At 44.6% G+C, this 142,041-nt stretch overlaps 3 protein-coding genes across 9 annotated transcripts; 1 reads left to right on the forward strand and 2 right to left on the reverse strand.

Moving 5' to 3' along the window:
• Positions 1–4,598: 4,598 nt before the first annotated feature.
• On the reverse strand, positions 4,599–11,475 carry LOC121864748 (probable maleylacetoacetate isomerase 2). 4 transcript variants are annotated; one of them, XM_042363913.1, is made up of 8 exons: positions 11,327–11,475; positions 8,334–8,385; positions 8,000–8,061; positions 7,790–7,870; positions 7,389–7,466; positions 6,067–6,193; positions 5,792–5,894; positions 4,599–5,426 (listed from the first exon to the last, which is right to left on the reverse strand). In XM_042363913.1, the coding sequence occupies exons 1-8, from the start codon at positions 11,339–11,341 to the stop codon at positions 5,303–5,305; spliced, it is 642 nt and encodes a 213-aa protein (XP_042219847.1). In that variant the 5' UTR covers positions 11,342–11,475; the 3' UTR covers positions 4,599–5,302. The 4 variants fall into 4 exon arrangements, with proteins under 4 accessions (XP_042219847.1, XP_042219846.1, XP_042219849.1 ...); XM_042363912.1 differs by lacking the exon at positions 11,327–11,475 and adding an exon at positions 10,672–10,725; XM_042363915.1 differs by lacking the exon at positions 11,327–11,475 and adding an exon at positions 10,557–10,628.
• Positions 11,476–14,575: 3,100 nt separating this feature from the next.
• Positions 14,576–115,056, reverse strand: LOC121864749 (protein yippee-like 2). Of its 4 annotated transcripts, XM_042363917.1 has the most exons (8): positions 115,021–115,056; positions 104,560–104,589; positions 46,079–46,128; positions 33,334–33,572; positions 32,703–32,786; positions 25,913–25,956; positions 23,075–23,183; positions 14,576–21,710 (listed from the first exon to the last, which is right to left on the reverse strand). In XM_042363917.1, the coding sequence occupies exons 3-8, from the start codon at positions 46,104–46,106 to the stop codon at positions 21,621–21,623; spliced, it is 594 nt and encodes a 197-aa protein (XP_042219851.1). In that variant the 5' UTR covers positions 46,107–46,128; positions 104,560–104,589; positions 115,021–115,056; the 3' UTR covers positions 14,576–21,620. The 4 variants fall into 4 exon arrangements, with proteins under 4 accessions (XP_042219851.1, XP_042219853.1, XP_042219850.1 ...); XM_042363919.1 differs by lacking the exons at positions 104,560–104,589; positions 115,021–115,056 and adding an exon at positions 94,274–94,832; XM_042363916.1 differs by lacking the exons at positions 104,560–104,589; positions 115,021–115,056 and adding an exon at positions 94,210–94,832.
• Positions 115,057–116,713: 1,657 nt separating this feature from the next.
• Positions 116,714–117,403, forward strand: LOC121864751 (mucin-2-like). Its single transcript, XM_042363920.1, has one exon. The coding sequence runs from the start codon at positions 116,714–116,716 to the stop codon at positions 117,401–117,403; it is 690 nt and encodes a 229-aa protein (XP_042219854.1).
• Positions 117,404–142,041: the final 24,638 nt, after the last annotated feature.

Below are 142,041 nucleotides of genomic sequence, written 5' to 3' on the forward strand. Positions count from 1 at the left end.
GTCATATAAACGTTTTTATGACTAATGAATATTGTACATTGTCTTGTGTATCTCTTGCTGGTGGTAACTGTTGTCATCACCCTACACAGTGTTCCTCCTCTTGGTGTTTTATTTACATCGCCTCTATAAATATCTTGGTTTAGTAACTCATCACAACACGAATTTTCTTTGTCACACTTTCTCTGTAAACCATCACATCCATTATACAGCTTTGCGTGAGGCGGTCCTGTTTCTGCAATCAAATAGGATTACATTTGTCTTTTGTCAGGTTTAATGTGCTCTATCCAGCTCACAAACACACATACACACACACACACAGATTACACAGGTAGTGCGATCTCAGGTGTTTTCCAGTTTTTGTAAATCTACTTTCCAGACTAGAAACATAATGTAATTGTTAAAATTGTTTGATGATTTTTCTTTCACTCCATGTGTATAAATCTGAGACCTGCCACCTGAAATGGTGTCAACACCAAGTAACAGCTCCTGCCAGGGTAACAACGGGACGCTGGCGGAGGTGAAGAGCTACTGGGGCAATCTGGGGGTCGCTGTGTGATAGGGGCGGCAGCGTTGTTGGTGGTGGTAATAATGGTAATTCAATGCTGGTGGTGACTGCAGTGATGAGGATGGTTGTGACGGCAGTGATTTTAGTGATGGTGATTGCAGTGAAGATGATATATATGTTGATGACAATACGGTAGGAAAATATACGTTAATGTGTTGCTAAAGTTGATATTATTTATGGATATGACACTACATTACTTGTCTCAATGCCGTGGTGGCAGCTGTAGTGACGTACTGGAGGAGCCTGTGGAGTATCCCTACGCAGGTCAAACTCGAGTGGAGGTGCAGTATGAGGTCACTTGACGTGTTCGTTGTTCAACTGGTATCCTGTCGTCAGGTGCTCAGGGGAAATCACTGTGTTGCTCCTTCATCTCTCTGCCAATACACAATACAAAAACTTTAGTGGTAATGTAGGGAATCATTCTGACAGTTCACCTACAGCTAAATTTTTAACAAAGGAAAAACGTATACTGGTACAGAGAATGGAACTCCTTGTAACCTGGGTGTCGCAGCCTGTATGAACCAGGATATTAATTGCATATCACTGGACCTTCCTTATCTATACTTTAAGTTTTACTGACGACACAAGCTATTGCATGGCTTAAGTTTCTATCAACACAAAACGTCGACACCCGAGGAAGATGATTACAAATATAGGACACTGAGGGTAGAGCAGAGTGGGTGCTGGGCTGGTAGACAGGGAGGGAGTTAGTCAGGTACTGGAGGTGAAGAGTGACGCTTATCTGGCTCTCCATCAATGACGTTGGACCTGCCATGCCAAGATTACCATCTGTGTTGCCTTGCTAACCTGTATTGAATCTATTCCGCCTTAATATATACACTGCTCTTACAGGTTCGACACCTTTATGGTATCTATCCGTGAGCAGGTGTCATGTACATTATAGGAACAGTTACCATTACATCTTCAGTGCCAATCAACTGTTTGGCGCTAATTTTTAAATTCAAGGAAAAATACAACTTTTGGTACATTTACAAAACACAGATATTGGACTTACAAATCGGCCTGTATACAAAAACATACGAACTACGTAATCATAAGATTTTAATGGCCTTTCCATAATCCTAGAGGTGAATTTCATATCTTAAAAAAAACATATACGAAAAGAACCTAGACACATGTACACCAAAGTTACTTAAAAATATAATTACGGCTTATACATGAAATACGTATGTGTAGGTGGGGACCGATATGCTCCAAAATTTTACGTGTGACAAGTGAAATGGGAGTGAAACCTAACACAACCTAACGAAATTTTAACTTATCTTTATCTAATCTAACCTAACCAAATTTAACTTAATGTATCGTGACCAAACCTAATTTATCCTAACCTAATCTAACCTAACGGAACCAGACCTAATCTAGCCTTACCTAACTAACATATCCTAATCTAACCTAACCAAACAAAACCAGTATACTAAGGTTATTAATAATCCAAAAATCCATTTATTATTTTCTGATAAATAATATGTAACGTAAAATAAATTTGGCAAACAACTTTTGTTATTCAAATTAAAAAAAATTTTCATTAATATAACTTCCTGAATTAATTACACGATTATTCTATACGTAGTTTATAGTAATACTATTATTATTATTACCACCATCCGAGTATTAAGAATTTTATCTTTGCAATCAATAGTTCAGACAATTCTAAGTAACTTTTCTTCTACGATGTTTCCCTCGCAAATGACCAATATTATTCTTACTATTATTAGCCATTTAATGAGTGATACTCGGTTGGTCTCGTTAATACTACGTCAAAACTTTTAAACCCATTCAAAGTCATTTAATAACCGCATTTAAGCTCATTCAAAGTTATTTAAGTCCCGTATTTAAACCCATTCATGAAACGGTTTATTTACCTCCATTTTCTTTGTTGCAATAAAAGAAAATGAAACCTTTCATGGGTGGACTTCTTTACTTTTTTATTCTGAAAAAGATAACAATTATTTTACTTATGTGTACTTTTATTTATTTTACCCTCTTCGCCACTGTCTAGAAAAACCGTTTTATTCTAAAGAAACTAATTATAACCCTAAATGTCGAATATTATACCCTATACTGTAAATTTATACAGAATAGCAAAGTAAATGGCATAAATTGGAAATTCATATATAATGGAATTGTTATATAAAATAGGAGTGGCAAATGTTATAGAAAGATTATCAAACCAGTGTATAGTAAATGCCAATGGGCGGTGAATACTCTCAAACTTCATTTGGATCTTGAGATGAGTAAATACCATTCAAAATGGCCATTATATATAATGTTCATTGGTGTTGTGCATTTCAAAATACACATTCTTAATACCGTACAAGCCATTTATGTCTTATTCTTCTCATAATAGTGAAGAGCCTTTAACAGTGGACCAGATGCTTGACTCTACTTAATGGCTCTCAAAAAACAAAACTCCTTGGCTATCAAAATTGTCCTGGTACTTTGACCTCCATCATGTAATAAATAACCGATTCCTTCACAGAATGGGACAACACCAAGTTCAAATACTGTACTAAGAAGTGCAATGGATAGATTCACAACTCTTTGTTCTTTATTTTGTTGTTAATGTGTAAACTAAAACTACTCAACAGTCGGGATCATGCTGGATAACTTCAAACACAGATTAGATGGATATATGAGCAATTGGGGTCGAGTGTAAATGGGACTGCCCAGTATGGGCCAATAGGCCCACTGCAGTTTCCTCCATTCTTATGGATGGATGGAAAGTGTAGCCACCAACAACTAAAAAAATCTTTCAGCTTATATAAATGCAAATACCATCAGTTGCAAGAGGCTCACTGGTAGACAGAAAGATTGGATGTCAAATATCAACATACCTACTGAACTTGTCTCTAATAACATTACCTCATGACTATGATGCCAAAACAAAATACACAACGGTTTACTCCAGCTTACTTTCTTGGGCAGAGCCAGGATGGACAAGATGCATGTTACAGCAGTGTACTTCCCAAAACTGTGTGTAGCTCTGGAAGTCCATCTCTCCCTCGCTAGTCCTTATATGTGATCAAGGAAGAGAGATTTGCAAACAGTTCCAGGTCAGTGATAATGATTCCACTTCACCCCTCTCAGCCTTTTGAGAATTTGCAGTTATACCCCAACACACCTGTATAGAGGCTGGGTAGAGAAGAAAACAACTTATTTCGACATCATTTGAATTTGACCATTTCAAGGACTATAAAAAAAAATCACTAGTTTGGCCCCATCTAGTACTGTACTGTAAACTCCACTAGTACTAGCTGCCATACCAATTCACATTTTAGCCCCAGTCAAATCTCTCAATAATTTGCGGAAGCATAATGACGTGTACTATACTTAATAGCTCCTCTATTCACCTTTGAGGTTTTAACCCATAAACTGCAGCCACGGAAAAATTGGGTGATCTGTGTTTGTACAAACAAATTATTTTCTTTTTAATTCTTAAAAATATAGAAAATTTCCTTATGAAATTATAGACAAAGATGCAGAATAGCATATGAAAAAAAATCTTTACTTATCATACAACTTGTCTGGTCCATGTTTTTCTCCCAGCACATGTCCATTATAACACAATAATGGTCAGGGACCCATTTTCCCATGTCTTATCACCCCCTGAACTGTAAGGTGCAGAAGTTCCACTCTCCATGCTTGACAAAGCCCTACTGAGGATGCTGCTCACATGTCCAATCTAATCTCTAAGACCTAAAACAAAGCAGGGGAATTCCATACAAATTTACCCAGTAAATGTCTTGACGTTGGTTGCAGTCACCTACTGTACATCAACATCAATGGAAGTTGGCTGCCGATTAAGGATTAAACACAGGCAGATGTATTCAACCTCCTGCCAACACAAGTATGTACAAAGCTGATGCCCTCTCCTTGTTACTGCTTTAGTAAACCTCAAAACATTGTTGCACTGTACTGTGCAGTATTATAAAAACAAAGTTCATGCTGTACCGTAATTTCAACTGACAACAAATAACATGTAGTACTGTACTGGTAAATTAGATACATTGTACAAATGTGTAAGAACTTTAATACTTTAATATATTTTTTTATGTAAGTGAGCACATTTAAGAAAATAGACATCCTTCATAATACACAATACTATATTATAACACTACGTACATTGTTGAGCAGTATCAGCTGGAATAGTAAATTATCACAGACTAAAGCTACTACAGTACTAAATATTGTGCCTAGCTACTATTCATTAACTTTCTTTTTATAACACTAGATGATGATGAACATCTTGATATCTACAAAATTTATACTTATATTTGTAAAATATTTCAAGTACAACCTTATGTATTCAGTTTAAACAGGTTTCCTTTTAGTACAGTATGCTGGCAAAATTACGATCCCGTTTTCAATATATTTATGTACTTTCAATATTTAAATAACTAAGGAACTGTACTACAGATGCTGTTCTAAGATACATTTAGTGTCCGCTTTACATACATGATGCGTTCCTGAATACCTGTAAGTTAACCGGATTTTTGTTAACCCCTTCACTATGGGATGCCACTTTTAATATTTTTAAGCAGTATTTGGTTAATGCCAGACGATTCTATTCAGCTCGGATAGATCCCTCGTAGCCAATGGGTGAAGCGTACACTGAAAAGCGCCCTCCTTGTATCCAACTTCTATGACAAAGATAAGGAGGATATTTAGTTTTAGCATTATTGATTTTGTTCTGGTAATATATGACTGATGTGAGAACTACTTGAGATCTTCAGGACAGTCAGGCTGGTTGGTGGGCTCGGCAGCTTTAAATGCCTCCAGGTTACTAAGAGCATCATGAACTCGCACAATGGTGGGGAACTGGGCCATTTCAACCTTGAATCTGTTAAAAAAAAAATATATCACTTGCACTCCTCTAAATTTTACCCCAAAACCTTCTTTTGGCATTCGTGAAAAAAAATCTTTCCTTAAATATTGTATAACGCTTTAACAAAATTATATGAACTGGTATGATATGGTAAAGATGTGAAAATAATGTGAGAGAATATATTACAACAATTGGTATTGAGCAGAACTCTCTACTATTTATACTAGTAACTGTAGCTAATATTACAAACAAAATGCACCCATGGAGATACAAGAAACCTTTATCACATACAACCTATTAATAAATATCCCAGAGTTCTATTTGTTTTGTAATAATTCGAAAAAAAAGTTGTTGAAGAGCCTTTTTTCCACACGCCTCACCTGTTGGCATTATAGACCTGAGGAACAAGGCAGCAGTCAGCCAGGGTCACCTCATCTCCGACCGAGTATTTCCCTGCACATCCTGCTAGCAGCTGTTCCAAGGCTTGGGAATAAATATGGTCATTATGGCAAGCAGGAAAAAAAATGCTAACTAATCTTTATAAAGCATCCTTATTATATGAAGTTTCAAGGAGTAATAAATCAGTACACAAGACTAATAATGGAATGGTAAGTACAGTATTGCATTTACTTCAAGTACAAGATCTGATACTCACCAACAAAGCCTTTGTTGATGTAGAAGTGTCCCCACTCCATCTTCTTTTCATCACCCACCTTCTGCAGTACTGACAAGTTCTGCAGTGGTTGGATGCCAGATGAAATCACTTCACAAACCTCACGAACCTTCAAAGATAATTCAGTTTAAAAAAATAGCAGTGTAATACAAGTTATCTCATTTTACTGAAGTTACAAAATGCTTTTTAAAAACTAAGTTACATGAGAGGGAAATGTTCTAACAATTTCACAACTTTACAAATTTTTACTTGGTATTGTTAATTTTTAGCAAGCAATTGTACATCCATGATTCATCTACATAATACTGTATTGTCTTACCATTGTAGATAGAAAGTAATTTATAAATCTCCATCATTGTATAGTGATAGTCAATACAATAATTACTCATTACAGTACAGTAATCGGTTCTATGTTTTCATTCGTTTCCAGTGGAGTAAATATCAAGAAGGTTGTGCTCTTTAATATTTTTGCATTTTTTATATTAAAATTATTAGTAATTTTAAAATTTAGTTAACATATTGATAATATATCCAGTACAGGGTACTAGTTATTTGTGCGCCCATCAGCCGCTTGACTCGCCCGCCAAAGCATCTCTGTTTAACTTTGTTTACAGTGGAGGAAACATCGTGTTCGTTCGTCTCTTGAATACAGAGTATTTTTACGTTTTTACATTAAAATTATTGGTCATTCTAAAATTTAGTTAACATATTGATACTATATAGTGCAGTGCAGTGTTGATTTAAATAAAATAATCTTTAATTACAGCTAGTGAACTTCCAATTTTATTGGCAAAATTACTGCATCAAGCATGGGTGAGAAAGACGATTCCCCTCAGTGTTCCTCTCCAAAAAGGAGAGAGGATTTTTATGTTCGAGAAGTCCAGAGGTTCCTGACATTATTATGGAAGGTGACTCGTCTTCCAAGAAGCATTAAAATGCTTCTCTTCTCCCTTCTCCTCCATTCCCACTTCCTTCTCTTCTCCCCTCTCCTCCTCCACCCCCACTTCTAATTCCCATCAACATCATCAACCAGCAACATTCTACATACACACCTCAAAGTAAGTGTACTGTACTGCAGTTTATTTATACTTTGTATGTATTTTTCTGCGAGTTGGAACCATTTACCCAATATCCCACTGAAATAATAGATTCGGTTAACGAACAACTATGTGGAACGAATTGTGTTCGTTAACCGAGGGACCACTGTATATGAAGTTAATACATTATGCGCCACCTTCTTCTTCCCCGAAAATCTTTTCTGTTCCGTGGCTCAATTCCTCAAAGAAAAATGCTATCATAATTACCTTTGCTCTAGTGAACAGGTCCTTAGGTAGCAGTGGCTTCTGAGGGTAGGCCTCCTCCAGGTACTCCAGAATGCTCATCTGGAAAAATTATCCGTATGGTGTTAATGATCATCAGTTGGCGAATGACAATTAACCCTCTAAAATAAAACACCACTGCACCTACAGCTTACAAATACAAGGGCCAGCATCAAACTACTCATACAAAACATACCATACCCAATTCTCTCAGTGAACCACATAATCTCCAACTTACTAGCACAATAACAGGAAACTAAACTTATGAAACAAAACAAATATAGGTGAGGAATTACTGTACATTACAATAGTCATCTGTCCTCACCTCAACCACTGCATTATTATACAACAGTACTACCATAACTAGCACAGGTACTAATACTCACCGACTGTGTCAGCGTCTGATTGTTGATAATGAGTGCTGGAATCTGGCCCATGGGGTTCAGCTTCATGAATTCATCACTGACCTATGAAAAGGACTGCATTTTATTGTCACATTTTGGGAAATACATATTTCAGTAGAAACTATTAAAATAATAGGACATAAATTAATACTTTGCACAGTACAGTACATAGTCTAAGTTAGGTCACTTTACCTGTTCTTTTTTGAGAAGATGAATTGGTTTGTAATCATAGTCAACTCCTTTGTGTGCCAGAGCTGGAAAAGATCAACCATACATATGTACTATTGAATTGATATGCATGATAAATACCAAGTCTCATTATAATGCAGTCAAAGTACTATACTCAACTCACAATCTAGATATTGATTATATTAAAATCGTAAACCGATTCATTTATCTAAATTATTTGCATATGACAATGTATACCGAATACCATATAATATATAACAATTACATCATGCATATGTGAAAACAATATTTGTAAGTTATGAAAGAAAGGATGGGTGAAGTGGATCATGGGACTCACCAATTCTGACACGCCAAGAACATGAGCTGCGGAAGTATGAGTAGAGAGTTGGCTGTGGGCAGAAAAATTGAGGGTCAGTCATGTTAACAAGGCCTAATAAAGTTAGGTTAACAAAAACACAACTCTGAAAATGCAACTAATGAGGTCAGATTCGTGAGGCAGTTCTGAAAGGTGAAATATTGAGGTCTGCTTCATTAGGACGTTTTGAAAGAAAACAAGATCAAGTTCAAGAAGACGATTTTCTGAAAAGAGGCATAAAAGCTAAGGGATCCTGATGGTCCTCAAGTCGAGTCATCCATTTCTATATTTTATCAGAGGAAATGAGCAGTTTTTGAGGAGAGAGACAAAGTATAGATATATTCTGCAGTTATAGAGAATAACTAGAAAATAAAAATATTCAGTACTTCATTCCTCCTAAATTCTGTAGTAGTCAAGCAATTTTGGTACTTTTCTGTTATACCCTTGTAAAAATTTTAAAACCCTAAGAAAATTTGTTCAGCTAACCTAACCTATGGGTTAAGTTAGGTTAATTGAAAACTAATTTATGAACTTAAAAATTAGTGCAGGTATACTGGAAAAGTACCCTTTTTTCTTAATTCGCCAAAGCTGTACAGTTTATGAGGAAGGAGGAATGGCACACAGGAAAAATATATAATTGTACAAATTGGGTATTTACCAAGTGCCCTATAGAGGTACTGTATATAGTTTTATACTAAAAACAAAATGTCATAGTTGTGAGCCACATATCAAGATGGTGACTAAAATATACCATTAACACAATATTTGGCTAATACTGTATATAGGAATCACCCCCCCCCCCCCCCCGGGCTGCATAGCGCCGATGCGGCTGTATCATCTCATATCCAGAAAATGTCTCAATTTCACCGTATGATAGTAAGTTCTTTCTGTTTAATATACCGGGGAAGTTAGGTAGGTTTGCTTGGTTAGGTCTGTTCCTAATACCCACAAATGTTAAGTAACGGGATAGTCCTACATAATTACCCAATATTTAATTATCTCCAATATAGCATTGTGACAGACCGAATGTAACCAAACTTGATCAACACTGGCACAAGTACATACTGGAACCAGTACATGTCCACTATTTGCCAACAGTGTATAAAAGAGATGTTACCAACTGCTCAAGCACCTAAAAGGCTGATCAGATGGGTAAATTTTTCAAATGGGCTGTATTAAACTACCAGTTTTATGGATTTGTTTTTATTCTCTTTGCCACCGATCACATGCTTGGGCTGTCAGTCAATTCTGTTACCTACTGTTGGCAAGTACTGGTTAGTTTATTTTGCATTTGTAACTACTAAGTCAAGACTGAGAAAATACCATAGCCTCTGTGCCTTTGGGGTATCAACAAAAATATTTACTGAATTATGTCTCATTTTAGCAATAATAAAGCACTGAATAAGATAGTTCAGTGATGGTTTTTGTTAAGTTCCCTGAAGCACTACAGGAAAAGAAGCCACGGCCTATTTGATGTTTCATAAGTAAATCAAATTAACTGTTTTCCCGACACTAGTTCCACTAACTTCAAGTACTATTCACTGATGGAACAAACATTCTACAGCATAAATTAAATTCCCAAAATTGCTACTTTAGTGGTGCCCATTATGAAGTATCACATAAATTACACGTGAAAACTATTTCATACAAAGCCCTCACAAAACTCTCATCTCAATACAAATTACAGGGGCTATAACGGACTGGAACAAGTTACCAGACCACATCAAAACCAGTTACGGTATTAAGCAATTCAGAGCTAAAACAAAGAAATACATAATAGATGAAGTTACAGCAGGATAAGAGTGAGTTTCTTTATTATTAAACCACAGAATGTAGTTATTGTGATAGTGATCTGCCAGCCTCAGTTAGTCCAAAAGCAATATAATATTTGTGAATTCTATCAAATAAACTTTCACTGATACTCCTGTAGATATAGTATTACTGACTACCAAAGATATCAAACGTAAGCCTAAGCAAGATGCCTTCCTGTATATAAGCACTAGATAGTTTTGTAGGCTATCATTGGTCAAGTTGCCTTACTGTTTACCGTTGTTGCTTACTTGCAGTCTCAGCCTATGTATATCACACACCTATATCGTCCATATTCATGCTGAACTGTATATAGTTTAACTACGTAGTTTAAAAACATACTTATCTAATTGTAAATTTGTATGACAACTTTGTTGACTTATTATTACTAACAACCTTGGCCATGGTGGGCGAAACGCAGTACCTGAGAAACGTAAACAAAACAACGTGCCCTTTAAACCTACGGCGCCTCCATCTCTTGTTAGTCTCACAAACTACGACACAAGCCTATCTGGTGAATTCCGAGGACTAAAAACCGTATCTTATCCATGGCGAGTTCCATCTGATTCTTCCATATCTTTTTATGTTGCTGGACTAGTGTAATTAACAAAGACCTTACTTGTTGAAGCACATTAATAACATTATAACAACAGTTGGTACAGCTTCCTAGGGTTATTTATCTCAACTACAGCACGACACGAGATGACTGTCAACATACCTTTAATATTTCACCAAATCTGCCTTCGCTGATTGTGTTATTTAATACTGCCAAGAAGGATCTATAAATTGCATAACTTTAAATAAGAGAACGTCGGACTTTGGGTTGGGTGGTGATGCCGGGTGTCCCGCGGCCCCTCCCACACCAAAACCTGTCCCTGGACCCACGACCTTGAATAAGCTTGCCAAGTCAGTGACAAGTTACTACTACAACACATCAGCGTTTTTTATATATTGTCTTTAAAATTACATATAACCAGTTATTACAACTGTACCCAACCGAATCAGAACTTTGAGATTAATAGTATAGATAAATATTTTCTGTATACATATTACAAAATATTACAAAAGCGTCACTGGGGAGAATAATTGCCACCATGTCTACATCAGTTATATAAGCAAGTAATGCCAGTACCTTGCATAACAGGAATCGATGTACAATTACTGACCTTGGAAGCACTCATGTTTCTTATAGATGAACACACCTCTGCCAGCCTTAACACGTCTACACACCCACCGGTCCTGTAACCACTAACCACCCGGTTAAGCCACACTCGCTGGCAGGGTATGCCCAAACCATGGAGGACACAAACATGGAGAAATATTTCCTAGAGGTAATATCCTTTATAACCAAACTAAGAACGCTATATAAAATCAGTAGTTACTACTTTTTTCCTTGTGTTTAATCAAATTTTATTAGACTTTTGGTATATTGCGTGATTTATCTTCTTTTTAATTTCCACTTTAACTTTTATTTCACACAAACAGCTCCTAATAGTCACTAACACTTTTTACTCAACTCCCAAATATTTGCATTTTAAAGTTTTAACTTATTATGAGAAGTTTTGGCTAGTCTGCTCTAAGGTAGTTTGTTAATTATTTGATATATCCTCTGCGCCACTGATCGGCTCGTAGCTCCTTGGGCGGTCGGTCATTTCTGTTACGCACTGTAAGCAAGTGCATTACTGGTTCCAGAATATACATATAAGCAAGGTAGGTAGATACCAGGTAGCCTGTAGTGGAATTCTCCCCTACAAACGCTGTTTGTCGCTGAGTAGCCGACCCCACCAATTCCCCAGTGTATGCCTCGTTGTCTAGTTCAACCAGCGCCGCCATACATCACGGAGCGGGGGTCAACTACTAAGCCACGCCTACCCCCCGCTATTTAAGACCTGACCACGTGGTGACCTGTCTCTTTCTACCCACAAATCACAAATAACGTGATAATTGTCCATAATTTGATGAGGTGTCTGACACGTGCGTTTGTTGACAAACATTTGGTCTGGCACTGACATAAGAAAATAAGGAGTCCGCAAAAGGCCGGTTGGCCTGTGCATGGCAGCTCTTGTCGAGAGTAACCACTCTCTATCATCCATGAATCTATCTAGCCTCCTTTTAAAACTTTCCAGCGTTCCAGTACTTACTACAAAGTTGCTAAGCTTGTTCCACTCGTCCACCACTCTATTTGTGAACCAGTTCCTTCCTATCTCCCTCCTAAACCTAAACTTAAACTTATCCAACTTAAACCCGTTGTTACGCATCCTATCCTGCTCAGATATTATGAGAACTTTATCTATATCTCCTCTATTGATTCCTTTCACCCACTTAAATACTTCTATCATATCTCCCCACACTCTTCGTCTTTCTAGGGAATGCAAGTTAAGTTTCTTTAACCTGTCCTGATATGGAAGGTTTCTAAGTCCCGGAATCATTTTCGTCATTCTTCGCTGCACCGACTCCAGTGAATTTATATCTATTCTATAATAAGGGCACCAGAACTGAACAGCATAATCGAGGTGCGGCCTGATTAGAGCAAGATATATGATAATTGATAATGACAATGGCAGGTGCAGTGGACTTGTTGATGTTAATATACTAAGTTAATGGCTTTTATATTATGGTAAATTACTTCTAACCTAAATTATATTAAACCAAGTCATACACAGTATGTAGTAGAAATGTCAATGGATGTTGGTGGTGCTAATGAGCTGATCAGTGGCAAAGAGGATAAAAGTAAAACTACAGTGAGCAGAGCAGTGGTAAAGTGTGCATCTCTTATATTTATCCTGGGTTTGAGTCCCAGCTAGACTGACACATGGGAAAGTGTTATCCAGTGTGATACTGCCAATTAACAAGTTTCCTTCTGTATTAACACTATTACCACTACCTGTATCTGGGGTATGACCAAGTGAACTACCACCATCACCAATATTTGGGAATATATCCATTTGAGCACTACCACCATTATGTTACCAATACCCTGTATTACCACCACTGCTACCACTATTATTAAAATCTGTAATATGACCATGCGAGCTACCACTATTATCACAATCTGGGAATGTGGATATGAGCTACTGCCATTACTGCTACCACTATTACCATTGTATGTGAGAAAATGACCATGTGACCTACCACCATCCTGGAGTTGATAGACACACAAATTACATACAAACAAATTATTCAAACTAAATATCGTCTTCGGGTGATCTGTGTTGAGCAGCTGTGTGTGTTGTAGGGCTCAGCTGTCTCCCCTAACCCTCCCTTTAACCTTCCCCCTTCCTGGAGGTAATTTGGGTACATACAAGTAGATTAGAAGCGAGTGACTTGTTTTATGGAATAGGTTGTCCCTCTGTCTTTCTATGTCATTCTCTGTCTGTATGTCTGCCTGGCTGTCTCTCTGTCTATGTCATTCTCTGTCTGTATGTCTGCCTGGCTGTCTCTCTGTCTATGTTTCTGTCTGTCTGTCTTTGTGTTCTGTACCCGTTACAAGTCAGGTTGGAAGGTACGGGCTAGTGAATTGACCATTCATGTTTCCAGGTGCCGTCTATCACGTGGTAGTTAGTGACATTCTACATGTTTGTTTAGGAGGAAAAGTTGTCATATGAACTTGTTTTGTTGTACATTGAGCCAATAACATACGTCCTTCTGAAGTTAAGAGGAAATTTTTTTCTTACAAACCATTGAAAATCCATCTGTGTTGTAGGTTGAGCTGAGATACAGTACTGTGCTTTGAAGTTAACAGTGAAATTAATCTTATAAATCAGTGAAAATCCATGTGTGTGTGTATTGTACTGAATTTCCTGGAAGGCTCAAATTTCATTCCAGGTATGGGAGAGTTCCAGGGATTGGAGATCCCATCTAACAGGGAGATATTAATACTGTAATTAGAAACAAGTAAACAGAAATATATGCAAAGCCAACATCTATACCGGTAATAACAATATTGCAGTAGTAATAAATAATAAAATTACATAAAATCGCAGGAATATGGATGTACATATTTTTATTTCTAGCTTTAGTTAACCACTCTCAATACAGTACAGTACTGTATGTTGCTTTCAGTTTGTCTTTATAAACTGACCAGGTCTGGTACAGAAAGCCCTGGGATGCCTGTGTCAGTACAGCAGCGTCTCTTATGTTGTGAAAAATTATGAGAAAACGGTAAATAAATCGTAACATCAGATTTTTGGTACATAAATCGAAACATTGGACAATTTTTTTTTTCATAACTATGGATGTTCATAAATGAGGAAATAATTATTAAAGTACTGTACCTGTAATTAGGAAAGTTAATTTCTAAATAAAAAAAAGAATTGCTCAAAAAAGCCATCATTCCTTATGTATGTTTGCCAAGAAAGAATACTGTACATATTAATAAATGCATACAAAAGAGGGGTATAATGAAATACTACACATATTGGTAAATGTTTATTGTGTAAAGTCACATTTAGCAGCTTTTTATGTGAGACACTCACGTACCAAAAATGTTGCTGCTAGTTATGCAGACTATAATATTTATCTGCCTATAATAATGTTACTGCACATATCACGATACTTTGAGAAATGCATCATATGGGAAGTTATATGTAACATCTTGCAATTCTCTCAATATTTAAGGTGAGAACAATGTTACTGTTCCATGTATCTATGTATGGCTATATGCATATTTGCATATATACAATGTACTGCATAAATTGAATATACACTATATGCAACATACAGGATGCATATTCAGCATTACACTTAAGCTGTATATGTGCATATATTACATTTATACAATGATTAGTGTGTGTATGAGTGAAAGTGTATGTACGTATGTGTGTGTGTGTGTTTATGTAAACAAAATACTGTACTCATCTCATTTCCTAATTTCACAAGAATCCAACAAAATCATGAACAGTATCTTAGTCTGGGGTCCTCATCATGACAGTGGCTACATCTTCTTGCCACAGCATCATTAAATCTTCCCACTCCTTCATGCTTATGCAAAAGAATTTGGGTCAATCATGTTTAGCCCTTCAAAATTATACAGTATTATAAAATAACAGTTTAATTTCATTACAGACCAATTTCCTGTTCAATATTCTATTCAGGTTTCACTGATATTTAAATTTATCCAAATCCTTCTCTATCAATATAGTACCATTAATTATGTCAAAATGTAAAAAAAAAGTAATAAAAATAAAAATACATTACAAGTAACATTAAAATTTTCTCCATATTTAGTTTCATTAATAAAGTTTAAGATAAATATATTAATCTGCATCTGTGGCAGCAACTAGTGTAAGCTTCCTGTGAATAAATACTATATACAGCAAAGCAAATCTGGATTTATTTTTTATTTTAAGTGATTATTTCCATAAGTGAAACTTCTTTTGACAAGAAAATCAACTCTTACAATTTTTTTAAATCACAGTTATGTGCTTGTACAGTATATCCAGATTTACTGAAAACAGCAAGCTCTACGATGCTACAAGATACAATCTGTGAGAGGATCAGCAATTACTGACTTTTTCAGTCCCACCAAGATTCAGTCCTTTTGTTCATGTGTACAAACTCTGAACCTTAGTCTTCATGTTGTAGTACTCGCTGACCTAATCCCATATGAATCCTCCACATGTTGGAAATAAAAAATGTTTCCAAACAAAGTATGTCGTCCTTGGTTGTAAAAAATGATCTATATACATATGAAATAACTACACTGATACAGTACTGCAAATCACCAAATACACCATCATTGACACTAATATCTTATGAGCTATGAGCAAAGGTGGGCAATAATTCTGTTCTATGCCATTACAAAACTCATTTTTATAAGTCACCAAGACAGGAAGCAGGAACAAAGAAGCATGTGGACACTGAGGTCACACCCCATAAACGGGTAAATTTTCCCCAGCATACATTCCACAGCAAAAACTGTGCTGAAGGTCCTATGGGTCCTTCCATCAAGGCAACATTGGAGGTTTTGATTTAAATTTCCACCAAATGGAACTAAATATGAATACAGGTTTCTGAACAATACATGACCATCTCTGCTCTAAGAAACAGCACAAATTAGTTCAGTGTGAGGGGATGAGTCTGTACCAGCAGAATAAGGAAGCAGTAAATTTGAGACACTCTTCATGCCAGTAGTCCCATGCATCTTCTACTAAATGTGTAAAACAAAAACAAAAAAATTGGAGTTCACAAGATACATTTCTTAAAAAAAAGTAGTTCGCAAGATACATTTCTTAAAAAAGATATTACATGAGCATGTTATGCATAATGAGTAAACGAATCCTACCTGTGTCACTGAAGAATAACTGGCTAAGTATAAAAGTGACAAACACTGTATATGGACCCCTCTCACTTTGGACAGAATATAAATGTACTGTGGTCCTAAATACTTGTGTTCCATTTGTCAACAACATGAGCATAGCAACCAGTGAATGGATACCGAGAGAACACTGTATATCTAGAGGGACTGAAAGCGAGCATAAAAAAAATAAATAAAAATGTTGCTGAAACATTAGTCCCATCTGCCTGTGTTTGTAAGCAATATATGTTATGATTGCTCTTTCCACAGGAAGTAATCCATCTATGGATAATCTAAAATAAAAGCAGTTACCAGTGTCATGATGGTTGCTATGAAATACAACATTGAAAGGAAACTAACCTATGTGAATGTTTCCAAGCTCCTCTATGATAATGTCAATCACAAAAGCACTACAACAGCCAAAGTGTCCTGCACAATCAGTGGTTATTGTTATGACGAAAGGCAAAACAAACCAGATGGACCTAGAACTGGTTGACAGTGCTGATAATTTCCAATACATACAATATTAACATTTTTACATTTAGATATCCAATATATGAGATGCTCTTCAGTAGTGCTCAACCCCTGAACCTGCACATGATGTTATTACACCAAGCATTTAACTGTAAATCCTAATTAATAACTCAACCATACAAACCTCAACATTATCACAGTACAGTATACAAATAATGCTTTTGCCTCTCGCCATCCACTTTAATATACCCCATGAACCATGATACAAACAACTAGTACTGTAATATAACACAAGGCAAAGACATGCACACTTCTGAACTATTGGTTAGAATGAAAGACTAGAATGCCATGTAAAAATATAGGACCACCTTGTAGGGATCTCTCTTTAGTAAATATCTCTTCACACAATTATGACCATTTGCATACATTTACTGAAATGTGGAACTGCGTATGTACTGAGATCAGTACATATGATCTATGTATGTACTGAAGTCAATACATACTGAAAGAGTTAAGGTACTGAGGTCAGTACATGCTAAAGTTAGTATTTACCAAGATCAGTATATACATTCAAGGTTGTATGCACTGAGGTCAGTGCTTACTAAAGAATGTATGTACTGATGTCAGAGCATACTCAAATATACATGTACTAAGGTCAGAATATGCTGAAATGTGTATGTACTGAGGTCAGTACATACTGAAAGAACTCGTGCTGGTTGGAGAAGCAACAAAAGTCAGTGAAGCAAGAGAAGAACAGGAATTACTAGGGCTAATGGCTGGCAGACAAATCTTGTAAATTACTATTAAAAATAGCAACTATACAAAAATGACAGAAGCCATACAAATCCAATAATGAAAAATGTAAAATATAAAAATTATTATTTTTTTTTTACAAATAAATAAGAAAATAACAAAGCAAAGTATAACAGTTGCCCAGAATATGAGACAAACAAAATAACAAATACTATTTATTACATTGAATGCCTAATATAAGCTCAATGTGTTAGGCAAATGCTGAGAAGCTAAGAAGATTAAACATTAGTCAAAATAAACACAACAAAGATCATTTAGAGCAATGAATAAGAAGACCAGCTTTGGTGCCGTGAGCAGCAGAGACAAGACACAACAGTCAAAGACAGCAAAAGTAGGCACAGATGCCAGTTATACACACAAGCAACATGAAAGAATTGAAGGTATATTACTTTGGTAAGAAAAGGTTATTTTCTTCTAAAGTCATAAACGGGGTTACAATTCATATCTGAAAAAAAGAGAGAGTAGAAGTCAAGGGCGCTTCTCTATCTACCTGAGCATAGAGATAAACCTAAATGATAAGTTGTAAATCCCCACATGTAGTGACCAGTATCCCAGTATCCTTTTAATTAATTGCACAATCCAGACCAACTGTCCTGTAGTGAACAGTTCTCTTTATACGTCCTACCACCTTAAAAAAGAGAAGCAAGGACTATCATCTCAATCCCACAATTAGTGTGGAGTTCTATGCCAAAACTTTATGGCGATACACACTGACATGCTATATGAACTGATTAATATCATTTAACGAATGTGATAAGGCTAGCCAATAGGTACTTGGTTGAATCTTAACTACACATGATTAAAGCTATTTTCAGTGTTCCACCACCAAGCCAAAAAGCAGCCAAGCAGACCTAATTAATTTGAAAGATGTTCCACAAGACATTCCTCTGACTTGCATAAGGTAACACATGTCCACATCAAGATGATGTTACCTTCCATACCACATCTGACAATAAATACCTTACCTTGGACCCCTGACTATATATGGAACTTTTGAGGGCTGCACAAAAATGTTTCATCTGACCAATAACAAAGCCCTATCCATTATTATTCTACAAACATTGGCTACAGCTATCATGATAAATCATTAAGGTGTCTTACTCCACAAACAATGTCTACTACTATCATAGTATCATCATTATGATGGTTAACATTCTCTCAGCTCTAAACAAAGACTTTTTGATTGAGAAACTGCTAACATTTCATTGGTTTGCAATTAATGTATATCCAATAACATTCTGATAAAAGGTACCAGATAATTTTCAGGTATTTCCATCTTACACAATGATTACATTTTCTTCAGCTGACTTTCATTTGAGATTGAGTTGAGAATAATTCACATATTATCTAGCAAATGTTAGGTAACACTATCATGAGTCGGGTGTGAGTTAGCTATCAGGGAATTGTTGCTGTGATATGGAGGGAATGATACATAACAACAAGAAGTGTTAAGAAAAAAAAAAAAAACAGTCCAAGTATCTGGCACAAAAATATAAACCGAAGTTGGCACTAATATTCTTAGGGAGCTTTTATCTAACTTATGAGCATTTGTTAATTTATCACATATTCACAAGTGGTTGCCTTTTTATCCTATATTCAAAGCAGAGTAGTCTTCCTTATGACACATGGCTTACTCAAATGTATACATGGTCATTCAAATGAATTACTGTCTAGCATCTAACATTGCGATGGTGAAGTAAAGACAATTCATCTCCTCAGGTGGAAGAATCAGTTAGAAGGCTGGCATCCTTTATGTACAGGAAATAACAAAAAGACTGTACATTCAAGAGGTAAATACTGCTGTAACCTGAATGAAATACTAAAGTTACATAAACAGCTTAATAGCACATGTAATAAACTTACACTATGCTTATTGTATAGGGAGCAAATACACCTGCTTCCTTAAACTAAACCATCAGTTTTGAATTGGAATATTTTATCACATACTTTTGTTTACATCCTCTTAATATGAGAACTCATTCAAGAAAGAGCTTTGAAGAAATGAGTAAATATGCCTGCTCTAATTCTGAAAACTGACCTAAAAAATTAACCAATGTTTAATGGAAAGAGAGATGGTTGGACAATTACAATCCATATAACTCTTTGCTCTGTATATGTATAACAACAAAATACTGTACTATTTTTCTTAACCTAGATTATAAATTTTACACCAGTTAATTCATACATTTCCTACTCACATACTCTGAATTTATGTTTCTTTAAAAGAGTGATTCTCATTTTATCAACAATGACTGCCTAGTGATGATTACCTCATTCAGGTATACATTAAGCGCTGCATAGTAAAACTTTGAACATGTTCCTATGGAATTATGTCCTTTATCTTATGCATGTATCTTGTTTGCCTCACATAAATACTGTACAACTGAATGAATTAAAGTGTATCTGGATTATGTCAGGTAGTTTAACCAAACAATGTAAAATTGCTAGAGAAGATGAAAATTTTATCTCAACTCAATCTCAACTAAAGTTAACTGCAGAAAATAAAAAGATAACCAAATGACATTTCTATAAAACTAGCATGATGATGACAGACTGGAAATGAAAGCAGCACAATCATCTATCTTGTCCAGTTGTTGGGAACACCAAATCTTAGGATATAATACACAGTACAGAACAAGTGAAAATGAGTTAAAATATTGTCCAATCACACAGTGTGGCATTGAGTAAGACACATCATCACAGGTTGCCTGCACTGCTCAGGCTTCCAAGATGCACAAGATCACAGTGGGAACACCATCATCACTCCCTGCACATGACCTGTGCAAACGCAATATGGACGAGACAAATGAGAAGTATGATTATTCTATGTGCTCCAAAATATGGGTCAAGCATCAAATGCCATTAACAGCTTTTTTCTTGCACAATATTCTTTAATAACAAATAGTCCTTTTGTTATGATGATAATGAAGGTACAGGTGTCTTGAATCCCATTATTTATCTAAAAGTCACACATGGAAAATGCACGGCTACTAAAGTCTCTGTCTTGACTGAGCTCTGGGCAATGCTGTATTCTCTCCGTGTTATCATGATTCTGCCGCAGCAGATCAAATCACACTATGGTCCCTTAACAAATGATGGTAGATAATATATACTAAAAAAAAATAAAAAAATAAAATAAAAAATAATAATAATAACTTCCCACACTAAGTGAGTTCAAAATACAACAATGTGTCAAACTGGCTTGCAAGTGGCTGGGTGGGATGATTAGTTTTACACTTACTACACAACAAATTGAAATTTGCTTACGGGCAAAGCCCATCACAGACAGGCCATGAGACTGGACGAGAGCTAGCTGGCTGACTGATGACTGGCTGGTTGGGACAGTCAAGAATGATGTGAAAGTAGGATGATTGTGATGCTGGTGATGATGGCCAGTTGCTCTCAGGGTGTGCTGCTCCTCTCTACCATCCACTTTTAACACTCACTCATGTATTTTTGCCACTAATTCATCATTATTTACACAAATTAATGCGAACAAATTCAGGTTAAGTTAATCCTTGTATAGTATCACCATAATCACTATAGTGTACAGTAGTCTTTTTCTGTAATTTGTAACTGTAATAAATTTGCTTGTTGTCTAATGTTTCTTACTGCAGCACACCCTGGCATCACGCACTGGCTGAGATCACTGCTCAAAAGTAAGTCGTGCACAGCTGGTCAACCTAACACTAACAAGGAAGCAGCAGATATCATCAATGGGTCCAGCCTACACTTTCCACCTCCATCCTAGGTAAGCGGTGAGTCATCCTAGTAAGAGATGAAACGTTCTAGGTTTGATGATGAGGAGTGAAGGTCTGGCAGTCATTGGGAGGTCACAGCTGCACACCGAGGCTCTTGCGGCCACAGGGGGCCCACTCTCAGTCCCACCCATTGTCTTTAATCATATGTGCGAGCTCGATGATATACTTGCCCTCCTTGTACTTCTGACTGGATTCAAAGGCATGTTCCTGGAAATACCAAACTTATTTAAGAATTACATGTACACAAAACCAATATACTGGATATATACTAGCTGTAAATACTTAAAAAATAACTACAGCTCTATATGAGGCATCTCAAATGCAGGAGCCAAGAAAGCCTCTAAAAGCAGCATCCTATGAATCTACCAATAATATTTACTCTTCCCTCACTTCTATGTGGAGTTGATCAAGTGGTACTGGATCTTTAAATTGCTTTACATTGACTTTGAACCTTAATTCAAACAAGTCTTATCTGGTACAAATACCCCTGACCCAGTGTACAATATTTAAAACATTAACAAGAAAAGCAAAATTTGCAGATAATCAAATATCATAGCAATGTTTAAACTGTACAGTACTCTAAATGAAATAAAATCTGTTTACAATTTCTGCAACAGAGTGGAAAACTGAATGCTGTACACTTAAAAGTTCTCCCCAGCATAATGAAAAATATATAAGACTTAGAGGGACAGAAGCACCATTTGGTTCTCGACCTTCTTGTAACCTGTAAAAGACTGGAAGATGATATAACACTTCATGCTTTTTGCAAAGAGAAAAATAACTTCAATAATAATACAAGTGAAATTTATGATAAGTGAATACATAGCTATGAAAACGACAAAGTAACTCATTTAGTTAAATGATATTTATTCTCTCAGGATAAACTGCATACAGTACTTTACTGAGGATACAGGTTTAACTTTCAAAACTTATATGTAATTTTATAATAATACAGTAATTGATATTCAGTCAATTTGACCATGGACAACCGACAAAGCCATGAGATACCAGCAGCATCTGGTGTTCTTAGAGCCAGGTGGTCACCCATCCAAGTACTAACCAGACCCAAGGTTGCTTACCGGTAACTTTGCTGATAGGATAAAAAGCAGTGCATCCAATGTTGTACTACGTACATGATATAATTGATATTTCATCTAAAAAAATTGTATGATTTATAAAAAAAAAAAAAAAAAGTGCCAGGCACTTAGTGTTATGAGAGAGGGCAGTTAGTTTAGTACCAGAAAAGAAACAGATTAACATTACCCGAGTAAATGGAAAATGACATACTGTACATGATGCAAGGATGAAACATCTACCACAAAACAACCTTGAAAAGGATCACCAACATGGTTTTATGCCTGGATGTTCCTGCTTTTTACAATTACTTAAGGTGCTGGATATGAGGACACAGATCCTGGAGTGCGGTGGCAATATTTATATGTAGTATACTGTATATTTTGACTTTATTGGGGTTTTTGATCGCATACCTCATGAAACAATATATGAAAAATATTTAAGGATAGTTTTCAAAACTTTATAGTTTCAATGAATCGACAAATGACTAAACTTACATATTTCCAGCCAAGCGTTGTTTTGCAGCATTCACAGTATATGTCAGCAACAGCATGAAGGCCTGTTAAGAGCACCCGCTCCTCAGCAGGTCCACACCCCACGTTCACCCTGTAAAATATCAGTTCATAATCATCAGCTCTAAAACTAGATTCATACTAAAAAAAATGTCATGGTATTAGGCCCTATATCATGAATATGATTACTGTATTAAAAGCAAAAGAAATGGGAGCCAATGCATGGAAAATTTGCTAAGTACTGGTATTAGATTGGGTTACCTGCCTGACACAACTCCTTTGTGTGGTTGTTTTTATTCCAACAGCTCAAACACAAATCTAGAGATAAGGTAATTAGAAAATCCATAGATATTTAACCCATCAAAATAAAATACTGTACTGTACTGTATAAGGTCTGGATTCAAGTTTTTGATACATGCCATCCAAAGCACATCAACGATTCAAATATCTGTACAAAAGATTGAAACAGAAAATTCAATTTTCCAGAAAATGCCATGAAACTGAGTAGGCCGCTTAAAGGTATCAACTCTTAAGCCAGAACCTGATTTGCTTCTTCCGGCATCAGTACGAAAACATCTGCTCTAATTTCAGTTACTGAATTACACCTGTCCTGTACTGTACTATCCACAGATCCTCTGCATGGGTTAAGGGCCACTTCACACAAACTTGTTTTTCCTGCACGTTTTATAAATGAATGAAGTTCGATGGGGCCGTTCACACACAGCACGTGCGGGAAAAATCAAATGCACGGCGCGGACGCTCACCTCACGCGTGTACTTCTGAATCACAGCATGCAAAAAATATGCCGAGTGTTCTAGAAGTCTTCATATACTGTACAGTATATGGCAATGGAATACAGTACTTCAAACGAGCATGTTTTTCTTGCACATCAGTTGTGGTGCATCTCTGGTAGTGGCTGAAAGTGCTGTGATAATTTGTGTCAAATAAAGAATGTATTTTTAAGTATTTATGTACAGTATTATGCATATGCATTTTGGATATTTAGAAATACTGTACTGTAGTATAAATATATATATATATATATATATATATATATATATATATATATATATATATATATATATATATATATATATATATATATATATATATATATATATATATATATATATATATATATATATATATATATATATATATATACAGTGTATAATTGGAAAACTTAACTTCATCAGTTTTCAGATCTGAATACTGTATGTGTAAAATACTCCTTGTAATAGTCTAGTACATACAGTACTATACTGGATTTTTTTGTTTTTTGATGATCCCACCATGTGCACTGTCTTTTCTTCTTCAGAACCTTGTTCATCAAATACAGTACGCATAAATAATTCTGTTTACATCTTCCATCATGGGCAGATGCAGGCGAACTGAAGCATGAAAAACACGCCCGTGTGAAGACATGTCCTCCACACAGGACAAAAAATGTCAAATGAAGCGGCCCTAATAATTGATTTATCATTGATCCTCAGGGTACAAATCATTATTCAGTCCATTAAAATGAAGAATCATATTACAATGTCTACAGTCTTACAATAATGTAGACACAAAACAGACCTGGTGATATGCTCAGGTACAGTACATTAAAAGGTGAGTGCAGTACAGTATACAGCAACAGTACCTGCTGACAGTGAGAATCTGGGGAGCCAAAGTACATCTGAATGGCTTGGCTAATAAACAAGTAAACAAAAAATTAATTCATAAGTATTTTATTTGTTAAGCAAAACTTGCAATGAAGACATCTGGGTCTTTTAATGGTCAGAGCACCCCACTGAGGTGTTGGCTAAAGTGTACAAATCTCATTGCTCTTCTCTTCAACTTTCTATACATGATTTCCATGCCAAATTTGGCTTCAAACAAATCATACAGTACAATATAACTCACTGTCGAGGCAGAGGACTACAAATAAAATGACACAATTAAATTCACTGCTTAAACCATCAAATTGACATTTGAACTGTACAGATATTATTTATTTTGCCCATTATTATATCACATGACATACAGCTGCACACAACTAGTTTGAACAGTTACACAACCATACCAGCAACAGAGCTATAATTTTTTAATTAAAAGAAAATATAGGGCACACCAATGCAGTAACACTGAACAATGAAGGTCGCAACAGAGAAGACTGACCACCGAATGGTTAGTAAGCTGATGAGTGGTGTAATGATACATTAAAATTAGACATTAATGACTACAATACAATGTTTGGATGAATATGCCCAAAATTATATGTTAATCTTCATTCTAACATGCTGAGACAAACTGTGCTCTGTCCAAGTACATACAAAAACCCTTCATTCTTCAATCAAAACTAATTCACGTGTTAAATAAATATCACATAAGAAGCAAGAACTATAGTTGCCATTCTGATGTGCTACAACATATTCAAGCAACCCAACACCCATCCTCACAGATAACTCTTATTTAAAAGAAAAGTATATGCTGTGCCTTAAAAGCATGAACAATAAATAAAACTGCAGTGTAAGTTCTGTAATAAATAACTGACTTAACCACTTGAGTATAGAGTCCCCTCTGTGTTGAATAAAATCATCTGGCATTAGCCAAATAAAATATTAAAAGTGACATCCCCACAGTGAAAATGGTTAAAATCATTAAACTACAGTACTGTACATTGTCTGAAAAATGATTCAAAGTAATGACATTGAAATTCAACTAAAAATTAAATAAAAAAAAAAGCACAAACAATTTCTACTCTCTACCATATAGTGTACAACTAGGAATCTAACAATTTCTAAAAAAATTGTAAGACTTTATCCAAGTAATTATACTCACACAGAATTAAATAGGTAGGCCCGGCCTTGACTTCCTTGAAATGACTGAAAAAAAAAGAAATAATGTTAGTACAGGGTGTAAGAGGTTTAAGTAATTTCTAAGGGATTTCTGTAACTACCACTTGTATCAATATTTATCATAATTACAAACAAAAGAAGACATTCTTCAGGAAATGCATAAATCCGTCCTTTGTTAAATCACTGCCACAAGAAATATAATCTAGTGTACTCATGTTATCAGTATCATAGTTCCCACATGTATGAGGCAGATTATAGTGCTGTATATAATTATCCAAAGGCTCATGAATATCCATATATAAACTGACAGGAACATTATGATCATAAGATATTTTTTTTAACCTTACTCAAATATAATGGCTTTAATATCCTCCTACTCTACCTCACCTACTCCTTTATCACCCTCCTCTAACTCAGTTCCTCAAGTAAGCATTGTATACCTAGTTCATTCTGAGACAAATTAAACTACTTTTATGAATCACACTCTGGAATTACTTCTCTCCATGACACTAATATGTATATGCTTTAGTCATAACCAACATGCATATTCATCCATTCTCATTATCCCATTCATAAGTTTCCATACTCATGCTTCACTATTCCAATCACCATTTACAATAAGACAAGGAACTCTTCACTTAAAAATACTGTACAGGTACATGTATATTTTCAACAGCATTCATCAGTACAGTATCTAATCTATTCTCCAATACTGTACTCATAAAAGAGAAAAACTACCATATAAGCCAAAAAAAATTGCAACTTTCACCCTTTAGTATGATGTATTATACCAACATTGTATAATATCACATCACTCCACACAAAGACTCCTTATTTAATATGCTTTTTTATTTCCCAAAAGTGAAAGCTGCTCTCCAAGATCTTGTTAATCCTGTTATCAAATTATTTAGACCACAACTTTTACTAATTCTTTCCTTCTTTTTTTTTTAATAGTTCAAGGCCACACATCTTCACTTAGCACTGGATTCAGCATAAATTCTTTTTTATGGCCTTCACTTGGTGACATGAATTATAGTAAAAAAGACTATTCCAGGTTTAACTCTTATGACATCATTGCAACAGGTTTAACTCTTATGACATCATAGTAACAATGTCATGAGTTTCCCGCCACTTGAGAATTCCCGCCAATTTTAAGCCAACAGTATGAAGGCCTTAGGCCTGTCTTTGACCAATGAGAAAGCCTATGAGGTATGACGTCATGGAAGTTTTGGCGTTCCTTGTGGGTTCACTCGGTTTGAATTGCAGTCTGTGTTGGAATTTTGTATAGGGAGGTGTGTGACGTCTGTGGTGGCCACATGGCAGGTATTTGGGTGTATTCTATTTGGTAAATCCTTAAGTTCCCATTTGTTGTGAGATACGTGGTCCCCGTTTAACTCGCTAGGAACATAGGTTTATTATTTTGAAGTTTAACTGTCAAACCCTAATATAAAGTATTCAATAAATACAGTAACCGTTAATAAGAGTCCTAATTCACCCCCCCCCCCCTTATTGAGAAAGAGTGATGTGTTATAGATGTCTTGGTATTATGCAGTAATACGGTGAGTCATATATATATGTATAATAACTATCATATATTTCCCCTCTGTGAAGTATTGATATCTTAGTCCCCCTTAACCAGCCTCCCGGCTGAGTCTCCCCTTGGTGTAGGCCTTTCTAGCCTAACCACAAACTGTTAGTCCTGTACTCCCCTCCTCAAACGTAAACGATTACCTTCTCACTACCTCCCTTACTCTCTCCACCTCTCACGAGTATAAGTAAAAGAAATAAGTAAGAATAAGTAAATAATTAAATAAACATAAAGAATAATAAAGACAATATAAGAGTAAAGTTGTTACAAAAATATGTTACATTAAATGAGGGACATATATACATACAGTATAAACAAATAATAATCATCTATTTCTTACATCATATAATGGGATTAATTCATGAATTATACCAGAAAGTGTTGTGACGGCACCAAGTGTGAGCTCTTTCAAGACAAGACTTGACCAACACTGGAGCAGGTTCAGGTACATTCAGAAGCCGGTGCATGCCCAGTACTTGCCAACAGTGCGTAACAGAGACGTGACCGATCGCCCAAGCGGCTAACGAGTCGATCATTTGGTGAAGAGGATAAAAGAAAAGGAAAAGTAACAGATGTGACAGATCGCCCAAGCGGCTATCGAGCCGATCAGTGGTGAAGAGGATAAAAGTAAAAGTAAATATCCATCCCATCACAGCAAATCCCAAAAGGGATCATTGGAAGCAACAATTCACCATTCAAAGTATGAAGCAACAAGTCATGAACACATCAGCAGTCTGGTTCAGCCCTAGTGGGGTTGTCAAGAATCAAGGTCTTTAGTCACACTATACTCCATGCAATCTAGTTTGATGTAGATACAAGTAACTGGTTCTCACTCACCAATTGGAATACTGAAAAAAATGTTCTGCTCTGAATACAGTAGTTGTACTAATGAAATCTGGCACTAGTCCATACAGTTCTTGGTGTTCACAGGCTCATGTGAGGTTTTTATCTTTGTTTAAATCACACTGAAGGGTTATTAAACCCACAAACATTCCCCATGCCAGGACAAGGAGAAATCCGAGAAATCTAAACCTTTTGTTACTTTATATTTTTGAACTGGCAGTTGACTCTGGATTGAGGTGCTTACGAAAATTTCACTGGCATGTGCTGAAATAGTATTACTGGAAGTCTGTACAGAGTGTATCTCCTTTGGAGAGGTAAAGTACAGTACTGTATTGTGTACTTTCCTATGTTATAATTTTAAACATGGAAATGCTTCAAAGTGTTTGCTAATTGGCTGGGCTGGGTTGTTTCTCCAATGAGTAACAATCTGATTTTGACCTACAGTATTACCCTTAAATTTGGAATACTGTACTGTACAACCTCTATCATGTTTGCTTCCACAAAGTGGGTCTTCCACATGTGAAGCAGAACCAACGCTATTCATCCAAGATTATGCAACCCAGGAGATATTGAAAGGTTGATTTAATTCCCTCATTACATAAAACAACAACACCCTTAAAAATATTGTATATTTGTTTATAAGTATTGTATGGGAGGTATTAATGGTGTGTAATTTTCAGATAGTCAAGAAATTCATGGTGTATGCTAAGTCACTTGGTTTCTCCTTGCATGGATCATTTTGTGCAGTATCTTCTTTTTAAGTAAAATGAAATAATCACCTGAATAAAAACATACTGTTAAGTTAATTTCAGGTGATATCATCTAGAGCAGTTTTCTTATCATCCCCAAGAAGTAATATGGTTCCAAACTGGTAAAAAAATAAAGATTGATCCCTCCCATAAACCATCTTTTTTCTTCAGTTCATGAGGAAGTCTAGAGATAAGTTCGGAGATTTACTCTTTTCCGAGTTGACGGTAAAACTATTGTAGGAGGAAACTCCACTTTTAAGAATTCTGTAATATAATACCAAGACAGTTGTGCATCTAGAATAATACAAAAGGATTATGGCAAAAGACTCCCAAGACTGAAAATATATTCCGGAGCAAAGGAAGTTGGTGATCTTACGAGACTTTGCTTATAAGAATTTTTGGAGAATGTGTTTCAGAAACTAGGTCATAGTCCATATCCCCCCAACTCTGAGGCTGTCCTATTACAGTACTGTATTTTGGACATATAGAGAATGAACATATTCCTCATCAGGGTTAACTGGGTTTACCTCCATAATTGTAAGCAATACTGTACAGTACAGTTCTGTACTCTGACATGTTGCTTTGTACTGGAAGTGAGCTCATTCAAGATCAGATTTGACCAACACTGGCACAGTTTCAGATAAATTCTAGAGCCAGTACATGCCCAGTATTTGCCAACAGTGCCTAAAAGAGACATGAACAACCGCCCAAGCAGCTAACAGACTGATCAATTTGGGGGGGGGGGGAGGATGGGTGGTTCTCAGTTTAAGGTTCTTCTCTTGCAAAGGCGGATCCAGGGGTGTCCTGGGGGTCCAGACTCCCCTTTTCATCAGAAAATTAAATTATTTTTCTTTAATGCAGTATTGTACTCAGGCGTTTTTTGTATAGTAAAAAGTAATTTATATTTACCGCAGAATACAGTGTGCATCTGTTAATATCAAGTGCACATGGCTTCAAAAGGACCTTAAAACGCCTATGATATTGGCCAGATTTAAAAAAAAATTATGTGGGGAGGCTAACAGCTAGTTCCTCCTCCCCAAAGCTCCCCAACCGGGTGGGCTCGCTGTGCTCTGCCATGTCCCCCCACCCCCCCACAACTTCTTGGACTCCCCTTTTGATGTTCCTGGATCCGCCACTGTCTTGGGGCTGAAGGTTAACACTTGCAGCCACCATCAGCCTACTTCTAGTTCGCTCCAGAATTCACAAGTCACTTAGACGACACAGACACCCTCCCTCCCTCCCCCGACTGGGTAGTGAAGAAGTCATGAGGAACAGAAGAGCTTCACGCCTGACATCACTTTAGCTGAGCCAGACCAAAGTCAAATATCAATGCTTTCTACTTTTAATTATTAATTACTGTACTGTATTGCTTCTGAAGACTCCTTTTGGAATTTAACTATTAATTTCTCAGAGTTAAACGAGGGTGTATATCCCAGGACTCATGGCTTTAATTCACAAGATGCCTGGTTTCAGATTCATACTAAGCCATAAAATGGAGTTCTGGGTTCAACCATTTTTTTTTCAAATTTTCTCTTTATAGCCAATTATACTATCTATTCTCTCTACCATGTTATTCCTCCCTTTAACAATCTAGAATATCACTTTCCGACACAATCATTGATGGCCTAACGTATTAAAGCATCTCACCCCAACTCACACAAACAGATTCAGATTCAGATTTGCCCCCGAGGGGGCTAGTTTATTGGGCACCCCCTTACATCCTGTGCAAGGTGAAGCGCAGAAGCGTTTACAGCGCCCAACAGGGAAGCATGAAAAGTTCATACTTGCCTTTATGACTCGTACATTAAGGGCGTAAAAGCCTGAAGGGTCATAGGTTCTGTCAAGTTACATTAAGTGAGAGAATGATGAGTGTGTGGGGGGAAAGTTCCCGGTACATTTTATCTGTTTATGGCAAAGAGTGGCAGGTCCCTAATAATGTCAAATGCCAGGCCTGTGACTAGGAGGAGGGATATCTGGTCTGGGAGGGAAGAGGTGTTGGTAACGGCTGGGGACCTATAGGAGGAGGTCATAGGGCAAGTGAGGATGTAGTGAGAGAGGGTGTGAGAGTCGGCTCACACAAACAATTAATTGTTTTTACTGTTCAACTGACACCTTTGTATTAAGCTTGTGCAGTATGTACATGCACCCTGTTTGTATGCAAAGATAACATGATACTGTACTGTAAATATCCCTTCTTTCGGTACCTCTTAATTGACAGTTTAAATAAGCCCCACCCTAACTTAACCATCAGGATTGGAGCCGTCCTAAAGGATCCCAGTCTTCATGATCCCTAGTCTTAATGGGTTAGTTTGGTTACGTCGAGACCCAGCACTACTGGGAACCACTTGACCTACTTTTCAACTCTGACATTCCTAGTTTTAGAAAATCTCAAACTTAAAGAACAATTTAGTCACCACGATTTACTCTGCCGAAGACAAATTAAATTGAGTGTGTTGTGTTCAGTAAGAGACGTCACTAGGGCGATCTCTTTCTGATCATCAAAATATAAATATCGTAATACATTTGGTGTCCATTGATTAAATATTCTAAGTTTATTAGAAATGTCTAAAAACAAAATGCCACAATTATTTGGCACCGCGGTTGCGTCGTTACTATTTATCTATCAAAATAAGACAGACAATTTTGCTTTTGAGAACAATGGTGTTCAAGTTTACAATCAAACACGTGTAAAATGACCTTCTGGCATTGGAAGTTGCAGTATGAGCTCTGTATCCATGGCGACGCTGGCTGCCACTGCCCTGCCAGACACACGACTATCATTATATACGTCACGTCTTTCATGAAAAAAACTCGCAAATAACTGTCTGGCTTCCTTACTTTTAACTCTCGGTTCACTTTGTTCCCAAAGCACATAGTTATGGTGCATTTACACTCTGTAACAATTTCTGGTTTGTTCCCCACTTCTACGAGGCATTATTAAGGCCTCAAATGAAGGTTATGTGTGCTTGGAATTAACAAACTGCGTAGAATGTGAAGGCAAACAAACAACACTGATGTACCGTGGAAATCTTTCACAAGGAAATGTTTCACAAATACAAATCTTTACATGAAATGGCATTCGATACTCCTACTTGGCACGTAGAAAAAGTCTCTTTACTGACACAGAATGCTGCACTAGGCTTCTTACGAGAGATATGGCTATTGAAACTACGACACACCATTATATCCACACTATCACAGCGCGATTGACAGTTCCCTCTAATGGGATCTGAATTATGTCCAAAAACAGAACTGTAGTTTACAATGTTTCGAATACAAGTTCCCTGTGATGGTATAACATTAGGAGTTAAGTTTTCATGAGGGAGGTGAGTGGAGTGTTGAAGTGGCGTGGTGGTTGGTGGTTGTGGAGAGGTGTCAATGGTGGTTGTATAAAGGACGGTATTAGTGGATTTTGTGAGTGTTAATACGACAGTTAGTGGTTTTATTGGTGTTTATAAGGGAAAGTGGGTCTTGGTGACAGTTATTAGGTTTACTAGTGTTAATACGACGAAATAATGTGTTTCAGTAGTGGTTGCAGGATAGTGGTGGTGGTGATGGTGGGTAACTAAATACGCAGCATTAGTACACCTAACCTTGGATATGAGCTCGTCGTGGTTGGCCAGGTGCGCCCGACAGTGGATGCACGAGTAGGTACGATGGCACGACGGCAGGTAAGCCTATGGAGAAAAAATTAACTTGATCACTTAAAACCGACACAAGTCACTTTACTGACTATCACCAAAACTTACCGTTCGATGACACTTCTTGGTTATCACCATTACTTACCGATATTGTTGATCATTTCTATCACCATAAATTCCCAGTTCCCACTATCACTATATTTACTGGTAGAGGAAAATTATTAATCATGGATGATAATACTTGATTATCACCACTTACTGGCACAGATGATTATTCCTGATTATCACCACCCCTTACTGGTAAGATGATAAGAATTATCATCGCTTACTGGACGATAATTCCGGATCATCATCATCAATTGCTGGCAAAGATGCTTATTTCTATCACAATCACTTACCGATGTACACAATCATTTCTATTATCACTTGCTGGTAGATGACAGTTCTGGATTATCACCATCACTTATTAATAGCAAAAATATGTGTAACGCCTTATCATTCTGCACTGTTACCGCCAAATTACTGATAACGATGACACAATTTCACTATAAAAAGCCATCAGACCACAAGTTACATGTCTCACCTGGAAGGTCTTGACCATTGTGGTGGTGATCGGCACTGGGGCCGAGTGTGGGCGGGATCTGTCGGGGGGCGTGGTCCTGGTGTCGCGGAGCCAGCCAGCTGCGGGCTCCCCTGGCTGCTGTTGCTGCTGCTGTCCCTCCTGCTGGTTGTGGCGCGCAGCCCCCGACCCCACGGAGCCCACCGGGCGAGCCGCGCTAATGCACAGCCAGGGCGCCAGGCACTCCAGCACTCTCACCCTGCCTGCAACAACATATGTCACATGAGTCACTGTAGCTCACCCCTCCAACATACATCATAATGAGAGAGAAATCCAAGAGCAAAAGGAAACAGTCACAAGCAAAAACTCACTTCACCTCTTAACACACGTAGTTGATAAAACTGTTAATGATATATGAATAAGAATTATGGAAGAGAAAATCACCAACAAACCAACAATAGTCTAGCCGTCCTCAAAAGACACATGTGAGCTACAAATGTGCTGCTCTGTCAACCACCAGGAATACGTTCAACAGTTCCAAGCATTATCATTTCAAGTCACTTTGATTTCCCCATTCACATCAATATACCTTTGATCCGAGCGAGTAATGTCAGTTAATTTAGTCATCAAAGTGTAAACACAAGTCCTGTGTCCTAGTGAACGGTGTAAACTTAGGCACCCCAAGCAACCACAACAAGCCTTTCTAATGAAGCTGAAACTCCAAGTACTGTAATTCCAGAAAACACAAACAAAGTCCAACACACTAAACGGAGAGGAATTCATGCCAGCGCGTCAACGTACAAAGTCTTTTCTCTTACTGTTAACAAGCACTAAATTCTCGCCCAGCTAGTTCCTCCCTTACCAGACTACTATAACACTCCAGTTCTCCCCTTAAATAGACATTAACACTTCAGTTCTCCCTATAGATAAAAAAATAAATAAAAAATCATTTCTCCCTAGACATAAAATTCAGTTCTCCTTACATAGCTATAACACTTCAGTTCTCCCTACATAGACTTAACACTTCATCTATGTAGACATAACACTTCATCTCTCTACAGACATAACACTTCAGTTCTCCTCTAACAGTGACATAAAGGCATCAGTGATTGGCACAACGAGAACAAGACCTACTATCCGGGGGCTCGTGCACAGGCAGCAGCAGTTGTGGGGCTACGAGCCGAGCCTAGCCTAACCGGAGTCATGGGAGCCAAGCAGTGGTGGCCCCAAGCCAAGTTTGGCCTTCCTGTGTGCCTGATTGTCTGTATGCCTGCCTACACATCTGCTCTTCTTCCTGTGTTCTTATTCATTTCCAGTCTATGCGTTTCCAGGTCTGTTTTTGTTTGTCACACTGGATAATTTATTGTATACATTTCTTGTATCGTATCAGCATTTCACATACAGTGCACCTAGCATCCTGTTTCCATGTCATTCACTCAACAGTTCCATTCGTTACAGAACAAATTCAAGTGCACTGTAACATCATCTGAATTAATCAGATAAGTGTGTATGTGAGATTGGTGCGTGTTGCGGTGCACAGCTCTTCATCCCGCACTGCCAACTTCTCGTGTTAGATGCTCGGGGGTGATGGTTATGAAGCACGCCATATGTTCTCTTTATTAACTAAACTCAAGCTACACGATAATGGACTCGTGTTATCCTCATTTTGATAGGATAGTCCGTGTTCAAGATAATGAGAACTTTGTAAAATATATTAAATTTTTTATATCGTCTGGGAAACTTCCGTTACCGTTGCAGCTGTGACTAATGGACCGTGTTGTCATGGTTTAGTTCATAACTATGCATTAATGTATAATGAACATACAGTAAAAATTTTCTGTCAAAATGTTATATATTTTCTTCTCACATTTAGAAAAAAGCGAAAAATTGCATATTCATGAGCGCTGGAACCGTAATTGCATCCATGAATAAAATTCACGATTCAGTTTCCCAATCTATTATTACTTAATAAAGAGACAATTTTAGTACGAACATTTATGTTTTTCTGAACTGTACTACGAAGACGCACAAAAAACTCTGTACAGTTTACAATATATATATATATATATATATATATATATATGACTCAGAAAAGAGAAACAGCTTCTATCTGCAAGTTACATGCACGCGAACATACTAAGCTAAGAATAGCATAAGTTTCTTCAGGCATATTAAATCAACAACAGTTGCTAACTCAGCAATAACTAATTAGTTTCATATGCTAATTTATACAAACTTGGCTGAAGACGTTATATAAATAGTGAATTATAAGGGAAACTGTATTGGTTACTAGCTACCTGTATATGGATGAATATTTACATAACACGATCTATAAATTTCCTCAATTGGGTATTTTACAACTTAACAAGTGACTATGTTCGACTTTTCATGGAAATTGGCTGTATATCAGCTCTTGTGATTATTTTACGACACAGGATCCACTGCATTCAAGTAAACTGGCTAGAACCAACTTGGCGAGAATTTTACCATCCAATATCTAAAATACAAATATTACAAGGAAATTCCCACGAAACTTTTTAAAAAATTTACTATTAAAATTTTTACAATACATGACTGAAGTATTTTGTTTGTATTCAGCTTTAGTAGTTCATATTCCAGTTTAACATAAATTCACGGTACGTAAAAATGTACGTAGGTGTCGGCGGTCAATTGTCTCATCTTCCTACCACCTCCATCATTATCCTGTTGAGTCTCGAGCAAACTGAACCACAATACAATTACTATTCCTATATCTATACTTATTTATCCTATTACATCACAGAAACAACACTACCTGGGTAAATAACGGCAATGTATGTTTGTTTACCTTACAATCGGATTTAACCTTTAATTCTCGAAATCATGTTGGTAAAAAAAGTCTAAAAAAAAGAAGAAATATTTCCAAATAATAATTTATATAAGTTACTCTCATTACTATCAGGGGAATAAAAATCGTGCTAAAATATTTTAAAAGAACTCTACGATACAAGTTTCCAAAGAGGAATATTTTTGGACATAGGACGCGACAATATCTAGTTCTAATAATATGTCCCGTAATACCAACCAATTCCTTCAAGATTATTACGAATATCGTATCAATTTAAAAAAATCGCCCTTAGAAAAAATCCTGTTTAACATCCCAACAGTCAACTATAGATATAAAACGAATGCTTATGTGATGCCTAATGGAATATGCCAGTTATTTCAATAACTCATCTATAGTACTTCTACGGTACTGCAGTTCGAACATTGAAGTCGAGAAACTATATCATAAACGGATGTACGAAAGTTGAAGCTGATTATCCACGTATTTCCTGAAATGTATACAGTATACTCCGTGGTTACCAGTGACCTTGATAATATATTCTGTCAGCAGGTTAGCTACGATTTCATCACTAAAGATACACTTGTGCTTATATCAGGTCGAGCAAAAAACTACCCACGCAGTTATGTATACTTCACACGCAATATGGTTCAACTTCATATGTTTTTCAAATCATCTCTAATTCCATATACATATACGATTTTGGTGGCCCCCCCAAAATTCAGTTTCACTAAAACAAACGAAAAATTTAATAAACACAAATTTCTGTGACAATTTCATTCAACATTAAGCTAACCTAATTACGCAAATGCTCACATAGTCTTCAGCTCTATATTAAAGTCTGTCTCTAATATAATGACAATTAACTGAGGTAAACAATCACTAGTAAATTATAAACGATTTAAAGAAGACTGGTGTTCCTTAAGCGACAATACTGTAGGAAACTAAACTTCGAGGCCTTGGCGTGCTAACCTAACTGTACGTACTCACATGGACCCCTTAAACCTCCTAACTTAATCTAATCTCACCATAAAGATTAAATCCTAGTCGTAACGGGCTCCAATCCTAATGGCTAGATTAGAGCCTATTAGGAGTGGAGCCTATCTGAGATGCCGCCAGGAGCACCAGCATCATGAACAGAGACTAAGCTGTGCCGGAAAGAATCCCTCACTCGCAAAAATAACTTTCACTCAAGTCATAAAAGGCGGAGACTAACATCACCAAATGCCCGTGGGCGTGGTTACTGAAGGTGCCTCCCACTCGCCTCATGAAGGGAAGAATATAAAAACTAAGTGGCAGCAACGATCAGGAAAAAATCAATATTTACTGCCTAGACATCACGAGATAATACAGCTTAATTCTGGAGCCGTGGTGGGTGTAGTGGCAGGGAGGGTGTAGTGAGTGGGTGTAGTGACAGGGAGGGTGTAGTGGCAGGGAGGGTGTAGTGAGTGGGTGTAGTGACAGGGAGGGTGTAGTGGCAGGGAGGGTGTGTGGCAAGGAGGGTAGTGGCAGTGGGATGAAGCACAGAGGGGTGTAGTAGGGAGGGTGTAGTGGGTGTGTAGTGGTGAGGGAGGGTGTAGTGGTAGGGGAGGGTGTATTAAGAGGGAGGGTAAAAGGGGGGTGTAGTTACAGAGTGGGGTGTAGGGCAAGGAGGGTGTAGTTACAGAGGGGTGTAGTGGCAAGGAGGGTGTAGTTACAGAGTGGGGTGTAGGGCAAGGAGGGTGTAGTGGCAGAGGGGGTGTAGGCAGAGGGGTGGTTGCGGGAGGGAGAAGAACAGTGAGGTAATTACTAGATAGTTGTTTAGTGGTGGCATGCCCATCACCTCCTGCAGGCGGTGCAAGCAAGGCCCTGCCCACCCATCTCCCAGGCCCCGCCCACCTTACACCACCCATCTCCCCAGGTCACGCCCACCCTGCACCACCCATCTCCAACCCATCTCCCAGGTCACGCCCACCCTGCACCACCCATCTCCCAGGCCCTGCCCACCTTACACCACTCACCTCCCAGGCCCTGCCCACTCCACCACCCATCTCCCAGGCCCCGCCCACCCCTGCACCACCCATCTCCCCAGGCCCCGCCCACCCCGCACCACCCATCTCCCATGCCACGCCCACCCCTGCACTACTCCATCTCCAAGGCCCTGCCCACCTTACACCACCCATCGCCCAGGCCCCGCCCACCCACACCCGCCACCCATCTCCCCAGGTCACGCCCACCCCTGCACCACCCATCTCCCATGCCACGCCCACGGCACCACCCATCTCCAAGGCCCTGCCCACCCCTGCACCACCCATCTCCCAGGCCCCGCCCACCTACACCACCCATCGCCCAGGCCCCACCTTACACCACCCACCCCAGCCCCGCCCACCCGACACCACTCCATCTCCTGGCCCCGCCCACCGTACACTACCCATCTCCCAGGCCACGCCCTTCTCACACCACCCATCTCCTAGTCCCCGCCCACACTACACCACCCATCTTTCATGGCCCCTTTCACTCACGAGATGCCGCCCACCCGCATATTCACAAAACACCGCCCACTTGCAAGATCCCACCCAGTCATCACGTTCCTCCCACTCATGAGACCCCATCCTCCCGCTACTGCAGGGAAGTGGGCGGAATTGGTGGGTTGGGTGAGGAAGCAGCACCACCACACCCACCATCACTGTAAGGAGAGAGAGAGAGAGAGAGAGAGAGAGAGAGAGAGAGCACCTTAGACGGCAAGATGAAGTATGATAACTCCCAACTTTACCATTTGCCTAACTCCAAGGGCTGCTGGTTCTCTCTCTCTCTCTCTCTCTCTCTCTCTCTCTCTCTTTGCAGGCAACTAACATCAACAACCTACCTGATAACTCCGTCACCCCAGGGAGACGTCTACGGGCAAGTTCTCTAGGTAAGCCCCCACCCTCCTTTCCCGCCCACCTCACGCCCTCTTTTCCCCACACCTCACGCCCTACTTTCCGCCCACCTCACGCCCTACTTTCCGCCCACCTCACGCCCTACTTTCCGCCCACCCCATGCCCTCCTTTCCAATCATTACACCACCCCCACCGTTTTGTTGTTCGATAAAAATGCCATAATTAAAGCAAGTCTTTTCACTAAACGTAATAAGTACACTCACAAGTCAATAACTAATTAAATAAAAACAACATCATTTCACAAGACTGGAAGCTAAAGATATTACGTAAAATGGGAGCTGGTATAAACTGTTTACACAATACTCAGCAGCCATACCTGAAGCCTTCACAGTTCTGCCGCCACAGTACCGCGCCAACCCGCAGAGTAACACATGCTGATCGTCTTTTTGTAAACACAGCCACATTGCCTTATGGAAGAGCTACTCAGAAGGGTAACGCCTTAACTAAACTATCCACATTAGAAAACATGTATTATATCAACTTCATAAATCTACACAAGGTTTACAGTGACTTAAAATTTATTACATATATATTTATTTTTATTAATTTCGAATGTTAATGATGTCGTTGTACTTTACTTACATTTTATTTAATTTCAAATGTGAATGGTATTGTTGCCATACATCTCTGGATGTAACTTTTGGGGTATTTGTTATTTGGTGGAAAATTATGGTCTCCTAACCCTGAAAAATAAAAATGGACATAATTCCTTAAAATTTGAAGGATAAACATTGAATAATTATTGAACCTAGACTGTCTAGGAAGCTCACCATGGCGGCCATACTTGTTGTTGTTATGTTATCGTGTTGTTATTGTTGTTATGTAAATGTATAGTTGCATTAATATGTTGTTGTTATGATAACGTGTTGCTGTCATATTAAACTACAACCACCATTCACCACCATCTACCACAACTTATCCCCCCTACACAAACACCATCTACCACCAACCATTCACACCACGAAGGTTTTCACCCAGCCAGGTATAAACTTCACTCAAGCACCTCCTACGTCACCTGGGGCTTCACCTAACTACGATATATTTCACTCTAGCGCCACCTGAACCTAAAGCTTTAATTAAACACTGCCTGAACCATCTAGAGTTCGGGGGTGGGTGGAGGGGAGGTGGAGGTGAGGGTGGGGTGGAGTAAAGGGGTGGAGCTGTAGGAAGGGTGGTGGTGTAGATAGGTATAGGTGGGGTGGAGGGGGTGTGTAGGTGTAGAGGGTGTAAGTGGGGTGAAGGGGGTGTAGGAGGGGTGGAGGTGTAGGGGAAAGAAGGTTGCCAGTTAGAGATATCAAGGCTTTTTTTTTTTTTTTTCTTTGCTCCAGGTGTAGCCTGCCTGGCTACTCTGGGAGGTCAGACGAGTACACGAGAGGACAGAAGAGGGAAGGGGAGAGGGAGGGAGGGAGGGAGGGAGGGAGGGAGGGAGGGAGGGAGGGAGGGAGGGGAGGGAGGGAGGGAGGGAGGGAGGGAGGGAGGAGGAAGGGACGGAAGGAGGGAGGAGGGAGGGAGGAGGGAGGAGGAGGGAGGAGGGAGGGAGGGAGGGAAGGGAGGGATGGAAGGGACGGGAGGGGTCCAGCAGGGTCAGGATGAGCTACACTGGACTGTATTGATTTGTGGTCCATGCGCCAGCTGATCCCTCTCCCCTACCCCTTAACCCCTTAAATCCTCCCCAATTACCCCTTAACCCCTTTAATTCCTCCCATCAACCTACCCCTTAACTCCTCCCCATCCTCTAAACCCCTCCCCTTAAACCCTTAACTCCTCCCCTACCCCCTAATTCTTCTCTCCTCCTACTCTTCACTTCTCTTCTTCCTCCCCCTCCTTCTCCCTACACTCAGGTGGAGGCTTTCACAGGTTCTAAGAAGGAGAGAGAGAGAGAGAGAGAGAGAGAGAGAGAGAGAGAGAGAGAGAGAGAGAGAGAGAGAGAGAGAGAGAGAGAGAGAGAGAGACCACACACAAACACATTACATACTCCAGGTTGGACGTCAGGACAACTTCCGTCACTAGCATTAATGAGGCGACGTAACAGACAAACTTGGGCTGAGTTTCCTCCCCACACAAGAGTCGAGCCCTGGATGCTGAGTTTCCACGCGATCTATACTCCACCGAGCAATCAGGTCAGTAGAACAAAACCTTAGCCCAAGTAACCTAATTTAACCTAACCTAATCTAACCTAACCTAAGATCACCTAATTTAACCTAACCTAATCTAACCTAACCTAAGATCACCTAATTTAACCTAACCTAATCTAACCTAACCTAAGATCACCTAATTTAACCTAACCTAATCTAACCTAACCTAAGATCACCTAATTTAACCTAACCTAAGATCACCAAATTTAACCTAACCTAATTTAACCTAACCTAAGATCACCTAATTTAACCTAAGATCACCAACGCAACGTGCCTTAATCTAACCTACCCTTACTAACCTAACCTAACCTAACATTAGAATAGCTTAAAGTGATATAATCTTAAAGTAGATTACCTGAAGATTAGACACCTCATCCCAGCTAATTTCACCTGATGATTGAACACCCTAAACACCTGGCTGAAGAGGGTAGGCTAGGTTAATTAAGGTTAGATAAGGCAAGATTAGGTTAGGTTAGTCTTTAATCATCAGGTGAAACAATCTGGGTACGTCATCAGGTGATTCAACAACCTTAACTAGACGTAACCAACGCCTCCGTAGAGTAACGTGACAGACAGAGCGCGAGGGGCACTGTACTGTATATACCCCCTCCCGAGCCTACCAGTGACGGCATAACAACGAAAAGTAGGTCAGGTAAATTAAACACCGAAAGTAATTGGGTTACGCCCATATTCACCCTACAGGTAGATCCTCCCCTTCCCTCCCACTACACTAACAAGAGACACACCCCTCACCCTTCGCTCCTCCCACAACACTAACAAGAGACACACCCCTCACCCTTCGCTCCTCCCACTACACTAACAAGAGACACACCCCTCACTCCCCTTACCCTTCGCCCTCCCACTACACTAACAAGAGACACACCCCTCACCCTTCGCTCCTCCCACAACACTAACAAGAGACACACCCCTCACCCTTCGCTCCTCCCACTACACTAACAAGAGACACACCCCTCACTCCCCCTCCCACCACTAACAAGACACCCCCCTACCCCCACCAGCCACTTAAAAAGTTTGGCATTGCACCCAGGGGGATCCTTCCTGTACTACATTGTTTGGTGGTGTGGGCAACATGTGCTGGTGCAGTGGCAACATGTGCTGGTGGTATGGCAACATGTGCTGTTGTGGCAACATGTGCTGGGTGCGGTGTGTGGCAACATGTGCTGGTGGTGTGGCAACATGTACTGGTGGTGTGGGCACATGTACTGGTGCGGTGTAAGCAACATGTGCTGGAAAGTGGTGTGGGCAACATGTGCTGCGGTGTGGGCAACATGTACTGGTGGTGTGGGCACACAAAAGGTAGCAACATGTGCTGGTGGTGGGCAACATAAAAGGGTGGTGTGGGCAACATGTGCTGGTGGTGTGGGCAACATGTGCTGGGGTGGTGTGTGGGCAACATGTGCTAAGTGGTGTGGGCAACATGTGCTGGTGGTGTGGCAAATATGTGCTGGTGTGTGTGGCACATGTGCTAAAAGGTGTGGCAACATGTACTATGGTGTGGGCAACATGCTGGTGGTGTGGGCAACATGTGCTGGAAAGGTGTGGGCAACATGTGCTGATAGTATGGCAACATGTGCTGGTGGTATGGCAACATGTGCTGGTGGTGGCAACATGTGCTGGTGGTGGCGGCAACATGTGCTGTGGTAAAGGCAACATAAAGCAGCAGGGCAACATGTGCTGGTGCAGGTGTGGGCAACATGTTGCGGTGTGGCAACATGTGCTGGTGGTGTGGCAACATGTGCTGATAGTATGGCAACATGTGCTGGTGGTATGGCAACATGTGCTGGTGGTGTGGCAACATGTGCTGGTGGTGTGGCAACATGTGCTGATAGTATGGCAACATGTGCTGGTGGTATGGCAACATGTGCTGGTGGTGTGGCAACATGTGCTGGTGGTATGGCAACATGTGCTGGTGGTCGGGGTCCTGTGGTTGCCCACATAAACCACAGGCAGATGACAACGCTCCAAGAACACCACACTGGCGGGAACATAATTACGTCACATCAATAAACCAACAAAATAAAAACGTCTCCTGAGTCCCCATTATCTACAGGGCGTCACAATAACTCCGTTTAGAACACAATTATAAATAAATAATCACCGATAGCATGAAAAAAAGTATCTCGATAATGGAGAAATAACAATAACGAAGAATGCAAAATAAGGGAAAAAACAATAATAGAAGAAATATCCATAACATGAAACGAAGTAAAGATTAAAACAATCATTATCCAAACTGAGGAACACCCAGAAATTTAACTATTCTTAATATTTTCCAAATATTTGTGAGTGAAAAAATAAAGCGTTACGACAACTTTTCCGATCAGCGACAAGAGAACGTCAGCACCAACAATGTCAAGTGTTTGCACCTGACGAGTAAAGTTTTCATAAATAAGGGAATATAATCTTGATAAATAAAGGAGTATAATCTTGATAAATAAGAGAATATAATCTTGATAAATAAGGGAATATGATCGTGATAAATCAAAGGAGAATATAATGGGATTCTAGAACGATTTGAATTCGAACACTACAAAAATGTATATATAAATTAAAAACTGCCATTAATGTGAAAAATAATTAAGACAAAGTATAAATTAATGACTAAAGCTAAAAAATTATTACTGTACTATAAAATAAATTGTGAAAAAATAACCATAAAACTTGTAGCGAGTTAAAAATAATAATAATGCAGAAAAATAAACTCCACTAATCTACAAACAGGAACAAAAATCACAAGAAAAATCACGAAAAACAAATTGACGAATATGATTAAAGCACAAAATGAAAGATTTAAAACAACATGACGTCACAGGTGAAAAGAAGCCTGATGGAGTAATAATATTGATAATTAATAAGCAAGTCCAGGTTAGATGATGATGGCCGAACAGGAAGATAGAATGCAAGAATAAAGACACAAGACACAAGCACACGAGATAAATAGATAGAATAAGAAGAGTTGTGTATTTACCCTCAGCACGTCATCAGTCAGGGAAGGAAGCTGTAGTCTACCTAAACGTTGCTGGCGAATCACAAACTTAAAAACAACTCCAGAGGCAATATAGTTCTCTAATTCGTACTCACAAGTTCCTTATTTCACCCAAATGACATGTTTTCAATCCCCAGATCTCAAGATACATGTAGCCACTCCCCCAAAAGAGAAATTAGGTGGAAAATATAACCGCCCTCGATGGTGTGTGTGACATTCCCTGAGTACGTGATGAGACTGCGCTAGGGCTTCTTACCGTGGAAGTCCGTCTAGCAATGAAGGAGTTATAAAATATTGTGCATGTGCGTGGTAGGAACTTGGCTCAAGTCTGACAATACCAAATCCTCCAGTCCACAGTGACAAATGGACGCTAGAGCCCACACCAATCTCGAGTTGATCTGTGCAAAGAAATATTTTTACAAGGTCGCCTGATGCATGGTACACACAGTTCTCCAGCACCACGAACACAGCGCAATATACCAAGATGCTTGTTTATAATATATGGATTAATATATTTAGTTAGAGTATAGATAATGCTATATAAAAGTATTGTTATAATTGTGTTCTTAATCGTTGTTGTTAATTTAAAAAAAATGTGTAGAAACTTGTTGTTGTTTAATCTAATATCAAGGTTGTAATAATGCAATATTGACTATTATCCATAATTAACTCGAGACCTCGTAACAAACAATCTCTTTCAAGTGACTAATTTATAAAGTTAAATTAGGGAGGAAAACTATAATTCAGTCTATAATTTATTTTCGTTTCAGCAAAAAAATAGACATATTCTGAGGACACAGTTTTGTGGATCAGTTGGCCATTAATTATAATGAGGGAGGCTGCCTCGTTCATTAGTCTGTTCGCCCGTCTCCACTAGAGCTATAGACGACTGATCCCAAGTCCATCGTCACCCTCCAGAAGCTTTTAATAATCTCCACTTCTTCAAAATTAATGCCACAATTTTATTATAACTTTCTGGATATATTTTTAACATTTTGACCTAAATTCGTGCAAAATTTTACCGGGAATTTATCTTAATGTTTCTTCGATGTGTAACGTCAGCATTAACCATCCTAGATATATGCTATGGCCTGTCTTCCAAGCCTCGTGTTATTGCTGCTAATTTTCCCAGCGGTCGTCACGTCGGTGTCTGGCGCCACACGTCCAATAATGAATTTTCTCGCAGACTTTTTAAAACCGGATTGTGAACTAAAAACCACCACGGTATATTATCAAGGTTTTTATCAATTTTAATGAACCGGATCTACAACAACAGGTAAAATAATGGCTCTGGGGTTATTGTTTAAGTAGTGTTTTATGAAGCAACTGTTTACTAGTCTATTGTTGAGGGAGGTTAGGCAGGGAGTGACGGAGGGAGGTGAAGGAGAGAGGAACTACGGGAGGGTGTGAGGGTAAGTGGTAGTGAGGGATGAGATGAGGAATGAACTGAGAAAATGTGCGTGAAGAGGTGAGAGAGAGTGATTAAATGAGAGAGTGTGTGGAGGAGAAAATGAGGATTGAGGATCGAAGTAAGGGAGAGTGAGTGACCAGGGAATAAGTTAGACAGAATAACACTAAACCCTACATGATCAACCACAATAAAACAATATACACAAACCATATTATAAGATCTTAACTGTATAATTGTCTACAACACTTACAAGAAACACGACTAAATAACATGAACACTTACTTAAGAATCTTTTTAACTATATAAACAAAAAAAATATATATATATCTGATAATTTTCTCTTAGTTACATACCCTAAAAGATCTCAATTAAGAGGTTAGGTTCCTCATATTCCAATTGGAAAGTGAAAGGATATCCATTTATAAATTTTGTGGCATCCTTACGAGGTGATGTTGAGGGACACTCGATAATTACCATTGGAGACCCAAGAGATGTCATCCATTCGACTGTTTGACGGCACCAACCTGAAACACAGAGACAACACGTTAATTACCTGCACACACACTGGAGTTAGTACATGTACACACTGGAGTTAGTACACGTACACACTGGAGTTAGTACATGTACACACTGGAGTTAGTACATGTACACACTGGCGTTAGTACATGTACACACTGGCGTTAGTACATGTACACACTGGAGTTAAAACATGTACACACTGGCGTTAGTACATATTGACTCTCACTATAACTAACCTGTAACACATAGATTGGCGTTAGTACACATAGTTACACTGGAGATCGTGAACACATTAGAACACTGGCTCTCTGTAAACACCAGCCTGGAACACAAAGACTGGCGTTAGGATAAAGAGACTGGCGTTAGGATAAAGAGACTGGCGTTAGGACAAAGACTGGCGTTAGAATAAAGAGACTGGCGTTAGGATAAAGAGACTGGCGTTAGAACAAAGAGACTGGCGTTAGAACAAAGAGACTGGCGTTAGGATAAAGAGACTGGCGTTAGGACAAAGAGACTGGCGTTAGAACAGACAAAGAGACGCGTTAGAACAGACAAAGAGACATGCATTAAAACAAACAAACTAGCGCTGGAACATATCAAGTACAGCACATGTTCAAGAGGACGTCCACTCAACACACGAACAACAACAACAAAAGTTATAAAAACAAAAGACAAATTAATCACAAAAATAAAAAAATATATAAAATTATTCATCTTGGTAAGTAACATTCAACATCTTCGTAACATTATTTAACATTTAAAACATCGACAGAATCATACGAGAAAAGACGGTAGATAGATGATTAGTTTATAACATTGTGTAAATAAAGAGAAATAAACTAAGTCTTCAATAGCTTTCTGGTCCATGATATTGTGGATAAATCATCATTCAAAATATACAATGAGAAGAAGAATGTTCATCATGCGGAAGTGGTATATCAGACACCAAATATAGCAGCGTCCTGACAGAATAACCTTGGTATACTGGCTGGCACCATTCACTGCTCTTGAACAGGGGGGGAGGCTGTGTCACAGGGGTTGTGCCAGAAGAGTGCAGGCTGTCAGGGGGGTCTGTGCAGGGGAGAGTTGCGTCAGGAGATTGTGTCGGGGGAGGTTGTCAGGAGGCTGTGTCAGGGGGGAGGCTGTGTCAGAGGCTGTGTCAGGGGGCAGGTTGTGTCAGAGGAGGCTGTGTGTGTCCAGAGGCTGTGTGTCAGAGGCTGTGTCACGAGAGGCTGTGTCAGGGGGAGCCAGGCTGTGTCAGGGAAGGAGGCAGTGTCAGGGGGGGATGAAGGAGGAATGGAGGAGGGGGAGGGAGAGAATGGGGAGGCAAGGAATGGAAAGGAGGGGGAAGGAATGAAGGAGGAGGAGGCTGTGTTAGAGAGTACGAGAGAGGGAGAGACAGAGGTCAACAGCCATATTAAAGATTCTCAAGAGTAAACCCCTCATCACTCCTCTCCTCACCCTCACCTACCTCCCTCCCTCCCTCACCTCCTACCTCCCTCCTCCCTCCCTCCCTCACCCCTCACCCACCCACCTCCCTCCCCTCACCTACCTACCCACCTCCCTCCCTCACCCCTCACCTACCCCTCCCTCCCTCACCCCTCTACCCACTCCTCCTCCCTCCTCACCCCTCCCCACCCCACCTCCCCTCCTCCCCCCCTCCCCCTACCCTCCTCCCTCATCCCTCCTCTCCCTGCAGTGGGTTTGACTAATCTTACTGGATCATACAAACAGAGATAATATGGCATTAAACTACACCAAGACTATCGTAGGTGAATGAATTTACTTTCTACACACACACACACACACACACACACACACACACACACACACACACACACACACACACACACACACACACACCTGGATGAGACTGACACACAGGTACACCAACAGGAAGCGAACATCATCTGGCCTTTTACAAACACATTAACTACTAATAACGATGTTCCTTTTGCACACCCATGATGCTCCAAGGTTACCAGCGGCAGGATAGGCTGATCGGATAGACAAGCAAACAACAAGCAAAGCAGACAAGCAGATCGAAGCAGGAAGAAGCAGGACACAAGCAGACGGGAGACAGCAGAGCAAGCACAAACACACTCACACACACACACACACACACACACACACACACACACACACACACACTCACACACACATAGCGTGGAGGCTGGGGCAGTGTGGCAGGCAGGCAGGTATGTTGGGGGGGGAGGGAGTGAGGTGAGGGTGGGGAGACGGAGGGTGGGGGTGGAGGGGGTGGGAGGTGGAGGGTGGGGAGGTGGGGGAGGCGAGGGGAGGTGGGAGGGGGTGGAATGGATTAGTTGGGAGGAGGAGGAGAGGAAGAAAGAGGGAGGGTTGGGAGGAAACAGGGAGGGTTGGGAGGGAGGAAAGAGGGAGAGGGTAGGGAGGATAGAAGGAAGGGGGGGAGGCTGGCAGGCAAATGCACTTATTTCTTTACTGAAATTCTCTGTGGTGTTTCTCAAGAATGTTGCGGCAAGAGTTAAAGTTTAAGAATTCCTGGCTGAACGATACCTTGCCTCCCTAACTCCTCCTACCTTCCTCTCCCCTCCCCCGCACCCTCATTCTCTCTCCCACCCCCCTTCCCTCCCTCTCTCCCCCACCCTCCTCACCTCCCTCCCTCCCTACCTACCTACTTCAGTAATTTCCTCCCTCCCCCTCTCCCTGTCTGTCTCTGTCTGCCCCCTTCCCACCCTCTCCCCCTACCTGCCTGCCTACCTTCCTCTACAACTACCAGCACAACCACAACTACCAAAACAACAATGACTACAACCAAGACACAACACAAACAACCACACCCACATAAGAATCTAATCCATAACCACAACACAAATTAAACTACAACCACACAAGGATCACAACTATACCAACCACACAACCACGGACATAACACAACCACGCCAACAACGGGATTACAATGACAAATACAGCCAATACAGTAAACTTTTCACAACCACAACCTTGGCCAGTATACAACCACAACTACCACAATTCCTCCCTTAATGTTGTTGTTCCTCCCTTAATACAAGAGCTGTATCTCCCTCCAAGGACAGAATGGAATAACTAGTGGAGGGAGGGAGGGAGGGAGGATGGTAGGGAGGAGGGAAGGGCTGAGAGGGGGGAGAGGAGGAAGGAGGAGAAAGGGAAGAGAAGGAGGTAGGAAGTAGAGAGCTTCGTGAAGGCAGGTAGAGTGCTGAGGGAGGTGAAGGTAGGAAGGGAAGTGAGGGAGAGGAGGTATGAGGAAGGGAGAGCAGGAGGGAAAAAAAAGAGGAAAGAAGGGCAAGCGGGAGAGAAGAGGGGGCAGGAAGGAAAGGACGGGAAGGCAGGAGGGGGAGAGGTAGAAAGAGCAGAGAATGAGAAGGTAGGAGGGAGGGAGGGAGGGAGGGAGGGTAGGAGGGAGAGAGGGAGGTATTGTTGATTTATTTTTAGCTTGTGGAGGTAATAAGGCCTAGCGGACTTTTCTGCCGGATTAATAAACTCTCTCTCTCTCTCTCTCTCTCTCTCTCTCTCTCTCTCTCTCTCTCTCTCTCTCTCTCTCTCTCTCTCTCTCTCTCTCTCTTATACATAAGCGTGAAGGCTTGTTAGGGGCAGTGAGGATACAGCACACTGCAGACTTAACCTTTTTATCGGTACACAAGGAGACAGTGTCTGGGTAGAATAAGGGAGAACCAGCGACCCTTGGGGACAGGAGACGAATATTCTATCCACTCAACCACCGCACCCCTTCTGCACGTACACACATAAATTTACTGTGTGTGTGTGTATGTATGTATGTATGTATGTATGTATGTTAAAGAAAAGAATTATAAAGTAAAAAATAAGTTCAAGGGGGGGGAGCTCCACACCCCCTCCCCTCCCCCCACACCTCCACCTTGACCTCCACCTTGACCTTCAGTGTGAACCAAGGGGGACCCGAGGCTGAGGGGAAGGGGGAGGAGTCTAAAGAGTGTCCACAACGTGAGTGTGACGTAGGTGTGACGTGGACGTGACATCACAGCGCCCCACTAATCAATGGAGGGTCGAGGCCTCGGTGCTGCAAATGTCAGGACCACAATTATAACTCCGAATCCTTAGAAAGTTTCGGACGGTAGAATCTTGGTACGGTACAGTCTTGGTGTGACTTCGACGCCATTTTGCCACCCATCCTCGTTCTGTAGCTTAATTACTGGGTTGGGTTGGGTGTGACTCCTAAACTGAAGATGTGAGAACGCTTCTAATTGGTCCACACTGAGCTTCAGGCTGGTCAAAATGGCGTCGGATTCATAGTGAGACTGTACCGGGTTGGGTCGGGTTCGGGTGGGAGAGAAAGGCATGTGAATAAATGAGTGTGTTTGTCCATCTTCACACACACACACACACACACACACACACACACACACACACACACACACACACACACACACACACACACACCCCTTCCAATACACATACGAACAAACTTCCTCTCTCTAATGACCTGATCTGACCTTACCTGGCTCCCTGATAACACCCCCCCGCTTACCTGGTCAACCTCCACTAAACTTTCAAGTACAAGATGATCCTCCACAAACCACACCAATACCACGATCCCTCACGCATGATCAACATCTATCACTCAGGTCAAGAAAACATTGAAAGCACACCTCAAAAAAAAAAAATAATTTGTCCCTATAACAATACACTATAAGCCTCAATATAATACTTACCTTAAATTACATAATACATTCACAGGAAAAATATATGTACAGTGACTCAAAAATATATCTATACAGTGGGTGATCGATGAATTCCAGAATGAACACTGTGACTCCTGTTGTCTCGGTAGGGTTGTCAAAATCCTCCGTCCGTCGTGTCATATTTTTTCGACACAATTTGGTATAGATAATTTTTTTTGATGATTGTATATGGAAATTATTAGCTCCATTAGTGAAAACATATTAAAAGCAAAATAAAAGTAAATTATGATTATATTGAAATTAATTAATAGAAATAAATGAAAAAGTATATTTAATTTGTCACACTTGTTACTAATACTTATACTTAACCAATCACTAACACTATTAGCTACTAACAACTGTCTATTACTTTACAATACAGACAAAGATATAATACATTATTGAAACTACTACTACTACTATTACTACTACAACAACGAACTAAACTATTACTACTACTAATAGCAAAAAACACAGCTATTAACTAAGAAATTTATACTAATACAAGATCCTATTACTCAAACAGCTAGTACTTCATATTACTATTTATACCCTACTCACTCTTCTAGTATTCCCTACTATTGACTATACTATTAATGCTCTAGACTATCTATTAATATTCTATACCAAAACACAAAGATATTTAAAAAGATAGTCACAAAAATTATCTAATTAAAAAATAAATCCAACATAAAATATATAAATTAAATAAACAACAACACCACCGATATATAAGGGAAAGAAAGAATGAAAATAAAACAAGTGACAATCGTGAACGTAAGAGAAGTATAAGTAACACAATGCGGAAAATAATATTAAAAAATTGATAATAAAAATGTTTGTAAGCACAGGAGTACAAGAAAAGTATTTCCTCCTACATGTGGGGAAGGGAAGGAGGGGGGGGGAAGGAGGGGGGAAGGTGGGGGGTGGGGGGATGGTGGGGGGGTGGAGAAGATCAGGAGGATTTGGCAGTCCACAGTCACGCTTTAGCCGATCCGAATCTTTATTGAGATTGGATCTTATTAATGTCGACAAGAGGGATTTGACAGTCTAAAGGTCATGATTATAAGCCGATCCCAAAAGGATTTATGGGTGTGTGTGTAGGTGTGTGTGTGTGTAGGTGTTGGTGTGTGTGTGAAGGTGTGGGTGTGTAGATGTGGGTGTAGGTGTGGGGGTGTAGGTGTGTGTGTGTGTGTGAAGGTGTGGGTGTGTAGATGTGGGTGGGTGTGTGTGTGGGTGTGGGGGGGGGGTGTACAGTCACCATTGGTTTATGAAGATATTGGTTGGGTACAAACATTGTTCACTCTCTTTGAAACACACATACAAAAAAAAACATTTATTCAACCATAAGCATGACGGAAAAAAAAACGATTCAATATTCTAAAAATCCCTCCATTAGAGATAATTATCATAGCAACCAAAGATAAGAAGAGGAACCAAAATTAATTTATTATAGTAAGTGAAGGCAATTAATTGTTTTCATAGAAGTTTAATATTAAATAGGAAATGTTTTATCGCCTGCCATAGTGTAGGAGGCGAGGCAGGTGATATTAACAGGTGTTGGCCCTGGCTATCACACCTGTTCATTAAGCGCCCTATAATGGGATCACCTGAAGATTTACCACCCTAACACTATTTTCAGGGGATGAGATCAGGTCAGCTTAGTCTTTAAGTGAAATAAGCTGAGGGGGCAGATTTTTCAGGTAAGTTCTATAATGTTTGTATAATATCAATGTTTGGTTCCTATGCTGATTCACGTATTATCAAACATCTTGAAACTTAACTCCAGTAACTAGTTGGTCAATAGTGTCTGAAAACAGCTATTTTTTTCATTTTTTTTTAATTCTATATTTAGTTTCAGGAATAACACTGAAAAAAAAAAAAACCTAGATTGACCTTTAGGTATGTCCTTGGGGCTAGGGGGAGGGGGGGGAGAGGTCTGAGGAAGGGGACTGAGGGGGGCTGAGATGTTGTTGGCTGTAATATACAAAGGTCAAAAACATGTCTTCGTTATAAACAATACACACAATGTTTCAGGGTAAACAGGGGGGCGGGGACAAACACACCTTCTCCCCTCACATCTAAAGCAGACTAAAGGTGTGTTGTGAAAAAACAGTGATGTCTCGCGCCTTCCCCAACACCCCCACCCCCAATCCTCACACCAGCCCCCTCCCCCCCTCCCCCTCCCTCCCCTGACCTTGGTGTGGCGGCAAGCTGGACAAAGATCATGGTTAGTTACACACGTTAATGTATCTACCTCACACTCCTACATAAATCCTCCTCCTCCTCCTCCTCCTACATAAATCCTCCTCCTCCTCACTCCTACATAAATCCTCCTCCTCCTCCTCCTCCTCACTCCTATCCTCTTCCTCACTCCTACATAAATCCTCCTCCTCCTCCTCACTCCTACATAAATCCTCCTCCTCCTCCTCCTCACACCTAAATAAATCCTCCTCCTCACTCCTACATAAATCCCCTCCTCTTCCTCACTCCTACATAAATCCTCCTCCTCCTCACTCCTACATAAATCCTCCTCCTCCTCCTCCCCCTCCTTGGGTTCATATAAGGGAGTGTTAGTTACAAGACTAGCGAGGTCATCCTAAAACTATATCTTGCGCTTGTGAGACCTCACTTGGGTTACGCAGTTCAATTCTGGTCACCGTACTACAGAATGGATCTAGAATCCCTGGACAGAATTCAGAGGAGAATGACAAGATTAATCCCGGGCATTAGGAACCTTGAGTATAGAGACAGGTTAAAGCATCTTAATTTGCACTCCCTCGAGAGACGTAGAGCGAGGGGCGACCAGATAGAGGTGTATAAATGGAAGTCAGGGCTAAACAAAGGGGACATTACAAAGGTACTCAAACTATCCAACCAGGAGCGAACTCGTAACAATGGTTTTAAATTAGGCAAATTTAGATTTAGGCGCGAAACAGGTAAATAATGGTTTGGAAATAGAGTAGTGGACGAGTGGAACAAGTGACCAAACATCATTAACTCGAATACGCTGGATAGCTTCAAACATAGGTTGGATGGATATATGAACGATAGAGGTTGGGTGTAAACGGGACTGCCCAGTATGGTACAATAGGCCCGCTGCAGTTCCCTTTAATCTTATGTTCTCCTCCTCCAGGTTACTGTATTAAGTACAGTCCATCGGTTGTTGCTGGGCAGCTTCTCGCATTAGTTTGAGGAACAGACATACAGACAGGCAAACAGGGTGAAAACACACACACACACACACACACACACACACACACACACACACACACACACACACACACACACACACACACACACACACCCGAAAATCCCTGTAGAATGAGTCAGTCAAAAAGGTGTCCTCACATCAACAATACTTACAGTCCAAGATACATTACAGACACACATACACATTACAAAAACAGATACATATATACAAACACACACATATACAGTACGTTACAAAAATACACATATACATTACAGAAAAAGATACCTTACACATACACACATACATAAAAAAACACAGATATAGTACAAACACACATACAAACATTACAAAAACATTACAAAAACACACAACTACCTTACAAACACACAGATACAGTACAAGTTTAAAGCAGCACCACACAAACGACCAACAGACACAGAAGACCTACAAATGCCACGCTTTATTATCCTCAGCAGCAAAAGGCGTCAGTGTATACGTTATTACTGGGAATAAAAATGTGGTGGGTTTTTTTTTCTCCTACATTGTGTAAACTGTTACTACTATGTTTGGGTGAACACTTGCACACCTGCTGTAACAATGTGTTTATTGAAGGACGCGCAGTTGCTGTGAGAGAGAGAGACTGAACAACCAACCAGATTTAACACCAAAGCTATCCAATTACATTCCTCAATTGACCTTCAAGTGACTTAGTACAAAATAATCATATCAACAACTTCAGTACAAAAGCTCAAAGATTCAACTTTATAATTATCTAAGTCAATAAACTCTTAAAATAAAGTTAATAATTTTACCTCAATTTATAACACAAATTTGAATATACTGTGTGGAGCTTTTAGAAGAGACATATTTACTGTTACGAGATAGCATGGAAGAGACTAACATACTAGGCTTTTGAGCTCAGAGATATTAAGACTTAAGAGGCAGTATTCTTTATAACTAGGCTAAAGCAACATATAAAAAAAAACTAAAAACATAAATTTGTCCTATTTTACACAGTCAATGTAATAGCAGGGTACAAAATGATTAAATTCTGGCGTTAGGTGAGTCACAGGGATGGATCGAGGGGGTATTACTCTGAACTGTGTGGTCCTGGTGCAGTGAAATGTGTTACAAAATATTATATAAGCCAATGTTTCTAACGACCAATAATAATAATAATAATAATAATAATAATAATAATAATAATAATAATAATAATAATAATAATAATAATAATAACGGCGTTTAACTCGAGATTCTTCATGTCAACAAACAGTGCAAAACTACATCAATAATCACCTAATTTACGTATTTTTTTCATCATTTTCAAAACGCTACATGTGTAATATGCGAAATCTTAATAATGATCAAAGACAAACAAAAAAGAAGAAATACGGAGGTGTGAAGACAATGATTACTGTACTGGTGTAAAGTGAAGGTTTAGTTTAGTATCCCATAACGGTGGAGTGTGTCAGTTTTCTGTGTTACCGCCTACAACAATATATAGCAAAAACTCGTCTCCTCAAAACTTTTTATTATGCTCAAGCTTTGTAACAAATTTGATACAAAACTCGAGCTAGATAATTATATTCACTTTATAGAATTCAAGTATATTGTCTAAAAATTGTTGCTTCTCTTGGAAAACTTTTACGACGGCCTGAGCTCTTCAATCTGAGCATTCTGGGACCCAATATGATAATAGTATATAATATGCACAGTATACTCACCTAAATAATGTTCATAAAGTACAGTTGTTGTTTTTCAGATATCTGGTATTATAAATTATATACAAAAATGTCGAGGATAAAACACATTGTAACCTTCACTACACTACTTCAAGGTTTCAACTCGACCACAAGTGCGCGTCATGTAAACAAACCACTCTATCGCACCTCGACTCGTATCGTATCGGTTCCTACCTAACAAACTGTGCTGAAGGAAACACAGTGGTTATAATTCACGACAGGATGAATATAATAAACGATACATGTTTCTTTAATATTTTCCTGGGAATATATATCTTTTCCTATTGTGGCCGGGCAGTCAGGTACTGATGTGACTCCACTCCGATGAACTAGTGGGCTGGCTACTCCCCCACCCTCATGGCAGGATGCTGGTACACCAAAAACTTGTTCCACCATCGGTAAGAAGACCCGAGTGTAATCAAGGGGTGGTGTGCAAGGGGTGGTGTTCAAGGGGTGGTGTTCAAGGGGTGGTGTTCAAGGGGTGGTGTTCAAGGGGTGGTGTTGGTGGTGTCCAAGGGGTGGTGTCCAAGGGGTGGTGTTCAATGGGTGGTGTCCAAGGGGTGGTGTTCAATGGGTGGTGTTCAATGGGTGGTGTTCAAGGGGTGGTGTTCAATGGGTGGTGTTCAATGGGTGGTGTCCAAGGGGTGGTGTTCAAGGGGTGGTGTTCAATGTGTGGTGTCCAAGGGGTGGTGTTCAGGGTGTGGTGTTTAAAGGGTGATGTTCAAAATGTAAACCCAATCGTCCACGCCAACAGCCGGGACTTGCATAGATACAGACACCTTATTAAAGCAATAAACAAAGGGCCTAGGGTGAAGCGGCGTATGTCCCACTAGTGATGTCCAGCCAGTTTATATATAGAGCCCCTGATGAAGTACACACACACACACACACACACACACACACACACACACACACACACACACATCGATCTGTACTCCACCATTTTTGTACACATAGCTAACTGTATCCTTCACCATGTCCGTTGTGATTTAGATAGAATGGCGATAATGTAAAGAACTTATCACGAGTGTCCTTGAGAAATTATTTACAATTCAGTTCCAAGTCTGAAAGAAAATGGTGTGAGGGAAACGACAACTAGTAAAGGTAAGTGTAAAAAAAAATAATGGGAATGTTTATTGATGTTTTGTATGTGTAACTTCCTCAACGGACTGTAAACTGTAACACAAGTACAAGAGATTCTGTAAACACGAATATCAAGGGACTTTGTAAACACGAATATCAAGGGACTTTGTAAACACGAGTATCAAGGGACTTTGTAAACACGAATATCAAGGGACTTTGTAAACAGTCATCACGGTGTCCCTCTACGGAGTCGCTGTTATTCGTCGAGAAAATATTGCACTGCCATGGGTGTTAGCTCGGGCGGGTGTTGGTTACGTCACAGTGGCCCTCCCTCAGGCCATGACCCGACCAGACCAGACAACAGAGGACCACTTTAAAACCTAGGTGGCGCCAGCTGACAGGTCTGAACCCCGAACATTGAACCCTGAATCCCAAACACTGAACCCCGAACCCCTTCTTAAGACGATACAAACACCTTTGTTAATAAAAAACTTAATTGTATGACATTATATGATGTTAATCTTAGTTATGAGTTATGACTATTATTATCATCATATAAACCCAGGCAAATTAATTCCTCTGAACTTTGAGGTCTGGGATTCGGGGTTCGGGATTCGAGGTTCGGGGTCTGGGATTCGGGGTTCGGGGTCTGGGATTCGGGTGGGCGGGAGAGAGGCGCGAGGGTCTCCTGCTCTATTCCTAACCTTCACTCCCTCCCACCTACCCTTTGTCGCCTATGTCCACGCTAATTATCCCCACGCGGCTACCACTTCTGACCTGCCTTTTACCCTTTGCCAACCCCCACCATTTCTTCTTCACATTTTATTTTCTCCGTCTGTTCACTTTCATTTTTCTCCATTATACTTCATTTTCTTCATATCCTTCCTCTTTCCTTTAGACTTAATTTTTCTTTACCTTTTTCTTCATGCGTTTCTATTCTTTTTAATTGTCTTCTTTTCCTTCTTCTTCTTCTTCTTGACATTTGAAAAGCTCTCGTAGGCGTAAGATCACAACAGCGCCATGAACACAAAATCCTCGACCCACTCTCCCAACCACTAACATTGATGGTCCGCTTTTTGTTTTTTTTTATTTTCACACAACAGTCAGGAGTTCCATCTGTGAGGTACATTAACATATCCTTTCTGTTTTTGCTGTTTACTTTTTAGGGGAAACTGGAAGGTTATCGAACTGGTGTGTGTGTGTGATGAGAGCGTGAGAGTCGGTTGTTGAACTCCACACAGCTGTCTGTCTGTCTGATGCTTCCACGCCTGACTCGTCCTTCTGTCAACCTCCCAACTGTCTTTCTTCTGGGCCCTCCAACCTCCCTACCGGGCCCTCCAACCTCCCCCCTCGACACCTCTGTAACCCTCCAACCTTCCTTCAACCTCTAACCTCACTAGAATCCGTTCTTCCACAGCCACAGTTATCGCCAGCCTCCTGAACCTGAAATTCCACTCCATTTCCACACCCGCCCTACAGCCACCCCCCCCACCCACACCCGCCCACCCCACACAAAACCTACTCTCTCCACACAACCACCCCACATAACACACACCCTCTACCACACACACCACCAGTCTACCACACAACCCCTTCGAAGCACTACATAACCCCAACTCTCTAACCTCATTACAACACTTCCATATTTAGCCCCGACGTTATCCACCTCCCGAGCCTTAACCAACCACCCTATCCACCTCACCACCCTCACTTCTCCAACCTCACCACCCTCACTTCTCCAACCTCACCACCCTCCCTCTAGGCCATTCAACCCCAACTCGCGCAATTACCACCCCCCGAGACCTCAACAAACCCACAACTATCCCATCACACACTGTTCGGTTTAGGTCCGGATCCACAGACTCCCTTAACCGGCACAAATTGAACGTATCTGGTTGAAGTTAAGTCTCAATTGTGGTTATTTATGTGTTTTTGCTTTAAGTCAGACAGTTAGGTAACGTCTTTACATCTCCAGTGACGAGGAAATGTTAAACCTCTGAGAGTAGCAACTTGGGTGGACGAGGGGCACGATTATGATGTGGTATATCTCGACTTTAGCGAAGCCTTCGACAGAGTCCCCCACGAAAGACTAATTAGAAAGGTAGAAGCACATGGCCTCAAAGGTAATATCCTTAAATGGATTAGGATGTGGTTACAGGACAGGAAACAGCGAGTGAGCATTAACGGCACTAAGTCCCATTGGAGCAGCGTCACTAGTGGAGTTCCCCAAGGCTCAGTACTTGGACCATTATTATTTATTATATACATAAACGACATAGATATCGGCATAGACAGCAACATAAGTAAATTTGCTGACGACACTAAAATAGGACGTGTAATTAAATCTGACGAGGACTCCGCAAAACTACAGGACGATCTAAACAAATTTTTCGAATGGTCTGAAAAATGGCAGATGAAATTCAACGTGGACAAATGTGAAGTACTCAGTATAGGAGATGTAAACAGGGAAACCAGTTACCAGATGAACAACGATGCCATTGAGAAATCCGACTGCGAGAGAGATTTAGGAGTAATGATAAGTAGGAACCTTAAGCCAAGTAAACAATGTGTTTTTGCTCGTAACAAAGCTTAATAAAGTACTTGGGTTCATACAAAGGAGTGTTAGTTACAAGACTAGCGAGGTTATCTTACGATTATATCTTGCGCTTGCGAGACCTCACCTGGATTACGCAGTTCAGTTCTGGTCACCGTATTACAGAATGGATACAGAATCCTTGGAAAGAATCCAGAGGAGAATGACAAGACTAATCCCGGGCATTAGGAACCTTGAATATAGAGACAGGTTAAGGCATCTTAATTTGCACTCCCTCGAGAGACGTAGAGCGAGGGGCGACCTGATAGAGGTGTATAAGTGGAAGGCAGGGCTAAACAAAGGGGACATTACAAAGGTACTCAAACTATCCAACCAGGAGCGAACTAGTAACAATGGTTTTAAATTAGACAAATTTAGGTTTAGGCGCGAAATAGGTAAACACTGGTTTGGAAACAGAGTAGTGGATGAATGGAACAAGTTACCAAATATCATCATTAACTCGAATACGCTGGATTGCTTCAAACATAGGTTGGATGCTTATATGAGCAATAGGGGTTGGGTGTAAATGGGACTGCCCAGTATGGGCAAATTGGCCCACTGCAGTTTCCTCCATTCTTATGTTCTTGGGTGTAGCAATTCATCATTACTCACCAAAATACACAGCAACAACAGCAGCAGAATCAACTAAGAACTCCTAAGTATAGCAACAACAACATCAGGACTTAGCTAAGTATAGAACAAGGCAGACACTGTAAAAGTCGATCTTTAAAGAATGACAACAAAGACCCCGACTGAGTCACATCTTGCAAAGTGTCCCCTGCAGAAAACGGGATTACATGAGCGGATGGGAACGCTGAGGAAAAAATAATGAACCATGTGTTAAATAGCAAAACAACTGACCTCTAACCTTTGAACTTTAGTAATAGGGTCACAAATTTAACTCCCTGCCTCAACTATTAATATAAGAATTACGTACTTGATTACCACACCCCCCCCCCCCTCGAGATAACTGATGATTTTTACAAAAGTATAACATTGGTCTCTTAAACATTACAAGTTAATAAGAAGCAAAAAAAGATGTCGACAATACACGGAGACTCTACCACAACTAGATACGTTCTTTATGTCTCCAGTTACATAAAATTAATACCTCACGAGCTTCGAGACAAGTAATGGAGGCAAAAAAATAAATAATAATACAATAATGTGGAAGAACTTGCACCGAGGCTCAACAATAACTAGATACCGTCCTCAATGTCCCCTGCATTCACTTGAGATTCAACAACTGAATCTTATCAAATCCGGATTGTGGCCAAGAACGACAACAACACCTCACGACCAGATCCCCTAACCCCACCCCATCCCACCACCTTACCTGCTGCCGTGTATAAACTTGCAGGTAAAGTCATTATGCAGCCACACCTGATTACCACCAAGACAATGGCCTCTTTCTGACGTCACCAACCTCCCCACCCCCATCCTCACCCACTATCCTCCCCTCCCCACCCCCATCCTCACCCCTCTCCCCCCCTTCCTCCCCATGAGAATTCGTTTAGTTTTCCTCGCTTGTCCTCGTATTTTCCTTCTTGCTTGGCCTCGACACGCCCACACTACTGCCTCAAGCACCCACCTGTCCTCCTCTTGTTCACACACACACACATATTAAGTAACTGATCTGACAGCAACATACATATCTACATAATGTAACGGAGTGCACACAGAAACAAATTAAAATATTCAAAATTTATGTAAATTATTATTCTACATCTGCGTCACCGTTACAGTAGAGATACAGCTTCGGGGTACAGTACATGTGTAGTTTACAGGACATATACACTGTACCTTACAAAGAGACACATGGATATTATTTTCATTACAAATATTTGAAAGTCATAATATTACACAAATATTATCAAATACAAGTTATAATTACTGTATTATTATTATTATTATTATTATTATTATTATTATTATTATTATTATTATTATTATTATTATTATTATTATTATTATTATTATTAGTAGTAGTAGTAGTAGTAGTAGTAGTAGTAGTAGTAGTAGTAGTAGTATGGCTACAGAAGTGCCGCTACAAGACCACTACTTCAGACCAGAGTACACAACTATATCATCTTATAGGTGTGAGGAGGAGGTGAGGGAGTGAGGCGAGGAGGTGAGGGAGTGAGGCGAGGAGGTGAGGGAGTGAGGCGAGGAGGTGAGGGAGTGAGGCGAGGAGGTGAGGGAGTGAGGCGAGGAGGTGAGGGAGTGAGGCGAGGAGGTGAGGGAGGAGGTGAGGGAGGGGAGGTGAGGTGAGGCGAGGAGGTGAGGCGGGTGAGGGTGAGGGAATCGAGCGGAGGAGGGAGTCAGGTGGGAGTCAGGCGGAGGTGAGGGTGAGGCGGAGATGAGGGAGTGAGGAGGAGGGGGCGGGAGGTGGGGGGAGGTGAGGGGAGTGAGGCGGGAAGGTGAGGAGGTGAGGGTGAGGAGTCAGGCGAGGAGGTGAGGGAGTGAGGCGAGGAGATGAGGAAGTGAGGAGAAGAGAGTAAGCGAGGAAGTAAGGCGAGGAGGGACTTACACAGTACACAGTGACACATCACTTCTTTTCTGGGGTTGTCGACCCCTACACACGGCCTCCTACAATGTCGCCTCCACCACGCATCCCAAGACCTGTCACACCTACAACACGTGTCACACCTACAACATGTGTCACACCTACACGTGTCACACCTACAGTACAACACGTGTCACACCTACAACACGTGTCACACCTACAGTACAACACGTGTCACACCTACAACATGTGTCACACCTACAACACGTGTCACACCTACAAAATGTGTCACACCTACAAAATGTGTCACACCTACAACATGTGTCATAACCCTACAAGTGTCATAACCCTACAAGTGTCATAAACCTAAAAGTGTCATAACCCTACAACAGTGTCATAACCCTACAACAGTGTCATAACCCTACAACAGTGTCATAAACCTACAACAGTGGCATAACCCTACAAGTGTCATAAACCTACAACAGTGGCATAACCCTACAACAGTACAACAGTGTCATAACCCTACAACAGTGTCATAACCCTACAACAGTGTCATAACCCTACAACAGTGTCATAACCCTACAACAGTGTCATAACCCTACAAGTGTCATAACCCTACAACAGTGGCATAACCCTACAACAGTGGCATAACTCTACAACAGTGTCATAACCCTAACACACGTGATACAACCCTACAATACCTGCGCCACAACCTCATCTAACAGTACCCCATAACCCGTGCACCACCACCACGTGTCACAACCGCTATTCACTCCACAACACGGCTGCCAGATCCCACCTTCACCCTACAAATGGCACATCGTGAGCCACACTAATAGCGATGGGGTGGCCACACCATCCTCAGGGCCACACTAATAGCGGAGAAGCGGCCACACCACCCTCAGGGCCACACTAATAGCGGAGAAGCGGCCACACCACCATCAGGGCCATACTTAGAGCGGAGAAGCGGCCACACCGCCCTCAGGGCCACACTAATAGCGGAGAAGCAGCCACACCACCCTCAGGGTCACACTAATAACGGATGGGCGGCCACACCACCCTTAGCCACACTAATAGCGGCCAAACCCACCCTCAGGGCCATATTAACAGCGGAGAGGCTGCCACACCACCCTCAGAGCCACACTAACAGCGGAGGGGTAGCCACACTAGGACCAGCTGAGCGACGGCCACACTTCCCCAAGGACCCAACGCGTGGGGTGAAGAGGAGGAAAGATTAAGCAATATAAGTTGTACACGCAGCTGCCACCACCACCTGGCCACAGCCTCGCCCGCATCATCACGCGACTTGACTAAACGGACCCCACACCTAATACATCCCCACGTGGCCTAACCTAACCTAACAAACCTAATCATTAATAATGAGTCCCAGTCCTAATGTCCCCCTAACCCTGATGAGTCCTCATGGGCCCCTAGTCCTGATGAGTCTTAATGTCCCCCTAACCCCGATGAGTCCTCATGGGCCCCTAGTCCTGATGAGTCCTAATGTCCCCCTAACCCTGATGAGTCCTCATGGGCCCCTAGTCCTGATGAGTCCAAGTCTAATGGGTCTCACTCAGTCCCAAATGGTTAAGCTAGACTGGAACCTCTTAGCATGGGGGCTTAATAGGACTCATTTGACATGTTACTTCCTCTTGAGTACATACGCTGCAGGTTGAGTGAGAGGCAGTGCAAGAGGCATCACCACCCCCAGCTGCCTCGCCCGCACCATGATCACACACACACACACACATAGGAACCCCCCCCACACACACACATACAGTACACACACACATAGGGCCCCACACACACATAGGGGATTTACACACACACACCGACAGTCAAACGTACATATTTAAAAGATTCTCCTACTCGGGGATGGGGTGGGGGGGAGGGGGGGGGGTTAGGGACACACGTTACTAATGCTATAAACACGGATCTTTGTACACATGTTTCCCACTGCTAATTATCATTCTATTATTTACTAATTATTCGACTGTCTACTAATCATTCTCTCATCTACTCATAATAATACCCTTTGCAAATTATTAATACTCCCCCCCCCCACAACCCGAGTGCCATTAGTCAAGTAGGAGGAGGGTCAAGGGGAGGGGGGGACCATACTAAGACTTGTGACACTATGGCACTATACTGACCTTGTTTTAGCTGCCGTGAGGTCAACACTTGGCTACAGATCACGAGAGGTTAAAACACAGTACAGTAGCTACAGTTAAGTGTGTGTTTGTGTGTGGTGAGGTGGAGGGTGAAGAGGTGGAGGGTGAAGAGGTAGAGGGTGAAGAGGTGGAGGGTGAAGAGGTAGAGGGTGAAGAGGTGGAGGGAGAAGAGTGAGTAGAGCACTGAACACCCAGGTAGGAAGGAGGATGAAGAGGAGGGTGAGGGGGAAGAGGAGTGTGAGGGGAAGAGGAGGAGGAGGAGAAAGAGGAGGAGGTAGGAAGAAGAGGAGGAGGAGGAAGAGGAGAAGTAGAACACTGAACACCGAGGTAGGAAGCAGGACTTACACCGACCCCCACAGCTGAGCCTAGATTATACTGACAGCAAAGTGCCCCGTCCGCTCAAACAAAGCCACCGTGGGGGGGAGGGGGGTAGGGGGGTATTGAGGGAGGAGGGAGGAGTTTGGGGGGTAGTGAAGGAGGGAGGGAGGAGTTTAAAGTGAAGGAGGGAGGGAGGAGTTTGGTGGAAGAGGAAAGGGAGTGTGGGGGGGGTGGGAAGGGGGTTGTGGTGGCTTGGTGATGGGGGGGAGGGGTTTCCTACTGGCTTGGTGTGGGGGAGGGGTTTCCTACTGGCTTAGTGAGGAGACAAGGTACTCTAACAAAGCCACTGGGGCAGGAGGTGCTCTAACTAAGCCCCCCCGAGAGGAACTTCCGGCTTAAAGAGAGACGTAAACAACACGACACATTATGGAAGCCGACACAGAAAACGAGTGTATGTCTGAATAACATAACCAGGGTAAACTATGTCATTCTTAACCCCATACCATCCCGGGAATAATAATAACAATAACAACAACAACAACAATAATAATAATAATAATAATAATAATAATAATAATAATAATAATAATAATAATAAGGCAACGTAGAGACGAATACCCACTGTATGATTCAAGACACTCAAAGCTTTCATAACCTAACCTTACCATAACATAACATAACCGTAACATAACCTAACCATAACCTAACCTAACCATAACATAACCTAACCTCATCCTCCACAAAAAAAATATCGTCAGGGTTCAGAAGAGTTAAATCATCGTCGCTAAAAGGTTAAATCATCGTCGCTAATTAAGTTTTACCTGTGAATATTATGTTTTGACACACCTTGAGAGGGTAGTGAAGGAGGAGGAGAGAGGAGGAGGAAGACACACCTGAGACACAACAAAGAGACGGACCAAGAGTTACCTGTAAGGCTTCCTCCAAGTCCTTAATCAATCACACAGGTGAATGGTGGTTGCCAAGTGTCACCTACCACCACTACCAACCACTATTCACCACCAGCCCCTATGACTACTGCTACTCCCCCCCCCCACCCCTGTAGGGTGAGGGAAATATGGTGTGGGGGTAGGGAGGGTGAGGAAAGAAGCGCTATGTGTGTGTGTGTGGGGGAAGGCTTGCCATGTATGCAAGAGAGATTACACAAGTAGCTACGTGGAGTCTCGCCAAGGAACACCTGCAACACAAACACCGGGACAATATTGAAAGCAGCAGCCACACCCACACCACCAGGGTAGGAGTGTGCTCAGATGGCAAGTCAGCTGTGTGTGTGTGTGTGTCGCAACAGCTGTGATGACGCAACACTCAAACTCGCCACTAAGCTTCATGTAACACAACAAAAACAGTGGATCAAAAATCCCTCAAACACAACACTTAAATCAACTCAAATTTCCCAGTAAGAAACATGAAAAACAAACCTTTATTTCAGAACATTTACCACCACAAAACACAAACATTTATGCATTAAAAGTCAACATAATTTAAGTAATGAACCTTCCTAGTTTATATGAATCACTTAAATTATCCACGAGGGATTAAAGCAATGAATCATCAAGACTTGAAGCAATGAATCAGACTCGAAGCAATGAATCAGACTCGAAGCAATGAATCAGACTCGAAGCAATGAATCCGACTCGAAGCAATGAATCCGACTCGAAGTAATGAATCCGACTCGAGGTAATGAATCCGACTCGAAGCAATGAATCCGACTCGAGGTAATGAATCCGACTCGAAGTAATGAATCAATTTATAATAAATCACCTGAGGTAATGCTTCAAAGCGATGATCACTGATTCATAAACCGCCTCTTTGTGCCTCGCAGAGCCGTACGAGACGGATGGTTCGTTCATGTTATTGTCAACGAGACGTGAACAGTGTATACAGGGGGGTTAGGGGGTGCATGTGTGAGGCGGGGGTTTATGAGCAACACTTGGGAGGAGGAGAAGGGGGAGGAGGAGGGAGAGAAGAGAGGAAGGACAGAGGGGAGGAGAGAAGGAGAGAATTAGAGGTCCGTTCCGCTAGGTGGTTCTCGTCTCGTCAGCTGGGTGGGGATGGTGGGGGTAGGGGAGGGGAAGTAATGGTGGGGGGAGGGGGGATAGGGGTGGAGGGATGTGTTTAGTCTGGCTCAGGTTATATATTTGTAAGGACAGATCAAGGACGAGTGTCTGACCCGCCGCCACTCATCGTCCACACCTGTAACACGCTAACCTAACCTATCCAATCCTAACCTAACCTAACCTATCCAATCCTAACCTAACCTAACCTATCCAATCCTAACCTAACCTAACCTATAACAAGTTCACCTAAGCTATATTACAATAAAAAAAACAACATACAAATAATATTACAACCATACTGAGACTCACACACCTGTAATTAAGACTCATTTACTTCAACACCTGACAGGAAACGAGCTTACATAATTTACTTTTAAAATCGAATCTTTGTCTTTAATTTATTCTTCTAACAAATGAGGGGTTAAAATTATCTAGGCGAGTCTTAGGATAATTTATTTTTTTTATACATTTAGTTGAATACAATAAAGTGAGGTGAATTATTACGGGGAATATTGATTGATGAAACAGACTGACTGACTGACTGACTTACTGACTGACTGACTGACTGACTGACAGACAGACACACTGGTTAATGTCTCAAGTGTGGTTTGAGAGGGTGGAGGTGTGGGTGGTAGTGGGTGCTGGATGTTAAAGTGGGTGGAGAAAAAGTGGGTGGGGGTGAAGGTACAGTTGGTGGTGACGTTGGGTGGCCGCTCAGCAACAAGAAAAGCTGGTGGTCGGTCACACAACACACAGGGTTGGTTGGTTGCTGCTGGACGCTCCAGTGTGTGGCGGTGACGGGGTGTCTGGAGAGGGGGGACATGTCTGGTGGAGGTGTCTGGAGAGGGGGGGACATGTCTCTGGTGGGGGTGTCTGGAGAGGACATGTCTGGTGGGTGTCTGAAGCGGTGGGAACACACACACACACACACACACACACACACACACACACACACACACAGCAAAACAGGGTCGACAACCTCTACAAACGTGTCAGTTGAGAATTGAACTGACTGAACTGACTGTCTATCTATCTGACCGACTGACTGACCCAATAATCATAAATACCAGGTGGACCTTAACTCAGCCAGCCACCACACACACTCCTCCTCCCTAGTGTGTGTGTAGTGGTGTCTAAAATGTATATCTGGCTGTGCGGGCGTGCGTGTCTACAGTACAGGTGCAGGTGTGTGTGTGTGTGTGTGTGTGTGTGTGTGTGTGTGTGTGTGTGTGTGTGGTTGTGTGTGCGTGTGTGTGTGCGTGTGTGTGTGCGTGTGTGTGTGTGTGTGTACTCTGCGTCTCCACCCTCTCTTCTCTCTCTCTCTCTCCTCTTCCTGCTACTGTCCTCCCTGGCTACTGAGGGCTCTGCTTTGTGTTTCAGGCGGCAACAAGGGCATAAAGGTATTTGTTATCATTGTCCTCGCCTCTGCCTGCCAGTAACGCCGCTGCAAGCAGAGAAATTCTGTCTATATCGCTCGCCTTACCAGACACTGACCACCACGGCAAGTTTGGCCACTTGACCTCCTAACCCTAACCCAACCTAACCTAACGTAACCAACCACATTAACCTAACTAACCTAACCTACCAACCTAACCTAACCTAACCTAACCTAACCTAACTAACCTAACCTAACCTCCTAACCCAACCTATAACATTAACCTAACCTAACCATGTAACCTAACCTAACTTACAGATATTGACAGAGTGAACTGGGTCTGGCGTGAGGTGCATCCGTGTTTATAATTATATCATGTCTTTTAGTTTCATGCCAAATCAGTCACAGATGTCTTGGGGGCTGGGGGGGCGGGTGAGGACTGGGCTGGGGGCGGGTGCTGAGGACTGGGCTGGGGGGGGTGCTGGACTGGCTGGGGTGTGCTGAGGACTGGGCTGGGGAGGGGCTGGGAGGGTTCGAGGGGCTGGAGAGTCTACGGTTTTTTGATTAATCAGGATCGTGTACTCTGTCTTCATTACCCGGATAAGTCTCTCTGATATTAACACACACACACACACACACACACACACACACACACACACACACACACACACACACACACACACACACACACACACGCTGTAAGTTTCTTGGTTGTATTCAGCATAAAAGATAAAAATAAATCAAAGCGTCTCTCTCTCTCTCCATGATGACTTTGTAAACACCATCAGCTGAGGATGCTTGCACGATCTAACATAACAACACTGATACGAACGGTGATGCAGTTGACGGCAGAGATAGAGAGAAAGAAAGAAAGAGAGAAGATAGGGGAGGGTAGATAAGAGGCGGAGAAGGAGGAGAGATAAGGAGAGGAAGAAGGTGAAAAGGAGGATCGGGAGGAGGGAAAGGAGAGTGAGAGGGAGGTGAGAGGTGGTAATGCTGCCCACTCCCTCAGGCGATAGTGAGGTGGAGGAGGTTAAGTGGGCAGGTAAAGTAGGCAGGTAGGTTGGGGTGGGAGGGTGGGGTGGGGGTGGGGGTGAGGGGGTGGGTGGGGTGAGGGTGGTGGGGTGGGTGGGGGTGGGGTGAGGTGGGGTGGGGTGGGGTGAGGTGGTGGGGTGAGGGGTACACCAGGTGAGGGTGGGGGTGAGGGGTACACCAGGTGAGGGGTGGGTGAGGGGGTACACCAGGTGAGGGTGGGAGGGGGCACCAGGTGAGGGTGGGGTGAGGTGGCACACCGTGAGGGTAGGGTGAGGGTCACCAGGTAGGGGAGGGTGAGGGGGACACCAGGTGAGGGTAGGGTGAGGGGTACACCAGGTGAGGGAGGTGGTGGGGTGCACCAGGTGAGGGTGGGGTGAGGGGGTACACCAGGTGAGGGTGGGGGTGAGGGGGTACACCAGGTGAGGGGTAGGGGTGAGGGGCACACCAGGTGAGGGGTGAGGGGTGCACCAGGTAGGGTGAGGGTACACCAGGTGAGGGTAGGGGAGGGTACACCAGGTGAGGGTAGGGTGAGGGGTACACCAGATGAGGGTGGGTGAGGGGTACACCAGGTGAGGGTAGGGTGAGGGGTACACCAGGTGAGGGTAGGGGTGAGGGGGTACACCAGGTGAGGGTAGGGTGAGGGGTACACCAGGTGAGGGTAGGGTGAGGGGTGCACCAGATGAGGGTAGGGTGAGGGGTACACCAGATGAGGGTAGGGTGAGGGGTACACCAGATGAGGGTGGGTGAGGGGTACACCAGGTGAGGGTAGGGGTGAGGGGTACACCAGGTGAGGGTAGGGTGAGGGGGTACACCAGGTGAGGGGTAGGGTGAGGGGTACACCAGATGAGGGTAGGAGGGTACCAGGTGAGGGTGAGGGGTACACCAGGTGAGGGTAGGGTGAGGGTACACCAGATGAGGGTAGGGTGAGGGGTACACCAGATGAGGGTAGGGTGAGGGGCACACAGATGAGGGGAGGGGCACACCAGATGAGGTAGGGGGCAACCAGGTGAGGGTAGGGGGTGGGCACCAGGTGAGTAGGGTGAGGGCACACCAGGTGGGGGTAGGGTGAGGGGTACACCAGGTGAGTGGTGAGGGGTACACCAGATGAGGGTAGGGGTGAGGGGTACACCAGGGGTGAGGGTAGGGGGTGAGGGGTACACCAGGTGAGGGTAGGGTGAGGGGTACACCAGATGAGGGTAGGGGTGAGGGGTGTCAGGTGAGGGTGGAGTGGGGTGAGGGGACACCAGGTGAGGGTAGGGTGAGGGGCACCAGGTGAGTGGGTAGGGGTTGAGGGGTACACCAGGTGAGGTAGGGTGAGGGGTACACCAGGTGAGGGTAGGGGTGAGGGGATGTCACCAGGTGAGGGGTAGGGTGAGGGGTACACCAGGTGAGGGTGGGTGAGGGGTACACCAGGTGAGGGTAGGGTGAGGGGTACACCAGATGAGGGTAGGGTGAGGGGTACACCAGATGAGGGTGAGGGGTGCACCAGGTGAGGGTAGGGTGAGGGGACACCAGTGAGGGTAGGGGTGAGGGGTACACCAGGTGAGGGTAGGGTGAGGGGTACACCAGGTGAGGGTAGGGGTGAGGGTACACCAGGTGAGGGGTAGGGGTGAGGGGTACACCGATGAGGGTAGGGTGAGGGGTACACCAGATGAGTAGGGTGAGGGGCACACCAGGTGAGTAGGGTGAGGGGTACACCAGGTGAGGGTAGGGTGAGGGGTACACCAGATGAGGGTAGGGTGAGGGGTACACCAGGTGAGGGTAGGGTGAGGGGTACACCAGATGAGGGTAGGGTGAGGGGTACACCAGGTGAGGGTAGGGTGAGGGGGTACACCAGGTGAGGGTAGGGTGAGGGCACCAGATGAGGGTAGGGTGAGGGGCACCCAGATGAGGGTAGGGTGAGGGGTACACCAGATGAGGTAGGTGAGGTACACCAGGTGAGGGTAGGTGGGTGAGGGCACACCAGATGAGGGGTAGGGTGGAGGGGTACACCAGGTGAGGGTAGGGTGAGGGGTACACCAGATGAGGGTAGGGTGAGGGGTACACCAGGTGAGGGTAGGGTGAGGGGTACACCAGATGAGGGTAGGGGTGAGGGGTACACCAGGTGAGGGGTAGGGTGAGGGGTACACCAGATGAGGGTAGGGTGAGGGGTACACCAGGTGAGGGTAGGTGAGGGGGTGCACCATGTGAGGGTAGGGGTGAGGGGTACACCAGATGAGGGGTGAGGGGTACACCAGGTGAGGGTAGGGGTGAGGGGTACACCAGGTGAGGGTAGGGGTGAGGGGTACACCAGATGAGGGTAGGGTGAGGGGTACACCAGATGAGGGTAGGGGTGAGGGGGTACACCAGGTGAGGGTAGGTGAGGGGTACACCAGGTGAGTCAATATACCAGCACCCTTACCTGGGGACAGCTGATGGTCAAGGTTACCATGGCAGGTGTGCTGGGCAGGTGTATTGGGCAAGTGTGGCGGACAGGTGTAGAAGCAGGTGTGTTGGGCAGGTGTGGAGGCAGGTGTGCTGGGTAGGGAGGTGAGACAGGTGTGCTGGGCAGATGCAGAGGGCAAGTGTGCTGGTCAGGTAGGGGTGATAGACAGGTGTTGGAAGGAGGTGTGTTGGGCAGGTGGTGGAGGTAATTGGCTGATGGGGGAACAGGTATAGCCAGGGAGGGTAAGAGGTAAGAACACCTGTCCTTACCTTTATCTTCTTAATTAACAGGTAACTAAAAGAACGATAGCTAAGCTCTCTCTCTCTCTCTCTCTCTCCCGCTGAGTCTGTAGAGGATGAGGGAGGGACTTACTTATATAGAGGGAGGATGGAGGGAGGATAGAGGATAGATAAATAAATAAATAAAATAATTAACGGATAAACGGACAGACGAGTAAAATAGCTATAAAATAAAATAAGAGAGAATAAAGTAATCATGGACAATAAAGTACCAATATAACTTTTAGAATCTATAATCAAATCCTACAAAAAAACTCTGGGAGTATGTGGGCGAACGGCCGCTAGTATATTATTTTTCTATCCTCTTTCACTAAATTCATCCCAAGTTTATTTTGGTCAGTGACGTCATTAACTCACCGAAAAAAAAAATAAAAGCCGAATCCGGATTTGTGGGAGAAAAACGTAAACAAGATCAAGAACCTGAATCCGGATTTGTGGGAGAAAAACGTAAACAAACATGGCGAAACCGAACCCGGATTTGTTTAGTAAAGTGAAAAATAACAAAACTAAATGGAAGTAAAATAAGATAAATTGAATATAACGAATAAAAAAAGCTAAAATACAGACAGACAGACAGAAAGAAAGAAAGAAAGAAAGAAAGAAAGAAAGAAAGAATGAAAGCAAGAGATAAAATAAACAAATTACTCATCACGTTTCTCAACCCACAGGAAAGACGATGAACTCACTGTGGTTTCTGAGGATGTGTGTGTAATAATTAACGGTTTATTGAAAGAGCTTGGCAGCCAGAAGAAAAATATACAGTTACATATTTGGGGAATGGGTTACGAATTACAAATAATATACAAGTGACATAAGTGACACAAATAAGACATATAATAACTTAGATGGGGATCAGCTCAAACTACAGTTCATTTCAACATAGTGACAGTGTAAGGAGCAGTGTTTACCGGGAGTGAATACACTGATTTATTACATGTTATTGATAATTTTACAATGGTTGGGACTGGGCTGTTCTTATAAGTGTGAGTGTGAGTGAGTGTGTGTGTGTGTGTGTGTGTGTGTGTGTGTGTGTGTGTTTACTGATTATCTGGAGAGTGCTTGAGTGTGAGTGTGTGGAACCCTAGTGCTTGAGGGTAATAGGCCCATAGAGGACTCTCTCTCTCTCTCTCTCTCCTGGCATTATCACTATCAATATTCTCTTCTCTTATCTCCTCTTATTCCTCTTCTTCAAACACTAATGTCATCTCTTCCCACAGGGGGGGGGGGGAGAGAGAGAGGATATGAAGAAGATAAAGAAAGAGGAATACAATAATAGTACAAGGGAGAGAGAGAGAGAAGATGAAGGAGGAGGAAGAATAGACAAGAGGGCAAGTAGTCAAACAAGAGGTCAAGGGTGATAGAAATACAAGAAGGCTGATGGGGGTAGTAACAATGGTTTAATGAAGAGAGGAAGATGAGAGGGAGGAGATGAGAGGGAGGAGATGAGAGGGAGGAGATGAGGGGAGGAGAGGGGGGAGATGAGGGGGAGGGAGACGAGGGGGAGGGAGATGAGGGGGAGGAGACGAAGGAGAGGAGGAGGAGATGAGAGGGAGGAGATGAGGGGAGGAGATGAGGGGAGGAGACGAAGGAGAGGAGAGGAGAGGGGAGGGGGTAGTCCCACATACACTTGCCTCCCCACCACCCCCCCTCCTCCCCCACCACCACCATCCCTCCACACCCAACTTTAAACCTCCTATACATACAGACATACATACATACATACATACATACATAAAATCCCATACACATTATTCATTATAAAATACCAATACAAAAATATTTCATTAAAAAGTACAGGTACAGCAATTACTATGAGGTGACAACATACAAATACAGAACAGATAAATACAGTCACTACATCAACCTAGGGAAGGGAGATCAAATACAGGTACAGTAATTCCCATAAGATTACAGTCGAGTCTCCGGTACAGAAACGGGGTACAGCTAAAGAGAGTTATAGGTTACAGGTACAAAATACTGTACTCCAGGAGGGTGGATAGTATCGGTTACAGAATACAGTATAGAATCCCTTATAGAGAATACATGAACTGCTAACTCACAGGTACAGAATACAATAATATCCCTTAAATTACAGGTACAAAATACAATAGAATCCCTAATTTTTGAGATACAGGATACAGTATGACCCCTAAATCAAGGGTACATAGGTTACAGCGTATGAAAGGCAATCAACAAACACTACATGAAAACAAGACACAAACACTACGACAAACACACACTACGACAAACACACACTACGACAAACACACTACGACAAACACACACTACGACAAACACACACTACGACAAACACACTACGACAAACACACTACGACAAACAAACACTACGACAAACAAACACTACGACAAACAAACACTACGACAAACACACTTGAATGACGACGACCACATATGTAAACATACATATGTAAACAGACAATGAATCACCGCCTTGGTAGCGCTGCGCAGTAAACTAGACAGCACCAAGTATCTATTAAGTGCGCGCCCGTACACACACACACACACAGAGGAAGTGTTGCCATATAAGAAGATAACGACAAGAGATAAGAGATAGTACCACAGCGACGCAGAATCCATGGGCGGGGTCACAGGGTCAAACAGGACACGGGGTTAAAGGGTCAAACAGGACACGGGGTTAAAGGGTCAAACAGAACATGGGGTTAAAGGGTCAAACAGGACAAGGGGTCAGAGGGTCAAACAGGACACGGAGGGCAGAGGGTCAAGCAGAACATGGGGTCAAAAGGGTCAAACAGAACATGAAACATAAAGGCAAGCATGAACTTAGCATGCTTCCCTGTTGGGCGCTGTAAACGCTTCTGCGCTTCACCTTACACAAGGGTGTACTGTAGGGGGGTGCCCAATAAAAAAAAATAAAAAAAAATAAAAAAAATTAGGTCACCACAAAGGTCAAACACGAACTATCAATTCCGGAGATCTTAATTACCACTTCAATAAGTCAAAACATTAGGTTTAAGATATAAGGTTTAACTGTTTTAATTCAAGGGTTAAAAATAATAGTGACTTATAAAACCATTGGAAATATTTAATACAGTAAAAGTGATAATGTATTGGACTAACCTAACCAAACCTAACCTAACCCTAACCTAACCTAGCCTAACCTAACTACAACGTGTTAATACGGGTCATAATCACCAAGTGTGTATTATGCAACACACTGAGCTCGTCTGTACACACTACACCACAGGGTCACCAATGTTTTACGCCACGTATCAAATTACTATACATGTCATAACTGCTTTCATTACACTGAAGCTCTTCGAACACCAGTGAAACCTAACCTAACCTAACCTAACCTAACCTAACCTACCCTACCCTAGCCTAACCTACCCTAGCCTAGCCTAGCCTAGCCTAACCTAACCTAACCTAACCTAACCTACCCTAGCCTAGCCTAGCCTAACCTAGCCTAACCTACCCTAGCCTAGCCTAGCCTAGCCTAACCTAACCTACCCTAGCCTAGCCTAACCTAACCTAACCAAACCTGTCTCCACTTGACTTCATTCATCCTCCGACACATATCTATCACCTCCCCTTTGTAACGAGGAGAAACTGTGTTCGGTCATAAATTAACACATCTCTCTCGTTGGGTAAAAACTTCTGACACATCTCTAGTTGACTAATAATCTAACACATTCCTTTATCTTTCTCAACATTTTATCTCAGGTGTTGTGTGTGTGGTCTTTAAACAATCATTACTACAGAAAAACAAAAGAAATAATCGAAGCGCAACACACAGAGTCGTTTGTTTACATTTGTGTTTTGTTTTGTTACGTTGTGGTGTTTACATGTTGGTTCCTTAGGTTCTTTAGTAATCGCTGCTACTTGTCTAAAAAATCACTGCTACTTGTCTAAAAATCATTGCTACTTGAGTGATTTTGTTCCTTGATTTATTTTAAACGATGGATTACTTATTTATTTGGGTATTTAACTCACACCAAAATTTAGTCTATAGTTGTTGCCCCAAAACTCCTTCAATAGTTGGCAAATTCTGACATCATTTACATTTTGTTCTTAATATCTAGTTAATTTACACCTGATGAACGATATTGTTCATTATACATCATTCAAGAACAATATAAAGTACAATAAAACAAAAAGAAAAAAAATCTAAATAAATAAATAAATCTTTCCATGTCAACAATAATAATAACAAATCTAGGTGACATCTGGTGGGTAATATAGTAAACAAAACACTTCCTCACATCTCGACACCAACAACAATTCACAGTCACTGGGGTCCATCACCACCCCTTCAATAACTCCTAAAAATTCACCATATCTGAGATCCACTTTGGTTGAATTCCCTCGTCTCCCCCCCCCCCTCTCCCTCCCTCCCTTCCTTCCTACAACAACATGGTGGACCCTTGTTTGATGACGTCACTGTGTTATCATGAGCTGAGAGACGCCAGCTATCAGTTATCTTTGTTATCTTCAGGTAAAAGCTCCATTTGCTATCATGTCAGCAGCTGTGAAACCCCGTTATACTGAAATGCCTCAGCTGTGAAACCCCGTTATATTGCCTTGAATCAGCTGTGTAAAACCCCGTTGTACTGATGCGAATCAGCTGTGAAACCCCGTTATAACGAAATGAATCAGCCGTTGAACCCCGTAAACTACGTCGCGTGAGTCGATAACAACTACAGGAGGCGAGGTGGAGCCCGTCAAGGAGGAGGAAGAGAGGAGGAAGGGAAGAGGAGGTGGAAGGAAGAAGTAAATGAAGAAAGGGAAGAAAGTCACGTACGTCAGAGAACGGAGGAGGAAGAAGAGATGGAGGTGGAGGAGGGGGTGAGGGGGGGGTCTCCCAGCTGGCGTGGCTCCAGCTGTGTCCTCGGTCGTTGTCAACACGCGCACCACCACCCTATTTATCCCTCGCTGGCAACCCACGTGTACAGACAGCACCAGTAATTGTTTTTATCGGATCAAAACTAAAACTCTTGGGCGGGGAACCTTAGTTGTTTCCTGCCGCTGTGGACAGGAAGTGCAGACAGAGAAGCTCCCGTCCCGTGCATACTGTTAGGGCTCTGTCTGTGCCACCCCCCCCCCTTCTCTCTCTCTATGTACTCCTGTCCGGTACACCCATTAATGTGACGCTCTTACACCCATGGCTGTGACGGCACCACTCTACAGCCACCCCCCGCGACAAGTCACTGTGACGCCTCCCCCTCCCTCACACTGTCAACAAGAACATGACCAATATCTTCTGACGGTTGTGTGTTACCTGGGTAGCGAAGGTCATAGGTGGGGGAGGGGTGAAGGAGGGAGAAGGAGGGGGAAGGGAGGTTAGGGAGGGAGGTGAAGGAGGGGAGAATGGAAGGAAGGGGGAGAGAGAGAGAGGAGAGTGGGGGAAGGGAAGTGGAAAGAAGAAAGGGAGGAAGAGGGAAGGGGGGAAGGAAGAGGGAGGGGAGGGAAAAGGGGGGGGAGGAGCTGCCGATAGTGTAACCAACACCCCCCTCCCCCTCGGCCAGGTATACTCCGGGGCATCACAAACGAGGAACCAGTTAGTTGCCTCAGGGGTTCGACTCTGACAAACACCGAGCGTAATAACTTCCTCAGAGGTTCATGAATATACAGAGGAGTGTGTTATGGTGCCGTTATCCTCCTGCCCCTCACTAGTACCTGACGGGGGGGGGGGGGCAGGTCGTCGAACAGCAAAATATACATCAGGTACATCATACATTAGAAACAGGTAACAGTAACGTCAACAGTAGCATACACAACAGAAGAATTCATACAGAAATACAATTACTTACAGGTTTAGGAACAAAATACAGGTTACAGTCATTTCCATAGGGTGAGAGTATCATACAGGTGGTGACTAAAGATACAGGTAGTTACAGATTAAGGTGTAATTACAGGTAAACGCACAGGTAAGCCCCCGAGGCGACGTGATATTGAAATTTACCTGAAACCTTCTGAGCTGAGTTATATACACTGGTGTTATTTGATCCACCTGAACTGGAGGAGGGGTGAGAGGTGATGGGAGGAGGGGTAGGAAGTGAGGGGTGGGAGTGAGGGAGCCAGTTGGTGTCATCAACAGCCACACACTACACCCTTAGCCACACCCTACACCCTCAGACACACCCCACACCCCCTTACAGCCACACCCTACACCCTTAGCCACACCCTACACCCTCAGACACACCCCACACATACAGCCACACCCCTACACCCCATAGCCACACCCCTACACCCTCAGACACACCCCACACACCCTTACAGCCACACACCCCCTACACCCTTAGCCACACCCTACACCCTCAGACACACCCCCACACACACCCTTACAGCCACACCCTATACACACGAGTGAATTATGTATCAGACGTCTGGCTCCTTCAACACGACATCCCAGGTATAACGTTGATAGCAGGTGATGTGGTGGAGGGTAGTGGTGGAGGGAAGAGTAGTGGTGGAGGTAGTGGTGGAGGGAGGTAGTGGTGGGGGAGGTGGAGGCCAGTGGTGGAGTGGAGGAGCCAGTGAGGGTGGAGTGGAAGGTGATGGTGGAGTGGAGGTAGTGAGTGGAGTGGAGGTAGTGGTGGAGGGAGGGTAGTGGTGGGTGGAGGAGTGGTGGAGGGAGGGTAGTGAGGGTGGAGTGGATAGAGGTAGGAAGAAGAAGAATAAGGGAAGCACATAAACCCACTCCTCCCCGTCCCTCCTCCCTACTCCCACGGAATTTATTGCACAGTAGGCACCTCCACCTGTGTCATATTGCAGGTGTCGTCTCCTTTATCAATTTCGCAGTCATCCAACACACACACACACACACACACACACACACACACACACACACACACACACACACACACACAACAGTTCGAGATAATGTTCGCACCTGGAGATGTCAAGGTGTCTGGTGATGAGTCTACGTTTCATCAGTGAGGTGGTGGTGGTAGTGGTGGTGGTGGTGGTAGTGGTGGTGGTGGTGGTGGTGGAAACCAGTGGTGATGGTGATGATGATGATGATGATGATGATGATGATTTTAGTCTAATTAAAGAAAGATTTGGGTATTTCCGTCAAGCTAGCCTACTTGTTATCACCACCACTACCACTACTACCAGCCCCTTACCTTATCATCTACCACAATTACCTAGTCACCTTCCGTATACTTAAACCCCTTTTAGGCCTACCACTAACTACCACCCCGCTTCAACCACTAACAACTACCACCTCCCCCAACTACCACTCCCCCCATCAACCACCATCCACCACCATTACAACAACTATCTGTCTTTCTCCTCCTGACGAAGAGCCCTTAGTGAAGAGATCCCCGCGCCCCGCCTCCTCTGATCACCCAGCTCCAGATTACTCTCCCAGATAACAACCTAACACCCCTGCCCACACCCCATACCCATATCCCACCCACACCCCTTGCCCATATCCCACCCACACCCTTCACCCATATCCCACCCACACTCCCTACCCATATCCCACCCACGAGGACACCCCCAGCCCATATTCCACCCTAAGCTAAATTAACACCACATACTCCCGCCCACACCACCGCCCATACCTCCACCCACAACCCCGCCCACTCGACCTTGAAGCTGGTGAAGGTTAGGTGAGTCAGCGGGCGGGTACAAGTGGGCGGGCAGAGGAAGTACCCGCCTCATTGTACCCGGTGACTCGCCCCAGACCACCCGCCGTGTCACGCCCACCCCCCCACCTTATTACGACTTATTTATCACACTCACTGGACTGACAACCTCTAAGCTTGTGTATGTGTGTGTGTGTTTATGAGTGTGTTCGCGTGCGTGTATGTTTGCGTGCATGTGTGTGTGTATGTTTGCGTGCATGTGTGTGTGTATGTTTGCGTGCATGTGTGTATGTTTGCGTGCGTGCATGTGTATTTACCGGGGCGACTTACAGCCATGATTGTTTACCTGGTGACGTCACTGGCTCACCAACCCCTCCCCCCCCGCCTTTATCAACACAGCTCTAGTTTACTTTATTACTTTATCTCGTTATCTTCTGTTAGTTAGGTGTAAAATTATACGTCCATTTTTAAAGTATATGTCATCATTATATTAAAATCTTGTTGTTGTCATTGTTGTTATTATTGTTGTTGTTGCTATTGTTGTTATCGTTGTTGTTGTTGTTGCTGTTATTGTTGTTATCGTTGTTGATGTTGTTGTTATTGTTGCTGTTGTTGTTGTTGTTGTTATTGCTGTTGTTGCTGTTATTGTTGTTATCGTTGTTGATGTTGTTGTTATTGTTGCTGTTGTTGTTGTTGTTATTGCTGTTGTTGCTGTTATTGTTGTTATTGTTGTTATCGTGGTTGTTGTCATTATTGTTGTTATTATTATTGATGTTATTGTTGTTTTTATTATTGCTGTTGTTGTTATTGTTGTTGTTGGCCAGTACTAACCAGTCACAACAACAACAACAACACACAACCCTTCACTAAGACAACAAAAGGTCGTAAAGCGGATACCACAAAGTTGGGTGGACAGACGAACGGACGGAGAGTGACAGACAGACCGACAGACAGTCAGATAGAGAGACATCCAGTCAGATAACACACACACAAACCACTGCTGGGGAAGAGCACTCAATATGGCCGCAAAATGTGTGTGTGTGTGTGTGTGTGTGTGTGTGTGTGTGTGTGTGTGTGTGTGTCCCACTTACACACCCACAATGGTCATCAAATAGCCATAAAGTGTCGTTGTTTAGTTAATGCTGTAAGACATGAGAACAGAGCTTTCTTATATGTGGCCCTTAGTAACTACGTGTGGCCCTCAGTGACGTGGTGTGGCCCCTTAGTGACGTGTTGTGGCCCTCAGGACGTGGTGTGGCCCTTAGACGTAAGGTTGTGGCCCTCAGTGACGGGTTGTGGCCCCCTAGTGACGTGGTGGTGTGGCCCTCAAAGACGTGTTGTGGCCCCTTAGTGACGTGGTGTGGCCCCTTAGTGACGTGTGTTGTGGCCCCCAGTGACGTAGTTGTGGCCCCAGTGACGTGGTGTGGCCCCTCAGTGACGTAAGGTTGTGGCCCCAGTGACGTGTTGTGCCCCTCAGTGACGTGGTGTGGCCCCTTAGTGACGTAAGCTAGGCTTACCAGGTGACGTTGTGGCCCTCAGTGACGTAAGCCAGGCCCTCTAGTGACGTGTTGTGGCCCTCAGTGGCGTGTTGTGGCCCTCAGTGACGTGTTGTGGCCCTCAGTGACGTGTTGTGGCCCTCAGTGACGTGGTGTGGTCAAAAGCGACAGTGTGTGGCTTAAAGTGGAGTATTGTCGTCATCAAGCGAGTGGACCCGGGTTCGATCCCCAAGCAGGGTGGAACTTTGGGCAAGTTTCTTTACGCCATTTGCCTCTGTCTACCCAGCAGTAATTAGGAACCTGGATGTTAATGGGTTTAGGGATCGTGTTCTGGGGTAATGGCGAGTTGTCCTAGTTTTTCCTTTACATTGGGTCATACAGGGTGTGGTTGTTGTGATGGTGAAAGTTTATATACCTGTCCAACCATTATATAGTATGGCCCTGCCTACCGTGGTGTGGCCCAGAATACCTAGGTGTGGTCCAGAATACCATGGTGTGGTCCAGAATACCATGGTGTGACCCAGAATACCATGGTGTGACCCAGAATACCATGGTGTGACCCAGAAAACAGTGGTGTGGCTCAGAATACAGTGGTGTGGCAAACAGGCAGTCAGTCACGTATCGTGGCCGGAGTTACGTAAGTTGTTCACACATAACTGAGCAGGAAGAATGGCTCTGTACTTCGAAGCAGCATCTATTTTTATCTCGACTGCTAATACGACACCACACCACGCGAGGCGACACCACGAGAAGACAAACGACACCACGAGAAGCTATAAGACACCACGAGAAGCTATAAGACATGACGCAGCGCAACACGACACACGACACCTCACGGCACTACACGACACGACATATCAAACGGCTATGAGTTCAATTTTAAGGTGTCGTACACGAACGGAAGCACACACACACACACACACACACACACACACACACACACACACACACACAGAGCTGACAACTCCAGTGTGTAAAAGGACAAGTTCTGACGTGTTTACATCTGAGACAAAGAGGCCAAGCTCACACTGCCCTACTTGTACACACACCCACCTCACCTCCCTCACCACAAAATGATCACTTCTGCTATTACCTCACCACAACCATACCACTAACTACCACTAGCTTCATGTGACCGCCACGGTACCACTAACCATCGCTAATCATCATTCACCTTCGCTAACCACCGCTATCATTCACCTTCGCTAAATACCACTAACCACCACTAACTACCGCTAACCACCACTAACCATCATTCACCTTCGCTAACTACCACTAACCATCGCGTACTACCACTAACTATCACTCACCTTCACTAACAACCACTAACCACCGCTAACTATCACTCACCTTCGCTATCTACCACTAACCACCACTAACTACCGCTAACCACCACTAACCATCATTCACCTTCGCTAACTACCACTAACCATCGCGTACTACCACTAACTATCACTCACCTTCACTAACAACCACTAACCACCGCTAACTATCACTAACTACCACTCACCTTCGCTATCTACCACTAACCACTACATCATTTCCTTGCATCTACAGCTCTAAGTCTGCCATTCTAAATTACTACACACACACACACACACACTACATCCCTGACCACCGGAGGGTCAAGACCTACTGAGCAGCGGCCCCCTTGGCTATGTTCGGCCCCACTCCTCAAGTCCCTCCCCCGACCCATCCTCCCCACCGGGGTATCAACATAATCAAAAGTGACAATTTCGTTTCGGAAAGAAATGGGATCAGTGTTGAACAGTGATGAACAGTGTTTAAGCCAGTGAATTCAGCACCAGTGAGAGCAGTGACCCACCAGTGAGATAAGCATCCCTGGGAACTGACTACCATCTTCTAATGAGGAGGTGCTAATCCGTCCACCCTGGGAACAACAGTGGCTCGGCTTCACTCCTGACTACGAAATAAACACACCACCACCCAGCAGAGTGAGGTATTGTGACACCTCCCCACACCACACGGTGTCCCATGACCACGTGAGGTCCTTCATATCAACACCCGAGGACGAGTTACTACATCACGTGAACACCACACCACCTGGTGTCTCCATGACCAGCCCAGGCCCGGGCCATCAACTGTAAACTATAATAATTTTTATGTTCAATTCATGTTCCTTCTCCTTTCAGTAATAAGAGCTTTTGTTAAACGACCCACCCACCCCATGTCTTTGTATGTAATAAGTCATTTTTGTCCAATGTATATTTTCAGCCTTCGGGCTACAGAACTTTTTCAATAAACCGTTAATAATTATTATTATTATTATTATTATTTATTATTATTATACACACACACACACACACACACACACACACACACACACACACACACACACACACACACACACACACACACAACCCAGCCTAACCGTCGGGTATAAAATATATCTTTTAAGCTGGGGAGAAAACCGGAGACTCTTTAACAAGTTTTAATGGTGGTTGTGGTGGTAGTTGTTGTGGTGGTGGTGGTTGTTGTCAGAGTTCAGGGGTCAACTTGGCGTATAAAATTATCATAAAGAGTTAATAGCATACGATTTAACTCACTCTCTCTCTCTCTCTCTCTCTCTCTCTTACACACACACACACACACACACACCGAGCCTAACTGACCACCTGAACAGACCCCCAACATCTGGCCAGCTGAAGCTCTCTACTTAAGCTGACAATTGCGCAACACACACACACACTGGTAACATGACGCTGTAACTTTAGGTGATTAGGTCTTGACAAGTTCAGCTGACCGTAACAAACAAGGAGTATAAAAGACAATAGAGGCAGGGAAAGTAACTCTGAGGTACTGACGTTATCTGTTATGTATCTTCTATGTGTCTCCTTGTTTCTGGCGCTTATTTACCGTGTGTGTGTGTGGGCTGTCGATGGTTCACTTGAGTAGTTATAATCCATCATCAATACCTTGTTAGGTTAGGTTTCAACATCATCATCTCTCAAAACCCCATAACAACCTGAGACTCATCCCCCACCTGTCTACATAAAGGGAACTGTGCACACAAAGATAATCGGGCGAGGAAATACCGATCACAAGGTCATGCCAGGCATTGTGCCATGTACGGGAGCCATCACGCCAAGAATGAGTCTCTCACGTGTGAACTGTGTGTACCCCATACTTCCATCCTCACGACACACACACACACACACACACACACACACACACACACACACACTTACACACACTTTCTGCAACCTCATGACCTTAACACGTACACACTGACACCTCATGACCTACACAGGCTGTACTACGGCACTGTCACCTCTGGCACTGTGCCAGTTCTGATACCTGTTCATATCGCAACACGCTAGATAAAGACACGAGAGAGAGAGAGACCTATAATTAACCTAATATTTACCTACTACAGAAGGTGGGTGGGTGCCAGGTAGGGGTACGGTAGACCAAGGTACGGTATATAAGGTACACGAGGAAGCAGTGCCACCCGCCTCACGCCCACACCATGTAAGGTCCTACAACCCATACCTCCTCCTCATCTCACCACCACCATCCACGTCTTAGTCACAGCTACACTAACCACGCCCACACCATCACACGCCCACGTCTTAGTCACGGCGACACTAACCACGCCCACATCATCACACGCCCACGTCTTAGTCACGGCGACACTAACCACGCCCACATCATCACACGCCCACGTCTTAGTCACAGCTACACTAACCACGCCCACACCATCTCTATTCACGAGTATGGTCTCCTCCGCACCACACGCCCACACGCCCATTCAATAACCCAGCTATAGAAACATTAAACTCCGACAAAGAAAAAAAAAGATCGAGATTTCAACATCAATTTCCTGTTGTTCTTGTAATCAAACTCTCTTTTAGGTAAAGTAAGAGAGGGAGAGCGTGGAGTGGGGTGAGTGGAGAGGGGTGTGTGGAGTGGGGTGTGTGGAGTGGGGTGTGTGTGAAGTGGGTATGTGGAGGGGGTGTGGTGGAGAGTGTGGAGTGCGAAGTGGGGTGTCTGGAAAGGGGTGTGTGGGGAGTGGGGTGAGAGGGAGGGAGTGAGGTCCGGGCCGAGAGGTACAGTGGGGATACAGCGATGTGGCCAAGGTGAGTGGACTGTAGCGCCGCTGAATTACTTGTGGTGAGGCTGTAACACTTCCACCTCCTCCCCGTCTCCCCACCCCTCCTCCCCGTCTCCCCACCCCTCCTCCCAGTCTCCCCCACCCTCCTCCCGTCTCCCCACCCCTCCTCCCGTCTCCCCACCCCTCCTCTCCCAGTCTCCCCCCACCTCCCCCGTCTCCCTTTCATCTCCTCCCCTCTCCTTTCCTCTCACCCCGTCTCCCTTTCCTCTCCTCCTTCTACCTGTCTCATGCCCCCTCCTCCTCCTATCCCTCCCCTTCCCCTCGCCGTCCCGTACCCCAGCCTGGGATGGGGATGAACACCACAAGACCACCAAAGTGGGCTCGAGGCTGGGACGAGGCAGGGACAGGACGGACAGGGCTAGGACAGGCTGGGGCAGGACCCAGGACAGAGACAGGGGGACAGGACAGGACAGACAGGGCCTGAGTTCACCTCCTCCCTCGTCTTTAGCAGTGAGTGAGTACAGTACATGAACGGCTTCCTGGCACACACACACACACACACACACACACACCACTGCCTCTCAGTACCACACGTAGATCTGGTGGTGGTAGCCATAATGCGCAGTGGTAGCCATAATGCGCAATGGTAATGGTGGTAGGTGCGCACTAGACAAGCGGCGGTGCATCAATAGAAACAGCGGGAGATAAGTATATCATGATGGGAGACACGATACTGACATGTACACAACACAACATAGGAGACTGGGAGGGTGTACATGGGAGACAAATGGGTGTACATGGGAGACACTGGGAGGGTGTACATGGGAGATTCGGTGGGTGTACATGGGAGACTGGGTATACATGGGAGACTGGGTGTACATGATCGGCCGTCTCTCACGAGGCCTCAAGGACAGTCAACAACCTGCTGGTGCTCCGCCCACACCCACCCACAGCACCCCCAGGCCCACCCACCTGTAGCCCACATCCCCATCCATCCACCTGTAATCCCCGTTCACCCACAGCTCCACCCACTCACCCACTTGTAGCCCCCGTCCCCACTCACCCGTAGCCTACATCCACCCACCTGTAGCCCTCGCCTTCACCCACCTGTAGCCCCCTCCCCTGCCCACCCACCTGTACCCCACACTCACCCACAGCCCTCCCACTCCCACCCACCAGTAGCCCACACTCACCCACCTGTAGCCGCCGCCTTCACCCACCTGCAGCTATGCCATCAACACTAACCTTCTACCCAGCATAACAATAACACGACTGGACATAAAAAGGCAGCCTAGGGTCACACACACACACACACACACACACACACACACACACACACACACACACACACACACACACACACACACACACACACACACACACACACACACACACACACACACACACACACACACACACACACCTTCATAAACATTTAAAATTTAGACTGTGACTTTGCAGTGTGTGTGTGTGTGTGTGTGTGTGTGTGTAGAGCAGGTAATAGGTGTACACAATAAAAACCTGACCTTAAGACGACACCTGACCTTTGAATTATCGATTTTCTCATATATATTTTTTTTTTTTGCAGATCAGATAAACTGAACCACCAAGTGACACGACAAAGCACAACTATTTTTATCTAACCTAACCTAACTCAACCTAACCCAACCTCGTTTTTGCATACAGACTCTTACACTAACGGGGTTATACTAGAGGCCAAACTTGTTGACATTAATACATGAGGAAGCATCGTCTGAGTGAGCCACAGTTTACCTGAGGTGGGTGGGAAGACTCACCTGTCTGCCAGTACCAATGTTATAGTGCCATGAATCTGTATCTATATGGCACCATTTTTCTCTATAGCACACACACACACGGCCAGGTGGGTGGGTGGGTGGGTACATGTGAAGAGACAATAATAAAACTGTGTTGTGTCGAGAGCCATAGTGGTGAGGGGGAGCCATCACAGGAGCTAACAGGTGGGTGATCTGTCGTGTTCACAGTGGGCACAACACCAAGCTTAGCACAGGTTGACAACACTACCAGCTGACTACATGTAAACAGAGGGAGGGAGGGAGGGAAGAGATGACCCATCACCTCACCAGTTCTTAACCACTCTCACTCGCTCACATCACCAGTACAGGAGTTACCAACACAGGGTCACTCACCAGCACACCACTTCACCTCCAGGATATAGTTCTGAATTAACTCTCCAGTGCACCGTCACCCCCCCCACCCACACACACCCCTACAGTACTCCCTGACACTCCTCCCAACACACACATACCATCAATTAACACACACGCTCTCATCTTCCAACACACACCCTCCCATACAAAAAGAGACACACACCCTCCCAGACACACACACCCTCCCAGACCACACCTCCCAGGGCACACACCCTCCCAGGGCCACACACCCTCCCAGACACACACACCTCCCAGACACACACACACCCCTCCCAGACACACACACACCCTCCCAGACACACACCCTCCCAGACACACACACACCCTCCCAGACACACACACACCCTCCCAGACACACACACCCTCCCAGACACACCCTCCCAGACACACACACCCTCCCCAGACACCACACCCTCCCAAGACACACACACACCCTCCCAGACACACCACACACCCTCCCAGACACACACACACACCCTCCCAGACACACACCCTCCCCACACACCCTCCCAGACACACACCCTCCCAGACACACACACACACCCTCCCAGACACACACACCTCAAAACACACCCTCAGACACACACACCTCCCAGACACACACACACACACCCTCCCAGACAGACCCCACACACCCTCCCAGACCCCACCCTCCCAGACACACCCTCCAGAAACACACCCTCCAGACACACACCCTCCCAGTTGCCCACACACACACCCTCCCAGGCCACACCCTCCAGACACACACACACCCCTCCCAGACACACACCTCCCAGAAACACACCCTCCAGACACACCCTCCAGACCAGACCACACACCTCCCAGACACACCTCCCAGGTCCCACACACCCTCCCAGACACACACCCCTCCCAGACAGACACACACCCTCCCCAGGAGACACACACCCTCCCAGACACACACACACCCTCCCAGACACACACACACCCTCCCAGACACACACACACCCTCCCAGACACACACCCTCCCAGACACACACACACCCTCCCAGACAGACACACACCCTCCCAGACACACACACACCCTCTCAGACATCTCCGACAGACCTCATAATCTATCCTTTATGGTCAACACTCGTGCGTTAATCTCCGTCCGTAAAAAAAACAAAAAAACACGGACGTGCGTGACCTTCAGCACTTCTTACTCATAAAGGGGGATTTATTTTTTGAGAGACTTTACGGGCGTCAGTGGTTAAGTGGTGGGGTTGGTAGGTCTCTAGAAATGATGGTAAGTGGAGGAGATGGTGATAGGTCTGGGAAGTGGTAGTAGTAATAGTTGTGGTAAGTGGAGGAGATGGTGGGTCACAGGAAGTGGTAGTAGTAATAGTTGTGGTAAGTGGTGATTGTGGTAGGTAAGGATGGTAGTGACAGGGTAGGTAAGGGTGATGATGATGGTGGTGTAGCGCGCCCAGTGACCACCAGTCAGTGAGGGACAAAGCGCTTGGCAGGAGGAGTGGGGAGGGAGGGGGGGGGGGAGGGGTACCGTTGTTGCAGGGAGCGACTCAGCTGGCTGGCTAGCCCTGTTTGTTTTGATGACGTAACGCCCCCGTCTACCGTAGATGCTAAATGTCGCCAGCATCTACACGAGGGTCCTGATGATGCCACACACACAGTTATAACGTTACATTACTTTCATCTCCATTTGCATAATCCTACACCGAATGATCCCAAATATACTACACTTATTTTAAAACACTCCTCACAATACCTATCAAACGTAATTACACTAAAATATAAAACAAACAAACATAATTAAAACTTACACCCACCTGGCGATAAGGTACTGTACTCCCTCGCCCAACAAGATAGGTGAGGGCCAGGTAAAACCCTTACAAGAATCAACCTAATAACGATAAAACAACACAAAAAACGACAACAGTCTCAGTGTCCTAGTCGTCTTCTACCCCTCTTACCACCACCCCTCCCTCCTGCCCTTACCTTGGCATCACAGTGCTAACCAACACCTACTACACCTGGATTAATTATGCTCATACCTAAGTTGATTCAGTGGTTAACGTAATCAAAATAAACATTGAAGAAAAATTTATGGGGTTTGTCAACTGGTGATAAACAAAGGTGTCAACTGGGATAAACAAAGGTGTCAACTGGTGGTAAAAAAGGTGTCAACTGGGATAAACAAAGGTGTCAACTGGAATAAACAGAGGTGTCAACTGGTGGTAAACAAATGTGTCAACTGGTGATAAACAAAGGTGTCAACTGGTGGTAAACAAACGTGTCAAGTGGTGGTAAACAAAGGTGTCAACTAGTGATAAACAAAGGTGTCAACTGGTGGTAAAAAAGGTGTCAACTGGGATAAACAAAGGTGTCAACTGGAATAAACAAAGGTGTCAACTGGTGGTAAACAAATGTGTCAACTGGTGATAAACAAAGGTGTCAACTGGTGGTAAACAAACGTGTCAAGTGGTGGTAAACAAAGGTGTCAACTAGTGATAAACAAAGGTGTCAACTGGTGGTAAAAAAGGTGTCAACTGGGATAAACAAAGGTGTCAACTGGAATAAACAAAGGTGTCAAATGGGATAAACAAAGGTGTCAACTGGTGGTAAACAAAGGTGTCAACTTGTGGTAAACAAAGGTGTCAACTTGTGGTAAACAAAGGTGTCAACTGTTGGAAAACAAAGGTGTCAACTGGGATAAACAAAGGTGTCAACTGGGATAAACAAAGGTGTCAACTGGGATAAACAAAGGTGTCAACTGGTGGTAAACAAAGGTGTCAACTTGTGGTAAACAAAGGTGTCAACTTGTGGTAAACAAAGGTGTCAACTGGTGATAAACAAAGGTGTCAACTGGCGGTAAAATGTGTCAACTGGTGGAAAACAAAGGTGTCAACTGGTGGTAAACAAACGTGTCAACTGGTGGAAAACAAAGGTGTCAACTGGTGATAAACAAAGGTGTCAACTGGCGGTAAAATGTGTCAACTGGTGGTAAACAAAGGTGTCAACTGGCGGTAAAATGTGTCAACTGGTGGAAAACAAAGGTGTCAACTGGTGGTAAACAAACGTGTCAACTGGTGGTAAACAAAGGTGTCAACTGGTGATAAACAAAGGTGTCAACTGGTGGTAAACAAACGTGTCAAGTGGTGGTAAACAAAGGTGTCAACTGGTGATAAACAAAGGTGTCAACTGGTGGTAAACAAACGTGTCAACTGGTGGTAAACAAACGTGTCAACTGGTGGTAAACAAAGGTGTCAACTGGTGATAAACAAAGGTGTCAACTGGTGATAAACAAATGTATTAATTGAAGGTAAACAAAAGTGTCAACTGGCCCACTCCTCTTGGGCCCAACCCCCTAAAACGGGAGGGGGGGGGGACAGGCCTATTCAACCGGGGTCAATATGGGGGGGAGGCGCTATTTGACCCTTAACAACTAATTCGCGGGCCTTTCAACAGACATTGATCAAACCTAACCCTTAACACAGCCTTGATGGCGACGTTCAACAAAGGCCTGTTAATTTACAGCAGAGCAGTAATTAAATTGACTGGTGGGCCGCTTAAGTGGAGTTTCAATTAACTGTGCCTTTGCATGGAAAGATATCGATCACGTGTGGATTAAAGGAGGGAGGGGAGCGCGGGGGGGGAGAGGGGTGTCGATTACGGGTGGTTTTGGCTGAGGGGAGGAGTGTCGAATGCGAGGGGTTGAAAATCAATAGCGCGAGGCAGCGGGCGGTGGTGGCCCTCCCTCCCTCCCTCCCTCCGCTCTGTTTACAAACAGTTCCAGCTGATTCTGATGGCGGCTGCCTCGCGCCGCACCCACCAACTCTCGCGCACCACTCACTCTCATAGCGCCTAGATGCTGCTCACAAGGATGCAACATGCGTGAACGAATGCATACATACACGAATGAATGCACGTATAGACGTGCGGTGCATACACATACGCATATGCACACACATGGACACGTGCATCTTACCTCATCGATCTATAAACTTCTACAAAACATTGTCTAAGAGAACCCTTTGTCTCAACCCTACCCTCAGTGGGGGGAGGTGCCTCCCAGCTACTCTCAGTGGGGAGGTCTCTCAGCTACCCTCAGTGGGGCGGGGGGGCTATATCAGCCACCTTCAGTGTCTACAAAAAAATACACAAAGAAAGGCGACACACACACACACACACACACACACACACACACACACACACACACACACACACACACACACACCAAATAACGACTGGTGTCAAACTCAAACGAGCATCAGGTGGTCCAAACGTCGCCTCTAACAAGCCATTCTTCCAACCACAAATATCAGCCAATCTAAGATGTTCGGGGAAGAAGGTACCCCCATCTCGAAACTGGAGTGTCTCATTTTGGCGTTAAAACTTGATAGCTCTGAGATCTACGACACAGACACACAAAGGCGCACACGTGTTTTTGAGACAATGACAACGCTGTGTCATTATACAGTTGAGCCGTTCAACACGAGTTAACTAAACTTAATTACAAGGTTTTCAAAGTTCAGCTGGTCGGGGGTTAAAATTTCCAGCTTTTCCCAAGGGGCGGGTAGACCCCTTTCCCTCGGGTTCTGAAATTAAGAGATGGATAGGTTAACCCTTTCTCCCGGGACTGGTCTGACCCCCTGTCCATGCTCGCCCCTGGAACAATAAACCCGTTTCCCTCACGCAATGAAGCTAGAGACTGTCAGGTTATCCCTTTCTCCCAGGGGAAGATTAACCCTTCCCCCAGGTAGTAAGACTGGAGATGTACAGGATAAGACCTTCCCCCCAGGGATGGTGGGTAACTCCACAGTGAAGTACACAACAGTATTATTTTGGTCACAGTGGGTGGGTGCAGCCAAAACGTTGATGTGCAGTCAAGTAGGGCGGCCAAGTTCTCGTGGTATGATTCATCATCTCATTGGGGAGCCAGGAAGCCAGGAGAGACCTTTGTACAAGATGAATAACCGAGACTCAACGGACGAGAAAAATATGATAAAATAAAATGCAATTTAAATTATGAATTGATCGTGGTTAAGGACTCGACTAAGACCCTTCAACTAAGAGCTAATAAAGGCTTTAGTTTCTCACGTATGATCTTATATACTGAAGGTAAGAAAAATATATTTGTCGTTCATCAAAAATAAAGCACAACGTTACATAGAACAATAAAGACACTAATAAGTATTGGACGAGGCTCAATAGGTTGGACGAGGCTCAATAGGTTGGACGAGGCTCAATAGATTGGACGAGGCTCAATAGGTTGGACGAGGCTCAATAGGTTGGACGAGGCTCAATAGGTTGGACGAGGCTCAATAGGTTGCACAAGGCTCAATAGGTTGCACGTGGGGAGCAACACACAACATTACCACCAGTCACTGTACCTACCACAACACACACCACCTCTTGTCACTTACCATCGGTCTCTTAGTTAAGTTTTATATAAGAGATGTCCTTGACGATATGAATCCAAATTAGTTATGAGCGAGGTTACGCCACTTGCCCATCCTGGCCTGCCCATCCACCTTTGTTAATATGTAAGTCACAAGTACCGTTACTCTAATATTCAAGTAACCATTAACAATAAACACAAAGGTTGTTTTACTATATATATATATATATATATATATATATATATATATATATATATATATATATATATATATATATATATATGTGTGTGTGTGTGTGTGCGGTATATATCTCCCTGTATTCTTTCTTGAAAAATAACTAAAATAACAGCGGGTGGTACTTACTGGCGCGTACCCTGCTTATTTGGCGGTAAACATATGCACGACGCACTTGTGGTGGTGAGAGGCAGTGTTAGCTGGGCCTTCCTGTGTCTTGGTAGTGTCCCCTCTCAGCCAAACGCGGCCACAACACACCACCTCACTGGACAAGGCACACACCGTCACCACTCAGTAACTGTTGCTCGCACACCTCAGCATCTGGCACGGTGAAGTTACCATAGCAAAGTCTCCATAACAACCACGTAGGGAATCATAACAAAGGAGCACGTCACCACTGGACCATTGCAGCAGCAGTGGACGTCACGTAGTGATTTGCGCAGTTGAAGACTTAAGCAGCTGGGGTCAACACACACCGAGGTCCTACCTGAGACAAGGCCCCCCGTTACACCACCAGGGGTAGATGCAACAAGGAACATCGTCCTCAAAAACTGAAGGCTCCAGCTGTGGGAGGGGGTGGTATAAGTGGTGCGCAGTTGTGGGCTACAGTGATCTCCCTCCCAGCCGAGAAAGCAGCACTTGGCCCAGCTTTCACCCCCACAGTCTCTGGCTATCCCACATTCACTCTTCATTTAAATGTGAGCGCGAAATATAATTTAAAATCTTAATTTTACTCTCCTACTGTTTTCAACTTTGCTTTTTTATCACATTCAATTTTCCTATTTTCTTACAACTTTTACCCTAAGACCGTGGAATAGTTTACAAGAATATAGATGTGTACCAAGTTGTATGCTGCATAGTGCATAACTGTTGAAGCGTCCTCGAGATAACACTTCTCACACCGCTGATATTAAGCACAAGTTCAATGTCAATATTAACCTACGTCAGATAGCTAATGAATATAGACTATTCTTAGCTCACTCGCCGACTCGATGATAGAACTCTGCCACTTGACTAACACCTCCTAAGACACTTTATCGCTAAGTTACCTGAATTACTAATATAACAGAACTAAATATACAAATTCAAATACACATACATATAAAAAATTATCGACATTAAAATACTTGAGAAACACACTGGCAGAACCGTAAATATATAGTGAAGATGAGCGAGGGGGCAGTAATACGTGACCTGGGTCGGCCTGTGTGCCACCGTCAAGGGCGACTGGGTCAGGTGACCGAGTAGTCTTACCTTAACACACACCTCCACTACCTACACAACCACGTACTCACCACGACACTACATGCTAACTACACCACCCACTCTTAGTTACCAACACGAGAACAACATGAACCCGGCCAACATATGTGCAACAGTAACGAAAGAATCAATGTTTATATCCGAGGCGCGGGTTAAAGAATTAATGAGCTTATGGGAAGTGGACCTGTGCCAGGGAACATTCAGTACAGGAGGACACGGGGTCCACTCACTGCCAGGGTCAAGTACACATTCTGGGGGTCCTGTTGTTACTCCCAAGTCACTTACAATCATTTTTTATTGGTAAACAAGAGTTGAGTAAAGAGCACTGTGCATTAAGTACATAATCGTGTCTGACTTACTAAGATCTGATTTGAGTGGTGAGTGTTGTTGTTGTTGCAAGGGAGTCTTGGAGCGACCACTCACCTTGAGACACTTTGAAGGCGTTTGGCTCACTCACTAACAACAGTTATAAGTGTTCCTCGCGCCCACATTCACTATGTAACAACAAAAATCACTAACAATGTAGAATGAACTGAGTTTTTTTTTATTTCTGGTATACCCGCGCACTTCTGGTCAGCACTTGGGATTTGTTTACACACACAGCCAGAGCCTCTCAAAATTCATCAAAATTCCAACTGAGAAGAGAGAGGTCTGGCCTGACGGTCATGGGCGCGAATTAGGAGTGTAGGAGCGTCGTCACTCTTGCACATGCACACACCTCTATTTTGGAACGGCGTTGCTAAGTCCGCTTGTCAGGTGGGCCTGTCCGCAGGCGAAGAGTTAGGGCCAGAGTGCAGGTTGTTGCCCCCACACTCATGGCTGACACCAACTCAACTCCTACAACTCTTGTCGCGCCTTACTTCACGCACTACACCTGCAACAGGACACTACAGGTGATCAGACCTTCTGGCCTTAGCTATCGACCAGTCCGAAGGGAATAACAGACTAAGAACCGTCTCTCCCAACGAGACCGTGATGTAAACTGAAGCCATCGGCAACACTACAGCGCGCCGCTGCCCTCTCCCTCCCCCCATCCCCACACTCTTGCCAGATACCGCCTTCGACACAACCTGGGCCTTCTGCGTACATGGCTAATACTGCAAAGATTCCCTATATTTCTTGCTCCCAGCGTTATCAATTACTTCACTGTGCATAACATACACACTGAAATGTCAAATAAATAATGACAGTCATTTGTTACCGAAGATCCAGCTGTAAACAAAGACTGTTGCATCTTGGCGCAGCCCCGTGCCAGCTGTCACCATAGCTGCTATTAATAAAGCTTAATGTGAGCTCCATGTTGGTTCCAGGAAACTTCCTCTACACACGATACTCGTACATGACACCATAAACAGTCAGGTCCAGCAGAAATACACCCAGAGTTGGAATGACTCAGGAAGTGTGAGTCGGTGGTGGTGTTGTTGCAGGGATGCGCCGTTCACTCCAATATCGGCTCTACGCGAGAGAGAGGCCAGTGCGCTCCTGCAATTTTTTCATAGCCTCCAAACATCTGAATTCCTCTCAGCAGGAGCCGTAAGACGTCCCAACCTGGATTAACGATCCCAGTCATCAGGGCGTCATGAAACAAGGTGGTTCATAACAGCCACAATACGACCTGACACGTAGGAATTACACGTTATCATCCCCATTCACGTCATTTATTGACCCACCTACCAAACCATCTCAACAAGCACCACCCGCACTGTCTACCTCTCCACCCACACACCCACTTCCCACCCACAAGTGACAACACATGCCTCCCGCTCCAACGTCCACCACTAGCCTACTGACCTGACAACACTTGTACGTCCTGCACCTAACACGGCAACGTCTAGAACCACCCACAGACACCACCCACAAGCACCACCCACACCACCCGCAATATCAAGGCATGTCATAAAGGCGTGTGAGGAGCATAAGGGTGTGTGAGAGGCATAAGGGTGTGTGAGAGGCATAAGGGTGTGTGAGGAGCATAAGAGTGTGAGAGGAATAAGGGTGTGTGAGGAGCATAAGGGTGTGTGAGAGGCAGCACGAGGCATGTCATACACATTCCTCACTCACACAAACTTTCACACGAGAAGTGACTGTCCTGAAGAGGGTGTCAGGAGCCACTGAACGATACAAGTGCGTGGCTTTTCAGGAACTGTCATTGGAGGTGATGTGCACTCGCTAGGACCTGAGACCATGGCACCACTGTCGTCAGAAGTTATATTCCACTGCAAAAAAATACGTCTGTGGTTCGTTCATCTGTTTCAGTGGGACCCGAGACCCTAGCACCAGTGTCGTCAAACATCTGTGCCATTACAACAACGTCAATATTTCAGTGGGACCCGAGACCTCCAGTATGTAGTACCATCATCGACCACAACCTCCCTGCCAGTACAACAGCCATAGGTCAATCTTCTAACTTCCGGGTTGAATGAAATTGACGAATTAAAACTCAATAATGCTTAATAATTCAATGATCAATGAACTAACCACCACCCGTCACACACTAACAATTGACGTTTCCACATTAAACTGTGTACGAGACCTCACCTGTAATTAAGGAAAGGATTAAGAACAAAACAGGTGGGCTATATATAAACACAATACACTGTGGCAGTATTAATGGTCTTGTTGAGCAGGTAATTCAGTCAAGTTCACTAGGGCAAGTAATTACCAAACCAGGCCTCACACACAACAGGTCCATCAAGGGAGCAGCCAGGTATCCTGTTATCATGTCCAACCAGCCAGGTACAGTCAGATCACAGGGTCCTGATGACTCTAACCTACGATTCATTACACACTAGTTTAACTGATCTGCTTGAGACGACACACACACACACACAGGGTTGCGTGAGGATGGTTAGTCAAAGTGCTCCGGTCCTAACATACCCAAACCTGACCCTAAGAACTGGACCCCTGAAGACTGGGGGCCCACTTGACATACAACCACACAACTCCACCAGGTGTACGACTTGGTGACTGCATGGCACCTGACGAAGGAACCCCACACGCACAGTCATTAAGTAAACAGTATGCCAGGCGCTCGTGTTTCGCCTGGCACTGTTTAAGAAAGGACCGGGTGAGTTAAGGGAGGATTTGGTCTCACACAACTCGCCTGGAAATTCCTTGACACTATGTGCTAACACTACGAGGATTTAACCACAGGCAAGACTTGTGTTGTGTCTCACGGCCAACACGCAACCCATAAACTAACAGATGCTGACAAACTGCAACACCACACACACACAGCTCTGACACCACGCACACACAGCATTGACCGCCAAACACACACACAGCCCTGACCCCTCCCCAAACACACACACAATAATCTCCCAGTTTTTTAGTGTGGTCTTACCTTGACAAATCAGCTCCAGTGAAGAAATAAATATGACCAGAGACATATGTCGAGTTATAATGACCTGACACACTGACACAACGTCGCCCTGGTGGTCGTCAGAGTGAGGCGATAACGACGTCACCTTCTGATAGTCGTTGTAGGGGGAGACAAAGACAGTATTAAAGCGGCACTTGAAGTAAATTGTACTTATCAGATTCGTTGTGGGAGTGATTGGACTGTCAGGGTCGTCATGGGCAAAGAGGTACTACTGAGGGTGGTCCAGGGCGAGAAGGTACTACTGTGGTCCAGGGCGAGAAGGTACTACTGTGGTCCAGGGCGAGAAGGTACTACTGTGGTCCAGGGCGATGAGGTACTACTGAGGGTGGTCCAGGGCGAGAAGGTACTACTGTGGTCCAGGGCGATGAGGTACTACTGAGGGTGGTCCAGAGCGAGAAGGTACTACTGTGGTCCAGGGCGAGAAGGTACTACTGTGGTCCAGGGCGATGAGGTACTACTTAGGGTGGTCCACACTGGTCCAGGGCGAGGAGGTATTACTGAGGATGGTCCAGGAAGGGAGGGAGGGAGGGAGATGTAACCCAACAACAACTACCACCGCCAGGAGCCACTTACTGAGGCAGGGAACAACACGGTGTGGGTCTCTGGATGTCGAGCTGCTCACTACTTGCTCCTCACACAAACCAACACATAAATTAGTCCGTGTGTGTGTGTGTGTTAAACCTGAAATTTGATAACTCCAGAAGCAGGATGAGGCAAATCACACAAAAAAACACACACGAGATAATTAGAATAATGTTACTGAAGATAAAAGCAGCAAGTGATGCATCTGTGAGGGAGGGAGGGAGCAGGAGGAAGGGTGTTTGTTTACATTCGACCGTGGCTGCTGTCAGTATCTTTTAGACGACTACACAAGCGTTAAAAATCCCCTCTACACCCCCTCTCACAAGAGCTACGGTAAACCGGTAAACCGAAAAGGTATAATTACAGATAAAAACAGAACACCACAATTCATTTAATTTATCCGGATATTTTTCTGTTAGATACAAATCCTAATGAACACCGGATACGACACACACACAGAGGAAGGGAATAAAGCTATTTGTCACCACTAATAATGTGACAGACTATCACCGCAACAAAGACCTGCTTCATTCTACACCACCTGCACGTGTTTCCTACCCTACCACGTGTGTCCTGCCCTACCCCGTGTGTCCTGCCCTACCAAGTGTGTCCTGCCCTACACGTGCTGCCCTACCCCGTGTGTCTGCCTACCCCGTGTATCCTGCCCCTACCACGTGTCCTACCTGCCTACTACTGCCCTACCACCCTACACGTGTGTCCTGCCCTACCCCGTGTGTCCCTGCCTACCACGTGTGTCTACCCCTACCCATGTGCCCCTACCTACGTGTGTCCTGCCCTACCCCGTGTGTTCTTACCCAAAACTCTTAAGCACGTCACCGCCTACACTCATGAGGTTTATTTGACACACTATAATTTTCCTACACGCTTGGCGATTGTTGTTACTTGCAGACGGAGCAAGACCTTTGTTCCTTCTTCTTTCTTTCTATCTTCTTGTTTTTCTTCAAGTCATGTGGCACTGTCTGGGGAGTCATGTGGCACTGTCTGGGGAAGTCATGTGGCACTGTCTAGGGAACTTATGTGGCAATGTCTGGAAGAGTCATGTGGCACTGTCTAGGGAACTTATGTGGCAATGTCTGGAAGAGTCATGTGGCACTATCTGGGGAAGTCATGTGGCACTGTCTGGGGGAAGTCATGTGGCACTGTCTGGGCACTGAGTAATGTGGCACTGTCTGGGGGAATCATGTGGCACTGTCTAGGGAACTTATGTGGCAATGTCTGGAAGAGTCATGTGGCACTGTCTAGGGAACTTATGTGGCAATGTCTGGAAGAGTCATGTGGCACTGTCTAGGGAACTTATGTGGCAATGTCTGGGAGAGTCATGTGACACTGTCTGGGGGAATCATGTGGCACTGTCTAGGGAACTTATGTGGCAATGTCTGGAAGAGTCATGTGGCACTGTCTGGGAGAGTCATGTGGCACTGTCTGGGGGAATCATGTGGCACTGTTGGGAAAGTCTATCCACCTATTTACTTCTCTGTCTGTCTGTCTGTCTGGCAAATGTTGGCTACTTGGATTAAATCATCTTCAGAATCAAGTGTCAACAGATGGTCACCTTGGACGTGCATCTCCTCTTACAAACAAATCACAACTAACAGTAAACAAGGCTGACCAAGAACTAGTCATAGTTACTAAGTGGGGAGCTGATCGTACGTCTGGCAGTGTGGAGCTGATCGTACGTCTGGCAGTGTGGAGCTGATCGTACGTCTGGCATTGTGGAGCTGATCGTACGTCTGGCAGTGTGGAGCTTATCTTATGTCTAGCAGTGTGGAGCTGATCGTACGTCTATCAGTGTAGGGCTGATCGTACGTCTGGCAGTGTGGAGCTGATTGTACGTCTGGCAGTGTGGAGCTGATTGTACGTCTGGCAGGAGTGAGACAACAGTAACACCACCACCTATCATGCCACAACAGGAATGAGACAACAGTAACATCACCACCTATCATGCCACAGCAGGAGTGAGACAACAGTAACATCACCACCTATCATGCCACAGCAGGAGTGAGACAACAGTAACACCACCACGTATCATGCCACAACAGGGGTGAGACAACAGTAACACCACCACCTATCATGCCACAGCAGGAGTGAGACAACAGTAACACCTACCTATCCATGCACAACAGGGTGAGACAACAGTAACACCACCACCTGTCATGCCACAGCAGGAGTGGAACAACAGTAACACCACCACCTATCATGCCACAACAGGAGTGCAGAGACAACAGTAACACCACCACCTATCATGCCACAACAGGAGTGAGACAACAGTAACACCACCACCTATCATGCCACAACAGGAGTGAGACAACAGTAACACCACCACCTATCATGCCACAACAGGAGTGAGACAACAGTAACACTACCACCTATCATGCCACAACACAATTTAAGTCAGTAAGCAGAATGAATGAGTCAGAACAACTTTAGTCATGTACGATGTTGTTATTGTCATTGTCACGAGATATGACACACGAGACATGACACACGAGGTATGACACACGAGACATGACACACGAGGTATGACACACATGAAGGTTTGTGTCATATGAGAAATCTGAAGAAGAAAAAAGATCCACTCATTTCACGTTTAATGGGGTTGTAGGACCTGACCTAACCTCCTTGGGTCACCGTGTTCAAGTCAATTAACAACGATGAAATGTTTCTCATACAACACAGGTAACACGAAGGTCTGGGAGGTGTCGTAGTCTGACTGAGTGAGTGAGTGTTTCTTTTTATATAACAAAATGAGGTTAAGAAGTCACGGTGGACCTCAGTATGTACTCCCGGGTGGTCCAGAAGTAGTAACAAAAAACTCAACACTAAACTCATCAACTTGTTCCAACAGAGAGTCGATAACAAAGGCGTGTGAGGGCCGCTGGTGTGGTGACTCATCTGCCATCCCCATTACTACTACACGAGTCACTGTGTCATCCCCGCGGCAACACCACACGTAAGGTATTTGGTGTAGGTCCCTCGCCCTGCCTTAGTTTACAGCTCCTGGGCGAGGGCGAGGATATTACCAGGGTGAGGTGGCGGGGTACTGGAACTCCCATAAATTTTACTCAACTTGCAGATTTGTTCCTGAGGCAGCTCCGGGAATTCAATTCCGCGGGATGTGAGAGCGTGGCGCGCGCTGCCCGGAGAGGTTACCACAGTAGTGACAGGTTAAATGGGCCCCTGTCCTTAAAGGCCCTAACATTATCACTGAGACTGGGGCCCATATACTTATTATAGGTTAGGATAGGATCAGAGGTGGCCTAACCTGAACTACGACACCTCAGCTCCGGGGGCAGCCATCACCACCACACAACCTTTAAAATTACTTGGACACGCACTACCTACCGTGGGCAGCTTGTGGTAAACTTGGCTAAAAGTTTGAACGCCATTCACAGGAGTGAGAAAGTGGTGTGGTGGTGAGTGTGTTGGTGCGTAGTAAACACCATGACAAGGTGCCAGCCAAGCTCAGGGACCGCTGGGTTAACACACACCTATCAACGGCTTATAGACGGAGCAGTACTGTTTCTAGAGCCTGTGTGTGTGTGTGTGTGTGTGTGTGTGTGTGTGTGTGTGTGTGTTATCCCTGAGTAAAGTTGGAGACATAGCAAGTGAGGTTCAAAATTGGTATAACACCGACTTATGGGCCATACACAATATCATCGTCTCTCTCTCTCTCTCTCTCTCTCTCTTACCTGACGTCACTTATACCCTTTAGTATTCGGTGATGCAGGTGACTTCATTACCAACACTTACCTGAAGTTAATACTTAACCTCTGAGTCACCTGTTAGATTACGTAACTCGTGCACACAGTAGCATACACGAGTAGGTGAACACACGTACACATACTAGCAGGTATTTCTTCCACACACACACACACACACACACACACACACACACACACACACACACACACACACATAATCTTCAGGACTCAAGAACAATAAACGTACAGTATCAGACTCCCCCCCCCCTTCCAGCTGACACCTGATCATGATAATACTGTGAGTTTCATTTCCTGAGGGGTGAGGGGGTGATGGGTGAGGGGGTGATGGGTGAGGGGGTGAGGGTTAGGTTAGAAAGGGTCGAGCATTGACCCAGACAAGGCCACAGTACCTCGCCTTGTCTTCCGGTGATATCTATTAACATAACAATGCCACAGGAAATGACTAAATAACATTACAGTATAACATAACTGTATTAGCTCCCTGTTCTTCTTCTTCTTCTTTGTTGTTCTTGTTCTACGTCATTGTTCTTTTGTGTTACTGATAAAGTTTCTGTTCTGTAACGAGACAATGACACCTGGTGCAATGCAAGTTTCTCTTTATCAATATCTCTCTCATCAATGTTCTTCTCAGTGTTCTTGTTCATCAATATAACTTCGTTTTTTATCCATCCATGTTTATTCAGGTCTATGTTCCTTCTTATACCACGACCAGTATACCAGAGAGTCAATGTTCCTCCAGCTCACACGAACATAACACACACGACACTATATAATTCCACCCACCAATGTCTTGTCTCTATCCGAGTAGGGCAGGGGGGGTGAGAGAGAGGTGTGAGGGGGGGGGTGAGAGAGGGGTGTGAGGTAGAACGAGAGTAAGACAAAATGGAGAGACGGGAGGAGGGTGGGAGGGAAGAGGTATAATTAAGGTGGAGGGAGGGAAGGGAGCATGATTGAGAGAGAGGGAGGGAACATAGGTTGGGTGGATATATGAGCGATAGGGGTTGGGTGTAAACGGGACTGACCAGTATGGCCCGCTGCAGTTTCCTCCATTCTTATGTTCTTATAGTGATTGAGGAGGGCAGGTGAGGAGGACAGGTGGGGGAGGGCAGGTGAGTGAGCCCTCATTACAACCCTCATGACGTCTTGTCCGCCTAGTGTGTCATATATCAACAGCGACACACAGTGAGTAATCGTCTCACATCTCGCCCCCATTATTGTCTACCACTGTCCGGGGGGGAAGGGGGATGAGGATGGGGGAGGAGGTATGGGAAGGGGGGAGCCATAAATATACAGGTCCGTGCGTCTGGCAATGTATCCGTCTCTGTGCCCGTCAGTACGTCTTGTAAACACCAATAACGGGCACAAACATCAACGGACCGACCGCCTCACCACCCCGGGCAGGTAGGTACATCACAACAAGGTCTCAGATGAGTTCGATAAGCAGTACCTTGAGGCTGTAGTGGTGTGAGTTATGGCCTTTTGTTCCTTGTTGTGGCGCAGAGGGAGGGGAGGGGGGGTTGTCCACCTTTAATTGGGTACTGTGTTAGTGCCCCCAGGGTGTGGAACAAGTAATCAAACTCTCCCAAAAGTTCCACAATACCTTCTAACGGGGTCATATACTAAATTTAACCTCGCCACAAAAAACTGTGACCTGTGACCTGAGAAAGCCTAAGCCGCAGTGTTTACTTGGGCGTGATAATGACCCTGACCTCATTTTAAACTGATGCCAACTCAGGACACAAGTAAAAACGATGATTTGTTAATAAAGGATAAAAGGAGGAAATGAAGATTGGAGGAAGAAGGAGGAGAAGAAGAAGACGAAGAAGAAGGTCACTTGGTTTAAGAGACAAGGGGGGGGATGAGGAAGTGCGGCAAAGGAGAAGAATGAGTGGAAGGGAGGTAAGGGATTGAAGAGAGGAGACAAAGGGGTGGGCGGTAGGAGGAGGAGGAGGGAGGGAAGGAGTTCGTAGTAGGAGCAGGGAGGAAAGGGGTGGGAGGGAAAAAAAGAGTAGGAGGTAGAAGGAAGGCAGAGAGGGAAGGAGTGGGAAGTGAGGGAGGGAAGGAAGGGGTGGAGGAGAGGAAGGAGTAGGAAAGAAGAGACGAAGGAGTGAGAGGTAGGAAAGGGAGAGAAGGAGAGGGAGGGAAGGAGGGCGTGGTGACCGAGGATGACCCACGACCCAAATTTTCCCTCCAGGGGCGGACGTGACCCACCATTAATGACACCCAGACACCCAATACTCCGCCTGCTGGTCAAATAGGCCCCAGTCCTAGTGGGCCCGAGGGACTGGGGTCTAATAGAATTAAGGTTTATGAAGACTTTAGGGCTTTTTGAAACTGGGTCATAATCTATTAGAACTGGGGCCTATTAGAACTGGGGCCTATTAGAACTGGAGCTTATTAGAACTGGAGCTTATTAGAACTGGGGCCTATTGGCGGCGCACACACACACACACACACACACACACACAGAAGAGAGGGTGACTCAGTCAAGGGGTTAATCTAGGGCAGGAAGCGTCCAGGTGTAAGTGTCGGCTTCAGTGTCTTCATCAGGTGTGACTTCAGGAGCGACACCTGTCAAAGACCCAGCCGCAGGTAGTAACACACACTCTGTTAGCAAGGTATTGGATAAAAGCTTCAGGTGAACAAGTTAGGGGGGGGGGGAACTCCATTTGGACAAGTTCTTTAGGGGAAAACCTTTAGTTGGTCAAAATGTTGGGAAAAATCTAAATTTCGGGAAAAAACTTTGAGTTGAACATACTGCTGTGGAAAAAATACCAAAACAAATATAACAATTACCTGAACCAGTTGTTATATTAAAACACCCATTGAGTTACCTGGAAGGGGGGACAGTAGAGGATAGTGCACAACAACCCCCTGAGCCACACGCACCTCCCTACCAAAAATGTAGCTCTATATTCAATACTATGGAAATGCATAACACACACACACACACACACACACACACACACACAAAACAAGGGGGGAGGAGGTATTGTACTTACTGCGGGCACCGGTGACTTCAAACACTTCACCTGAAACACAAGAAACACACAGTTATTGATGTGTTGGCTAGCTGTTTCCCTTCCTTCCCTCCCTCTTTCCTCCCCTCCCATCTTTCTTCCTTCCTTCCCTACAAGGTTAGGTCAGGTTCCTCCAAGGTTAGGTCAGGTTCCCTCCAAGGTCAGGTCAGGTTCCCTCCAAGGTCAGGTCAGGTTCCCTCCAAGGTCAGGTCAGGTTCCCGCCAATGGTTCCCTCCAAGGTCAAGTTCCCCCCAAGGCCAAGTTCCCTAACCTAACCTAACCTTTCGCCACACTGGTCATGAGCCGGGGTACACTTCGCCATTGCAACCTTAACAGCGCAACATAATGCAATCAAATATTGAGTTGCATGAAGACGTCAGCTGGGATATTGCAGTATTGCAGAGGGCCGTGGGAGAGGAGGTGGGTGATGTGGGAGAAGAGGTGGGTGGTGTGGGAGAGGAGGTGGGTGGTGGGGAGGAGGTGGTGGTGTGGGAGGAGGTGGGTGTGGGGAGGGGAGGAGGTGGGTGGTGTGGGAGAGGAGGTGGGTGGTGTGGGAGAGGAGGTGGGTGGTGTGGGAGAGGAGATGGGTGGTGTGGGAGAGGAGGTGAGTGGTGTGGGAGTACAGTGCCATCATAGTGTGCCTAGTCTCTTTTGTCAACATTAAGTTAGTTTTGTGTCACCCTTGATCAAGATAGGGTCACCTCAAAACACCAGCTTCACTCTCCTCACTCTCCTTCACCTCTCACTCTCCTCACCTCTCACTCTCCTCACCTCTCAGTCTCTCACACTCTCACTCTCCTCACCTCTCAGTCTCCCTCTCCAGTCTCCTCACCTCTCACTCTCCTTCACCTCTCACTCTCCTTCTCTCCTCTCCTCACCTCTCCTCTCCCTCACCTCTCAGTCTCCTCACCTCTCCTCTCCTCACCTCTCACTCCCCTCTCACTCTCCTCACCTCCTCCTCCCTTTCTATGGGCATCATCATCATCATCATCATCTCTACACCTACACCATCAGTTTAATATACAATAAACAGTAAAAAAAAAATGTGTGTCTTATGACTATTATTACCAGTTTCACCTCAGTCCAAAACTACAACTTTCACCAATGTAACAATATGACTTTCACCCCCCGCCACAGCCACCAATATTACCACTATCACTACCACAATCACGATCAAAAGTATCACTACCACCCCCACTATCACCACTACCATCACCACAATTATCAATCCCAGGACGAGTTAGGTGGGAGTTTCAAGACAATCACTCTTATTGTTCAGGTGTGTGAGTGTAAACAAGGAGAGGGAGTGACAGGTAAACAAATACAGATAAACAAACAAGTAGGGATACAGGTATACACACAAATACAGACATAGGTAAACAAATAAACGCACACAGGTATATAAACAAACACAGACCCTCCATTTTTGTGTCGTAGTTCTCACACACACACACACACACACACACACACACACACACACACACACACACACACACACACAGCAGCTACGAGGAAAACAAAAATATTTACCGTAAGAACCAAAGAAAATCCACCTTTGTGACGCAGTTTAACCGAGTTGGATAAATACTTCTCACTTGACTGGTTACGAGGAAAACTTGATTCACCTTAAGAACCTCTGAGAATCATTGTTCGTGATGCAGTTCCAGTGACTTTGATGCTTTCTTGCGTCACCAGTTACGAGGAAAAACAGTAAATTTAACCTAACAACCTTTTTTGAGAATTGATGTTTATAACGTACTCTATGACGTAGTTTGAGTGAGTTACGCTTTTCACATCATCAATTACGAGGGAAAAAATATATTGACGTAAGATCCTTTGAGAAAAGTCTTAACGTCACCAAGATTTTTGTATATACATGTTACCTCAGATTGCATGGTGATATCTTTAGCTGCTCTATTCCCACTACTTACACCAGCCCGATCACCATTATCACCACTACCTAGCCTCTCTCTCTCTCTCTCTCTCTCTCTCTCTCTCTCTCTCTCTCTCTCTCTCTCTCATCTGGTTTCTCAACACATACAAACAGGGGAAGTATTGGTGTGGAAGCAAACACACACACACACACACACACACACACACACACACACACACACACACACACACACACACACACACGTAACTGTTCATTCACTAAATCTTTCCTGTTAGGACGTCAGTGAGTCTGAACGTTCAATAGATGGTTGTCCCTCCCTCAGAGTCCAAACCTGAGTACATCCCTTCCCTCCCCCTCCTTCACAGAGTCCAAGCTAGAGTATGTCCTCCCTCCCTCCCTAACAGAGTCCAAGCTGAGTATGTCCCCTCCCTCCCTCCCTAACAGAGTCCAAGCCGGCGCACGACCATCCCTCCCTCCCTCACTGAGTCCAGGCCAGGCACGGCATCTATCCCCACCACACACACACACACACACACACACACACACACACACACACACACACACACACACACACACACACACACATTATCACGCCAAATTTAGCCTCAATTTCTCTTTTATTTCCTTATCTATCAGTCAATTTATCTGGTTTGTTACCATTCGTCTCTCTCTCTCTCTCTCTCTCTCTGTCTCCCCTGTCTCACATTGTCAAAGATTTAGCTCTCTCTCTCCCTGAATAAACACACACACACACGCTCACCATTCTCCACACACACACACACACACACACACACACACACACACACACACACACACACACACACACACACACACACACCTCACAAAGGCCCTGATTGAGTAGATAGAGTCAGGGTCACATGTACTGAATGTTATTAGACCTTAAGTGGCACCAGAGTCTACCCTATTGTGGTACAGACAGGCATAGAGACAGACAGACAGACAGACAGACAGACAGACAGACAGACAGACAGACAGACAGACAGACAGACAGATAGGCAGATAGATAAGACAGACACACAAGCAGACAAACAGACAGACAAGCAGACAGGCAGCAGAGACAGACACAGACAGACAGACAGACAGACAGAGACAGACAGACAGACAGATGGACAGACAGACAGATGGACAGACAGATAAGACAGACAGACAAGCAGACAAAACAGACAGACAAGACAGGCATAGACAGACAGACAGACACACAAGCAGACAGACAGACAGACAAGTAGACAGAGATAAGTATATAGATAGACACAGGCAGATAGAACGATAGATAGATAGACAGTGATTTATAATTTATATAGACAGGTTAGGTTTAGTTAGATTAGATTTATACTGACATGAAATTCTGAAGGATCTGTACCTGTAATTTGTAACTGTACCTGTACCTCTTGTATGCAAATTAATGACCCTAATTAGTTTCCTGTAGTGTGTTGACAGATAATTACACTAATAAGGTTGGTGACTTAAGAAAATATTCAAATATATCAAGATCTTGGGTAATTAAGGTGTGTGTGTGTGTGTGTGTGTGTGTGTGTGTGTGTGTGTGTGTGTGTGTGTGTGTGTGTGTGTGTGTGTGTGTGTGTGTGTGTAAGGAGGCCATTTACAGACAAACACACGGTACAACTCATTTTTTATCTCACTAACAAAATCATTCAATAGCTCACAAACATCTAATAGCACTTTAACAACACTAAATAGCTCACAAAGATAATACTCTCCAGATATTAAATAGCTCACATGGATTCAATAGGTCATACATTTAAAACATTCCCCCCATCACCATTTAATTGCTCAAGTATTTATGTAATTATATTTTATAGCTCATGTAAATTATTTAGTGTAACATAAGGGTTATAGTATGGAGTAATTACCTTTTAATAGCTCACGGAGGGTAGTATATGTCTCACAAGTGGTGTTTAATGTCTCAGGGAAAGGCATTTAAGGGCTCATGTCTGGTATTTGAAGTGAAGTGAATTTAGGTACATTGCCACGATTACTACATCAGGGTTACACCACCATCACATCAGGGTTACACTACCATCACATCAGGGTTACACTAACACCACATCAGGGTTACACTACCATCACATCAGGGTTACACTACCATCACATCAGGGTTACACTACCATCACATCAGGGTTACACTACCATCACATCAGGGTTCCACTACCACCACATCAGGGTTACACTACCATCACATCAGGGTTACACTACCATCACATCAGGGTTACACTACCATCACATCAGGGTTCCACTACCACCATCAGGGCTCCAGGGCTCCTCTACTACTACCACCACATCAGGGCTCCACTACCACCACTATCAGGACTCCACTATCACTACTATCAGGGCTCCACTATCACCACATCAGGGCTCCACTACCACCACCACATCAGGCTCCCTACCACCACATCAGGGCTCCACTACCACCACCGCATCAGGGCTCACTACCACCACCATCAGGGCTCCACCACCACTATCAGGACTCCACTATCACCACATCGGGCTCCACTACCACTACCACATCAGGGCTCCTACACCACCACATCAGGGCTCCACTACCACCACCCATCAGGGCTCCACTACACCACCACATCAGGGCTCCCTACCACCACCCATCAGGGCTCCACTACCACACATCAGGGCTCCACTACCACCACATCAGGGCTCCACCACCACTATCAGGACTCCACTATCACCACATCAGGGCTCCACTACCACCACCACATCAGGGCTCCACTACCACCACCCATCAGGGCTCTACCACCACCGCATCAGGGCACACTACCACCACATCAGGCTCACCACCACCACATCAGGCTCCCTACACCACCCATCAGGCTCCACTACCACCACCACATCAGGGCTCCACCACCACCACATCAGGGCTCCACTACCACCACATCGGGCTCCACCACCACCACCCAGGCTCCACTACCACCACCACATCAGGGCTCCCTACCACCACCACATCAGGGCTCCACTACCACCACTATCAGGGCTCCACTATCACCACAATCAGGGCTCCACTACCACCACCACATCATGGCTCCACTACCACCACCACATCAGGGCTCCCTACCACCACCACATCAGGGCTCCCTACCACCACCACATCAGGGCTCCACTACCACACATCAGGGCTCCACTACCACCACCACATCAGGGCTCCCTACCACCCATCATGGCTCCTACCCACCACATCAGGCTCACTACCACCACAACATCAGGGCCACTACCATCAGGGCTCCAGGGCTCCTCTACTACTACCACCACATCAGGCTCCCTACCACCACCACATCAGGGCTCCACTACCACCACCATCAGGTCCACCACCACACATCAGGGCTCCTACCACCACCACATCAGGGCTCCACCCCACCCATCAGGGCTCCACTACCACCACCACATCAGGGCTCCACTACCACCACCACATCAGGCTCCACTACCACCACCACATCAGGGCTCCTACCACCACACATCAGGGCTCCACTACCACCACCACATCAGGGCTCCTACCACCATCAGGCTCCCTACCACCACACATCAGGGCTCCACTACACCACCACATCAGGTTTACTTGAAAACTACCCAGACACAGACAGACAGAAGTAATCCTGGGTTGTAGTGTGTGTTCATGTTGGTTCATTACTGTCTGTACACTTGTAAACTATTCTATGGTGAATCAGTTTGAACTTTCCTTCCCTCCTTCCCCTTTCCTCCTTTCCCCCTTTCCTCCCTTTCCCCTCCTTTCCCCCTTTCACCCATCTTCTCTTTTCCTCCCTCTCCTCTCTCTCCTCCCCTTCCCTCCCATCTCCTCCTCCCCCCGTCCTCCTCCCCCCCATCACTCCACGAACACAGGGAGATCACCAAAACATTAACTGGATCTGTTACTGTCACGGATAGGCCTACTGTCGCCCCTTGTGTAGGCCTATGGTAGGTTGATAGGTAGGTAGGGCCATACACACCTGAGAGTGCCACCCATTTACCCACAGAGGCCGGAAGGACATGGAAGGGGTCTCTCTCTCTCTCTCTCTCTCTCTCTCTCTCTCTCTCTCTCTCTCTCTCTCTCTCCTCCATTACCATATACATCTTTCTCCGACGCCCACATACAGGTTAGGGGGAGGGTAAGGGGTAGGGGAGGAGGATGACCGATGGGGTGGTACACACACACACACACACACACACACACACACACACACACACACACACACACACACCAGGAGAGAGTGTGTGTGCCTCTGACCCAGTAATAGCCTGGGTGTAGCCAAGTGTGGGAGGGAGAGGGAGGGAGTGTGGGGGAGGGTGTGGGGAGGGAGGGGGGGTGGGGGAGGGAGGGTGTGGGGGAGGAGGGGTGTGGGGGGAGGGAGGGTGTGGGGAGGGGGTGGGGAGGAGGGGTGTGGGGGGAGGGAGGGTGTGGGGGGGGGAGGAGGGTGTGGGGGGAGGGGGTGTGGGGGGAGGGAGGTGTGGGGAGGAGGTGTGGGGAGGAGGGAGGGAAGGGGGAGGGTGTGGGGGGAGGAGGGTGTGGGGGGAGGAGTGTGGGGGGAGGGAGGGTGTGGGGGGAGGGTGTGGGGAGGAGGAGAGGGGAGGGGGGAGGGTGTGGGGGAGGAGGGGTGTGGGGGAGGAGGGGTGTGGGGGAGGGAGGGGTGTGGGGGGGAGGAGGGTGTGGGGGGGAGGGAGGAGGGAGGGGAGGGTGTGGGGGGGAGGAGGGGTGTGGGGGAGGGAGGGGGTGTGGGGGGGGAGGGGTGTGGGGGAGGAGGTGTGGGGGGAGGAGGTGTGGGGGAGGGAGGGTGTGGGGGGAGGGAGGGTGTGGGGGGAGGAGGGTGTGGGGGGGGGAGGAGGTGTGGGGGAGGAGGGAGAGGGAAGGGAGGTGTGGGGAGGAGGGTGTGGGGGGGAGGAGGTGTGGGGGGAGGAGGGGTGTGGGGGGAGGGAGGGTGTGAGGGGAGGGAGAGGAAGGGAGGGTGTGGGGAGGAGGGTGTGGGGGGAGGAGGGTGTGGGGGGAGGAGGGAGGGAGGGTGTGGGGGAGGTGTGGGGAGGAGGGTGTGGGGGGGAGGGAGGAGGGTGTGGGGAGGGAGGGTGTGGGGGGTGTGGGGGGAGGAGGTGTGGGGAAGGAGGGGTGTGGGGGGAGGAGGGGTGTGAGGGGAGGGGGAGGAGGGTGTGGGGAGAAGTGTGGGGGGAGGAGGGGTGTGGGGAGGGGAGGGTGTGAGAGAAGGGTGTGGGGGAGGGAGGGTGTAGGGGAGGGAGGGGTGTGGGGGGGAGGAGGGTGTGGGGGAGGGGGAGGGTGTGGGGGGGGGGAGGGAGGGTGTGAGAGCTGTCCAGACATCACCCACCACAACCTCCTCTCCTCCTCTTCCCTCTCCTCCCCATCTCCTCCTCCTCTTCCCTCTCCCTCTTCTCTCCTCCTACACTTGCCTGTCCGTCCATCCGTCTGTCCGCCCGTCCGTCCGTCCGTCCGTCCCCGTCCGTCCGTCCGTCCACAAGGGGTCTGCAGGGAACTTTTCGTCGCCATTTTCACCCCGTATCAGTTATTAACATCAGAGGAAGACCAGGAGATGAACGTACCACGGCCATCACCACGTTATAGTGTGTGTGTGTGTGTGTGTGTGTGTGTGTGTGTGTGTGTGTGTGTGTGTGTGTGTGTGTGTGTGTGTGTGTGTGTGTGTGTGTGTGTGTGTGTGGCAGGGATGCTGGCTGATCACACACACGACTGAGGAAGAGAGAGAGCAGTATAATAAACACATAAACGAACCATGACGTTGATATAAGCTGACCTCCGAGATGTCAACAGGTAGATAGATCCCCATTCACCTCACCTGCTGCCTCACATACTTTCCCTGTCTCACACTCTCTCTCTCTCTCTACCCCTCACACTTTCCCTGCCTCACCTTTCCTGTCTCCACACTTCCCTGTCTCCACACTCTGTCTCTTTACCTCACACACCTTCCCTGTCTCACACACTCTTTCTCTCTCCTTACCTCACAACACACTCTCTCTTTCCCACACACACACACACAAACACACACACCCTAACCTCAAAACACACTCTCCCTGCCTCACTGTTTTTCTGGAATTAGTTAAAAGAAGTTACAACAACAGCCGGCACTTGAGAGCTAAAGTCGTGTCTCCATTATGAGGTAAAATAAGGCAGGGTGGAACGTCTTCTCAGGGACCAGTTCCGCCTGAAGATTGCAGGAGAAACTATAAACACTGGCAGGCATTTCAGGAGTTCCAGGGGGTGGGTGGGGGGAGGGGCTCTCACACGGAAATAACTGACCCGTCGCTAAAATATTCCCCAAACTGGCAACTGGCCAACCGCACGTGGCCGACACATTTACCCCTCTCCCCTCTCCCTATCTCCCCTTCTCCCTCCCCTCTTTCCCACTCAATCTCCTATTCTCCCTATCTATCTCTCCTTCCCTCTACCCACTCAAAGCCCTTCCCCACTCAACCTCTTGTCCTTTCTTCCTTAACCCTTCCCCTCCTTTTCACCCCCCTCCTCTACACTACCTTCCATTCCCTCTCCCCTTCCCTCAACCCCTACCCTCCCCTCAACTCCTTCCCCATAAATCCTCCCCCAAATCCTTCCCTCCTCAACCCTTCCTCCCTCAAACACTTCAACCCTCCTCTCCCCTCACCCTTACTCCCTTCAAACCTCCCCTCCCTCCCATCACCCTCAAAAGGCCATACTCCCCTAACACTTTAATCTCCCTTAACAACTTCCTATACTGATTAAAGCTTTCACAGGGGGATGACAAAGCTAACCCCAGGCATTAGACCTTGACTATAGAGACACATTAAAACAGCCACCACCTCTAACACCTTGTACACTACAGCTACCCACACCTCCAACACCCATGCACTACACAGCTACACCACACCTCTAACACCCGTACTACACAGCTAAACCACCTCTAACACCCCGTACACTACAGCTACACCACACCTCTAACACCCCGTACACTACACAGCTACACCACACCTCTAACACCCCGTACACTACACAGCTACACCACACCTCTAACACCCATGCACTACACAGCCACCCACCTCTAACACCTTGTACACTACACAGCTACACCACCTCCCTAACACCCGTACACTACTGCTACACCACCTCTAACACCCGTACACTACACGCTACACCACACCTCTAACACCCGTACACTACACAGCTACACCACCTCTAACACCCATGCACTACACAGCTACCACACCTCTAACACCCGTACACTACAGCCACCACCTCTAACACCTTGTACACTACACAGCTACACCACACCTCTAACACCCGTACACTACAGCTACACCACACCTCTACTGCACACACAGCTACACCACACCTCTAACACCTGCACTACCAACGCTACACCACACCTCTAACACCCGTACCTACAGCTACACCACACCTCTAACACCCTACACTCAGCTACCACACCTCTAACACCCGTACACTACAGCTACACCACACCTCTAACACCCATGCACTACACAGCTACACCACACCTCTAACACCCTCCTACAGCTACACCACACCTCTAACCCGACACTACACAGCTACACCACACCCTACACACGCACACCCGTACACTACACAGCTACACCACACCTCACACCTCTACACAGCTCACCACACCTCTAACACCCGTACACACACGCTACACACCTCTAACACCCCGTACACTACACAGCTACACCACACCCCGTACACTACACAGCTACACCACACCTCTAACACCCCGTACACTACACAGCTACACCACACCTCTAACACCCCGTACACTACACAGCTACACCCTTGGGCTCACTAATCCTTTCATTAATCACACGTCGATTAGTCGAGTGTGATTCACCCTACAACGAGGCTAGACACAGACAGACAGACAGACAGACAGACAGAGCTTTATACAAGTTAACAGCGGTTCACGGTATACAAAGACAGCGTAGGTTTGGTTTGGTTTGGTTAGGTTAGGTTAGGTATACAGTCAATGCCACACAGTAAATTAATTCAGCAAAGGAGAGCTCTTTGTCACGCAAATTTACCAGGTGCTTCCCCCCTCTGTATAGACCGGGGTGAGTTGGTGATGGTGGTAGTGGTGGTGGTAGTGGTGTGTGGTGGTGTGGTAGTGGTGGTGGTGATGTGGGTGTGGTGTGGGTGGTGGTACTGGTGGTGATAGTGTGAGTGAGTGATGGTGGTGGTAGTGGTGGTAGTGATGGTGGTGGTAGTAGTGGTGGCAGTGGTGTTGATGGTGATGGCGGTGTAGATGGTGGTAGAGTGGTGGTAGTAGTGGTAGTAGTGATGGTAGTAGTTATGTGATGTGGGTAGTGGTGTAGGTGGTGGTGCTGGTGTGACAGTGTGAGTGAGTGATGGTGGTGGTAGTGGTAGTGATGGTGTGGTGGTAGTAGTGGTAGTGATGTGGGTGAGTGATTGTGGGTGGTGGTACTGGTGGTGACAGTGTAGGTAGTGATGGTGGTAGCGTAATTTACTATGCAACAGGTAAGGTCACATAAAAGATGCCATTTATACTTACATGTAACACTGCAAAGGCTCTCTCACACGCTACACCCTGCAATGAAGACGGCCAGTGTGCAGTACTCTAACATCATCATCATAATAATAATAATAATAATAATAAAATAATAATAATAATAATAATAATAATAATAATAATAATAATAATAATAATTAATATTTTTTACAGTATTTAAGTAATACATGATTTTTCGTATTAGTATTAGTAAAATTTACACACACACACACACACACACACACACACACACACACACACACACACACACACACACACACACACACACACCATTGAACAATACAAAACACAGTAAATTCTCTCCCCAGGATGAACAACAATACATCATCTTCTTCCTCACCAAATTAAATTGAACATGGCAATAATTTTCCTCTAGTTCAACACCACACCATTTCCCTTCAACAACGTCTACATAACACCCGACCTTTCTCTTTAAACAGTAAAAAAAAAGGTAAAAAAATTAATAAATGAAACAGAACAAACTCATTAGACCATTTTTTTGTCTAGGTTAATTAAAGCGACACGAGCATATAAATTTTTATCCTAGTATGAACAGCATCCATAACGTACTTGCTTTTCCTAGTATAAACAGCGTCTAGTACCATTAACGATGTGCTATTAATTAAAAGTTTAGATGGAATTACTATTATTATTTCTTTTTGTTTACAGAATTATTAATGTTTTTGTTTTACGTTTTACACAAGGATGATTCACCCCCCATGAGGCGCACAAATTTTCCTGGCCCGTGTTTTTCCCAGGACGACTCGAGAACCATCACAACTCACTGGCTGGCGGGAGGGAGGGAGGTATCTCTTTCTCTAATTTACTATATTTCTTCTTTTTTCCTCGCTTATTCTCTGTTTTCTCTTCTCTTATTATCTTTCCTATTTCTAATTCTCTACCTTTTCTCGTCATTCCCCCTCTCTCTCTCTCCTACGTATTTTCTCTCTGTCTATCTCTCATTCTCACTTTACTCTTCTCTCTTTCTCTCAGTCTATCACTTTCCCTCTTCTCTCTCCCCCTAAAAACATCAAACGAAACAAAATGCAAAATACAAACACAAATACGAAACATTTCTAAAAAAAAAAAAAAAAACACGATTAAAATTACTTCACGCCAAAAATCATTAGACGAAGGAGATCATCAAGAGCTTAGCAGAGAGACAGTGGGAGACTTTTTAACCTGATGGTGAAGACGACGAAGGAACGGCAGGAGAGATACAAGACCCAGAGGAATTAGACCTGTGGAGAGAGAGAGAGAGAGAGAGAGAGAGAGAGAGAGAGCCCTAATTGGACACACACAAACGAAATTTTCAAGATGTCCCCAAACCCAGGCTTCTAATTGTCAGGCAACATAAGGGTGAAACTCGGGCAACATAAGGGTGAAACTCGGGCAACATAAGGGTGAGACTCAGGCAACATAAGGGTGAGACTCAGGCAACATAAGGGTGAGACTCAGGCCTTAGGGTGAAACTCAGGCAACATAAGGGTGAGACTCAGGCAACATAAGGGTGAAACTCAGGCAACATAAGGGTGAAACTCAGGCAACATAAGGGTGAAACTCAGGCAACAAGAGCGCTTCCCCTCCTCATATTTCCCGAGTATTTTCCAGCGCCTCCAGACAGCTGAGGAATTCTGGCATTTAGAGGAAAACTTAGACAACAGAACTTCCATAGATGATGAACTTTTACCACACCAACACAACTTTTTGTACATCATTAGAACTTTTTCCATATCAAGAGAACTTTTTCTACACCAACAGTCCTTCTACACCAACAGACCTTCCACACCAACAGACCTTCCACACCAACAGACCTTCCACACCAACAGACCTTCCACACCAACAGACCTTCCACACCAACAGTCCTTCCACACCAACAGACCTTCTTCCACATCAACAGACCTTCTACACCAACAGACCTTCTTCCACACCCAACAGTCCTTCACAACAGACCTTCTTCCACACCAACAGACCTTCTTCCACATCAACAGACCTTCCACACCAACAGACCTTCTTCACACCAACAGACCTTCCACCAACAGACATTCCACACCAACAGACCTTCCACACCAACAGACCTTCTTCCCACACCAACCCTTCCACATCAACAGACCTTCCACACCAACAGACCTTCTTCCACACCCAACAGACCTTCCACACCAACAGACCTTCCACACCAACAGACCTTCCCACCAACAGACCTTCTTCCACACAGACCTTCCACACCAACAGACCCACAGACCTTCCACACACCTTCCACACCAACAGACCTTCCACCAACTCCACAAAACAATACTCTCGATACTTCACATTTTTCCTTCCCAGTTTACTGAAAGAAGTTAAAGTTGAAAAGTTGGATTGCTAGAATAAAACTTCCCATTCCTTCCACAGTTCTTAGCAGTTGTTGTGCATGAATAAACAAAACCTTGTGAACTGAGGTGAAGGGGAGAGGGAGACAGGGGGGGGGGGAGGGAGGGGGAGAGTCATATTAAAGCTCAAAGCTTTGTGAACCAAACTTAAAAGGTTAAAATTTTGGGGACGGTGCTGTGTGTGTGTGTGTGTGTGTGTGTGTGTGTGTGTGTGTGTGTGTGTGTGTGCGTGTGTGTGTGTGTGTGTGTGTGTGTGTGTGTGTGTGTGTGTGCCCCCTTCATGATTTGAGCAGACTAAAGGGTCCGAAATGGATTAAGTCAACACCGGGTGAACTTGCTACTTCGACATAACAGGTGAGGAGTAGGAGGGTGAGGGGTGGGAGTGGGAGGGAGGGTGGGAGGGAGGGGGGGGGAGGAGGAGGAGAAGGAGCGAAGGGTGTAGAGTGTTGGGATGGAGGGAGGTGGTAGTGGTAGTAGTGGAGGAGGTGGTAGTGGTGGTTCCTACAGGTAAGAACTAGTTAAGTGTAATGAACTCTGGTTGGGTAAGAAGAAGAAGAAGAAGAACAACAACAACAACAACAACAACAACAACAACAACAACAAGGAAAAGAAGTAAAAAAAAAACCTCTTTCTGTCTACATAAACTGGGGGAAATTTTTCGAGAAATCTGGGAAAAGCCTGAGTGAATGTTCCTGAATTTCAGTACCTGGATGGCAGTCTCCCCCACACACACACACTAGCTTGAATTTTTTTTAACTTACTAACATAAAAAAAAACTAACGTGTTAATATTTTACTGCGACTTAATCTTAATTAAATACATTCACTTAGCATTAATTAAGAGACAAAATGGAGGCGTTGTTAATATTGGAACAGATTTATGACCTTGATTTATTACAAAGATTGGTGAATGTATTTAGTTTAACCCTTTGAGCCCTTGGGGGTTAAATCACCCTCCTCAAAGGGTTAAAAGATCATCCGTCAACCCAGCCATGTACGTCAATACCCCACGTGTACATCTGTCAACCCAGCCATGTACGTCAATACCCCACGTGTACATCCGTCAACCCAGCCATGTACGTCAATACCCCACGTGTACATCTGTCAACCCAGCCATGTACGTCAATACCCCACGTGTACATCTGTCAACCCAGCCATGTACGTCAATACCCCACGTGTACATCCGTCAACCCAGCCATGTACGTCAATACCCCACGTGTACATCTGTCAACCCAGCCATGTACGTCAATACCCCACGTGTACAGCCGTTACCACACACCAGACAAGCTCCTGGTTTTGAACAAAGTCATGCGAGGGTTTTTTTTTTCCACTAACAGAGTGTAAAAGAGAACGTGTCTGGTCAACTCTCCGTAATATTTCCACGACACACACACACACACACACACACACACGGGTACTCTCTGGCCGGGTATTCATAAAGACTTACAAAGAATTGCAATACACGGCCCAGCCATTTACATCGACCGCAGTCATTTCCGTAATTAGGGCGAGCGACTGAGAGGCCCCGGCCAGTCAGTACACGCTCGGGGTAGGACACGGTGTCCCTAGTGCTGGGGGGTGGACACGTTCAGGTAGGAAGGACACGGAATCCCTGGCTCTGAGATAGACATGAAAGCTGGTACACTAGCCATGGACAGCTGGTACACTAGACATGGACAGCTGGTACACGAGGGTACAGACATTCACCATCTGCAATCCCATACCAACATCTAAGCTAATCTGACCCATATTATTATCTTCTTCTTCCTCTCATCTTCTTCGGTTTGTTGTTGTCGTTCTTCTAACCACCAAATTGCGTAGTTCAATAACACTCTCCTACACTTGTATTTAATGATGGTACAAAATCAAAGTGATGTACTAATTATACAAACAAACTAATTAGAAAAACGAAAAAAATGAAGAAATGCATTAATAGTTGTTGATAATGAATGCATATTTAAAATAAACATCAAAAGACACGCCATTAAAATATAAAATTGATTCCAAATGCTGAAAATATTAGAAAATAAAATATTTCTTTTTATGAATACCAGTATATACGTATAATATTTTTTCTCGGTGAATTTACGTATAAAAAAGTGAACTTCAAACGCATATCCATCGTCGGCCATATTTGTTGATATGTAAACAATGACGTATAGAAGCCCCGCCCCTTTTTTGAATCTCTTGGTCCCTCCTTGCTCGCCTCGATGACGTGTTGATGACGTAATTACACGCCGCTTTGTTTACCCATCCCGGACCCATGTGGGTGGTTGATAGGCGGTGGAGATGAGGTGGCTGAGGAAGAGTCTCTCTCTCTCTCTCTCTCTCTCTCTCTCTCTCTCCCCAGGTCGTGTCAGATATATAAAGGCTAAATGTTCATCTCCTCCTACAATCATCACTAACTCAACTATTTACAGTAGTCTGGGTTAAGTCGGCTTAAGTCAGATATACATATGTAATGAAAGGTAATGTTAGAAAGTGTTAATACAGGGTCCTTGGATAGTGGTAGGTGGTGGTAGTTGTGGTAGATGGTGGTAGTTGTGGTAGATGGTGGTAGTTGTGGTAGGTGGTGGTAGTTGTGGTAGGTGGTGGTAGTTGTGGTAGATGGTGGTAATTGTGGTAAGTAATGACAGAGGTACAGTGAGGAGTCAGTGAGTGCAGCTGATGATGACAAAGTGCCTGGTGATGGCACTCTCCCCCACCCTAGTTATGGCACTCCTTCCCCTAGTTATGGCACTCCCCTCCCCAGTAATGCACCAACCCCCCACCCCTAACTGGGCACAGTCACCCCACTGAGACACTAAGTTCAGGCAATAACGAAGCAACGCCATTATACTGATGCACTTGACCCCCCACACAGTACCACAGTCACCCTTCCACTACCACAGTCATCACCACTACACAGTCACCACAAACAACCATCACATGATTATTCTTCTCATCACCACCACCACCACCACCACTGCTACCATCATCACTACCACCACCAACACCACCACCACCACCGCCACCACCACCACCACCACCACACCGCTACCATCATCACCACCCACCATCAACGCCACCATCACCACCACCGCTACTCATCATCATCACCACCACCACCACCATCACCACCACCACCACCACCATCACTGCCACCATCACCATCACCGCCACCTCATCACCGCCACCATCACCATCATCATCACCACTACCACCACCACTGCTACCACTCACCACCACCACCATCACCACCACCATCACCACACTGGTTTCATCATCACCACCACCAGTACCGCTATTATGGTACACTGGACACGGGTACAGAGGACTGGCGTGGGTGGAGGGTTCACAGACATGGTGGTAGAGGTGTGTGGCCAGGAGGGAGTGTGGACAGGAGGGGTGGGACAGGTGAGGGTGTGGACAGGTGAGGGTGTGGGACAGGTGAGGGTGTGGGACAGGTGGAGGTGTGGGACAGGTGTGGACAGGTGAGGGTGTGGACAGGTAAGGGTGTGGACAGGTGAGGGTGTGGACAGGTGAGGCTGAAAGATCGTCCAGCTGCCTGTTGATGGAGGCAAGAGGGAGGGATGAGGGGGGGGAGGGGGTGGAGGGGGATGGGAGAGGGAGAGGGAGAGAGGGAGGGAGGAGGATGGGACAGAGTGAGGGGATCTCTATTGCCTTTGGTGGTGACGTGCAGTGAGCATTACCTCCTCTTCCTCCCTCCTCCCTTTCCCTCTTCCCTCCTGCACCCCACTCTTAAGATTATATGCCGTCCCACGGGCAGGCACGACCAGAGAGAGAGAGAGAGAGATCACAGCGCCAAACGTGACTGGCACTACCTCACACCTGGCACTACCTCATACCTGGCACTACCTCACACCTGGCACTACCTCATACCTGGCACTACCTCATACCTGGCACTACCATACCTGGCACTACTCCTGGCACACCTCATACACCTACTCACACCTGGCACTCCTGGCAGCTGGCACTGCCTACCATACACACACACAATATTACCATAGCTGACACACGTTATCACGTGTGTGTGTGTGTGTGTGTGTGTGTGTGTGTGTGTGTGTGTGTGTGTGTGTGTGTGTGTGTGTGTGTGTGTGTGTGTGTGTTGTGTGTGTGTGTGTGTGTGTGTGTGTGTCAGTACCAGAGGTGGCCAGAGGAGAGACCCCCAGCTGCAGGACGGACAAAGGACCCACACCATCTCCTTCTCTTCACCTTCCTTCTCCTACATCTCCTTCTCTACCTTAACCTCCTTCTCCTCCTTCAGCTCCATCTATTCCTCCTTCACCACCTGCTACTCCTCCTTCACCGCCTCCTCCTGGAAGTAACCAGATATAGCCTAGGGTGAGGTAAACACTGGCCTGTCTGGTGTGGTCGACGTCTCGTGTCCACAGTTAACCTTGATTTTTTCCCCAGTTGGTTCGCGGGCGTGAGGGAGCCGACCCTTACCGAACCCAACCTAACCTATCCTACCCTAACCTAACCTACTCTTACCTAACCTAACCGACTATTACCAAATCTAACAACCTAACCTAACCTTGTCACAGTATGTCAAAATGGAGGGAAGGCATTGTCTACGAAAACATGAGGTTGTTTTCAGCGCACAATAACAATATCATCATTGTCATATCATCAAGAATATTACCATTGTCATCAACACACAATATCACACACTAGTCATCATATCATTAATATCAATATCAATAAGTCAATATTGTCATTTCACACACACACACACACACACACACACACACACACACACACACACACACACACGACAAAAGATAAAGACCAGTGTGGTACTGTAAGAGCCCCGCTACTGAATATTCACAGATGTGGTTGATAAGCGTCGGCCGTTTCCTGTAGCGGGTAAACCAAGAACGTGTGAAGAAAGGAGCACTTCCTGTCGGAGGTGGGGGTCCGTGACCTAAAGGAGGAGGTACCCCGCCAGCTGCGACACCTTCAGGACAACCCTAGGAAATTCCTCCAAACTCGTCGCGTCGAGAAATAGCGGCTTCCTCGCCTTCTACAGGAAGTGGCGGAAATGACCCGCTGTCCTTAGCCTATACAACAGAGGCGGGGTGTTGTGGTGGTGTTGTGTGGGTGTTACATAAGAACATAAGAAAATAAGGAGTCTGCAATAGACCGGTTGGCCTGTGCATGGCAGCTCCTGTCGAGAGCTACTACCACTCTCTATCATCCATGAATCTATCTAGCCTCCTTTTGAAACTTTCCAGAGTTCCCGCACTTACTACAAAGTTGCTAAGCTTGTTCCACTCGTCCACCACCCTATTTGTGAACCAGTTTCTTCCTATCTCCCTCCTAAACCTAAACTTATCCAACTTGAATCCGTTGCTCCGAGTCCTATCCTGCTCGGATATTATAAGAACTTTTATCTATATCCTTTATATTGATTCCTTTTCACCAATTTTAAATACTTTCATCATATTCCCCGCACTCTGCCCTTTCTAGGAATGCAAGTTTAGTTTCTTTAACCCATCCTGATATGAAGGTTTCTAAGTCCCGGAATCATTTTTTGTCATTCTTCGCTGCACCGACTCTAGTGAATTTATATCCATTCTATAATAAGGGCACCAGAACTGAACCGTACACTGAGGTGTTGTGTGGGTGATGGTGGTGTTGTGGGGGGTGTTGTGGGTGATGGTGGTGTTGTGGGGTGTTAGTGGGTGATGGTGGTGTTGTGGGGGTGTTAGGGGTGTTGTGTGGGTGTTGTGGGGTGATGGTGGTGTTGTGGGGGTGTTGTGTGGGTGATGGTGGTGTTGTGTGGGTGATGGTGGTGTTGTGTGGGTGGTGTGGGGTGATAAAATGGTGGCGTTTGGGTGATGGTGGTGTTTGGGTGATGGCGATGGATGATGGAGAAGGAGGCGATGATGGTGATGGTGGTGGTGAAGGAGGAAGCGGAGGAGGTGGTGGAAGCGGTGATAGCAGTGATGGTTGAGTTAGATAAGAGGTGATGGATGGAGAGAGAGAGAGAGAGCACTACCACAGCACCACCACAGCATTATCACAGCACCACCACAGCATTATCACAGCACCACCACAACACTCGCTAGACGCAGGTGAGAGTGAGTGATTAACAGGTGATCCTGGTTGTGACTGATAACTTTTTTTTCATCAATCCAACTGACTTCCTGGGAGGTGGTACTGGTGGTGATAATGGTGGTAATAGAAGTAGGGATGGTGGTGGTAATGCTGGTGGTAATGATGGTTGTTGTAGTAATGGCAAAACTGTGAACCTAGCCTAACCTAACCTATCCTAACCTAACCTATCCTAACCTAACCTATCCTAACCTAGCCTATCCTAACCTAACCTAACCTATAAACAATTAATTACATACATGAATTAACCAATGTTTATATACTTATAATATTCATAAATACCAGTCACTGATCCACAAGTATTGACCTCTGTTGACCCGGGAATACAGCTGTTGTCAGGGTCTGGTGTAAATATGTTAGTTATCTGCTTATCGTATCAGGACACTGCCCCCCATCATCTGTGTACCTGACAGACTGACAGACACACACGTAATTAGTATCAGGAGGGATAATAACTACACCTGATATCAACTCTTCACTGTAATAAAACTTGGAGATAAATGAAGCGCGCGCATACATACATACATACATACATACATACATACATACATACATACATACATACATACTAAATTCTTAAACTTCACAATATTTTATTATACTTGAGATGGAGACCAAGATGAGTGTTTTGTTACGGGGGTCAAGAAGCGGTGTCAGATGGTGTCAGGGTGGTGTCAGAGTGGCATTAAGGAGTGGTGTCAGGGTGGTGTCAAGGGTGGTGTGTCGAGGATGGTGTTAAGGAGTGGTGTCAAGGGTGGTGTGTCGAGGATGGTGTTAAGGAGTGGTGTCAAGTGGTGTCAGAGTGGTGTCAAAAGGAGATTCCAATACACTTTGACCCTCCAGTTAATGTCTATATAACCACAGTCGTATTTCTTGGCAGTGGGACACGCTGGGGAATGAACTGACTCGTATGACAGTCGTAACAAGTAGGTCAGGTCAGGTCAGGTCAAGTCTGGTCAGTAAGCCAACTAACTATCCGAGTCAGGGTTAGTTGGAGTTCTTGTGTGTGGGGGTAGTGGTAGTTATAGGGTAATGGTAGTAAGCTATTGAGCAGTGATGGTGGTGGTGGTGAAGGTAGTAGTAGTGGTGATGATTGTGCTTGTAGAATGGTGGTGATTAAAGCTATTGGGTGGTGGTGAAGGTAGTGTGGTAAAGGTGGTGGTGCAGGAGGAACAAGGTACCTCACTTCTGCTGCTGACTAAGGGATAGACTCAGTTAATATAGTTACAGAGCTGGAGTGTGGCCAAGACGGTAGTGGGTCTGGCAATACTGCAAGCCACACCCACTCACACCAAGCACTAGCTGGGGTGTAGTGATGCATGCAATACTATTTATATAACACCACTTTACCAGGTACACTAAACTGACTGACTGACTGACTGTGTGTGTGTGTGTGTGTGTGTATCCCTCTAGCCATACAAAACGTCAATTCTCTATTACTTTGTTTACCAGATTTTTTGTTCCCTATACTGACGTAATCTGTAATAAGCATCGATTGTCAGCTATCCACCAATCACAGGTAAAGCTGACAGATAAGGTTCACAAGTATGACTGACAGGTAAGGTTTACAGGTAAGGCTGACAGGTAAGGCTGACAGGTAGATAGATGCTAGATACTGTCAAGCGTCGGGGGAGACTTTTGGCCACCAGAATATACCTGTGTCACGTCATCTCCACACACACACGGAGGGGGGAGTAACGTTGTGGGGGGATAACTGCTGTGTGAGTAACGCTGTGGGGGAGCAACGTTTTGGGAGGAAAGTAACGCTGTGGGGGACGGAGTAACGCTGTGGGGAGGGAGCAACGCTTAGAGAGGGAGTAACGCTGAGTGAGGGAGTAACGCTGTGGCGGAGTGAGTAACGCTGTGGGGTGGCGGAGAAAGCGCTTAGAGGGCGGAACGCCGTGGGGAGGAGTAACGCTGAGTGGAGGGAGTACGCTGTGGAGGAGTGAGTAACGCTGTGCGGGAGGGAGTAACGCTATGGGGTGAGCAACGCCAGGGGAGGGCACGAGTGAGGTGGGGAGTAACGCTGTGGGGACGGAGTAACGCTGTGGGGGACGGAGGACGCGGAGTGGAGGGAGTAACGCTGTGGGGAGAGCAACGGCCGTGGGGAGGGAGCACCGCCAGAGGGAGGGAGTAACGCTGTGGGGGACTGGAGTGAATGCCGTGGAGGGAGTAACGCTGAGGAGGGAGTAACGCTGTGGGGAGGGAGAACGCTGAGTGGAGGAGTAACGCTGTGGGGAGGGCGGGCTGAGGAGGAGGAACGCCAGGGGGGAGGGAGTAACGCTGAGTGGGAGGGAGTAACGCTGTGGGGGAGGGAGTAACGCCAGGCACGGGGCCGGTGACCCTGCTGACACAGAACAATACTAAACAGAGAGAGAGAGAGTGTGGGCCTAGTGCCTGGTCCCACCGTGCTCATGACACACACACACACACACACACACACACACACACACACACACACACACACACCACTGCAAACACACCAACACAAACACACCATCACAAACACAACATTACAAACAAACAAACACATCATTACAAACACACAAACACAGGATTCTCAACATTTCGTAACATTAATTTTCAACATTTCGTAACATTAATTTTCTCGTTAACTCTTAATGTAAAAACGTATCTATCACACTCAGATATGACATAAAGATGGCTGCCACTCTACACTTAGACTCTACCGACAGAAACTACACTAGATGCCTTACTTTTATTTCCAGTTTAGATTCAAGTATATCTACGTGAGAACCTGGATCTAAAGTTGGTTTAGTCTCGTAGGTAATTTTGTCATAAGAGGATGGTAGGGGGAGGTGCGTGTAGGGGGGGTAGGAGGGTAGGGGAGGTGTGGTGGGCCAGGGTGAGTATAAATTGGGGAGGTAGGTACAGAGGTAAGGGATAGGGAAGGTGGGGAGGGTAAGGGAGTGGAAGGAGTGGGGGAAGGGGAAGGTAGAGAGGTTGGGGAAGATACAGAGGAAAGGGGGGGGGGAAGGACCAGAGGGGAAGGAGGGGAGGGTAGATCTGTATACGCCATCGTTAAAGCTACACATTCACCCCAGGATGATCGTAAGGGGTACAGCCTCTCTCTGCCTCCAGCACCGGGTGAGACAGACAGACAGACAGACAGACAGACAGACAGACAGACAGACAGACAGACAGAGATTCAGGTAGGCATAAATACATACGTGGATAGACAGATACATACATATATATAAAGAATTAGTAAAAAGTGCCTCCCGCCCTCCCGCCCTCCTCCCTCCCCTCTCAGGTATCATGACTACACCTATCTCTTGTTGTCGTGGGCGCATCAACTTGTCCCCTCCCTCCCCAGTAATCAGTTCATAAGCTTTATATCACGCTCTCTGCCCCCCCCCAACACGTCCACCTGCTGCCAGGTGGTATTTTATAGTAGTCATGGGCTGTAATGCATTTGAAAAGCTTGTGTTTACATTCTACCCCTTACACAATTACCAGTTGAGGTGATCACTATGCTAACCTAACCTAAACCCAGCCCCATAAAACTTAATCTAACCTAAACCAACCAACCTAACCAACCAAACCTAACCTAACCTAATCTAACCTAACCTAACCTAACCTAACCTAACCTAACCTATCAGAGCCACTGCCATTAAACTAAACGACAAACACCCCATTAAAAAAAAATTTCCATTCAGTACAACGCGTGTGACCTATAACACCTCAGTCTTTAGGTCAGTAATATTACTTGTACAAGAACCCACACACTATCTTACCTGAGTCATTACCTGGCCACCACCACCACCACCACCACCGCACATCGCCACACACCCAATTATTACCTACATTGCCAGTTCCTCAATTTCTATTCTATTTTCCCTCTTTTTCTCTTTTTTTATGCCTTTCACTTTCTCTAATTCTAAGTCAAAAGAACAAGTGAGTATAAGTGGTAAGGTGACTCAAGAAGGAAGAACTATACACTTCATTATTACCTAAACTCAACAACAATCTGTAAAGTATTTTTACCTGTCGACTCAATAAACTTGTAATGAAGGTAATGTGAAGTGTGTTTATAATGTGGGTGTGTGTACCGTGAGATTTAGAAGGCATAAGGCATTCATCTCAAGACTTCAACACACATTATTTACTCCTGTGACCTGAATATATTAGGAGGTACAGCTTGTGAGATTTGGGGAAGGGAGCTGTAAGACACATGTGAAACCTAACCTAATCTAACCTAACCTAACTCACCACTGACACGTATTTTCCTTATTTGATGAATGTGTGGAGTCTAAGCAGGTTCTGTGTTTACCTCAGACATAAAGCAGTAGGTGAGCTGACCAGTGTGTGTGTGTGTGTGTGTGCTTGAGTGAGGGGCCCACAAGCAACTGGGCCACCACACCTGACACACATCATGCCTGGTTCACCATGACACAGCATCACGCCTCCCTGGAACCCTCTCTATTTACTTCACGAGTAAGTCAGCCATCATGCCTTACATGATCCTATATTACAATTTATTAATATATCATGAACTATATTTTTTATTTTTTATATAAACTACAGATTACAGTATAATCCATCCCTCTACACAGGACAGAAATCTACACAATACTTTATTTCTTATGCAAACTGAAGTAAGATATTCATAATTTATCAGATAAATGAAAGTGTGGTAATTGGAGTGTATCATTATCAGCACTTGGCACCAACTGGCCACAGAGGGTACCAATGGTGGCAGGGTACCATTGGTGGCAAGGTGTCAGGATACCATTGGTGGCAGGGTCTCAGGGTACAAATGGTGGCAGGGTGTCAGGGTACCAATGTTGGTAGGGTTTCAGGGTACAATTGGTGTCAGGGTGCAATTGGTGCCAGGGTTCCATTGGTGTCAGGGTACAATTGGTGTCAGGGTTCCATTGGTGTCTGGGTATCATTGGTGGCAGGGTCTCAGGGTACAATTAGTGGCAGGGTGTCTGGGTTCCATTGGTCTCAGGGTACAATTGGTGGCAGGGTGTCTGGGTTCCATTGGTGTCAAGGTACAGTTGACCATCGTGTCTAAGTGACCCTTGAGGTCCCTCGCTGTAACAGGTATCGACCACCACGCCACTGTTAGTATTCCCCTATCAGTGAGCCCTCCCCCCCCCTCCCCAGCCTAGGTCTACCTCCCACCCTCACCACCACGACTACCACCATGACGACCACCACGACTACCACCATGACGACCACCACAAGCCACCACCATGACACTTCCTCCATGACAACAACCACGATCACCACCATGACAACAACCACGACCATCACTACCACGACCACAACTACGACCACCACCACAACAACCACGACTACAACCACTACGACACTTCCCCATGACACTTAACCACGACACTTCCCCCACGACTCCCTACACTAAACCACGCTCAAATCCTTCTCATAACCAACACAATCCCACCAAGCCCAGGATCCTCACTATACCTGAAGGAGAAGGCAGCAATCCAGGGGGCAGGCCACCCACCACCACCACCACCCCCTGAGGCGCCACGACCAAACACCATGGCAACGTCAAGCCTCGTTCACTGCATGGCCAGCCTCTATACCACACTCCCACGGTCACCCCCTACATCTTCTTCCTCCTCCTCCTCTTCTCCTCCTCCTCCCTTCTTCATCCCCTCTCTTCCTTCCATGGTGTGTGTACAGGTCCTCCTACACGTGACACAGGTCTTCCTACACATCCTGGAGTCCTCATACACGTGACACAGGTCCTCCTACACGTGTTACAGGTCCTCATACACGTGACCACAGGCCTTTACACGTATTTGGGTCCTCCTACACGTGACACAGCAGTACACCTCCATGACATAAACAACTCGTTATCAGAATATTGATCCACCTCTTTGAGTCCATTGTTTCCGCCCTGTCAGAAATTGAGAGGTAAGTAGTCTCACACACACACACACACACACACACACACACACACACACACACACACACACACACACACACACACACACCTGCTAACTTGGACACAATGAACGAAAAGTGGAGCAGTTATAACAACGGGTATTATTGTGTGTGTGTGTCTTGGCACTCCGATCAATCACCATCATTACTCCATTTTTCTTCAACATTTTATCTCCTACCGCTTTATTTCTCTATCTCTCTATTCTTACCGTTTACATAATCCAGTGTGACATGAACGCTAAGACAATAGATAACATATTATTAGGTTGATAACGTCATTTGTGTTTTGTTATGGCTGAAATAAACGCGGAGACAATCACCTTTTGTTTTGGTGTTTCCCTCGAGGAGCCGTTTTCTGTACAGGGAGCCTAAAATATATACACGTCGGTATTCATGTGGGTGACAGATCAAGGTCGGTGACGCAACTCTTACCCATACCACTGGAGTCCGTCGTGTTCAGTGGTATAGGGGTATTCCAGACCACATAACCCAAACAACGACTGTAAACAACGACGCCAAGCAACGTCTGACTGCCTATGGGTTTTATGAGTCTGTGGTCACGAACTTTCAAGAGATGACATATTGTTAAAACATTCGATCGTGGTAAAGGAACAGATCGTAACAAAAGAAGGTAACTAGTCTCGCCAGGTAACAGTGTGGAGGCATCACTGTCTGGGTTACTTGAGACTCCGTCCTAATAGGCCGTAACCTAACGTAACGTAACGTAACCTAACTCATTAAAAATATTATAATAGTGTAGTGCAGTAAAACACTTCCCCCTTAAAACATGCTTGATGATGTTGTCAGCCGAAGAACAAAAATCAGTTATTTTTACTACTAATTCTATTTATAAATGTTTGTACATACATAGATCACCAGTTGGATGCAAACACACGTTCATACCGAGAGGACAGGATGACAAGCAGCCACACTGTTTGTAGGTCTGAATTCCTTTGAACTCAAAGAGAAGTTTGTATGGCAGCCACTTTCTTGTGTCAGTGAACTGTGTACACATACACAATTACACATGACTGTTTGGAGACTTTTTTTACAGGGGATTAGCCCACCCGAGCACAGGTCATTGACCCACATCAGGACCGGGGGAATCAAAATAATAATAATAATAATAATAATAATAATAATAATAATAATAATAATAATAATAATAATAATAATAATAATAATAATAATAATAATAATAATAATAATAATAATAATAATAATAATAATAATAATAATAATAATAATAATAATAATAAAAATAATAATAATATTTAATAATAATTAATAAAATAGATAAAATTATAATAAAAATAAAAATACTAATGATGATAACCATAAAAAATATACACAAACGAAAAAATAAATCAAGAGTGAGAAACGATATACAGAATCTTTGTAATGTCAATAGTAAGAGAAACAATTGAGTCCCTGCAATTGTGTGTAAATGATGTAGAAAGTCAGATCAGCAACCTGGGACTTGGTCACTAATTTCGTGATGCCATATGGCAGCAGGGTCTACCATTGAACAATACATTATGCTTCCAATATCTTCCCAAGCGGTAGTATATCATTTTTGGTAGCTGCCTCTACTACCTACAGCGACAACAGTTTTCACCTCAGTTGCCGACGAACCGCTATCGCCACCACACCTGTTACCTGGCCCTTACTACACACCTGCTGGGTACACCAGTACTGCTCATTATTGAATGATTCAGGTACACATCCCATCGTCGTGTGATCTGCCTGTAGTTTTAGGATCACTGTTGTGGAAGAGAAAGTAATTTCCATTTGCTGTTATGACGTCTGTGTTGTTAGTGCAGCAGTGTGGCTCTCCTTCCCTGGCCCGGTGGTGCCGCTGGTACAAACTCCAGCTGTGTCTCCTTTGGCCTTCCATTCCACGTACTAAGCTGACTGGATCTTCCTCGACCCTTTCTTCTGTAACAAGAGCGATACACCTCCTCTTGTTGTAGATCTCCAGCTTGGCACCACGAGTCTTTTCCCTCAGGAGAGTGCCATCTTAGTTCACAAGTGCCAGTGGGTAAGACAGCGTGAATCTTGTAGGTGCCAAGACCGTCCGCGATGATGGGTGTGAATGTGAGGTTAAACCAAGACAAAGAAAAAGAATATTGTTGGAGCAGCGCAGGGTGGCAGTGTGCAGCAGTGTGAAGCAGCGTGCAGCAGTGTGAAGCAGTGTGCAGCAGTGTCAGGTGGCTCGGAGATGACTGGCTGTGAGCGATCAACATAGAGTGACTGTCACAAAACATAAGAGTGACTCACAAAACAACAGAGTGATTGTAACACAACACAACTGACCAATCAACAACACTTACAACACATAACCATTAAGCGTGCAGTGTTGACCTAACAACACCTGACCTCATAACAACTTAACCGAACCCAAACTTCCGTCATTAACAACACTCAAATTTTTCTCCCATTCTTTCCAGTATTAAAATATACCCATATAAATACAAAAGACAGTCGAAAAAGTCCTGTGCACCTACAAAATGGATCGAGTCTCTTATTTAACTCATAAACAGATTCTCGTGAGAAGGTTAAGATATAGTGGAGACAATTTTAATGATGGTGCGATTTCGATCAAGGACGGCGGTAGTGGGTAGGTGAGGTGTTCTCAGCCCGGCCTCAAGATACTGGCGTTGTATTATTGCCACACGTCACACCAAGGCCGATTAGGATTGGGGCCCCGTTATAAGTGGGGCCCGTGGTGCAGGGGTGGTAAGACTGGGGCCTATTACATTGGGCCCCAATCCCTGAGTGGTTAGAAGGAAGCTTAGGTTAGTTTAAGATGTTAAATTAGGTTAAACCGGTTAAAGTTAGGATTGAGTTATACTAGGGACTAATAGAACTGGGGCCATGAAGACTGGGGCCCGTGGGACTAGGGTCACTTGATGAAAGCACCGACCCAGTGATCCGTAAAGTCCCCAGGAGACGGTGAAGCACCAGTCATTGGAACCCACGAGAAGTCTCTTGTGGCCTGATTATACCTGGTGCTCCTCTGTCCTACCACCATTACAACCATCATAACAATCACCACCACTATCCACCACACCACCGACCACCATCATCATCTCATCACCACCACTATCACCACACCACCGACCATCATCATCATCACCACCACTATCACCACACCACCACGACCATCATCATCATCACCACCACTATCACCACACACCACGACCATCATCATCATCCCCTATCACCACCACTATCACCACACCACCACGACCATCATCACCGCACTATCACCACCACTATCACCCACACCACCACGACCATCATCGTCACCACCGCTATCACCACCACCACGACCATCATCACCACCACTATCACCACACCACCACGACCATCATCACCACCACTATCACCACCACCACCACGACCATCATCATCACCACCACTATCACCACACCACCACGACCATCATCACCACCACTATCACCACCACCACCACCATCACCCTTGTTGTTGTTCCTCTTCTACAACACCTACGTCTGGACACCTGACAGAATATTCGGGAGTGAATCTAAATGAGATATACCTGGGTGACACAGGTTAATGAAGGAACGTCTGAAGACCTAGCCATATAGGAGCCCACTCCAACCCAGCCCACCGACGGCCCCCACTCCTATTGATTTCCCAACCTAACCATCAGGACTGGGGCCCATTAGACCAACAACGGGTCTTCTTCCTTACAGCACTCAACACCGATATAACACAAGTTAAGTTAGGTTAGGTTAGGTTAGGTTAGGTTAGGTTAGGTTAGGTTAGGTTGAGTTAGGTTGGGTTATAATAAATCAAATTATGAGGTTCGGTTCTAAATACAAAATAGTTTAACAGGAGTTTTATTCATGGTACCTTTGGGTACAGTGTCACACACCGTGGCTGTACCCATAACAAAGTGCCTCTCTCATCACTCACACACACACGGATAAGATACATCACCATGGTATCACTCACAGCTCTTGTTGATGCAGACTCAGGTGATGGGGGTGAAGGGGGTGAGGGAGGTGATGGGGTGATATTAGTGAGGGAAATGAGGGTGATGGAGTCAAAGGAGGGTGAGGTGATGGGGGTGATGTGGTGAGGTGATGGGGTGATGTGGGTGAGAATGAAGGGGTGAGAGTGAGAGGGGTGAGGAGTCATGTGGGTGATGGGGTGAGGTGATGGGAGTGATGGGGAGTAGAAGGAGGTGAGGGAGGTGATGGGGGTGATGTGAATGGTGAAGGGTGAGGTGTCATGTGGGTGATGGGGGTAGATGTGAGGGTGAGGTGATGGGGTGATGTGGGTGGGGGGGTGATGGGGGTGTTGGGGTGGGGAGGGTGGGGGGAGGGTGATGGGGAGATGTGGGTGAGGGTGAAGGGGTGAGGAGGTGATGTGGGTGATGTGGGTGAGGTGATGGGGTGGGGGAATGAGGGGATGTTGCTGCCCACACGCTGGGGGGGGGAGGAGGAGGAGCGGGTTGCTAGGTGTGGGTTCATGCAGCTGTGAGAACTAGGTGGGTTGCTAGGGGAACTAGGTGGGTTGTTAGGGGAGCAGAGTGGGTTACTAGACAAACAGACCCACGCTTTACAATGTAAGTGTGTGTGTGTGTGTGTGTGTGTTTGTGTGTGTTTGAGGTCTACATCAACCCCCCCCCCACTTCTTCCCTTAAATGCTTGTCTGCTGATAAAAAAAAATCTCCCATATGTAACTAACTTACCCCACCTATACTCTGACGGATATTAGACATCATATTAAGGTGTGTGGTATATTTAAGTAAAGTCATCAGCAACGGACAATGTGACTCACCCAATGACGGAGAAATGGTGAGTGTTTGATAATCATGTACAATAACAAACAGACGTAGGATAAATAATCTACTTCACCCCTCACCCACCCCTCCTCCACCCACTCCTCTACCTCCACCCACCCCTCCTCCGCCTACCCATGTGCTGTCTAGGGCAGAGTGGATACGAGGAGCCAGTGACCCCTTACCTGCTGAACGCCTCCCCCCCTCACCCTCCTCTCAACCTCCCCCACCTTGTCTCTCTCCTCCCCCCTCCCCACCTTATCTCTCCTCCCCCCCCCTCCCCCACCTTGTCTCTCCTCCCCCCCTCCCCCCACCTTGTCTCTCCTCCCCCCTCCCCCCACCTTCTCTCTCCTCCCCCCCCCTCCCCACCTTGTCTCTCCTCACTCCCCCTCCCCCCCCACCTTGTCTCTCTCCTCCCCCCTCCCCCCCTTTGTCTCTCCTCCCCTCTCTTTAAGCTTATTTCCTCGTCTCACCTCTCCATCAGTTTTTCTTCCTCCAGGTAGTGTTTTTACCTGTGTCTGCTAATTAACCTCCGCCTCCACCCTAATTACCTGTTTATATTCATTTAATACCGCCGTTATAATCTTGTTGAGTGTCTGTGTGTGTGAGGATGGAGCCACACACACACACACACACACACACACACACACACACACACACACACACACACACACACACACACACACACACACACACACACACACACACACGCGCGCATACAATCTCCTCCGACACGTATAAATGTTTTAAGTGAAAAGTGTCAATATTTACTGAGGCCTTTAAACACCGTCTCACAGCCTCCCCTTACCTGGCCACACAGGTGTTATGAACAGCTGTCTTAGTCTATTGGGTCCTCTGTGCTAATTAGTCCCAGTGCTAATCCCGGACCAGTGATAATTAATCCCAGCGCTAATCGGTCCCAGTTCAGATTGGTTTCAATCCCAATCGGCCCCAGTCCTAATTGGCCCCACAACCAGCAGTAACGACCTGGAATCACCCTATGACCACCAATTACTAATGACAGCGTGACATAACATCAACACACAGGTAGATAATGAGAATAAACAAAGGTAAATACACTAATAGAAGTTTTTGTATTGATGTTTGTGAAGATAAAAATGTGTTGATTGTAAAGAAGATCACACACACACACACACACACACACACACACACACACACACACACACACACACACACACACACACACACACACACACACACACACACACACCTTTCAAAACACAATATGAATTAATTAAACCTACGCTAATCTAGGTTAGGTTAGAGTTTAGTCTTAGAAAACCTGCAAAATAAAGCTTCTGAAGCAATATCCGGTTCACATTGAAATAGTCACTCTGTCTCGTATTATATTTCACCAAACTTTATGAAAGACAAACATTGGTTATCGAGATTCGTTAAAAATCCGTTATATTCAGATTTTGAATTTCCAGAAACGGATTTCAACGAATATCGATAATAATAACACTTTTTCTTCTATAAAGTTTGATGAAAAATAAAGAAGACCTTGCAAGAGGAGGAGGAGGAGGAGGAGGAGGAGGAGGAGGTGGTGGTGATGAAAGATGGGAAGGAGGAGGAGGAGGAGGTGGTGATGAAAGATGGGAAGGAGGAGGAGGTGAAGGAGGAGGAGTGGAGATGACACAGTGAGCGTGGCACAGGTAATGAAGGACGGAGTGATCCGAGATAAGGAAGCACTAGTTCACCACAACACGCGCTGCCACGTCCAATGGGCCCCGGCTCTAATAAGCCCAAACCTAACCTAACCTGACCTAACCTGACCTGACCTGACCTGATCTGGTGGGAGCGTGGTAGAGGTGGTGGTGACAGTGAAGAGGCATTCCAGTACCTATTATCAAGCAGGAGGAAGGAAGGGGAGTGAGAGGGAGTGAGGGAGGGAGAGTGAGAGAGGGGGAGTGGGGAGGGAGAGTGAGAGAGTGAGGATGGAGTGGGAGGGAGTGAGGGGAGGGGGTGAAGTAACACTGGCCACCACTCACTGGGCCACGTGGTTTCCCTCACCTCGTGTTGGTAAGACTCATCTCCACGAGACAAAGGAACTACCACACACTATAATCCAGTGACACAAATACACCTATTCTAACCTAACCCTAGCAATCTAACTTAACCTAGCAATCAAACAACAACCTAACCTAAATAGCCTATCTCCTTTACCAAACTTAATCTGCAGTAATCTAACTTACCGTAACCTAACATAATTGAACCTAACATAACCTAACCTAACCTAAACATAACCTAACCTAACCTAACCCTAACTTAACCTAACCTAACCTAACCTAGCCCTAACCTAACCCTAACCTAACCTAACTAACATAATTGAACCTAACCTAACTTAACCTAACCTAACACACCCCTTGAGCCAAATAAGAAACGAAGGAAACTGCAGCGGTTCTCATGGACAACCTTAGGCACCCCAGTTTCCACCCAACCCTCAACTCATGCTCTGTAATATCTCACCAACCTATATTTGAAGTTTGCCAGCGAGTTGGTGTCTGATAACTTGTTCCCACTCATCCACAACTTCTATTTCCACACCAGTGTTTATCTAATTCACGTCTAAATCTAAATATGTCTCATTCAAAACCACTGCTGTGTTCGCCTCTTGGTTGGATAGGTTAAAGTATCTTTGGTTCACCTTTGTTTGGTTTTATCTTTTATTTATAGAGTTGCATCCTTATCGTCTCTGTGTCTCGGAAAAATACTAATTCAGGTTTCTAAATTTGTCTTTATACCCAAGGGACCATTAGTTTTTTTAATCCATTAGATGTTGGATGCCATTGGGTCAGTCTGGAAACCCCCTTAGCACCACCAGCAGCAACACCACCACCAGCACCACCACCAGCACCACCACCACCAACAGCACCTCCACCACCACCAGCACCACCACCAGCACCACCACCACCACCACCACCTCCACCACGTGTCCGATGGATGGTGTGGTCAAGTCGAGTGACATCACGTGGCGATGTGGCGGGAGAATATCAAAAGTGTCTTTGTTTTATTCCCGCGTCGCCAACTGGACTATCAAGGCCACCTACCCGCCTAGCCCGTCCGCCCTCTCATCCTCCTATGCCTGCCTGCCTACCCACCCACCCACCCACCCTCTATCCTTCCCTAGTGTCACAACCCACCCACCCAACCACCATCCCTCCCTCGTGTCCCTACCCACCAACCTACCCACTCTCTTCCCTTAATATTGGAAGAACAAATACTGTCAATGTATACAGCCTTAACAACATCAACCTAGAGAAGTCGACTTGTGAAAGAGACCTAGGGGTACTTGTAAGCCCGGACCTACGGCCTAGAAAACAGTGCGTTAATGTTCGGAATAAGGCAAACAGAGTATTGGGTTTTATATCTAGAAGTGTAAGTAACAAGAGTGCAGAGGTCTTATTGCAACTATATCTTGCCTAGTCAGGCCGCACCTCGATTATGCGGTTCAGTTCTGGTGCCCTTATTATAGAATGGATATCAATTCACTGGAGTTGGTGCAGCGAAGAATGAAAAAATGATTCCGGGACTTAGAAACCTTCCATATCAGGATAGGTTAAAGAAACTTAACTTGCATTCCTAGAAAGACGAAGAGTGCGGGGAGATATGATAGAAGTATTTAAGTGGGTGAAAGGAATCAATAAAGGGGATATAGATAAATTCTTATAATATCCGAGCAGGATAGGACTCGGAGCAACGGATTCAAGTTGGATAAGTTTAGGTTTAGGAGGGAAATAGGAAGAAACTGGTTCACAAATAGAGTGGTGGACGAGTGGAACAAGCTTAGCAACTTTGTAGTAAGTGCGGGAACTCTGGAAAGTTTCAAAAGGAGGCTAGATAGATTCATGGATGATAGAGAGTGGTAGTAACTCTCGACAGGAGCTGCCATGCACAGGCCAACCGGTCTATTGCAGACTCCTTATTTTCTTATGTTATGTTCTTATGTTCCGTCCCTCATTACCCACCCACCCACCACCCGACAAAGACCCCACACTAACAAAGGACAAACTCGCAGAAAAACCTTGTCAGTAATGTGGATCTTTACTCAGAAGATGGATTAGCAAGTTATGTTTTATGAGCCAGTCGAATGTTTGTTGACGAGCTGATGTTGTGATGAAGCCTTTACGTGCATGTGTACAACAAAGGCATTTACTGGATTACCTTCGACATGTAAGACTGATATTCATACGTTCTTCCTGGAATAAAGACTCAAATGACCTTCACCTGGTAATTAATAAACGATTGAATAACGTTGTTTATTTAATTACGTCCAATGAATTATAGTTTGAAGGTAGTGAATAATATAATACAAATAAGTAGAGGAATTATTTTGAGTCACGCATTCTGGGACTCTGCCTCAAACTACAGAGTTGACTTATAAACAACAAAACAAAAACAAACAAATACATTTATTTCTTCTCGTCTGTTTGCAAGTTTCACCTTTTAGTTTATTTTTTTTTATATTTCAGGGGGAAATTTGTTACTTATCAGCTGACTTGTTACTGATAAGGAAAATTCGTTTATACTCGGAACTAAACACAGTGTGGAGTTCCCCGCCGTACACACATACACACACACACACATTATTTTCCTATATCATAAAATTACTTCAAGATCACCTGAAGATTAGCTACCACAGTTAATTTCACCTTGAGATTAACCATCCTACTGCTAACCTAACCTAACCTAACCTAACCTAACCCCTGACGTGATCTCTCAGCAATTACCTCATCGTCTCCCTCACTCCTTACTTCATGAGAGGAATTTCCCCCTAATGAGTCACCAGGGAGAGGCCAAATTGTCCTAATGTTTGTTGTATGATGCTAACCTAACCTAACCTAACCTAACCTAACCCACCACAGCCTAACCTAAAGGAGAAGAAAAACAACAACAAGAGGAGCTGTGTGTGTGTGTGTGTGTGTGTGTGTGTGTGTGTGTGTGTGTGTGTGTGTGTGAGAGGTTGTTTTGGTTCACGAGAAACAGCTGAGTAATGTGACTTATCAGGGGGGGAGCATCACACCATCTTCCACGTGTGTGTGTAGAGACTGGTCCTAGTTGCAAGTGGACGTATATCTAGTTAAGGTAATGTTAAGGTAATGTTATGGTGTTATTGTTATTCTTTGGATGTTATTTTTGTTACTATTGTTATTTTTGTGTTATTGTTTTCGTTATTTTTTTTTAATTATTGTTATTTTTGTTATTATTGTTGTTTTGTTATTATCGTTATTTTTGTCATTGTTGTTATTTTTTGTTATTGTTATTCTTTTGTTATTATTATTTTTGTTGTTTTAGTTTAATTCAATCACTTAAGTATCATTTTATGTAAGTGTTTCTGAGATGATAATAAATGTCAATATTGCTTATAATGTCTGTCTGTCTGTCTGTCTGTCTCACATTACTAATACTTGCACTTGTACCATCTTTTCCGGCTGTTATTAAAGCCAGACCAGGAGCCGGATCTGGAGAACTCCTAAGTAAACTTAAGCAAGCTCTTAACTTAGTGTATATAGAACCCCAATCTAACCTAACCTAACCTAACCTAACCTAACCTAACCTAACCTAACCCAACCCAACCTAACCTAACCTAACCTAACCCAACCTAACCTAACCTAACCTAACCCACACACATTAAACACACGCCACAAATACACCACACACACTCAAACACACCCAAACACCCTTAAACACACCCAGACACACTCAAATACTCCCCAGACACACTCAAACACACACCCACACACCACTAGTGAAAGTCATCCCAAGAGATCGAACCACAACCCGTCAGAGACACGCCTCAGTATATTATCGTCTCGTCCACAACAAAGGGGTCTGTATTTTGTGTTCGACCATTCCATCAACTAATTGGTGTTTCCGGCGACAAAAAATGGGGGAAATAAGATAGGGGGGCAAGGGGGTGGTGGAAATGGGTAAAGGGGTGGTGGAAATGGGTAAAGGGGGTGGAAAGGGGAAGGGGGTGATGGAAAGGGGAAAAGGGTGGTGGAAAGGGGAAGGGGGTGATGGAAAGGGGAAAAGGGTGGTGGAAAGGGGCAAGAGGGTGGTGGAAAGGGACAAGGGGTAAAGGGATGGTGAAAAGGGAGCATCAAACCGTTCACAGCTCGAACCAACGACCTGAAGTTGAGATAGAAAGCCAGCACTCGACTCGCTTGTCCGCCGCGCCCTCTCTTTTCCAGGCTTAATCAGATAAAGTGGTCCTATTCACACACACACACACACACACACACACACACACACACACACACACACTGGTATATGCAGTAGTGAGTTACTTGAGAGCTGAGAGTAGAGCGCCGCCATACCTGCCTGACGGAGGGAGGTAAGAGGAGGTGAGGGGTGAAGTGAGGGAGGGAGTGAGGGAGGGAGGAAGGGAGGGAGTGAGGAAGGGAGGAAGGGAGGGAGTGAGGGAGTGAGGGAGGGAGTGAGGAAGAGAGTGAGGGAGGGAGGAAGTGGGTAGTGGTGGCGAAGTGTGTGTACGTGACATGTCCTAAGGTACACATTAGGCAACACTACACCCCCCCCTTACACACACACACACACACACACACACACACACACACTCTTAACCTGATCCACACTTTCGTCTCAGGATAGTCTATGTTGAGTTAGTCTGCAGGTTAGGTTAGGTTAGGAGGGATTAGTTTAGGTTGATTAGTTTACGTTAGTTTACGTTAGGTTAGGTTAGATTACCTAAGATTACCGGGGTTTGTACTCTCACGCCACTGTTCCTCGTGAGCTATTTACCGAACATGTTACCCACCTGACCCCAGACGCTGTTATCTTCAGCTCTGTCTATGACCCAGATAACAGGTGATAAGACGTAAAACTCCCCCTTATCGCACGTGACAGTGAATGGCGATAAGAATCATGTGGAAAAAAACTGGGGAATTACTGTCTTTGTTTTCTTGCCAGCACGTATTGATGACAGGCAGCAAGTATATAGGACAGGCAGCACGTATATAGGACAGGCAGCACGTATAGAGGACAGGCAGCACGTATAGAGGACAGGCAGCACGTAAAGAGGACAGGCAGCACGTATACAGGGCGGAGGTAGCGGTGGCGCGAGTCAGGTCAAAGGTCAGTCAGGACAGGCCAAGGTGGGCAGGCTGGGTCATGTTATTCTCACCGTTGGCTGTCCAGGTATTCAGAATCCCACTTTACACCTGACACTTGACACCATTGCCACCTGACACCACTACCAACTGAAACTCCCACCACCTGACACCACTACTATCTGGCACCCCTACTACCTGACACCATCCCCACCCGACACCTAAACAACAAAATCATACTTCATCTACAAATAACTGTTCAAGAAGTGACAATCAGTCGGGGTTTACATCTCACTTTGATCTCCCTAATGACTTCTAAATACTGTCACTGCTGAATTGGCCATTATCAACGACGCCTTTGTTAACTGTGTAATATATCTCCAGCACGTGGTTGGGACACCAGACACACACACTCAGACCAAGACACACACACTCAGACCAAGACACACACACTCACCGTCACTGTCACACACTCTCCCTGTCGTCAGAGTATTGCAGAGACTTGAATAGGGAGATTGAATACATTGCCACACTCCCACAGAGACGGAGTTATCTCCCCCTCCCCCCACTCTCCCCCTCCCCCTCTCCCCCCACTCTCCTCCTCCCCACCCCACCTGCCCTGAACCATCATGACCTTGAACCTGTGATGAACTCTGAGGACCCGGGAG

The sequence above is a fragment of the Homarus americanus genome, unplaced genomic scaffold (assembly GCF_018991925.1).
Source record: "Homarus americanus isolate GMGI-L3 unplaced genomic scaffold, GMGI_Hamer_2.0 scaffold11347, whole genome shotgun sequence".
In the NCBI taxonomy this organism is placed as follows: domain Eukaryota; kingdom Metazoa; phylum Arthropoda; class Malacostraca; order Decapoda; family Nephropidae; genus Homarus; species Homarus americanus.

What these genes read in the sequence shown, in the direction of transcription:
- LOC121864748 (XM_042363912.1), bottom strand. Translation starts at nt 10,722, where the DNA reads ATGGAACTCGCCATGGATAAGATACGGTTTTTAGTCCTCGGAATTCAC. An exon ending in ATCAGACGCTGACACAGTCG is followed by an intron (nt 7,467 to 7,789) that starts GTGAGTATTAGT and finishes TAATTTTTCCAG; the next exon opens with ATGAGCATTCTGGAGTACCT. An exon ending in CAGGTCTATAATGCCAACAG is followed by an intron (nt 5,427 to 5,791) that starts GTGAGGCGTGTG and finishes TTTTTTTAACAG; the next exon opens with ATTCAAGGTTGAAATGGCCC.
- LOC121864749 (XM_042363917.1), bottom strand. Translation starts at nt 46,106, where the DNA reads ATGGATGACATCTCTTGGGTCTCCAATG. An exon ending in ACGACGAGCTCATATCCAAG is followed by an intron (nt 25,957 to 32,702) that starts GTTAGGTGTACT and finishes TTTTTTTTTCAG; the next exon opens with TCATTTCAAGGAAGTCAAGG. An exon ending in GCCTACCTATTTAATTCTGT is followed by an intron (nt 23,184 to 25,912) that starts GTGAGTATAATT and finishes GATATTTTACAG; the next exon opens with GGTGAACGTGGGGTGTGGAC.
- LOC121864751 (XM_042363920.1), top strand. Translation starts at nt 116,714, where the DNA reads ATGATGAACTTTTACCACACCAACACAACTTTTTGTACATCATTAGAA.